Source organism: Monodon monoceros, unplaced genomic scaffold (genome assembly GCF_005190385.1).
Source record: "Monodon monoceros isolate NGI ecotype Baffin Bay Population unplaced genomic scaffold, NGI_Narwhal_1 Super_Scaffold_13, whole genome shotgun sequence".
Lineage (NCBI taxonomy): Eukaryota > Metazoa > Chordata > Mammalia > Artiodactyla > Monodontidae > Monodon > Monodon monoceros.
Genome location: NW_021703769.1, coordinates 79,705,217 through 79,845,403, shown reverse-complemented (window position 1 = coordinate 79,845,403; position 140,187 = coordinate 79,705,217). Strand labels below are relative to the sequence as shown.

General features: G+C 48.0%; 7 protein-coding genes across 17 annotated transcripts; 3 read left to right on the top strand and 4 right to left on the bottom strand.

Moving 5' to 3' along the window:
- Positions 1–20,237: 20,237 nt before the first annotated feature.
- LOC114894084 (paired immunoglobulin-like type 2 receptor alpha) lies at positions 20,238–31,856 on the top strand. Its single transcript, XM_029220352.1, has 7 exons — positions 20,238–20,484; positions 20,799–21,188; positions 27,489–27,713; positions 29,988–30,018; positions 31,025–31,074; positions 31,302–31,333; positions 31,506–31,856. The coding sequence occupies exons 1-7, from the start codon at positions 20,430–20,432 to the stop codon at positions 31,626–31,628; spliced, it is 906 nt and encodes a 301-aa protein (XP_029076185.1). The 5' UTR covers positions 20,238–20,429; the 3' UTR covers positions 31,629–31,856.
- A 547-nt stretch (positions 31,857–32,403) lies between these two features.
- Positions 32,404–63,254, bottom strand: ZCWPW1 (zinc finger CW-type and PWWP domain containing 1). 8 transcript variants are annotated; one of them, XM_029222322.1, is made up of 18 exons: positions 62,708–62,835; positions 60,274–60,380; positions 56,499–56,558; positions 55,423–55,676; positions 54,858–54,936; positions 53,644–53,761; positions 53,195–53,352; positions 52,750–52,872; positions 46,900–47,016; positions 46,045–46,165; positions 45,344–45,419; positions 44,832–44,936; positions 43,820–43,903; positions 43,149–43,215; positions 42,639–42,736; positions 34,276–34,336; positions 33,441–33,575; positions 32,404–32,881 (listed from the first exon to the last, which is right to left on the bottom strand). In XM_029222322.1, the coding sequence occupies exons 3-18, from the start codon at positions 56,524–56,526 to the stop codon at positions 32,562–32,564; spliced, it is 1,944 nt and encodes a 647-aa protein (XP_029078155.1). In that variant the 5' UTR covers positions 56,527–56,558; positions 60,274–60,380; positions 62,708–62,835; the 3' UTR covers positions 32,404–32,561. The 8 variants fall into 8 exon arrangements, with proteins under 8 accessions (XP_029078155.1, XP_029078162.1, XP_029078163.1 ...); XM_029222327.1 differs by lacking the exon at positions 62,708–62,835 and adding an exon at positions 63,212–63,254 and having other exon boundaries at positions 32,562–32,881; XM_029222323.1 differs by having other exon boundaries at positions 32,562–32,881; positions 60,274–60,383; positions 62,708–62,842.
- A 681-nt stretch (positions 63,255–63,935) lies between these two features.
- MEPCE (methylphosphate capping enzyme) lies at positions 63,936–69,027 on the top strand. Of its 2 annotated transcripts, XM_029222240.1 has the most exons (5): positions 63,936–64,172; positions 65,692–66,348; positions 67,783–68,001; positions 68,177–68,303; positions 68,422–69,027. In XM_029222240.1, the coding sequence occupies exons 2-5, from the start codon at positions 66,085–66,087 to the stop codon at positions 68,472–68,474; spliced, it is 663 nt and encodes a 220-aa protein (XP_029078073.1). In that variant the 5' UTR covers positions 63,936–64,172; positions 65,692–66,084; the 3' UTR covers positions 68,475–69,027. The 2 variants fall into 2 exon arrangements, with proteins under 2 accessions (XP_029078073.1, XP_029078072.1); XM_029222239.1 differs by lacking the exon at positions 63,936–64,172 and having other exon boundaries at positions 64,237–66,348.
- A 465-nt stretch (positions 69,028–69,492) lies between these two features.
- PPP1R35 (protein phosphatase 1 regulatory subunit 35) lies at positions 69,493–84,506 on the bottom strand. Of its 3 annotated transcripts, none has more exons than XM_029222295.1 (6): positions 83,879–84,506; positions 82,582–82,856; positions 70,402–71,242; positions 70,069–70,321; positions 69,855–69,991; positions 69,493–69,743 (listed from the first exon to the last, which is right to left on the bottom strand). In XM_029222295.1, the coding sequence occupies exons 3-6, from the start codon at positions 70,915–70,917 to the stop codon at positions 69,570–69,572; spliced, it is 1,080 nt and encodes a 359-aa protein (XP_029078128.1). In that variant the 5' UTR covers positions 70,918–71,242; positions 82,582–82,856; positions 83,879–84,506; the 3' UTR covers positions 69,493–69,569. The 3 variants fall into 3 exon arrangements, with proteins under 3 accessions (XP_029078128.1, XP_029078129.1, XP_029078130.1); XM_029222296.1 differs by having other exon boundaries at positions 82,582–82,675; positions 84,291–84,506; XM_029222297.1 differs by lacking the exons at positions 82,582–82,856; positions 83,879–84,506 and adding an exon at positions 71,924–72,192.
- A 12,636-nt stretch (positions 84,507–97,142) lies between these two features.
- CUNH7orf61 (chromosome unknown C7orf61 homolog) lies at positions 97,143–100,938 on the bottom strand. The gene is made up of 3 exons (XM_029220918.1): positions 99,933–100,938; positions 99,345–99,668; positions 97,143–97,608 (listed from the first exon to the last, which is right to left on the bottom strand). The coding sequence occupies exons 1-3, from the start codon at positions 99,984–99,986 to the stop codon at positions 97,375–97,377; spliced, it is 612 nt and encodes a 203-aa protein (XP_029076751.1). The 5' UTR covers positions 99,987–100,938; the 3' UTR covers positions 97,143–97,374.
- Positions 100,939–101,197: 259 nt separating this feature from the next.
- On the bottom strand, positions 101,198–111,885 carry TSC22D4 (TSC22 domain family member 4). The gene is made up of 5 exons (XM_029220916.1): positions 111,234–111,885; positions 109,766–110,807; positions 107,315–107,481; positions 102,308–102,356; positions 101,198–101,871 (listed from the first exon to the last, which is right to left on the bottom strand). Exons 2-5 carry the CDS (start codon positions 110,525–110,527, stop codon positions 101,662–101,664), a joined length of 1,188 nt encoding a protein of 395 aa, XP_029076749.1. The 5' UTR covers positions 110,528–110,807; positions 111,234–111,885; the 3' UTR covers positions 101,198–101,661.
- A 2,680-nt stretch (positions 111,886–114,565) lies between these two features.
- On the top strand, positions 114,566–122,825 carry NYAP1 (neuronal tyrosine phosphorylated phosphoinositide-3-kinase adaptor 1). Its single transcript, XM_029221713.1, is given in 8 exon segments — positions 114,566–115,877; positions 117,382–117,607; positions 117,609–117,738; positions 118,206–119,569; positions 119,571–119,727; positions 120,581–120,796; positions 121,241–121,350; positions 121,843–122,825. Coding segments are annotated over 8 exon segments (2,547 nt in total). The 5' UTR covers positions 114,566–115,809; the 3' UTR covers positions 122,119–122,825.
- The last annotated feature ends 17,362 nt before the right edge of the window (positions 122,826–140,187 follow it).

Below are 140,187 nucleotides of genomic sequence, written 5' to 3'. Positions count from 1 at the left end.
AGACAATGGAATGTTACTCTGCCATAACAAAATAAAATCTTGCCATTTTTGGCAATATGGATGTATGAAGAGGGTATTATGCTAAGTGAAATAGGTCAGACAGAGAAAGACTAATACCGTATGAACTCACTTATATGTGGAATCTAAAAAACAACAAAATGAAAGACTCATCGATACAAAAAACAAATTGGTGGTTACCAGAGAAGAGAAGGTTGGGAGGGGGGGCAAAATAGGTGAAGGGGATTAAGAGGTACAAACCTCCACTTACAAAATAAATAAGTCATGGGCATGTAATATACAGCATAAGGAATATGTCAATAATATTGTAATAATTTTGCACGGAGATAAATGGTTACTAGACATATGGTAATCATTTCATAATGTATGCAAATGTCAAACCATTATGCAGTACACCTGAAACTAATATTGTAAGTCAGTTATGTTTCAATAAAAGATAATTAAAAATTAAATTGTATGAGAAGGTTGTGTAGCTTATATGAAAATACTATGCCATTTTATATAAGGGACTTGAGCATCCTGGGAGTTTTGTATTCACAGAGGGTTCTGGAACCAATCCCCTTCACAGACACCAAGGGACTGTATATTCAGTTGATTTTCCATAAAGGAGCCAAGGTAATTAAATAAGTTAAGAATAATCTTTTTAACAAGTGATGCTAAAACAATTGGGTATCCACGTGCAAAAAAATAAAAATGAACCTTGACCCATAGTTTCCATTATATATTTTAAAAACTTAAGATAGATTATAGACAATGTAAAAACTTAGACTATTAAACTTTTAGAGGGAAAAATAGAAAATCTTTGTGACCTTGAGTTAGGCAAAGATTTCTTAGATTCAACACCAAAACCATGATCCATAAAAGAAAAAACATGGACAAACTGGACTTTATCAAAATTAACTTCTGCTTTTCAAAAGATATTATTAAGAAAATAAAAAGATCACCTACAGACTGGAGAAAACACTTGTAAAACACACATCTGATAAAGAACTTGCAACGCAACATGTAAAGGCTTCTCAATAACAAAAATCCCAAGTTTTAAAAATTGGAAAAAGATTTGAACAGATATTTCATCAAAGAAGAGACACAGATGACAATCACATGAAACGAAGTTCAAAATTATTATTTATTAGGAAAATGCAGAAGAAAACCACAGTGAGATACCACTACAATACCAAGAATTGGTGAGGATGCAGAGAAAGTAAAACTCTCACACTTCACTGATGGGGATGAAGAATGGCATAACCAGTTTGAAAAACATTTTGACAATTTCTTATAAATGTAAATACATATTACCATATGACCCAACAATCCCACTGCTAGGTATTTACCCCAGGAAATGAAAACGTGTTCTCATGCAAATCTGTACACCAGCATTCATAGCAACTTTATTCATAACCATCCAAAACGGAGGGAAGAAATTGTCCATCAACTGATCAACGGGTGAGTGGGTCAACAAGTCATGGTACATTCCATACAATGAATACGACTCAGCAGTAAAAAGGAATCAACTACCAATACACATAATGATGTGGACAAACCTCGAAAATATTTTGCTAAGTGAAAGAAGCCAAACTAAGGCTACATACTGTATGATTCCATTTATATGACGTTCTGGAAAAAGCAAAAGTATAGGGACAGAATTCAGAGCAGTGATTGCCAAAGGCTAGAAATGGGAGGAAAGGATTGACTATAAAGGGACATGAAGGAACTCGGGGTAGTGGAATACTGTGTCTTGATTGTGATGGTGGCTACAGAACCTTATACCTTTTAAAAGCTCGTTGAGCTGTAACACCTAAAAAAAGATAAATTCTGCTGTATGTAAATCATACCGCAATCGACCTGACTTAATTAAAGTACAGTTATCTAACAAAACAAGCAATATGCTAATACGGAATAAATGAATAAATCTAACAAAAGATATGTAAGACCTTGAAAAATTTGTATAACTATTGAAATTTATTTAATTTTACACCATGGTCATGGATGGAGACTTAATATCATAAATATGTCAATTCTCCTCAAATTAGTCCATGAATGCATACCATTCCAATAAAAATCCCAAAAGGTTTTGTCATGGAAATCGGCAAACAGATTCTAAAATGCAAATGGACGAGAAAAACACCTAGACTAAATGAGATTTTGAAGAACCAAAATTAGATGAGGGTTTCACGTACCAGGTCTCACATACTGATACTAATTAAAAAGTTATTGAAATTAAGAAAATGTGGCTTTGGCACAAATAGAGCAATGAGAAGAGAGCCTAGGAATGGAAACTTTATATATTAGAGAGATGGCATTATAATTCAGTGGGGAAGGATGGCAAGGACAAGTGGCTATCCATCTGGAAATACTTAAATTCCAACTTTACACCTTACACAAAAAACAGTTCTAACTGGATGAAAAACTTAAATATGAAAAGCAAACTTGTAGTTTTTAACATAAAATACAGGAGGCTGTCTTTATGACCTTAAGAGTAGGACAGGGGCTTCCCTGGTGGCACAGTGGTTAAGAATCCACCTGCCAATTCAGGGGACACAGGTTCAAGCCCTGGTCCGGGAAGATCCCACATGCCGCGGAGCAACTAAGCCCGTGCGCCGCAACTACTGAGCCTGCGCTCTAGAGCCCGTGAGCTACAACTACTGAAGCCCACGTGCCTAGAGCCCGTGCTCCGCAACAAGAGAAGCCACCACAATGAGAAGCCCTCGCACCGCAACAAAGAGTAGCCCCCACTCGCCACAACTAGAGAAAGCCCGCGTGCAGCAACGAAGACCCAACGCAGCCAAAAATAATAAATAAATAAATGAATTTTTAAAAAAGAGTAGGACAGGATTTCTTAAAAAGACACAAAGGGTTTGATGAATCTGAGATCAGATTTAAATTTCTATAGTTCAAAAGTAAAGGGAAATAACAAGCCACTGACAGAAAAAGGACGTTTGTAACATATACGATTGACAAAGAATTCAAATTTCAAATATCTAATGAATGGCAAACCAATTTAGAAATAGGAAACTATGTTACCAAACCTGGCTCATTCGCTGGACAGGCAGCAGGCCAAACACTGAGACGCCGAAGTTTGCAGCAGAGAAAAACTGTATTCACGAGGCGGCCAAGCCAGGAGAGGAGAGAATGGATCTCAAATCTGTCTCCCGGAAGGGGAGGGGCACAGGATATTGATGGGATAAAGCTGAGGCATGGAGGGCACAGGGAAAGGTAATAAGGTGATCGGAGAAAAGAAAAAGTGAGGCAATTGTCCTTCTTCACAGGTGCAACTAAGCTGTGGCTTCTTCATGGGACACATGTTCGGAAAATGATGGTGTTACCATGCTCTGATGGTGGAGTTTTGGGCCCTCTGGCATCTAAAGGTCCCTGAGTGGATACTCACGCATGCCCAGTTGAGGGTCAGTAGTCTTAGTCTCATCTGGCTCAAGCTCGAACTGGACACAGCTGACTCCAAGTTACTAAAAAAACAACTTGGGCAAATATCTTTATTATTTAGGCTGCATGAATCTTGGAAGACACGCAAACCTTCTGCAGCAGCAGTTAAAGTGAGCTTGAGCAGTGAGCGCAGGTTACAGGTGTAATGGATCTAACTAATGATTACTCCTGGTCTCCAATATTCACAAGATCAATACAAAGAGGCAGTTCACAGAAGAGAAAACCAAAATGGGCGAAACATGAGACGTGCTCTTCTCTCTAGCAATCAAGGACATGTCAGTGAAAATCGTCATTTTCACCCACATCAGATTGGTAAAAATTTAAATGTTGGAGGCAAAGTGAACAGTGGTGGGAGCGTGTCTTGGTACTGCTTGGAGAACAATTAAATATAATCTCCAAAATTTCGAAGTGCACATACTCTGTGACCCAGGAATTCCACTGTCAGGTATATACACTAGAGAAACTCTTGCACACGTACCCAAAGAAACATGGAAAGAAGTGTTTATTACAGCATTATTTACAATAGTCAAAGACTGAGGATAACGTAAATGTCCATCAATAGGAGAATGAATAAGTGGATCATGGTAAATATTCACACTGAAATATTTAACAGCATTTAAAATGAATGAACTCCAGTTCATCTATCAACACTGGATAAACCTCTCAAAATCATGGTGTAAAGTTAAAAACGGTTCTGACCCCAATTCCAATGAGTGTGGTGTGAGGGTTTTCCCCACACACCAGGCAATGTTCAGACACCAGCTGAGAATAACTCAATTCTGACACTATCTACTTCGAGACAGGGTCAGATTCCACAGGGTAAGGACTCAGTCCTGCAACACTACTCCTCCCACCATACCACCACTTCAGATGCCAATCACAAGTTCAGGTTGTCACCTGGGCTCCTGACCCATCAGCTATAGATCAGAGGCGCCAACGTCCTCAGGTTTGATTAATTTGCTAGATCGGCTCACAGAACTCAGAAACATTTTGCTTCCTGGATCACCAGTTTATTACAAAAAGATATATAACTCAGGAATGGCCAGATGGAGAAGATGCTAGGGCAAGGTAGGGGAAAGGGCAGGTATCTCCCATGCTCTCTTGGAGCACTCTCCCATCCACCTCCACATGTTCACCAACCCAGAAGCCCTACAAGCCCCAGCCTTTTGGGGTTTTATGGAGCATTCATTACATAGGTATGGTTAAATTTTGGTTGTTGGTGATTAATTCAACCTCCAACCCCTCTGCTCGCCACAGAAATCAGGGGGTAAGGTCATGGTTCGTTCCTCTGGCAACCAGCCCCCATCCTGTGGTGCTTTCTAAAAGTCACCGCATTAATATAAACCCAGCTGTGGTGAAAAGGGGCTTGTTATGAATAACAAGATGCCCATTTCACCTTTATGGCTCTGAAACAATTTCAAGAACTGAGGATAAGAGACCAAATATTATAACAAAAGATGCTCCTATTGCTCTCATGGCTCAGGAATTTCCAAGGGTTTTGGGAGCTGTGAGTCAGGAACTGTGGAGGAAAACCACATATATATGAGAAATATGTTTTGGTCATCCAAATGACCAAATATATATACTTCTTATCAATCACAATATTGCAAGAATAAGAGGCAAGTTGCAAATGAATGTATCCTGGAAGATACCTTGCATCAATCATCCAGTCCCCAGGGGCCCAAAGCTAAAGCCTGGGCTTTAGCCAGCCTCCAAATCTCTGGTGACAAGAGGCAAAGCCTGGGCCAGAGCAGGATGGAGATCAGACGAGACCTCTGCATAAAGCCAGGACCCCTAAATCACTGACCCTCTGACAGTGAGCCAGAAGAAAAAGAACTGCCATGAAGGGGGAGGTAGTAGAGATTGATTCTTCAGCCACAGCCTTAGAGAAAAGCATGAAAAATATCTTCCCTCAGAGCATCCCTAACCCTCACCCACACTCTCAAGGATTTAGGCCCGAATTCACAATGCCTGTGAGCCTTAAAAAATACAAAGCTGAAATTTTCATTTAAAGTGACCCTCGCTAGGTAGTATACCTGCACCCAGTGATGTAAACACAGATCCCCTCTGGAGGAAGGCACTTACACCTAGGTCTCAAAGAATTCCCACAGATTAAGTTCCAAGTAAGATGAAATATCAATTTAAAAACACAACAAAACAAGTGATCATGAGCAAAAGAACTACAGAAACAACTGCAAAGTTAGGTCTTCAAAGACTGCTGCTATTAGTATCAGATGGTATCGCTCATAAATCAATAGGTTTAAAGAAATAAAAGAAGATACTGGAAGGATGATGAAACAAGAGAATGTAAAACTGACCAGGCAGATTTGGGGGAAGAAAACACAAAGAGAAACTCTACAAATGTAAAATATAAAAATTGAAATAAAAGAGTCAATGGGTACATGAAACAGCAAATTAAATACAGCTGGAGATAAAATTTGTGGGTTGGCTTAAGATAGGTCCAAAGACATTGTCAGAATGCAGCATGGATGCACAGGGAGGGAAAATATGAAGGAAAAAAAAGTCAAACGGGGCTTCCCTGGTGGCGCAGTGGTTGAGAGTCCGCCTGCCGATGCAGGGGACACGGGTTCGTGCCCCGGTCCGGGAAGATCCCACATGCCGCGGAGCGGCTGGGCCCGTGAGCCATGGCCGCTGAGCCTGCGCGTCCGGAGCCTTTGCTCCGTAACGGGAGAGGCCACAACAGTGAGAGGTCCGCGTACCGCAAAAAAAAAAAAAAAAAAAAAAAAAAGTCAAACGTAAAAGAGTAAAAAAGTCTGATGTGTCTAACTGCTGTATAGCACAGGGAACACTACTCAATACTCTGTAATGGCCTATATGGGAAAAGAATCTAAAGAAGAGTGGATATATGTATATGTATAACTGACTCACTTTCCTGTACACCTGAAACTAACACAACATTGTAAATCAACTATACTCCAATAAAATTTTTTTTAATTCTGCTGTGTCTAATAATACGACTTCAGAATGAGAGATTAGAGAAAATAGGAAATAAGCACTATTTGACAAGACAATGAACTTTCAGGAAGCCCAATAAATTCACCAAGCGAGCATAATAAATAAAAAGAAGTCCACAATTATAAACATTCTAGTCTAACTGTAAAATACCAAAGACAAAGAGGAGATGTTAATAGCAGGCAAAATGAAAAATCAGTATCTACAGAATGAGCCAGCTACCTCCTCACTGGAACCCAAAAGAAAGTGCAGTGTTATCTCTAAACTGTTAAGAAAAAAAAGTCAACCTAAAATTATTTACACAGATAAATTATTTTCAAGAACACTAGCAAAATAAACACATTTCCAGACAAAATAAAAGTAACAGAAAGAAGTAAGGTCTGAGGTGCAAAAGGGAATGGTGAGAAAAAAGAAGCAAGGATGTAGGTAAATCAGAAGTAATACAGAGCTTTGGAGAAATGTCTATTTAGGTCTTCTGCCCAGTTTTTGATTGGGTTGTTTGTTTTTTTAATATTGAGCTGCATGAACTGTTTATATATTTTGGAGATTAATCCTTTTTCTGTTGATTCATTTGCAAATATTTTCTCCCATTCTGAGGGTTGTCTTTTCATCCTGTTTATAGTTTCCTTTGCTGTGCAAAAACTTTTAAGTTTCATTAGGTCCCATTTGTTTATTTTTATTTCCATTACTCTAGGAGGTGGGTCAAAAAAGATCTTGCTGTGATTTATGTCAAAGAGTGTTCTTCCTATGTTTCCCTCTGAGAGTTTTATAGTGTCTGGTCTTACATTTATGTCTTTAATCCATTTTGAGTTTATTTTTGTGTATGGTGTTCGGGAGTGTTCTAATTTCATTCTTTTACATGTAGCTGTCCAGTTTTCCCAGCACCACTTATTGAAGAGACTGTCTTTTCTCCCTTGTGTATCCTTGCCAACTTTGTCATAGATTAGTTGACCATAGGTTCGTGGGTTTATCTATGGGCTTTCTATCCTGTTCCATTGATGGCCAAGAGGCACATGAAGAGCTGCTCAACATCACTAATCATTAGAGAACTGCAAATCAAAACTACAATGAGGTATCACCTCACACCAGTTAGAATGGGCATCATCAGAAAATCTACAAACAACAAATGCTGGAGAGGGTGTGGAGAGAAGGGAACCCTCTTGCACTGTTGGTGGGAATGTAATTTGATACACCCACTATGGAGAACAGTATGGAGGTTCCTTAAAGAACTAAAAATAGAACTACCATATGACCCAGCAATCCCACTACTGGGCATATACCCAGAGAAAAACATAATTCAAAAAGACACATGCACCCCAATGTTCATTGCAGCACTATTTACAATAGCCAGGTCATAGAAGCAACCTAAATGCCCATTGACAGAAGAATGGATAAAGAAGATGTGGTACACATATACAATGGAATATTAGTCAGCCATAAAAAGGAACGAAATTGGGTCATTTGTAGAGACGTGAATGGACCTAGAGACTGTCATACAGAGTGAAGTAAGTCAGAAAGGGAAAAACAAATATCATATTAATGCATATATGTGGAATCTAGAAAAATGGTACAGATGAACCAGTTTGCAAGGCAGAAATAGATACACAGATGTAGAGAACAAATGTATGGATACCAAGGGGGGAAAATGGGGGGGGGGAGTGGCGGTGGTATAAAAAAAATACCTGTATTAAAAAAATTAAATTTAATTTAAAAAATAAAATAAAATACAAAAAAAAAGTAATACTGAGCTTATAAAACAGTACCAATGATGTCTAATTTGTGGGACTGAAAATATCAAGGTAGTAAAGCAATTATACTCCAATAAAGGTGTTAAAAAAAAAAAGAAAGAAAATATCAAGGTAGGAGTCCCAGGTCTGGTTAAGATGAGTAAATATACATGAAGCAACAATTGGAAGACCCTGAAAAGTAAGGAATAGTGGACAGATTGGAGAGAGAAATCAAAACTCATGGAAGGTATGGCAGTAAGTTTATGGTTTGGTTTGGTTTAGTTTCCTCCCATATCTCTCAGCTCAGACTCAGAGCATCCTGAATCCCAGAACTGCAGAGCAGGCACAGGAAGAAAAAGCTCCAACAAAAACCCTCCTTCTCTGATCAGAGGATGACTACAGAGAGAGTAGAAGGAGAACCCTGGTTTTATTTTGTAATCCTACCCAGCTCTGCCCTGAGGTAAGACCCAAAGATGCACTCTCATGGCAGTAGTGGTAACCCAGCTCTAGCGGCAGCCATGCTCGCCCAGACAGAAACTAGGAGAGAGGAAAACATCCTTCTCCCTGACCACAGAAACTAGGAAAGAGAGCCCTTGTTGTTGAAAGAGCCTGGGAGGCACCCCCCTTGCTTTTTTCTCTCCCCTCCCTCTCACTGCTTCCCCTAAAGGCAGATGCAGTTACCAGAAGTGCGTGCAAGAAGTGGTGAGGAAGCTAAAACCTCGGCCTTCTATCTTTAAGAGGAAGAAGCTTGAAAGAGGAATTGCATCAGCTGCATATGGAGCCCATGTCCAAGATACGCACACATGGAACTGATCCTAAAATCATACTAAAGGCTTCGAGAACTAAACTGTGCTGTAGATCCCCACTCGGTCCCAGGGTGGCCCATGGGCAGTGGAGGGGCAGGGGGAGAAGGAGAGGAAGGGGGTGGGATGCACACAGAGGAAAGATCCAAACTCCACAGCCAAATTTTTGAAAATGGAAATGTCTTTGGAATCACAGCCCACAGAAGGCATGTTGGGACTTTGGGCTGAAGTTAGTCAGCCCAACTTGCTGCCAAAACAGAGAAATCAACACTCTCCGAAGATTGTAATAGGACCCAGCATCTCACAGAGCAATAGTTAAAATGTCCAGGATGTAATCCAAAATTACTTGAGATAGAAGGAGACAGAAAAATCTCAACAACCCGTAAGGCAAAAGACGCACACCTCGAGATGACACAAATGTAGGAATTGTTAGCCAAAGACTTTGACACGGCGATGACAACCTTGTTCCACGAAATAAAGGTGAACAGTCTTGAAGTGGATGGAAAGACAAACATCTTAGCAGAAAATATAACCCATAAGAAAGAGCCAAGTGAAAACTTCAAAACTGACAGACATGATCTTGCTGAAACAAAAAGCTAATTGGAAGAGTTCAGAATTGAGATGACAGAGGAAAGAGTCAGTAAACTTAAAAACAGATCAAAAGAAACTATCCAACTTGAACAGCCAGGAAAAATCAGATTTATAAAAATGAACAGAGCCTTAGAGACCCAGGGGACAAAATAAAAAGGTCTAACGTATGTGTCATCGGAATTCCGGAAGAAGAGGAGATAGAGATCAATGCAGAAAACAATATTTGAACAAACAATGGCTGCAAACTTCTCAAATACTTGAAAGAGATCAATTTAAAGATTTAAGAAGCTCAGTGAACTCCAGACAGGATAAACTCAAAACCATCTCCAGACGCAGCATAATCAAACCACTGAAAGCTAAAGATAAAGAGAGAAATCTTGAGAGCTGCCGGAGAATCACAAAGCATTACACACAGGGGACAATAATTCAAACAAATGCAGATTTCTCATCAGAAAGCCTGGAGGACAAGAAGACAGCCGAACTACATGTTTAAAGTGCTGAACGAAAAGCGCTGTCAACCCAGATTCTACATCCAGCAAAAGCATCCTTCAGTTATGAAGACGAAATAGATATTCTCAAATGAAGGAAAACTGAATGGACTCACGGCCAGCAAACCTGCTCTAAAAGAGATTCTAAAGGAAGTTCTTCACAGGGAAGAGAAACGATACCGCAGGGAAACTTGGAACTTCAGGGATGCAGGATGAGCAACAGAAATGATAATTATTTAGGTGAATAGAAGAGGTTATTTTCTCCTCTTAAATTCTTTAAAATATATATGACTATCAAAAGCAAAAATTATAACATTACTGGTGAGATTTTCCATGATTATAAGTTTAATACATATGATAATTACAACATAAAGTGAAGAGTAAAGAGAACTCTATGGTTGTAAGTTTTCTTCATGTCACTTGAAGTGGTAAAATATTAATTTTAACTGAACTGAAAAATTAAGTACGTATATTATAATCCCTGGAGCAACCATTAAAAAACTACACAAGTTTCCTTCAGTAAATGGTGCTGGGAGAATTGGATATCTACATGCAAAAGAAAGAAGTTTTTGTCTGGGATAATGGAAAAGTTTTGCAGATAGACAGTGGTGATGGTTGTACAACATTGTGAGTGTAAGTAATGCCACTAAAAAAAAGGCTAAAATAGAAAATGTTGTGTTATGTATATTTTACCAGAAGTTTTAAAAATTAATAATGTATACCAAAACCATAGAATTATACACTTGAAGTGAGTGAACTGACACTACTATATATAAAATAGCTAACTAATAAAGACCTACTACACAGGGAACTCTACTCAATACTCTGTAATGACCTACATGGGAATAGATTCTAAAAAAGAGTGGATATATGTATATGTATAACTGATTCACTTTGCTGTACACCTGAAACTAACACAACATTGTAAATCAACTACACTCCAATAAAAATTAATTAAGAAAAATAAAGACAGCAGGCACACTTGTTGAATGACAAAAAATTTGTTGAAATAAATAAAAAACAAATGAGTGAACCGTATGGTATGTGACTCATAGCTCAATAAGGCTGATTTCTTTTAATGGGACCCAAAAATCTTAACTACATATACTGGGAAATGAAAAGATGCACTCTTAAATAACTCTTGGATCAAAAAGAAATTAAAAGAGAAATAACAAACCCCTTAGGAAGCGATAAGAAGGAAAACACATCACCAAAACCTTGGACACAATGAGCATGTATGCAGAGGAAAGTGTCCTGCTTAAAGGCATTCATTATTAAAGAACAAAGATGAAGAATAAAATATGCAAAGGATGAGAATAAAGTGTGGGGATTTGGCAGAGACTCTTACGTGTTCCTCAAGACCTAGATACCTTTCCTACCAGACACACAGAAATGTGGACCCCTAGGTACATGCTTTCATGTATTTTTAATGGATAATTTTTAACAGAATACTAAAGAGTTGGAAAAAATATTGAAACATTGAAAAGGAGGTCTATTAAAACTCACAACACTATTTTAAGTTTAAAGACTTTATTTACACCCAAACCAGAATTTATTATAATTTTACCTTCCTGGCTTTAATGGAAGCAAACATCAACAAGACACTCAAAACCTACTGAGTTTTTTTGGCATCCCCTGAAACCTTCAGTCTGAGATGAGTGCCTTGCTTGCCTCACCCTAATCCTGTTCCCACATCTAAACACATTTCCTAGCCTCTCATACAGACGAGGGTGGGTCAGACAATTGATTTCTGGCCGATGAAGTGTAAAAGGAAGTGAAGTATGTAACCTCCACAAGAAGTGCTGTAAAACCCTCTTGTGCAATCCTCCAAGCTCTGTCTCCCATTTGCCAGGTGAATGGAGAGGACCCTAAGGAACCAGAGGAGGTGAAGCTGTGAGACAGAAGGAGCCTGGGTCCCAGAATCACTGATGGAAGGAGAGATGCCCAGGAAGCCTTTGACCAGGAACATCCACACTGGAATGTTATAGGATCCAGGACGGAACTTTCATTGTGCTCAACCACTGGCATTTTGGGCTGTTTGTTACACAGTCCTAAGGATTTACTTTACCCGGTACACTTCAGATCCAAGAATGAAGAAATACAGTTGCAGGCTTCCCTGGTGGCGCAGTGGTTGAAAGGCCGCCTGCCGATGCAGGGCACATGGGTTCATGCCTCGTTCCGGGAAGATCCCACATGCCGCGGAGCGGCTGGGCCCGTGAGCCATGGTCGCTGAGCCTGCGCGTCCAGAGCCTGTGCTCCGCAACGGGAGAGGCCAGAACAGTGAGAGGCCCGCGTACCGCAAAAAGAAAAACAAAGAAATACAGGGCTTCCCTGGTGGCGCAGTGGCTGGGAGTCCGCCTGCCGAGGCAGGGGACACGGGTTCGTGCCCTGGTCCGGGAAAATCCCACATGCCGCGGAGCGGCTAGGCCTGTGAGCCTATGGCCGCTGAGCCTGCGCGTCCAGAGCCTGTCGGGAGGGGCCGCAGCAGCGAGAGGCCAGCGTACCGCAAAAAAAAAAAAAAAAAGAAATACAGTTGCCATTTCTTTAGTTGACTGTAGACCCCTTTCCTTCCTGTCTACATTGCGGCTCTGCTATCGTGCAGCGGGGGTTTTTCAGCAAAAATTAGGACAAAAATCTGCTGATCAGGGCCTCCCTGGTGGTGCAGTGGTTAAGAGTCCGCCTGCCAATGCAGGGGACAAAAGTTCGAGCCCTGGTCCGGGAAGATCCCACATGCCGTGGAGCAACTAAGCCCGTGGGCCACAACTACTGAGCCTGCGCTCTAGAGCCCACGAGCCACAACTGCTGAAGCCCACGCACCTAGAGCCCATGCTCCGCAACAGGAGAAGTCACCACAATGAGAAGCCCACGCACCACAATGAAGAGTAGCCCCCGCTCGCTGCAACTGGAGAAGGCCCGTGTGCAGCAACGAAGACCCAACACAGCCAAAAATATAAATAAATAAATATATTTAAAAAAAAAATCTGCTGATCATGTCTCCCTATCTACCACACATTTGCCAACAGTGAATTCAGACTCGGATATGAAGCAGGTGGGTCTTGGCTGGAAACAGGTGGCTCTCTCAGATGAAGGCAGTTGGAAGAGAGCTGAAGAAAGTAATGCTTAGATAGGAAGGGGTGGGCAGGGTATAGAAGCATGCTAAGAGACAGGGTGGTGGCCTCAGGCCAGTCCAGCAAGTCTGCTTTTATACCTGCAGTCCTGGGGAGGGGGAGGGGAGGGGGAGAGTGTGTGCTGTCGGGAGAAGGCTGCTTCATTCAGGCAAGAGGGATCCTACCCTGGCCCCAGGCTCTGGAAAGCCTTGAACATAAACACACGAGTGAGGGACTTCCCTGGTGGTCCAGTAGTTAAGACTCCGAGCTCCCAGTGCAGGGGACCAGGGTTCGATCCCTGGTCAGGGAACTAGATCCCACATGCCACAACTAAGACCTGGTGCCGCCAAATAAATAAATAAATATTTTAATTAATTAATTTATTTTTTGGCTACGTTGGGTCTTCGTTGTTGTGCACGGGCTTTCTCTAGTTGCGGCAAGCAGGGGCTACTCTTAGTTGCATTGCGCGGGCTTCTCATTGTTGCGGAACACGGGCTCTAGGCATGTGGGCTTCAGTAGTTGTGGCACGTGGGCTCAGTAGTTGTGGCTCGCGGGCTCTAGAGCACAGGCTCAGTAGTTGTGGTGCATGGGCTTAGTTGTTCCAAACAGAAATGAATAAAACAAAACCACCTCCGAACTACAATGATTCAAGAAATGTTGTCTAATTTGGCATTACTGTCAATGGAAAACAAATTATGTGAAGTATTGATTGTAACAACATACATAGTGATTTTACTGGGAGAAGGAAAAAAATAAATTTCACAAAATAAATATGTAATAATTTAAGAATTCCGTATGTCTTTAATTTAAAAGTCTTGCAAATATCACCAACGCATTAACAGAAAGTGCAGGCTCATGCAATAATAATTAAATACAGTTGTTTCTGTTTTGCTAACTTTCACTGGTACAAAGACACATTTCTCAGTTTTGTATTAAGATGATCTACTTCGAAAGGCAGAGATACAGCACATCTCTCACTAAGCAGATTATGAGCAGGCTCAAATATTTTGACCTAAGTCATGTGGGCCTCTGGTTGTGCTTGGACCAGGGACCCATGACTGGTAGGGACAAGCCTATGGTCCACAAGGAAGGTGACCAGCCCGCAGTGAACCTGACCACACCCTGGGGGCCACACCCAGGAGGGGCCAGGAGACACCCCCTCGATCAGGACCCTTCTGCTGCTCCCATTGTCTGAGCATAACGGGGCAATAGTCCATCAACCCCCCGGGTAAGGGCAGGGGTGACAAGCACACAGGGTAGGCGCGGGAGGGAAAAGGGGAGACGTCCGGCACATTGTGGCAGCCCTATCATCAGAGGCCCAACAGGAGGGCTTTATCCTGTTAGGCTACAGGAAGCACAGCTGAGTAATGCCTCGAGGTTTGGTACCTTCTCCACCTTTTTTTTTTTTGGCCGCATTGGGTCTTCCGTTGCTGCGCGCAAGCTTTTCTCTAGTTGCAGCGAGCGGGGGCTACTCTTCCTTAAAGTGCACAGGTTTCTCATTGTGGTGGCTTCTCTTGTTGCGGAGCACCGGCTCTAGGTGTGTGGGCTTCAGTAGTTGCAGCATGTGGGCTCAGTAGTTGTGGCACACGGGCTTAGTTGCTCCGCGACATGTGGGATCTTCCTGGACCAGGGATCAAACCCGTGTCCCCTGCATTGGCAGGCGGATTCTTAACCACTGTGCCACCAGAGAAGTCCCACCCTCTTCACTTTTAGAAACAAAATTCACCAATTTGTACTGAGGAACATTGCTTTTTGTTTGTACCTAATTAATTTTCTACAGAGATCACAGTTTAATAAAGTCCCATGACAGATTGTGTCCCAGGGGCAAGCACTGGGGGTGTGGGCCACTCCCAGTTTTCAGATATCATCCCCGGATTTTGGAGATGCCTTTCTCTCCTTCGGTCCTTGGTGTCGCCACCCTCACTCACTCATCTCTGCAGATACAAACTCCCTCCCTGCTCCCCTGGGGTCTCATCTGCCCTCACATGCTTGTGTTCATTTCAGCGTTAACTCTTTTCATCACAATTTTGCTTTGTCCTTCAGTGGATCACTCTAGAGTCATTGGTCCAGTTTTGTGAATCAGGAATGTAATGAAGCCCAATAGTAACACTAAAAAATAGACAAGGGAGGTAGAGATTGAAGCGATCGTCTACAAGCCAAGGGATGCTGAGGATTGCCAGGAGCACCGCAGCTGGAAAAGGCAGGGCAGCGTCCTCTCTGAGAGGCTTCAAAGGGCATATGACCCTGATGACATCGTGATGGTGGATTCTGGCCTCCAGAATTGTGACAATAAATTTCTAATGTCTTAAACCAAAAACAGATAAATACCAGGGACCAGTGACATGCAATGACGTGAAGTTTTGTGGGCTGTGATGAACTGTATCCAGTGTTCAGGACCTTAACTGAGATCCATTTGTCAATTCAGGACTTGCAAGCAAATTATCAGCCTTTCAGAGTGAGAGATTACTAAAAAGATATTACAAAGAGCGAGAGAGAGAGAGAGAGAGAGAGGGAGGGAGGGAGGGAGGAAGGGGAGGGAGTGAGGGGAAAGAGAAAGAAAAAGGAGGATTTTTATATCAATCATAATTCATCATAAATTTGAATTCTGTGAAATACACATAAATAAGATAATTTTGTGGCTTTTTATCCTAAATTTGCCAAGCAACCTGAGGATCGCTGGGGAGACCCCACAGACAGGATGTGCTGGAGCTGACTGTTAAATTTGGGGGAATGTTGCAAGCCAGTTGTTAAACACAGCCATTATTAAAAATTAAATAATATGTGTACAACAGTGTGAGTGTACTTAATGCCAGTGAACTGTACACTTAAATGGTTAAAATGGTAAATTTTATGTTATGTATATTTTACACTACAAAAAAAAATCAAGAAAAAATAAAATAATATAAACTTACAATTAAATTATATTAAAAATGAGGGAAGCTCATCATTTCCTACTTCTTTCACCATATTTCACTACTACGTATGCTCTCTAGGTTACTGTGCTATTGTATTCTCACGGTGGGAAGGCTGTACAATGACACATGCTGTACATTTCCTCCTGACTCACATTCAGTGATTTCACATTGGTAGTCGTATTATCTGCTCAGGCTGTCAGACCAAAATAGCACAGACAGGGTGGCTAAAAAACAGAAATTTATTTCTCAGTTCTGGAGGGTGGGAAGCCCAAGATCCAGGTGCTGACAAGGTAGGTTTTACTCTAAGGCCTCTTTCCCTTGGCTTGTAGGCGGCCGCCTTCTTGCCCTGTGTTCACAATGGCCTCTGAGTGTAGACTTGTGGAGGAGGCAGAGGGGGCACTCTGGGGTCACTTCTCATGAGGACATTACTCCTATTGGGCCAGGGCCCCCTCCTCATGACCTCATTCAACCTTAAGCATTTCCTTAGGGACTCATCTTCACATACAGCCACACTGGGAGTTAGGGCTTCAACATACGGATTTGGAGTGAGGGGGGCACACAAACAGTCGGTCCATACAATAGTTAACTTGACACATGGAAATTGGAAAAGCCTATAAATCAGGACTCCTTTTCTAGAGATGGTTTGGTGAACACTTACCAGCACACTGCTCTGAGGGGAAGTGCAGACAATGATCTCTTGGTCCCATTCTTCTGAGTATCCTTCACTTCTCCCAGCCTGGGAGCTCAGCAAGGTCAGGGGTCAGCCTTTGATCCCCAGTTCTCAGCCCTCTGCTCTCATCTCCTAGAAGCGCAATCAGCATTTGTCAGATTGACCAGGAGCTGAAATGCATCCTGGTGGCGTGAAAAGGAGGCTGACAAGAGAGGACGTCTCGGTCCCACAAAGATGAAACTTGTGAATATGACAGAAGCAGGAACTACAGACGCAGCCTCTGGAGTTGACTGTGGGACGGATGACTTCCCTTCCCTGAGCCTTGGGTTTCTCATCTGTAAAGTGGGGGTAGTAACAGTACCTCCCTTGGAGGGTCCCAGTGAGGACAGGATGAGGTAACACAGAGGACCCTGCACACGGCCTGGAAAGCTACATGGATCATCACACAGATACCTATCCTTTAAAGATCTCTCCTTCTTCCATAAACATTCAGTCAGCGCTGACTGCCCCACTCACTGTGCCACGTGACAAGGACCCCGTGAGCCAGTGTCCCAATCAGTCCTCAAGCTTCTCCCTGTGCAGAAGGAAGACAACACAGAAAAGGGAAGCGTTGGCTGTTAACGGGGCCAGAGGGCTGCTGACCTTCGTCACTGCATGGGGAAGTGGTAGGGAGCACGGGCTCTGGGCTCAGACCCAACGCCACAGTGGACATTGACATGTGATGTGACCTCAGTTAAATCTCATCATCTCACTCGGGACCTGAGTTTCTTCCTGCATAAAAATGAGGATCAAAATAGACCCTGCTTACCTCCTGGGGCTGCTGGGAGAGTTAAGAGCTATTTTAAAACATAACCTGGATGTGTTTTAATCAGGTATGGTAAGACACACATGCAAATGACTGTTATGAAGGAAGCAGTTTATGTTCACAAAACCATAAAAACAAGATGCCCAGCACTCCACGCAGGGCCATGTAGGGAGGCACCAGGGTCAGTCAGGAGGCAGAGGGAGGGAGGGGGAAACATGGGCAGGAGCCTTTGTTGTAGGTTCTGTGAGAAAGACAAGGCAAGGGAGAGCAGGCAGGTTTAGGATCAGCTGGTATGAATAATGTCTGCGGGCTCTGGGGATTAGGGGCTGTCCCTAGTTGCCTGGTACCTGGCCCTGGGATGAATATGGCAGAAGAACATGGGCCTCCTGGAGCATAAGAGCCAGATGGAGGAGGTGGTGGGGAGTGTGGGCTCTGGACTGGCTGGTTTGCATATGACAGGTGAGCTCCTGGGCACATCCATTGCTCTTCTAAGAACTGGCAGCCCTGGGAGGGACAGTCTCTCCCCGGTCAGTGAGGCCCCAGATGTCAGAGCATCAAGAATACAGCAAATAAGAAAACATGGCCAACACGAATGCAAAGCACCCGACACACAAGAAGTGGGAGATGTCATCCCTGCCTGTTTCAACTTTGTGGGGCCTGGGTCTCCCTCTACTTGCCTCACATAGTGAAGCAAGCTGAGAGTCTTCCCTTCCCAGCTGGACTCTAGTTCCTGGAGGGCTCACTGCACGCCTGCACCCAACCAGGGCAGGAGAAGCCTTCTCTGGGCCCCTCCCTGCCTACAAAGCAAGAGGAAGTAAACAGAGTGCTGATGTCAACAGAGGCCCGTGGACAGCCCATGGGAAAGAGCAGAGACCAAGACCTTGCCCTTCGCCCTCCCCCTTCCCTGTGCTCTTTCTTTGCCTCATGTGTCCTGCCTCACCTCAGGGGCCACACTCACATCCCTCCTGCCTTTGTTTCCCCAGACCCTGAGAAGTGGCCAGCTGAATGAAGCACAATGAATGACCCCCCAGGATGGGCTGTGGAAGGAAGGGGAAGTGAGGGAGGTTAACGGGGGTGGTTGGTGGGGGAGGGGCAATCTTGGGTAAGCGCCAAGCTCACGAGGCAGACAGACCTGAGTGCGGTCCAAATCCAGACCTGGAGGGAACCAGAGTAAGTGAGGTCACCTCCCTGTGAACTTTGAAAGATGCTTGGGCTGAATTGGTGACAGGAGTTCATCCTCCCTTCCCCCAACAGGAATGGGAGAGTTTGGGACTCTCCATGACATTAAGGCTCTGGGCCTCAGTTTCTTCCTGGGAAAATTAACATAAGGATACATCACCACAGAATGTTATAAAGCTGAAAATGAGAAAACGCAGGTTTAGGGCTTGACTCAGATAAGAGGGTTCCATGAAAGTGCAGAATCTGTCCTCTGAGGCCTATAAGTGCAGGCACATAGAGAAAGCCAGGACTACCTGGCTGGCCATGAGAGAACTGTGGAAAACATCTATTAGGATTGGGAAAAAAACTGAGAAAAGGAAAAAGGAAGTTCAAATCATGTCCTCCCACCCCCATGGTCCATTCTGTGAACCAATGCCAACGTCATCCTGGAGAGTGGGTGAGCAGAGCCTCCATCCCAGCCAGCCCTGGGGGGCCACCAAAGTTCCCAGCCCCCAATCTCTCACCCCGCTCACCACCAGTCACAGGCGGGCAGGGCCTCCATCAGAGAGGGTCCCAGGGACTGTCAGCTGGATGCCTCATGACTGCTCTGACCTTCATCCCCTCTGTCCAGGGAAGGCTCTGGATGAGCCAGGGTTGCACAGCTGCAGATGGAACCCCCGAGAAGCGTTATTAAATACAGTCTCCGGGCTCACCCCGCAGGGCTCTGCACTCACAGGGTGAGGCCCAGAGATTCTGTGGTGCAGCCAGCAGGAAGCATCCAGAAGGAGCAGAAGGCTCTGTGGGCTCAGCAAGACTGGAGTTCAAGTCCTGGACCCGCCACCTCAGAGTCCTGGATGTGGGGCAGGGCGTGTCGGAGCCCCGGTGTCCTCCTTGTAGAGTGTGAGGACAGAGGGCCCTGCAGATCCAGTCCTACATCTCTGGGTGGAGGCGTGGCCTCCAGAAGGCCCACCCTCTGGGTAGGTGGGAACCTGCACCCACCCTCACCTCACCTCAGGGAGGGTGTGAGACTGCACACAGGGAGCAGAGCAGGGCGGGAGGGGCCTGGTGGGCCTTGGTTCTGCCTGGGGATGAAGAGGGGCACTGCAGTGTCCCCCACCTGCAGAGAGAGAGACCACCAGCATGCTGGGTGCCCCTGGTGCCTGGGCTGGGGGCTGAGGCTTGACCACCAGCATCTCCCTCCTCCTCCTCTCTAAGGGGCTGTAGCTGGGCAGGGACTCAGGGCCGTGGACCTCTCCCTGAAGGAGCCTGAACTGGTCCTGCTGTCACCCCTTTCCCTGGGAGGAGAGAGACACTCAGAGAAGCAGAGAAAAGGAGAGAGAGACACACAGAGACACAGACTGACTCCTAAGGAGATGCCAAGCGGGTGGCAGAGGCAGGGAGCTGAGGGAGAGAGGAGAGGCCCCAGCTGGCCCAGGTCAGGACCAGCCCCTCAGTGTGCAGAGCGGGGCAGGGAGCCCTAGATCATTGTTCCCTTTGCACTGACCACAGAGAGGCCCTTCTGCAATATAGGAAAAGACGCCAGATTGATAAAGGAAGTTCCAGTCACAGCAGGGGTGAGCGGGCTTGGGGAAGGCCCCTACCCTCCTCAGTCCTCCGAAGGAGCCTGGTCCTCGCTCTCCTGGTGCTGAGACTCCCCGCAGGCGGCCCCTCCACAGGCCTCCCCTCTGGCCTTGAAGGCTCTGCTTGTCTTCTCATCCCGGGAGGAGGGCAAGGCCATGGGTCTGCCCCTGCTGCTGACCCTGCTGCTGCCCCTGGCATCTCTGCAGGCAGGTGAGAGGCCGGGACTGTCCTGCTCTGCCCAGGGTCACAGGGACCACCCCCCCGGGGAGGGGCTATGGCTGGGTGTCTGTAGAAGTGTGTCCTGGGGTAGCCGGCCAGGCCTCCCACCCACAACAAACAAAGAGCTGGTCCCACAGTGCCGGGTCCCCCCAACCCCGCACCCTCCTCCCCGCCCCAAGCCTGGAGAGGGGCTCACCCAGGCCAGAGGGCCAGTCCTACCACCTGTCACACATCCCACTGTAGGTGAGGGTGGCTGTCGGTCTGGGGTCACCTTCAAAGTCTCTCCCTCTCCCTCCCTCCTCTAGGTCACTGGGCAGAACCCAATCCAAACACTGCCTTTGGGATGAACCAACCAAAGAAACTCTCAGCCCTCGAGGGTGACTCCATCCGCATCCCCTTCTTCTTCTATTACCCCTGGGAATTACACAAGGTTCCCAATGTGAATATATCCTGGAGATGGAAACACTTCCATGGGGAGTTCATCTACAACACGACCCCGATGTTCATCCATAATGATTTCAAGGACCGGCTCCTCCTGAATTGGATAAAGGGTGGGAAGAACGGCTCCTTCCAGATCTCGAAACTGCGGAGGGAGGATGCGTCTAGCTACTTCTGCCGGGTGGAGATGGACACACAGGGAAACGGCAAGCAGGTGTGGCAGTCCATCAAGGGAACCACACTCACCATCAACCCCAGTGAGTCCAGCTGTCCTGCCTGAGGCTCTTGGAGCCCACTGGGGTCTTGTCTCCCAGGCCTGGCCCAGGCCCCCTCTTCCTCTCTTCTCTCAAACTCCTCTCCCTGCCCCCTCTACTCCTCCCCAGGCCTCTATCAACCCCTTTTCACCTTAATCTTCCCCAGCCCTGCGCTGCCTCCCTTGCCCATCCTCCTCTCTGCCCCCTCCCTCATCCTCAGGCCTCCGCCCTCTGGGCTCCCAGCTATTCTCCTCTCTTGCTCCAAGCTGGGGCTGCCCCTCCCCTGCCCTCATCCCATGTCCTCCAGGTGACTTGACATCTTTGGGATATGGCTGCCTCCCCTTTGTCATGTGTCCATGTGTGGAGACTCAGCTACCCCATGTCTGTCTCCCCACGGCCATGAGCTCAGCCCACACACACAGTAGGTGTGTGGTGGCCACCAATGGTGGCCCGAGGCGTCCCGTGTCCCCATCACCTGTTTCCCATCTCCCCCTTCCTTCTGCTGCTCTGCTCCCCAGAACATGGCCCTCAACGCTCCCACCCCCATCCCACCTCTTTCCCATCTCCTCTTCCCCCGCTTCCACCCTCTTTACCTCCTTGCCTCCCCCGCACCTCTCCCTGTGTGGCTCTAGTCACTGTTCCCCGTTGTCCACCCTGATTTTGCTCCTCTGTCCTGGTCATGACGAGGCAGCAGCAGCGGTAAAGGCAGCTCCCGCTGACTGTGCCCTGCCTCCCGGCTGGACACCTTGGCAGCATCACCCCAGCTAAACCCCAGCTAACCTTCCCCACGACCCCGGTAACAGTCGGTCCTTCTGCCATCCTCCTGTTACAGGAAGGGAGACCGAGGCTCACACAGCAAACACCTGCCCGAAGTCACTCCTGGTGCAGGTGGGGTTTGACCCCAGTTTAACCCCAGAGCCTCTTCTCTTAACCATGAGCCGCTTGGCCTCAGGTACTGACCTGATCATCTTGCTTGGACTATTTTTCACCTAATAATGGCCGTGTAGCATCAACGGATCTCCCTCTGTCATTCAGTGGGGCATTGGAACTTGAACCTCAGTGTATCTGACTCCAGGGCAGAGGTGAGGGGTTCTCTCCCAGGCACAGGCAATAAAGGAGTGTGTTGTCTGTAGATTATTTTTTTGAAAATCATCTACGTTTGTTTGCTTTTTATAATCACTTGTGCTGGCAATTCTAAGCAGTATCGGTGATGAATTTCTGCTCCCGGCTGGGATGGACACTCCCCGTGTCTCCCCCTCGGAAAACCATTGCCCCTTCTTGACCACTATGCTGGCTTTAAAGCAAATAGATAGTGACTCACAACCTGAATTAAGCAAGACAGGCTTGGATTAGTATTTCCTGCACCTCCTCCATATTTCCTTAAATGGCCTTTTTTGAGGGACTTCATCTCTCCTTAAATCCCTCTTCTTCCTTTCCTAATTCTTCCTTCTTTTTCTCATTTCTGTGTTTCAGTCACACTTACTGTGAGTTTTTTCATCAATAAGTTAATTTTTTTCAATTAATTCAATTAATTGGATGGTCATGCTCATTACTTTTTAAAAGATACAAGTAATAAAAAGAAATGTTTTTAATCCCAGTGAAGTACCACCATGCAAAAACATCACACCAAAGGAATATCTGTAGCAAACATATCTCATAAGTTTGAGATTGGCTTATTAATTTTTTTTTACAAACGGTTTACTTTTGTAGCCAAATCTAATTATATTCTCATTTGTAGTTTTTCTCTTTTATTTCTAAGCTGAAAACCCCACATCCCACTAGGGGTGAAAATATTTTTTCCTAATTTTTGTAAGATTTGACTACTTTTCATAATAAAATTCTTCAACATAGTGAGAATTTATTTTGGTATATAGTGTGAGATAAAGAACTAAGTTGATCTTTATACCAAGAAACAAATCAGTTGTCCTTACTTCATTTACTGAATATTTTTTCTTTTTTCCATTGATTCATAGGCCTAGCTTTTAAGTTCTTTTGTAGAATAGCATCCATTTCTGGTCTGTCTATTCTGTTTCACTCGTCTGTGTTTTCTTATATTAGTATGACACTGTTTTAGTTATTATAACTTTATCATGTTTCAATGACTGTTAAGACTTTTTCCATCACAACCACGTATTTCTTCCTCAAAAACTTTGTTGCCCGCCTATTCTTCCACATAAGTGTTAGAATAAGTTTGCCAAGTACCTAGAAAAATGCTTATGTTGATTTTTTAAATAAGAATTGCATTAAACCTATAAAGCAATTGACAGAAACTGAAATCAGTATGATGTGCAATCTTCTCACTGAGGAAAGTGTCCTATTTTATATCCCTCAGTAAACCCTTGTAATGTTCTTCCAAAGATCATGTAAATGCCTCACAAGACTTTTTCCTATTCTCTACTTTTATTATTAATGTGCAACATTTAAAAATGTATACTTGTTATAATTTTCATTTTAAAAGTAATGCATAAATTCTGGCCAAGATGCTGGGTTATACACACATGTTTACCTCCACTCCCTCCCAAAATCTACTAAAATGACAGCAAAGGGAATTTTTTAAGACAAAAACCCACAAGGACAAAGTATTTGCAATCCAGGTGAACAAAAACAAAATTGGGGACGCTGGAAGCAGATAGACTAATGTAACTGGCTCAGGAGACCAGAGGAGTTAAACCCTAAGCCACCAGCAGGGACACCCAGAAGTAAGGCGATTTACACTGCAAAACCCTTTAAAGGGTCAGGAATGGCAGCTCCTAGTACTCGTGAAACTGGGGGTGGAAGGGGGTCTGAAAACTAGAGGACTAGTTGAAATGTATTTAAGAAGCAGAGACACCTCCGTACCCCCACCCACAACCCCGGCCAAAGAGTGGATATTTGCTTTCTAGAAACGATAATCCACAAGGAGCCTGGGGGGAGTACCCTGGGGCCTAACTGGCAACAAGGATTTAGTTCTTAAATCTGGAGATTTGGTGAACTGATGAGACCTTAAACAACTTGACCCCTGTGGGAGCCTCCCAGGATGCAGGTAGCCAGGCTGGTACCCACAACCCACCCACCAAGGGCAGAATATTAGGAGACTCTTCTCTGGGATATCTATCTGATGGGCCTGAAAAGATCTAGAAATCTAACAGATCACTCTACAGCCCACTAACTGACATGCCTTTTCTGCTATAACACACACAGCTTCCTGTATGCTGGGAGCCAAGGGGGTAAGGTGATTGGGGTCTCGGCCTTGCACCAAATCCTCTGCACTAAGGATTGTACCCTCACCTCAGCTGTGCCCAGGTTGCTTGAGGCTACAGAAGCTGTTTTAAAAATGACTGAACTAAACATTTAAAGAATGCTTTTCCCATGAAATGCAGAGAACAGAACAATCTGGGGGGAAAGGGCATCTGGAAGAATCCAAAATTATGAAAGGAGATTAAAATTTTCAAGTAACTATCATCCTCAGAGAGTTAAGGAATTTCGTGTGAACACAAAAGGGCGCTTTACAAAGGAGCTTCTGAAACAAAAAGAGGTCTTGGAAATTATAGGTATACTAGCAAAGATGGAAAACTCAATAAATGATTGAAAGATGAAGTCTGTGGAAATATCTCAGAAGGTAGAAAAAAATTCAAAGATTTGGATATTGTAGTGGGTGAACAGCAGCCCCCCCAAAGGTCATGTCTACATCCTGATCCCCAGAGCTTTATACTGAATAATGTGAATACTGCCTTATACTGTTGGAGATGTGATTCAGTTGAGGAATTTGAGATGAGGTTATCTGGGATTATCTGAGTGGGCTCTAAATATTAATAAAAGTGTCCTTATAAGAGAGGGGCAGTGGGAGGTTTGACACAGATGGAAGAGAAGGCAGTGTGACCACAGAGGCAGAGACTGTAATGAAGCAGCCACCAGAAGCTGGAAGAAGCAAGGAACAGATTCCACTTCAGAGCCTCCTGAGTGAGCGCAGCATGGCTGACACCTCGATTTCTGACTTTTGGCCTCCAGATCTGTGAGTAAACTTCTGTTGTTTAGAGTCACCCAGCTTGTGGCAATTTGTCATAGCAGCCATAGAAATGTAATATAGGAATTATAAGGAAGGATAAGAAAAATTGAGAACTGGTCCAAGAGTTCCAACCCCTGAATTCTAGTTTTAAAAACAGAAAAAAGAAGCCCATGGGGGAAGAAATTATCAACAAAATTACTCTAGAAATTTTCCAGAATGAAAGAACCCAGCAAAATGGATAAAAATAAAGAGACCAACCCTGGGGCACTGCAACATGAAATTTCAAAACACCAGGGATAAAGGAAGATCCAATACATTTCCAAGGAGGAAATAAACTGGCCACATAAAGAGATTCAGGAATCAGAGTGGCTTGACTCTCTCAATAGCAATAGAGGAAGCTGGAAGACAGTGGTTGAATGTTGTGAAATTCCAAGGGAAAATTATTTCATTTATTCATTTAACAAATGAAATAACAAGCACTGACTGAGTGACTATTATATGTCAGGTCCTAATCTGGGCACTGGGATAAAGGAGTTAAGACAAAAAAAAAAAAGTATTATTTGTCTCAGAAAATCATCAGTTTCACAGAAATTTTTTAGAATTATCAACCTATGATTGAGCACACACTCACTCATGATTTCAACAGACTCTTTGTGGTTGTTAGATCTGCAGGAGTCTTATCTGTCTTCTTGTTTGTTTTTTCTCTAACCACTTCCTGTATTTGTTATTCCTTCTGCTGTTCTGTTTCATAAAAACATTTATTCCAACATAGGTTTTCATTACTTTCAAACTATGAGTTTCCTTAGAGCTGGCTCCTCTCTGTTTGGTAATTTTTTTCTTTGGAAATTGACTTTTCATTCATTTAAAAAATTTCTTCCCTGGGCTTCCCTGGTGGCGCAGTGGTTGAGAGTCCGCCTGCCGATGCAGGGGACACGGGTTCGTGCCCTGGTCCGGGAAGATCCCACATGCCGTGAAGCGGCTGGGCCCGTGAGCCATGGCCGCTGAGCCTGCGCGTCCGGAGCCTGTTGCTCCGCAACGGGAGAGGCCACAACAGTGAGAGGCCCGCTTATCGCAAAAAAAAAAAAAAAAAAATTTCTTCCCATTTTAAATAATTACAGCATTTAATACTATGAATTTAGCTTAGAGTGTGGTTTAGTCATATTCCAGGAGTTTTTAAAAAATACATCTTGCTCGTGTTTTTATTTTCTAAATAGCATGTCATTATATATATTTATTTGACTAAGAACTTAAAATTTTTTATCTCAACTGAGTGATGGGATTCACACTTTTATTATTAATTTCTACAAGTGGACAGAAAATTCAGTCCACACTAACCTGAAGATTTTATTGGAGTTGGATTTTCTGTATGTGGCTTAGTATTATGTCAATTTTTTTTTTTTTTTTTTTTTTGCGGTATGCGGCCTCTCACTGTTGTGGCCTCTCCCGTTGCAGAGCACAGTCTCTGGACGTGCAGGCTCAGCGGCCATGGCTCACGGGCCCAGCCGCTCCGCGGCCTGCGGGATCCTCCCGGACCGGGGCACGAATCCGTGTCCCCCTGCATCGGCAGGCGGACTCTCAACCACTGTGCCACCAGGGAAGCCCTATGTCAATTTTTTAATGGTGCCTTAAACATCTACAAAGATACAATCTGGGTGTAGGAACTAAAGTTCAATACATATTAATTTAACCATAATAATATATTTCCAATATACACTAAGTGCTTTACAGATGTTTTCTCACTTATTAAGACAATCATGTAAAATGACAAATACTGTTTGAATCCACTTCTATGAGGTACCTAGAGTAGTCAAATGCTTAGGGTCAGAAAGTAGAATGGTGAGTGCCAGGGGCTGGGGAAAGGGGGAATGGGGAGTTGATGTTTAATAGGGACAGTTTCAGTTTGGAAAGATGAAAAATTTCGGAAGATGGATGGTGGTGATGGTTGCACGATAATGTGAATACACTTGATGTCACTGAACTATACACTTAAATATGGTTAAAATGGTAAATCTGTGTTACGTATATTTTACCACATTAATTTTTTTGATCCTGTGACTTAGTTGTCCCTATTTGTAGGTGATGAAATGAGGTTCTGAGATCACAGCACTGATCAGTGGTAGGGTCAGGATTTAAACAGAGTGATGAGGATTCAGGGCTTCCAGCATCTGCCCTTGTTACTCCCCTCCCTGTGGGAGAGCTTCAGAGACTTGATCCCCACACCCCCACATTCCCCAAACTAGGGAACAAGATGTGACAGCTTCACCCAGATACCTCCAGCCCTTTAGTGAAGAATTTGCATATTTCTCATGTCTTCCCAGCCACCAACACAACAATTCAAGTCCCCACCACCACCAAGACAACCACTCAAGGTCCCACCACCACCATCACCACCACAGCTGGCCTCAGGGTCCCAGAAGGCAAAAGGAGTTCATGGTCTTGGCCCTTGAGTACTGAAGCTACAGTCGGGTTGGCACTGGCCAGCGCTGTGCTCATAACTGCAATTGTGGGACTGACTGTGTACCTCAGGTGGAAGAGAAGCAAAGGTAAGTGGTCTGGGACCCCCAATCTCTCCCCAAGATTCCCAGCTGGGTGTTTCTCAGAACACTCCTGCATCTGAATGACCATAGATGCCCATTAAAAATGCAGATCCCTGCTGGGCTTGAGATCTGAGCTTGGGAATCTGCATTTTTAATGGTCTCCTCAGGTGGTATTTGTGTGTCAAGTTTGGGAACCACCGCTCAAGACCAATCCCTCTCCACAAATCTGATCGTTTCCAGTTCTTTTCATTTGACTTAATCATTTCTCATTTGTCCTCACCTTTTAGTGCAAGGGTAGGGAGGGTCTGCCCTGGGAAATGTACGGAGAGAACAGAAGGGACAGGAAGGTGGCTCCACTCAGCAAGCACTGGTTGGACACCCATTTTTCAGGGTCTGGGTTATAATTGGAGGTGCAAAAGTAAATAAAGCACAGGCCCTGCTTTCAAGGAACTGGGGGATAGGAGGATATGGGGAAGACAGTTGCCTCAAGGGCTAATGGCCTCATTTGCAAATAGCTATGGTAGGTTGGGAGGAAGGAGGGGTAATCAAGGAGGACTTCCCAGAGGAAGTGACACCTGCAAAAAGTCTCAAAGAATGAAAAAGAATTAGCCAGGTGGTGAGGGTGCTGTAGAGGTCACTGTCCTTCCAGGGGAAGGAAACCATGCTGGGAACTCTAAGCAGCTCACAGCTGTGGAGGAGGCAGGAGATGAGAGAAGAAGACCTTGGAAATCACACCCCAGAGCCTCTGATCCCAGCAGCAATGTGATAAAGCAAAGTGGCAACCTCAGCTTGGCCTTGCAGATACAGAGTCTGCAGTGGAAGGGCCAGAGGTGGGCCAGGCTGGGGTCAGTCTAAAATTGTTATTTTAGCTCTGCAGAGCAAAAACCACAGTGGTTGTGTCCTGAGAGTGAGGATGAACGTTCAAGATGTAGAGAAAATGTGACATAGTCACTGAGGAAATGCAAGATGGTATTTGAGGATCAACTCAGATGAGAAGCCATAAAGCATCATTGCACATGACTGTTTTTTTTCAGCAGTATTCAACCATGCAGGTTTAGAAACCTTCAGGAATTGCTGATTAAAAGTTGTGTTCAGGGAATTCCCTGGCGGTCCAGTGGTTGGACCCTGTACTTTCACTGCCGAGGGCCTGGGTTCGATCCCTCGTTGGGGAACTAAGATCCCGCAAGCCGTGCCACAGCCAAAGAAAAAAAGTTGTGTTCAGCTGCTAGCATCAGAGAACAGAAGTAACAGTGGGTTAAGTAACATAGAGGGTTTCTTTTTTCCTCATCTAAAAGGATCTGGAGCCAGAAAGCAGAGGACACCGTCCTTAAGCACTCAGGCTCCTAACTTTCTGCTCACTGTCCTGGATACTGACTTCTATCCTGAAGGGTGCTTTATGGTGCAAGATGGCTGCTAGGACTCCAGGCATGATTTGTGAATCTAAACAGGAAACAGGATGTAGGAGGAAAGGACAAAAAGACTATGACCCAGCTTTCTGTCCTCCTTTTAAAGAGCTTTCCTGAAAGTCCTACCTACAACTTCCCCTTAGTCATAGGTCCCACATCTATCTGTAGGGGGGCACACTGCCACTCCAAATAAAATCAAGGTTCTGTAACTGAATAAGAAGAATCAAATGGATATTGGGATAAGCAAATAGCATTCCCTGCTTTAGGACACATCCAGGATTGAAGATGTGTCAGCAAGTGTGGCAGAAGGACAGGGGAACACAGGAGGTCAAGGAGCGAGTAAGAGGGCACAGATGGAGAGTAGAGGACTCAGCAGGGAGCCTGGATAACCTGAAAGAAAGTGGATCATCAAGAGACAAGAGTTAGTGAGGTTAAGCACAGGTACAGAGGGATGATGACAAAAGAGAGCTGGAAGGAAAGACAGTAGTAGCATAACTATGATACTAGCATTTACTAGGTCAGAGGTCTCAGCTCGAGTGATTAAAAAAAAAAAAAGGCCCAGGGTGTGGCTGAGTGGAGCAGAGGTCACTGGAGTTGGGGGAAGTGGGCAAGTCCAATGTGTTCAGAAGGTGAAGGGGCGCAGGCTGCTCTCCTGATGGGTGTTGAGGACAAGGCAGGACAGGTGTGGGCAGCCTCAGGGTGCCTGCTGGGTGCAGGCTCAGAGTCCCAGGCCCTTCCCAGGCGGGTTTCAGCCGAGCTGCTTCGCTGCTCTGGTCTCTCCAAGGATTAGTTCAGAGTGGGGCGGGGCAGAGAAGGCAGGCAGGAGACAGGCCTCCATGGATGACACATTGACACACTGTTGGTCCCCCTACAGGTCTGCAGACTAAAGCCAGAACCCCAGCCAGGTGAGCGCTTCTCCTCCAAGGGGGGGAGGGGATGCTGTTTTGTGAAGCAGCAAGTTTCTTTCTGAGAACAGCACTAGGGAGCCTTTCACAGCCCCTCCCCTCCTGGACTCTCCATCCACACCCTCCCAAGTCCCCTAACAGGCCAGGCTCTTAACTTCCGGAGGCTCCAGCTCTTTAAAAAATCGAGAGCAGTGGACCAGCACTTTCTCTGATTCTTTCCCAGAACATCTCCCTTTGTCTTTCTCTGGCTGCCCCTTTCCTCCTTCATCCCCAGTTCTCAGCCTTTTCCTCTGTTCATCCTGGTTTCTCTCCACCTCGTCCTTCCTGAACACACCTACCACCTCCACGTTCTGTCCTCTTTCTTGCCCCTCATCCAATCTGTCCTGTTCCCCTGTGACGCGGGACCTCCAGCTGCTCTGCCCTCTGTCTTTTCTCAGATCAACTTCCCTCCTGGCTTCCAGCCTGGCTCCCTCTCCTCGGGCCCCAGCTCCTCTTCCTTTCCTGAGCTCTTACCCTCCTCATGGCCCACCTCTTTCCTTTCTCCATCTTTCCTTCCACTTCCAGGCTTTTCCTTCTCTCAGCCCCTCCCTCTTTTCTCTCCCTCCTGACTCTTGACAGCTGCCCTCCTCGGACCCCTCCCCATGGCGATGGCCAGGGGACCTGAGATTAGCTTCCTGGTTTTAACTGAGGCTCCAGTTTTAACTGAGGCGCTGCGGCAGAGAGAACAGAAGCTCCCCCTCCTGCTTCTCCTCCCTGTGCCCCTGCAGTAAAGCCGCTTCTCCAGAACAATCCACCTCAGTCAGCACTCAGGGACGGGGCTACATCGCAAATGACCCCTCAACCCCATCCAGGCGGCCTCCTTCTGAGAGCCTCAGATCTCTGCCTTCATCTTCCGAGTGTGTCCAGGCAGGTCACAGAGCCCCCACCAAGAGAACCAGCCCGATGCAGGTGGTAACTCTTTTCTGCCCAGCCTCTGACACATCGCCCCCTTCCTGTTCCCACACAGGGGATCCTTCCAAAACCCAGAGGAGAAATACGAGAACATTGGGAATAAAGGTAGGTCCTGCCGCCATCATCCCCGCTCTCCACCTGGGCCGTCCTTCCCCCCACACACCCCCTCCCTACACACGTGCCCTCAGCATCCTCCTCTCTCCCCCACCTCACCCACCCTCCCCCAGACCCTGTTCCTGACTTAAAGATGACCTGACTACTGGAGCCCCCTGCCCATTTCTCTACCCTTGCTGCCAGGCCACCTAACCCTGGCACATCTTGATTTTTTCTAGGACAACATACAGGCCCCAAGCTGGACACCAAGGTAAGCAGCTCAGATTAGGGCCTGAAAGAATTAAAGGAACGTTTGGAGAAGGTGGGGTGGAAGAACAGAGGGACTGTGGTTTCGGCAGGGCATCAGCTGTGGGATTGCGGCTCTAAGATGGGACAGCTCCCCCTCTGCTGCCTAACCCCTTCCCCTTTCCATTCTCCCCCAGGATGACGGCATCTTTTATGCCTCCCTCACCCTCTCCAGCTTGACCTCACCAGCAGCGCCTCCCCACCCGCCTCCCCAAGAGGGCCCCCAGGAAGAGACCCTATACTCTGTCATAAAGGCCTAAGGAGTGAGACTGAGTGAGGACCTGCTTAGAGTCAGCTGCACACAGGGATCTCAGTTTCTCATAATCACCCTGGACAGACACAGACAACTCAGAAGCCAGCAGGTGATGAAGGCCACCAAGGACCTGAGAGACACACAGCCACCTGCTCCAGTTCCCTCTTCAACTTCCTAGCCCTTGACCACAAAAATAAAAGTCCCTGTACAATTTGCCTGAATGCATCTAAGGAGAAAGCTGACATCACCTTCAACTTCTGTCCTTCTTGCCATAAAGGAACCATAATAGATAGCTCACACCCAAGATCCCTCCCCTAGTACTTTTGTTCAGTGACTGCCGCAGGCCAGGGACCAGTAAATCCCCAAACACTGGTAGTCAGTCTGGAACCCAAGGTCTGTCTCCTAATTTAACCATTCTACTTCCCTCATGATAATAATTAGCATGCATTGTGTTAGTGGTTTACTTCATTTCAGCATCATCAACAACCCTATATGGCACTGGATGTACCATCTGAGGCAGGATAACAAGACCCAGAATGGTTACAGTGTTTTTCCTAAGGCCATGTAGCTAGTAAGTGGCTGAGGCAGGATTTGAACCCAGACCTGCCCTTCTCAGTGTCCTTCTCCTAGGACTCGGGTGTCATCGCCTTCCCAGATCCCTATACTGACAGGCCTCCCACCAGAAAGCATGACGTGCCACAGTGACATGGAGGAGGAGGGAGAGAAGCCAAAAGAAAGCAAGTGGTTGAGACGAACCAAACCAACTAAACCAGTAACCTGGTTTATTAACATAAACTGCACAACTCTGACCTTAGCCAACCAACCTCACAGCCAATGAACAACCCCAACATTTATCAGCTTCTCAGGGATCCTCTGAGAGGCTCTGCCTCCTGCTCCCACAGAAGGGATGAGAGAGCAGGAAGGAGGTGCGAGCCCACAGCTATTCCTCACAGAAGGCCACGGCGAGCTCCCCTGCGTCGTCTCTGTGCTGTGGCTCCTCCCTCTGCTCCAGCTCTTCTCCAACATCCTCCATGAGTTGGTCCAGGTCCAGGTCACTGGAGGCTCCATCATCAGAGAGGACACTTCCAGCTTCCTGAGGCCGTGGCTCCTGGGGTGCAGGCCCTTTTTTCCCCACCACGGGACAGGCCCCGGGAGGAGCTGGTGGGGTCAGGACCTCTGGCACTATTCTAGCTTCTTTTTCCTCAGATGAGCTGCTTACTGGGGCCTTGCTTTGGGGAGCTTTAAATTTTTTCTTAGGGCCTAAATGAAAAAGTGATAAAACTGAGAGACTTATTGGGTCATCTGTCCTCACCTTTTACAAGTCAAACTCCTAAATTTCTATTACCAAAACAATCTCTGGAAAAGATGACCTTTCTTAAAAGAAAGAAAATGGGGTTTGGAGTCAGAAAGACTTGGATCCACAGGCTAGACATGGGTCTTGAGCAAACTTTAAACCCTTTAAACCTCAGTCTCCTTATCTGTAAAATGGCAAATATCCAGCCATAGAGATACTGAAAGAATTAAAGGGAACAAGTATAGAAGTGTCTATCTAGCCGGCCCATGGAAATATCCATAAATGCTAATTCCCACCTCCTTACCATTCTCCTATCCCTGAATGTCCCTGAATCAAATCAAATAATAACCACCAAATGTTTCTACAGTGTGTGCTGTGTTCTACAATTTGGATGACACCGTTTTGGCCAAACTTTTTTTTTTTAAGTAATGAAAAGCTGTGACATTATTAAAAAATGATCAAAGGAGGGAAAATGCAGACATGAACCTCATTTCCCCACAGTTTTCCCCAAGTCTTGAGCCTTACCTGGCTGCTCAGGTTCTGAATTCCCATGCCCTTTTTTCCTTCCCATGATGGGTAAAGATGGAGCTGCAGATTCATTTCCCAGAGATCTCTTCATTGTCTTCCTTTGCAGGGTTCCATCTCGTCCATGTGCTCCACCTGCATCACCCCCAACCCCCAACCGTGAAGGACACTGGTTTATTTCTCACTGAGTGACAGCATGGCTAGGGTCCATAGACTCCCCACATTTGTCCTCCGCCTTGCATCTTCTGCTCATTTTCAATCTAGTGAGTCCTCTTGGTTCCTTTCTTTTCCCCAAATATTTCCTTTTTTTTCCCCCCCGGGTCTTCTCTTTATAGTTCACCTCAGAACCCGCCTCCTCCAAGAAGTCATCCTTCTTGGCTAAGAATTTAAAACATTCATTCCACCTTTAACCTAAGATTTTGTAATTCAACTCAAAGAAGTGAGAAGGCTACAGCTTCCCTGACAACACTAGCATGAGTCTCTTTTTTCTTTTTTTTTTTTTTCTCGGTACGCGGGCCTCTCGCTGTTGTGACCTCTCCCGTTGTGGAGCACGAGCTCCGGACGCGCAGGCTCAGCGGCCATGGCTCACAGGCCCAGCCGCTCCACAGCATGTGGGATCTTCCCGGACCAGGGCACAAACCCGTGTCCCCTGCATCGGCAGGCGGACTCTCAACCACTGCGCCACCAGGGAAGCCCCTAGCATGAGTCTTGCTCATTTTCTCAGGTTCTGGAGCTGAGACATCAGTAAGGCCCAGCCACATGCAGACCCTCCCACTCTCTGCTTCTGCCTTGCCTTAACTGTAGCACATGTCTGATTTCCAGCTGACTTGCTTACCTCTTGCCTTGGGGTTTTTTGTCTGAATTTTGGCTGGCTTGGGACCAGGCAAAGTTGGATCCTGAGAAAAATAAGGAGAGAAAAATAAGAAAATATAAATGAAGTCACATAATTGTGATTTAATAGAGTGGGACGCTACAGAAATGATGAGTGCACTTAAGGGAGTTCAAATTAGGTTCTGTGAGTCTGATACAATTTAAATCAATGACAGCACTTCCCTGGTGGTGCAATGGTTAAGAATCCACCTGCCAATGCAGGGGTCATGGGTTCAAGCCCTGGTCCAGGAAGATCCCACATGCTGCGGAGCAGCTAAGCCCGTGTGCCACAACTACTGAGCCTGTGCTCTAAAACCCACATGCCACAACTACTGAAGCCCATGCGCCTAGAGCCCATGCTCCGAAACAAGAGAAGCCACTGCAATGAGAAGCCCATGCACCGCAATGAAGAGTAGCCCCCCTCACTGCAACTAGAGAAGCCCCCACACAGGAACAGAGACCCAACGCAGCCAAAAATATATAAATAATTTTTTTTAATGTTTAAAAATAAATAAGTAAATGACAACAAAGATAAAAATGTTCATCCTTCCCATTCTATTTGTTATTAGTCAATGCAAGGCTTTATGCACAACAGAAGGAAATAAAGTTAGGCCACAAACATGATAAAAACTGGTAAATTAAAAATTAAAAGAGAAAGTGAAAAATATACACTTCAGAGCTTCTAGTCTCCAGATCTACACACAAGGAGCTTGGAAGCTGTAACTGTGTTCTAACAACAACTAAAAAGCTGAACAGACTGAAATACCAATAACTCTTCTTAGATCCATAAGAACAGTGAGGACACAGGGAAAACCTCTGCCCGCCCTCAAAACTGAAGATACACAGGCAAATACAGGGAGTCATGCTTATCAGAACATACACCCACAAGCAGAAACCACCAAGAGAACTAGTGTCAGGATAGGAAAACCTCAACAGTAATAAAGGAATTGCTCAGTGTGGACAAGTCTGAGAGTTAAAAACTCCAGGGATACCCAGTCATGGGGGACTTCCAGACTTTTTGTGAGTTTTCCTTCCAGGAGCTCAACCAGATTCTCACAGAAAATATCAGAGAAAAACTCCTTCATGCTTCCAGCAGGGAGAGGGGTAAAGAACCATTTTGAAATATACCAGAGCATTCTGTTCTTCTTAACAAAACCTACCCTCAGGAGAAACCAGCTAACCAGAGCCTAACCTACTAGGGTGTTAACAGAGCCTAACTGTCCTGGGGATAGGGAAACACCCAACTTCAGCCCACTCTAATCACCCCGCCCCACCTAAGGGGGTGGGAAAAAACTAAGCAACACTGTGAAGTTTACAGTCCAGGGGCATAAGTTCATTAATAGACTTAGACCCAATCACAGGATATAGAACACTTCCCCTCCCCTGACACCTTACCACCACATTACTAAAGATATACTTACAGCACATCATGTTTGGCAATCAAGAAAAAAACTACAAGGCATATCAAATGGCAAAAACACAACCTGAAGAGACAGAGCAAGTATCAAAACCAGGGACTTCCTTGGTGGCACAGTGGTTAAGAATCCGCCTGCCAATGCAGGGGACACGGGTTCGAGCCCTGGTCCGGGAAGATCCCACATGCTATGGAGCAACTAAGCCCGTGAGCCACAACTACTGAGCCTCAGCTCTACAGCCCATGAGCCACAACTACTGAGCCCGCGTGCCACAAATACTGAAGCCTGTGCTCCACAACAAGAGAAGCCACTACAATGAGAAGCCTGCGCACTGCAACAAAGAGTAGCCCCCGCTCCCTGCAACTAGAGAAAGCCCACGTGCAGCAATGAAGACTCAACGCAGCCAAAAATAAATAAATAAATTTTAAAAAAGTATCAAAACCAAACATGCTAGAGAATTATCAGATTGGAAATTTAAAGCAAATATGATTAATATGCACAGGGCTCTGAAGGCTAAAGTAGACAGCATTCAAGAACAGATGAGCAATGTCAGCAAAGAGATGGAAATCCTAAGAAAGAATCAAAAAGAAATGCTGAGGATCAAAAACACTAACTAAAATGAAGAGTGCTTTTGATGAGCTTATTGGTAGACTGGTCACAGCTGAGGAAAGAATCTCTGAACTTGAGGATATCTCAAAAGAAACCTTCAAAACTGAAAATCAAAGAGAACAAAGACTGGAAAAAAGAATGCAATATCCAAAGATTGTAGGATGACTACAGAATGTATAGATATGTGTAATGGGAATACCAGAAGGATAAGAAAAAGAGAAATATTGAAAACAATAATGACTGAGAATTTCCCAAATTAATGTCAGACACCAAACCACAGATCCAGGAAGCTCAGAGAACACCAAGAAGGATAAATGCCAAACAGTCACACCAAGGCATATTATTTTCAAACTACAGAAAATTAAAGTCCTGAAAGAAGCCAAAGGGAAAAAAAAATCTTACCTGATATGCTAAGGAAGGGGAGAAAATGGAATCATATAAAAGCTCAATCAAAACCACAAAAGGCAGAAAAAGAATGGAAGACAAAAGCAGGAAGAAAGAACAAGGGCAACAAATAGAAAACAGTAACAAATATTGTAGATAATAATACAACTGTATTAATAATTACTTTGAACATCAACAGTCTAAATGACTGTCTAAAATGACCAATTAAAAGACACAGATTGTCTGAATGGATCAAAAAACAAGACCCAACTATATATTGTCTACAAGAACCCCACTTTAAATATAAAGACACATATAGATTGTAAAAGTAAATGGATGCAGAAAAATATACCACGCTAACACTAATCAAAAGAAAGCAGGAGTGGGCTTCCCTGGTGGCGCAGTGGTTGAGAGTCCGCCTGCCAATGCAGGGGACACGGGTTCGTGCCCTGGTCCGGGAAGATCCCACATGCCGCGGAGCGGCTGGGCCCATGAGCCATGGCCGCTGAGCCTGCGTGTCCAGAGCCTGTGCTCCGCAACGGGAGAGGCCACAACAGTGAGAGGCCCGCGTACTGCAAAAAAAAAAAAAAAAAAAAAAAAAAAAGAAAGCAGGAGTAGCTATATGTTAATTTCAGACAGAGCAGACTTCAAAGCAAGTAAAGTTATCAGGGATAAAAAAGTGCATTACATAATGATAAAGGGGTTAATTCTCCAAGAACACATAGCAATCCTTAAAGTGTATGCACCTAACAAGAGAACACCAAACTACATGAGGCAAAAACTGACAGAACTGCAAAGAGAAATAGTTGATTCCACTATCATAGCTGGAAATTTCAACAACCCTCTATCATAAATCGACAGGTTCAGCAGGCAGAAAATCAGTGAGGACACAGTTGAACTCAACGACACCATCAATCAACTAGATATAACTGGCATCTATAGACTACTTTATCCAACAACAGCAGAATACACATTCTTCTCAAGCTCACATGGAGCACTCACCAAGACTGACGACTGGGCCATAAAATACAAATTAACAACTTTAAAAGAATAGAAATCAGGGGCTTCCCTGGTGGTGCAGTGGTTAAGAACCCGCCTGCCAGTGCAGGGGACACGGGTTCGAGCCCTGGTCCGGGAAGATCCCACATACCATGGAGCAACTGAGCCCGTGCGCCACAACTACTGCACCTGCGCTCTAGAGCCCACTCGCCACAACTACTGAAGCCTGTGTGCCTAGAGCTTGTGCTCTGCAACAAGAGAAGCCACTGCAATGAGAAGCCTGTGCACCGCAATGATGAGTAGCCTCCGCTCGCCACAACTAGAGAAAGCTCATGCACAGCAATGAAGACCCAGAGCCGCCAAAAAAAAAAAAAAGAATAGAAATCATACTATGTCTGCTTTTATACCACAATGGAATTAACAGAGAGATAACTGGAAAAATCCCAAAACACGTGGATATTAAACAACATACTTCTAAATAACATAGGTCAAAGAAGAAATCTTAAGAGAAATTTTTTAATGTATTGAACTAAATAAAATGAAAATACAACTTATCAAAATTTGTGGGATGCAGTGAAAGCAGTGCTTAGTGGGAAATTTATAGCATTGAATGATATATTAGAAAAAAAGAAAGATCTAAAATCAATGATGTAGGTTTCAACCTTAGGAAACCAGAAAAATTAGAAAAAGAGCAAGTTAAATCCAAAGCAAGCAGAAGAAAATATATAATTAGAGCATAAATCAATGAAATTGAAAACAGGAAATCCATAGGAAAAAATCAACAAAACTAAAAGTTGGTTCGTTGAAATGATCAATAAAATTGATAAGCCTCAGGTAGACTAACTAAGAAAAAAGAGAGAGGAAACAAATTAATATCAGAAATTAAAGAGGCGACATCACTATAGATCCCAAGGATATTAAAAGGCTAATAAAGGAATACAACAAAGAATGTTATGCCCACAAATTTGATAACCAAGATGAAACGGACCACTTCCTTAAAAGACACAATCTGCCAAAACTCACACAAGAAGAAATAGACAACTTGAATAGGCCTATATCTAATAAATAAATTGAATCAGTAATTAATATCCTTCTAGAACAGAAAGCACCAGGCCCAGATGGGTTCACAGTGAATTTTACTAAACATTTAGTGGACAGATTATACCAATTCTCTATAATCTCCTTCAGAGGACAGAAGCAGAGAGTATTTCCTAACTGATTCTATGAGGCCAGCATTACCCTAATACCGAAACCAGACAAAGACATTACAAGAAAAGAAAACTATAGATCAATATGTCTGATGAAGAGATGTAAAAATCCTCAACAACATATTAGGCAAATCAAATCCAACAATGTATAAGAAGAATTATACACCATGAACAAGTGAGATTTATCCAAGGCATGCAAGGCTAGTTCAACATTCGAAAATCAATTCATGTAATCCATCACATCAACAGCTAAGAAAGAAAAATCATGTGATCCTATCAATAGATGCAGAAAAAGCATTTGACAAAATCCAACACCCATTCATAATAAAAACTCTCAGTAAATAAGGAATAGAGAGGAACTTCCTCAACTTCATAAAGAATATATACACAAAACCTACAACTAACATCACACTTAATGGTGAGAAACTAGAAGCTTTCCCACTAAGATCAAGAATAAGGCAAGGATGTCCCCTCTCACCACTCCTTTTCAACATCATAGTGGAAGTTCCAGCTAATGCAATAAGACAAAGGAAATAAAAGGTATAGAGACTGAGAAGGAAGAAATGAAATTGTGTTTGCAGGTGACATGATTATCTATGTAGAAAATCCAAAAGTATCAACTAAAAACTCTAGGAACTAATAAGTGATTATAGCAAGGTTGCAGGACACAAGGTTATATACAAAAGTTCATCACTTTTCTACATACCAGCAATATAAAATGGAATTTGATATTTAAAAATACATTTATATACCATTCATATTAGCACCAAAAAAATTAAATAATTAGGTATAAATCTAGCAAAATATACACAAGGTCTATATGAGGAAAACTACAAAACTCCAGTGAATGAAATCAATGAAAAACTAAATAAATGGAGAAATAGTCCATGTTTGTAGATAAGAAGATTCAATATTGTCAAGATGTTAGTTTTTCCCAGCTTGATCTATAGAATCCATGTAACTTCAATCAAAATCCCAGCAAGTTATTCTGTGGATATCAACAAACTGATTCTAAAGTTATATGGAAAAACAATAGATCTAGAATAGCCAATACAATATTGAAAGAGAAGGACAAAGTTGGGGGATTGGCCCTATCTAACTTCAAGACTTAGTGTAAAGCTACCGTAATCAAGACAGTGTGGTATTGGTAAAAGAACAGACAAATAGGTCAATGGAACAGACTAGAGAGCCCAGAAACAGACCCAGATAAATATAGTCAGCTGATCTTTAACAACGAAGCAAAGGCAATACAATGGAGCAAAGATAGTCTTTTCAACAAATAGTGGTGGAACTACAAAAAAAATTAATCTAGGCACAAACCTTATACCCCTCACAAAAATTAACTGAAAATGTATTATAGATCCCAGTGTAAAATGTAAAGCTATAAAACTGCTAGACGATAACACAGGAGAAAATCTGGATAACCTTGGGTATGGCAATGAGTTTTTATGTACAACACTGAAGGCACAATCCATAAAAGAAATAATTGAGGGGTTTCTCTGGTGGCGCAGTGGTTGGGAGTCTGCCTGCCGATGCAGGGGTCACGGGTTCGTGCCCCGGTCCGGGAGGATCCCACATGCCGCGGGGCGGCTGGGCCCGTGGGCTGTGGCTGCTGAGCCTACGTGTCCGGAGCCTGCGCGTCCGGAGCCTGTGCTCCGCAACAGGAGAGGCCACAACCGTGAGAGGCCCGCGTACCGAAAAAAAAAAAAAAAGACTCACGATAGAGGACTATTATCTAAAATAAACAAAGACAAATGAACTTATTTACAAAACAGAAATAGACCCACAGACATAGAAAACAAAGTTATGGTTACCAAAGGGGAAAGAGGGGAGGAATAAATTAGGAGGTTGAGATTAACATATATACACTACTATATATAAAATAGATAACCAACAAGGACCTCCTATATATCACAATATTTTGTAACAACCTATAAGGGAAAAGAATCTGAAAAAGAATATATATATATGGCACTGAATCACTGTACACATATGAAACTAACATATTATAAATCAACTATACTTCAATAAAATAAAAAATAAAAACATACAAAGAACTCATAAAACTCAACAATAAGAAAATAAACAACTCAATTTAAAAATGGGCCACACACCTTAATGGATATCTCACCAAAGGAGATATACAAATGGCCAATAAGAATATAAAAAGATGCTCCACATCATATGTCATCAGGAAAATGCAAATTAAAACAACAAGATACCACTACACACCTATTAAAATGGCCAAAATCCAGAACACTAACAATACCAAATGCCAGCAAGGATGTGGAGCAATAGGAACTCTCATTCATTGTCGGTGGGAATGCAAAATGGTACAGCCACTTTGGAAGACAGTTTGATGGTTTCTTACAAAACAAAACATACTCTTACCATACAATCCAGCAATTAAGCTCCCTAATATTTACTCCAAAGGAGTTAAAAACTTATGTTCCCACAAAACCATAGGTATAGTGGCTTTATCCATAATTGCTCAAACTTGGAAGCAACCAAGATGTCCTTCTGTAGGTGAATGTATAAATAAACTGTGGTATATCCAGAAAAATACAATATTATTCAGCCAAAAAAAATTAATAAATGAGCTATAAGCCATGAGAATACATGGAGGAATCATAAATGCATAGCTGTAAGCGAAAGAAGCTAGTCTGAGAAGGTTACACATACTGTATGATTCCCACTATATGGTATTTCAGAGAAGGCAAAACTATGGAGACAGTAAAAAAAAATCAGTGGTTGTCAGTGGTTAAGGGGTATGGGAGAAAAGGGATGAGTAAATGGAACACACAAAATTTTTAGGGCAGTAAAAATACTCTGTATGATACCATAATGATGGATATGTGTCATTATGTATTTGTCCAGGCCCATAGAATGTACAACACCAAGAGTGAGTCCTAATGTAAACTATGGGCTTTGTGTGATTATGATGTGTCAATGTAGGTTCAGCAACTGTAAACAAACGCACCACTCTGGTGGGATGTTGATAACAGAGGAGGCTATACATGTGTGAGGGCAGGAGGTACACAGGGACTCTCTGTACCTTCTTCTCAGTTTTCCTGTGAACAAAAAACTGCTCTTAAAAAGTCTTTAAGGGATTCCCTGGTGGCGCAGTGGTTGAGAGTCCGCCTGCCGATGCAGGGGATACGGGTTCGTGCCCCGGTCCAGGAAGATCCCACATGCCATGGAGCGGCTGGGCCCGTGAGCCGTGGCCGCTGGGCCTGCGCATCTGGGGCCTGTGCTCCGCAGCGGGAGAGACAACAGCAGTGAGAGGCCCGCGTACCACAAAAAAAAAAAAAAAAAAAAGTCTTTAAATATGAAAAATATATGTATTTTATATGCCTGAAAACAGACTAAGGAAATAAAATAATGAATATCCTAAGTGTTCACAAAGGGAAGAAAGGACAGTGAAGAGAGGCAACTTGCTATTCTCTGAAATTGCTCCAGTAGGAACCAAAGAACTACAGTAGGAACTGAGATTGTAATCAAAAGATAAGTTCCTAGAGATATGAGATATTAGAGAGAATAACTGAGGAAAGAGGAGACTCTCCTTCCCTGAAGACCCCCTAAGAGATAAAACCAGCCAGCCAGTCAGGGCTACTCTGATGCAGGGACAGGACGGTTCCTTAGAAAATATAAATCCATGCTAACCAGATGGCCTACAGCAATCTCCTAAAAGGAATCCCCAAGATCAATCTTACTTTTTTTTGTTGCTCTTCCTCCTCTTCCTCCAACTCTGACTCTTCCTCTTCTTTCTCCAAGCAGGAATCTAAGCTGTTAGCCCCAGAGAGCATTACGTCTAGAACAGGAATAGGAAGGAAAGGCTAAATAATTTATCCGATAAAATAGGTGATGAGTTAGTGGAGCTGATCCCAGAGAATCAGTCTTCTAATTCTGCCTTTCAGGTCCAAGTCACATTTTCTCCACGAAATCTGATCCTAGATTATCATGGTTCCACCCTTTTCAAAGTCCTGTCACTATTCAACATGCACCCTCCCTCCCTACTCCCTTTTTTTCTCCATTCCTCTCTCTACCCATCTGTGCATCCATCCATCCTGGACACTTGGTCAATGGCATTCATGAAGAGCCTCCTATTATAGAATCCAGAACTAGGTTGATGATATTGGATATAAAATAAAAGCTTCAGTTGCTGCCCTCATGAAGGAATCCCTTCCCTCTCTCTCTAGTCTTTAACCTCCTACTTATCCTACCTTTTCCTTCCCCACTGTAGTCAGATCCACTGTATCGGCTCCAGAAACCAAACAGGTTAACCCGCTCCTGAGGGAACCAAGAAACAAAAGCATCATCTACTACTCTCCCAGGGGCTATTTTTGTCCTCTGTCTTCAAGGTTTTTAGTTATAGAATTTGTATTAATATTCCATACCATTTTCACTTGAAATTTCATACTTTCTATCTAGATTTTGTAGAGCTTAACTATTATAATGTTATAATATTATAATATACAATATTATTATAACTTCTTTTTCCAGTTTGTTTATAATTCAGTTAATAACTGGGAAGGGGAAATTCACTGTCATTCTCTACCCCACCCAAAAGCAGAATCTGAGGGTAAAAACTGACTCCACATAAGAGAGAAGATAAGGTACATACATCTGAGACTCGAAGTTAAATAGGTTGGTGGGATTCCCCCTACTAACAGTCCCTGTTTGGACTGAGAAAAGATCCCATTTGTCCAAGGGTAGGGAAAAGAATGGATGATTTAAGGCATCAAGGGAAGCTGGCCTGGGAAGAAAAGACTAGTTCTAGGACTAAGACTGTGTAATGGGGAAGGACAACCGGTTTTCTTCAGTAGGAAATGCATAACTTGCTTTGTGTCCCAAGTCCCAAAGAGAAGCAGGTATGTGATCTAAACTTGCCCACCTGAATACTGATCTGCTCTGCCTCTTGAGCCATCATCAGGGCTGCCCCCAGTTTCTGGCTGAAGTCCTTATTCCTGCACTTTTTCTGAAATGAAAGATTTCAGAAAAGTAACTCCAACAAACTGCTACTCACCAGACATTATCTTTACATTTATTTCCAGTTTCTGGTATTGATATGATACTCCTATTCTTAATCTTTTGAGCTCAGAGACACAATCCCGTCTTATACCCAAACAAACCTTTCATCAATTCCTAGTAAAATTTTCAACCAACATTTTGGTGTCCTCTCCAAAGTAAAGCCCATGGAAATTTGTAAAGGCAAAATTAAAGGAGTTCAGATGACTGTACTTCTAAGCTTCTCACAAGTTTCTTTAGATCCAGCTGCTTCATTTAGTACTCACTGCCTGATTTTCTAAGGTCCCTGAGCTCCTAAACCTCTGCTCATTTGCAAGGCTCATCAAGCCCAAACTGATTATAGGGAAGAAATATTATTTAGTTAATTCAGTGGTTCTCAACCAGGGGAGATTTTCCCCCCCAGAATATATTTGGCAATGTCTAGAGACAATTTTTTGGTTGTCACAGCTAGGGTTAGGGGTCCTACTGGCTAGATGCCAGTAGGATGCCAAGGATGCTGCTAAACCTCCTACAACGCCTAGGAATCCCCTCACAACAAAAAATTATCTGGCCCAAAATGTCAAGTGTCGAGACTGAGAAATCCCAAGTTAATCTGTGCCTTCATTTCTATCACACCTGCTTTGGCTAAACTGTAGAAAACCATGGTCTTTAGGAAGGCCCTCTATCTGCAGACAGGGAAAGAGACTAAGAAAAATCATTATCCTGCTGCAATCCTGGTAGAAAGAAGTGTACCTCATGAATAACCTCACCCTTGCATACTTGGTCAGATATGTACTTTCTCCTCACACAGCTTCCCCTGGGAGAAATCAGGTTTAATAAAGAGAAGATTTAGTTTTTCAAGTTCCCTATATCACAACTGACCCCTGAGGGTTACTCACCACTGCAGCTAACTCCAGAGATAGCTCCTGGAAGTTCTTAAGCATGTTGACTGGGATCCAAGCACGAGAGACTGTTTCTCCAAAAAATGTCACATGGTACTTGGACTGTAATAAAAGATGGTTCTGTTATAGACTCTTGTCCTTCTTCTTGCTTTGGCCCTCTAGCCAGAAAAGGCAGGAGAAGAACTGAGGATTTACAAGGAAGGAGGGGCTGGGCCTTCTCTGTTCCTTTAAACCTGACCCACATATCCCACCTCATTCCATTGTTCTTCCATCCTGAACTCAGGAGTCCTAACCAAAGCATATTTATCAAAACATGAATGTCCTAGTAATGAATAAATTTTAATTAGATACAAATTTGTTTCTATATCTTTTTGTCACTCTAGCTAAGAATCTGTTTCTGCTTGTGTCTGCTGGCTATGTCTATATTTCTAACTCTGTACATCTGTTAGGATGGATTTGTTCATTACTTTGGCCTGAGCACCTACCCACCCTGAATCAGGAGAACTCACCGGCAGGGAATCAAGATGAGATGCAAAAAGAAAATATTCCCCCAGGTCAGGATCAGATTCTACCATGCCTGGCCACCTGGAGAAGACAGATGGGTGTAGGGGGTGGAAGAGAAGGGGTTAGGTGAACAGAACACAAACTCATCAATATACATGTACATAAAAGGGCAATATGTTTTGCAAATAAAGGACCCCCCAAAATAGACCCCTCTGTCAACCCTCCACAGTGGTCACTACCAAATGACTGCAGTGACTTCCATCAATGTACAAAGAAGCTCAGAATCTTCCTAGTAAAAATACCTTATCCTTCTAGGCCTTCTGGCAACCCTGAGAACAAAATCTTTTGACTAGGGACATCTCCAAAAAAGAAGCTATTCCACCCTTCCTTGTTCTCTTTACTTTGTATATCTCTCATTTCCCAATGTCTAAAAAAATATCTTAGAGCCACTCTTCTCTTTCTACCCATCCAGGGTAGAACTGTCCAACCCTTTTTTCCAGGGAGATACCACCTCCATCGTGAAACCTCTAGAAAAGAGGTTCTTTCAAAGCCTCCAAGCTTAGCACTTTATATTCTCCCTCACCCATGCTCTTTCTAAGGCAGGTATCATCTCCATTATAAATCCCTTCCATTTCCTTCCCTCCCTGCTTGAATCTACCACTCCCAAGTTCATGAAGGATGCTCTGACTCTGCCATAGCGCCCTACCAGGGGTAACCGTATTGCTTGGCCCAGATGATGGATCCTGGGATGTAGGAGGCATAGGCCACTTCATTCTCATGCCCTGTCCAGGTCTCCTCAGGGATATCACAGTGATTATACTCCAAATCTGCCAAAAGAGAGGAGGAATGAAGGGACGGAAAGAGCCTCATAAGGTGAAAATCTGGATGAGGGCAGAGGAGAGGACAAGAAGAAATTGGTATATGCAGCAGGTAGGACCAAAAGGACACCTGGGAGACCCATGAAGGAAATGCAGCCAGAGCCTGGAGAAGTAGGAGAGTTGCCTCGTTATACTCTGTAGAAAGAGACTCCAAACTTCTACCTACATCCCACGAGTCTGACCCTGCTTCCATCAGTGTAACATAATGAAGGTAATTTCTCTGATATTCTGTTTTCTCACCTGTAAAATAGCTGGGCTAGGCTAGAGCTTCATAATCTCTTTCAAGGAGTTTCAAACATTCTAGAATTCTAAGACACTGAATCTCTCTCACTGGCTTTTCCCCATACATGCCATATCCCTTCCTATCTGCCAACCCAATACCAACAATCTAATCAGATTGACAGGCTCAAACCAATGCTGAAGAAGATGGAATTCACTCAGAACATATGTTTAGATTCCAGGACTCTCCTCACAACATAGCTCTTCAGGGTGTCTTCCTCTAGCCCTTTATGCCAGATTCATCTTGTCATGACAGCAAGATCCCTCCCTCTCCCCAAACACTAACTACAAGGACCCCTGGAGTCCTAAATATACTTTTGTCATATTTAATCTAAAGGATGGAAGCAGGGAAAGAAAGGGACGAACAATAAAAACTGAAAAAAAAAATTTCCACTCCATTCTACCTGTATTCTGGTCACAGGACCAATTATCTGGGAGGACTGAGGGGTCAATGTTCCCACGTAGCCGCCTCCATTTCTCACAGTTTGGGGAGGAACACTGGACCCAGACTAGACATTGACCTGTCACAGGAAAAAGCCTGATATAAGAGACTCAAAAATATGTTCTTCCTTCTTCAATTTAATTAAAATCAATATACTCCCTGCCGCCACCACCTCTGCCAGAAACACAAAGCCTTAGAGATCAACTCATCCAATCCCTAATTTATAAATGGTAAAACCAAAAGCTCAGAGGAGATAACTGACTGCTAAAGATCAGTCTAAATTGGTGGCAAAGCTGAACTTAGAGCCCAGGTCTCACATCTCAATCTTTCTCCTATACCATGCTATCATCTCTCCTCCCCCAAGGCAGAAAGGAGTGTTTCCTGTACTGACAGTTCTTAAAAAGGTTGTCTGGCATATTTCTGGCTAGTGCCTCATTTCTCTGAGGGCATGTCACTACTAAAAAGTTCTTCTGAAGGACTAACCAGCACCTCTTTTGTGCACAGCATCTGGAGTTCCTGTTTCAACCTCAACAAATTAACCTGACACCAAATCACCAAGTTGCAGCCTTTGGGACCAACAGCCCTGAGTTCACCCCTCTCCAAAAGACAGGTTTAAGCCTATCGTTTCTCAAACTGTTTACTTCAGGCTGTGCTCAATGGCCAAACACTCCTTTTATCCATTACCTTCCAAACTCTCATCCCCACCTTTCTCTATCCCCACATCTTCTAAGTTGACCCAACGTCCCACATAGCCTCTCCTCTCTCCCTCCCAAACTCTTCCACTATAGTCTTTGAGATTCCAAACAAAAGCAACAAAAGTCCACGTCTTCAATCTCTTCTCTGAAATTCTGCCTCCTTTCTGAAATCTGGTGATGCGCTAATGACACTGCCCCAACCCGACCCCACCCCACCGCTGAAGCCCTCTAAGAAGAGCCTGTCCTTCTCACATACCCCACGCCAGAAAGTGGGGTCAGCATCATCCTTACTCCCCATTGACACTTGCAGACCATTACTATCCTCCCTCCTATAAAACCCTCCCTCCTATAAAACCCTCGAGGTCTATGCCATGGGACTACACTGCCCTCTCATCACCCTTGTCACGATGCTGGCATCTGGTTCAGTCTTCTCCTCTCCACCTCCTGCCCTCGTAGATGACCACTACAGCCACAGGAATAAACTCACAAGGCACTCCGTATGTTCTCCTCCATGCCACCTCGGTCACCCCCTCACCTCAGGAACCCACTCCCACCCTGCATGCCACACCCAGTCATCTGCAGGGACCGCACACTCCCCTGAACCACTTATCTAAACCCCTCTCTGATAAAAACGCCCCATTCTTCCACCTTACTTGCTCCAAGACCCCTGTGGCAACTTTCAGTTTATCTAGATCTCCAATCCACTGGCCCCTACCTTTCTCTCAATCTAGTAGCAATTAAGATTAATTATTTTTCTTCACTCTGTACTTACGCAGGTTTGATTTCCTTAGATTCTCTTGCAGACATCAACAACTCCCTTTCCCTCTGTCCTTCCTCCCGCCCAGCTAGCAAACACAATTCTGAATGAACCCATTCTCCTTTTTCTGTGCCTATACTCATTTGACTGAGCATTGCTAGAGAAAAATCACTGACCAGCCACCTAGGTATACTATATATTCACAGCTAACAATATCAACCAATATGTTTCTCTAGTTAGTTCACTCTCCCACTGTCAAATTTTACCTTGAATGCCGAAACATAAGGGATGCCCTCCATCCCACCAAACTCATCCCTCAGAAAAGCAGTTGGCTTACATTTGGGTCCCTTCACAATATCTCATATTATGGATCACCTTCTCAATTACTTTATTTTGAAGAATAAAGTACTGGTTGAGAATGATATATTAGTCTGAAAAGACAGTTTCCAATGATAGTTTTGGATGTTTACAGAGGTGACCTGGAAAGACTAGAAAAAGAGTGGGGGAAAGGGCCAGGGACCATAAAAGTGAACAGAGATCAATCAAATAAACGGTGGTTGTAAAAATAATGAATATTAAAGAGGAAATGAGTGGGGGAAAATCATCCTAATGCTATAAAACTAGATATTTATGGTTTAGGATAAACTTTCCAATGACAGTTTTTAAAGACATACAGTTCCTTAAAGTTTCCTCTCAAGCAACTTAGAAGAGGTGTTTGAAAACAGTGTCTGAGGCTCACGATGTGGCTCTGTGATAATGAAGGCTGATGTCATAGACACAGGTCAAGAGCATTTCAGTTGACTGCTCGTTCTTGAAACACTAGCTTTCTTGGGTTCTGTGATCCCTCATTCTCCCGTTTCCCCATCCCATCTTTCTGGTAACTCCCTCCTCATTCTCTTTTACTGAATTCTCCTCGCTCTCTGTCCAATCTCTAAATCCCTGAGTTGGAGTTCCAAAGCCTAATCATGGGTCTTCACTCCCCATGCTGCACTTTCTCCTGAGGCCGGCTCATCCATTCCCTCAGCTTTGAAATCCACTTTCACACCTGACAACACACAGAAGTACGTTAACAGCCTCTGTTCTGAGCTCCCGGTTCCTATAGCCATCTTGCTCTTTGGTATCTCTATCTGGATGTCTCACAACGATCTCAAACCTAATGGGCCCAAACCCAAATGCTTGATCTTATCCGACAGAACTGTCTTTTCCCACCTCCTTTCACATAACTGCTCAAGCCAGAAGCCAATCATCTTTGACAAACCCTCTCCTCTCTCTCACCTCCCAATATCCAGCTCATTACCAAGTTCTGATAATTTTACCTCTAAAATATATCTTAAAACCATTCACTTCTTGTCTCCTTCATCATCCTAATCCAAGCCACCAAAATATCTAATCCTAGCACTAACTTCCTAGCTGGTCTACTCTTGTCTCCCCATACTCCATTCTCCAATTAATCACCAAAGGGGTACTTTTAAAACATCAATTTGATGATGTCACTTCCCTGGTTAAAACCCACCAGGGGCTTCCCACTACACTTAAGATAAAATTCTCACTTTGTAACATGGTCTTTGATCTAGCCACTGCCTACCTCCTTACATTTATCCAGAGCCACTTTCCAGCCTTGCTTCCCTTGCTCTCTGAATCCCAATTATACCAGCTTTCTTTTAGTACCTGGAGTAAGACAATCTCCACCTTACCTAAAACTGTCTCCTACGCTTCACTTCGCTAACTTCTAGTCTTGCTCCAGGTTTCAGCTTAAATGTTATTTCCTTACAAATGCTTTCTCTAGCTGACCCAATCTTAATTAGGTCTCCACCATTTCCTCTCATGACATTCTTTTCCTTCCCTTCACAGAACTTAATGCACATTTTATTTACTGGATACTCCCTTTCTACTTCCTGCTCCAGGAGCACCCACCTCTCCTTGGCAACTGTGAAAAACAGGAAGAGTGGTTCATTAATAGGAAGAGGCTTACACAGTCACTACAACCACAATTCAACTCACGAGCACTGCCAAAGGAGTGAAATTCCATCTCCCAGTCTAAAATCTATCCCTCGTCTTAATACTGAGAGTTACAGATGGAACACTACTACCCAGACCACACCCGACTGCCCAAATTAGACTTATACCTCCAGCTCTTTATACTGATTGCCATGTCATTACAACACGAGGAGTGGTTTACTGCCCTAGACTACCTTGTTTCGTACCTGCATAGTCTTCCTAGAGTTTTCTTTCCAGTAGGTACAAACCACGTTATTCTTCTATAATCCAAATTATATATATATGTATATACACGCATGCCTATTAGACACCAGCTGACCGTTTAGTCCACTGCTCCTTAACCTTAGGGTTCTGGTTTTTGGGTTTTTTTCTTTTTTGGTGCAAGCCTGTTTTCCCCCAGATTAAGTCTACTTATTTTCAAAATTTTAAACATACTAATATATTGTATGATCTATTTTATTTATCATACTAAAATTTCCCAATATTACCAAGGTTATTTCACACAATGTATTTGTTTGTTATCTATCTAGCACACTAAAACTGTAAATTCTATGACAGCAAGGATTATCTATTTTGTTCACTAATATATTTCTAGTACCCAGCACAATGCCTGGCATATAATATAAGGCATTAAAAACTATTGTTAAAAGAATAAATAAATCTATATGCATCCTTATTTCCCTCCATCCAATCTGAAAGGCTGGGTCCTTTCAGACTCAAAATAAACCCTCTGGTTCTCTTCTCATTCTCTTCTTTAATCGCTCCCTCTCTATAAACAATTTTCCCTCAGCATATAAATATGCTGACAATAAAGAGGGCAAGTGTCTTTCTTTTAAAAGAAAGCTAAAAAAAAAAAGAAAGAAAAATCTTCCATCTACTTTATACCCACTCCCCTTTATTTACTATTTTTTCCCTCCTAGTTTTCACATTTAAACTAATTGAAAAAAGTATCTATTCTTCAACCAACAATAACCTGCCATTCACCCTCACCAACCCCTATGGTTGCTCTAATCAACCCTAATGATTTCCTAACTGTGATATCTGTTGATTTTCAAATCTTTATTCTTTTTGTTATCTCTGTAGTAGCATTTAACATGGCTAAACACTCCCTCTTTCTTGACATCCTCTCCTCCCCTGGAATCTGTGATACCACACTCTCCTAGTTTTCCTCCTACCTTTCTGAGCTTTCTCTTAGTTCTTCTTAGCTTTCTCCCTGAGTACCTCTTCCTCTGCTCAACCCTAAACATTATGCTCCCCCAGGGTTTTTATCCAATGTTCCCTTTTCACTCTACACCCTCTTCTTGGAAAATTTCATCTATTCCTATTGATGCAGATGACTCCCGAATCTGTATCTCCGAGAGCCCAGACCCCTTTCTTGAGCTCTAAATCTCATCACAGACCCCCTAACTCAGGCAAAGCTCAATCCATCATCTTCAACTTGCTCTTTCTTCTATATTTTCCACTTCAGATCATGATTCTTCATCCACTCAGTCACTCATGCCGGAAAACAGGACCATCCTAGAGGCCTCACTCTTCTTCAGCTCTCATACCCAGCAGCAATCGTATCATATTGATCTTGCATCCTAAAGATCTCAATTTTATCTCTTCCTCTTCACTACTATTGTCTGTCTTCCTTGCCTGGATAATTATTTCTATGGGTCTAGTCTTTCTCCTGCCAATCCATCTTCCATGCTAGTGTCAGAGCAAGCTTTCTAAAATGCAAATCTTATCAAGTTTTGCCTACTTAATGTCAATCGTTCCTCTTTACTTTTAAAATAAAATCCAACTTCCTTAGCCTGACTTGTAAGGTCCTTTAAGATCTGGGGCTTACTTGCCTCTAACCTTATCTCCCCCATCCCTACAACCTCCTACTCCCCAAAATACCCAAAAGCTACAAACATTAGCCCTCCTCCATTACTCTGCCAATAATTATCACTCTGACCCCCATTCCCACCTTAGTTCGTCTGACTAAATTATACTTCAAGATCTGGCTCAAGTGATATCTTTTTCTTGGAAACTTTTCCAGGACTACTCCCAATTTGTAGCTTTCTTGTTGGCCTTCCTCACAAGTTTCTCTCGCGCGGGACAGGCTTATATTTGTTTCCTCTGCATTTACTCAGTACCTCTTAAAATGCCTAGAATTTAGCAAGCACCAAACAAACACCTGTGGATTATATGACTTAATAACTGAATGAATGAAATAGTTCTCTCTCTTCCTCAGCACCACATCCTCTAACAAGCAGCTGTGAGGGATAAATTATAGTCTTTGCAGAATTTCCTCTAACATCCTAACCCTTACCTCTCTCCTCCACCTCCAATTTTCAAGCCCAAGGTAGGTTTTTCAAACCATGGTTGAACTCACCAAAACCACTTCCCTCTCCTTTTTGTTGGTCCCTGATCTGAGAATGATCCTGAACTGTTTTCTTCAGTTGGTCTTTCTGCCTGTGCTCATGTCCACTTTGGGCTTTCTCCATTTTCTCATTTTCTGGGAAGATAAAAGAAAACACATGAGCCATGCCGCTGAGCCTGTGCGTCTGGAGCCTGTGCTCCGCAACAGGAGAGGCCACAACAGTGAGAGGCCTGCGTACCGCAAAAAAAAAAAAAAAAAAAAGAAAAGATTGTAGGGTAGAGAGATGAAGAAGAGAATCTTTGTAGATAGTAGAGGTCAGTTAAAGAAGGAAGAAGAATCATAGCTCAATAGTTTCAAGTCTTGGGCTGAAAATTCTCAGTATGCCCACTGTCCAATTCCCTAATTTCATGGAGTAAGTACTTGAGCCAGGTGTCAAAATGTATCTGACTATACTTACGAGCGGCCTTCTTTCTTTTGCTTAAGGAGAGTTTATTGAATTTCTTCTCAGAGGGTGCAGGATCTGGCTGGCCTGGCTTAGATGTCTTTATCTCAGGGATTACTCCACCTTCGTGAGAGGCTGAAATCTCTAGAATATGCGGTACCACTACCCTCTCTCTGCAAATAAGATTTTTAATTAAAAGGTATAAAGGGGCAATTTATAGTACCCCTCTTTTGAAAAAACCCAAGGATAAAAGTTAGGAGGACAGAAGAATTGTAAGCTCTCTATGGCCTCCTGAGGTCATTTTATCCATCTACTAGCCTATTTTTCCCAACTCAAGTATCTTTCCTGAGATGAGAGAAAGCTATAGAGATATGAAAAATGACTACATAGATAGATAGATGGATAACCATTTATCAATATTAAGTCTACCCTGTGATCAACTCTCCTCACTGGGATAAACTTACCCATCAGCATTATTATTATCAGTAGTAGAAGAAGCAATTCCTGGTTCCTTGTCTAACTGGGTACATCTTGTAGGCTGGGCACAGGAAGTCTCTGCAAAATCGAGGCTAGATGCCATCCCTCCCAAAACAAAATACTATAAGCAGAGAAGCAATTAAAGAAAACAGCTACTCCATTATTTCCAAACTGTAAATTTTCATTAAAATATCTCCCATCAGTCGCCTGGAAGAGCTTACCTTTGGACTTTTGCCACACCATAGAACTTTCAAGTTTTTTTTTTCTTTTTTTAATATTTATTTATTTATTTATTTAGTTGTGCCAGGTCTCAGTTGCAGCAGGCAGGGTCCTCAGCTGTGGCTCACAGTCTACTTAGTTGCAGCTCACCGGCTCCTTAGTTGTGGCATGCAAACTCTTAGTTGCGGCATGCATGTGGGATTTAGTTCCCCAACCAGGGATTGAACCCGGGCCCCCTGCATTGGGAGCGTGGAGTCTCAACCACTGTGCTACCAGGGAAGTTCCAACTTTCAAGTTTTTTAATTCTCAGGAAAAACTACAAATCTATATCCTTCTGCAAGGCTTTCCAGATTGATTTGCCTATTCTAGGATAGCCAGGTAATGTTAATTTTATTTTGTGTACATAACAGAAATTTTATGTACCATGTTTTATATCATTTGCTCCTCAAACTCTCTCTAGGAATGGAAGTATACCTAAGAATAGCTGAAAATGTCAAATCACTGTCCTTAGCCTCATGACCTTATGGAGAAGGCCTCACGACCTATGCTATAGAGTTCCTTATTCTAAAATCAAATTCCTGAGCATATGTTAAAGCAGTATTAGAAACAGAAATATACAAGGGTAGATGGAGATGGAGACTAAGTTCTTCAAATCTGGGAAAAATAATTTATCTTTTCTATGAAGACTGTAAACATATAGAAATAAATTTAAATTACATTTTAAAAATCTAGATGAAACTATTTTTATATTCTGAAGTCAATGTAATCTACTTTTCTAAAAGTCTGTACCCTCTGTCTAAGGTGGTTTAGCTATAGTCCTGTTGATAGAAGATGAAGTATTTAAAACTATTTCAAAGTCTCATCTAATATTTCCTTACTTAGAAAGATGGAGGGAAGGAGAGACGCTATCGACTTACTCTACCCCTCAGATAACAATTTCTTGGCCAAACTGAAACTCTTTTACTCTCACTATAAGCCATACCCAAGCACTCCTGGAGGGACTTCTGTAGCACAATCTGGACAAGCTCCTCAAATTCTGCATTTGTAAGAGTTGATTTTCCCTGCAGAGAGAAGGGTAGGGGAGAAAAACTGCTCATCTTTCCCCAGTCCTCCTCTGTGACTAGTCAAGGAAGCCTCCTTTAGATGAGGCAGTAAGTTCACAAGACTGAGAGCATAAAGTCAACCTAAGGATTCCATAAATTCTATCCCAGATCTCCTGGGAGTAAAGGAGTCAAAGAAAAGGAAAAAGTTTATAAAATTTCTGTCTACTTCTACTCTCACCTCCATCCCACCTCAGCCCCTCCCTGCCCAGTATGCCCTGCTAAACGCTTTCATCAAAACACTTTTTACCTCTTAGAGAAGAAAATAGAAGCCCCAAAAAGAAATCAAAAACTGAAACTACAGGATGAATTTTCCCTGTGGGATTTACTACATTCAAATTTATGTTATAAATATTTAAATGTCTTCTGAAATGAAAAGATCCTGTTTGCCCAGGCTGGGTGACTAGGAGAAACTGTCCCACTAGAGCCCATCATTGTGATTTTTACCTTTTCTTTCTTCTCTGCTTTCTTGTTGTCTTGAGCCTTTCCTTTTAGCTCCTGGCCACTGCCTGTACCATTCTCTTTGGTTGTTTTCTCCTTCTTCTTCTCTAACCTGGCCTTTAGCAGGCTTGGCCTGGTCTCTGCCTCTGGGGAACTGATTCCCAGGATCTCCTCCTTCGATGAGTTAAGGTTATAGGGCATCAGGCTATGCAGTTTTTGTGCAGGTGGGGCAAAGGTTTTCTTTGGTCCCTTCCCGAATTCTGAAAGAAATTTGATCATCAAATGGAATTTATGAAATATAGAATCTAACACAGAAATTGCCAAACACTGCCACTGACTGACCATATCAGAATTATCTGGATATGAAATAATAATATAATATGAAATATTAATAATATTATAATGAAATATTATAATATGAAAAAATAATAAATTATTATTTAACAAATTCAGATTCCTAGGCCTTCCTTCCCCAACCCTCCCAGCCCCCCACCCTCTCATCCCTGCCCTAAGATTCTGATGAAGTAGTTTGAAGTGAGGCCCAAGAATCTGTAATTTTACGAGGCTATCTAGATGATTCTGATGCACTACCAGGTTTAAGAACAACTGAGTAAGTCAAACGTGATAAATATAAGTATGCAGGAAGCTGAATTATTCAAATGTGAATTTTTTTTTAATTTGCTTGTTTTAACTTTGCACAAAATTTTAGGGGAAATTAGAGAAATTTTTAAAAACCTAGTCAAAATCTACAAACGATGCAATGAAAATTGTACTGATCCTCCCAGGTATAAGTAATGTATCTTTCTTCTGAGCTTCCATAATACTTTGTACCTGTCCTGTGGCATTTACCACATTCAAATTTATGTTTTAAATATCTAAATGTCTCTTCTCTCCCTACGAGTTCATACATTTCTTGAATAAGACTGTTTCTAAGTCAAATGTATTTCACTCAAAGTGTCTAGAAAAGTAGTAACTTTAACAAAGTGGACATGAAATACATGTGAATTGAGCTTCCCTTTGGGGGGAAAGGTGTCCAGATGACCAACGGCTGAGAAAGAAGAGGAAAGTGACTCTTGACTCACCTTCTTTACTCTGCAAGGTTGTCATCATTCAGCTCAGAAGCTACACTTTTCTTTATGCCTCTGTTAGAAAAAAGAAATGAACTGCTACTACTCTGAACATGATTTTTCAAATTTTATTGAAGCCTAGTTGATTTACAATGTTCTGTTCATTTCTGCTGCACAGCAAAGTGATTCAGGGAAACTTATATATATTCTTTTTCATATTCTTCATCATTATGGTTTATCACGGGATACTGAATATAGTTCCCTGTGCTATACAGTGCTGATCGAACATGATTTTTTTTTTTTTTTTTTTTGCGGTACGCGGGCCTCTCACCGTTGTGGCCTCTCCAGTTGCGCAGCACAGGCTCCGGACGCGCAGGCTCAGCGGCCATGGCTCACAGGCCCAGCCGCTCCGCCGCATGTGGGATCCCCCCAGACCGGGGCATGAACCCGTGTCCCCTGCATCGGCAGGCGGACTCTCAACCAGTGCGCCACCAGGGAAGCCCTGATCGAACATGATTTTAAACTTTCTCCTCTACCTGTCTTCTTGGGTTCAGGGTCTCTTTGCCTGGGACACTTGAACTACATTTTCTGCCTTCTTGATTACAATTCTACTCCTCAGCAGTGCCAATTACATGCTGGAGGATCATAAAAGTTGCTGTTTTAAAGATCAGCAACAATCCTTAGTGTTTTAAGTGCCTAGAACCATGTGCAACATGAGGTAGGCACTTGTAAGTAGGTAGAAATGATAGTGGTAGTGATGTGTTAAAAAACAAAATTCAGGGGCTTCCCTGGTGGTACAGTGGTTAAGAACCCGCCTGCTAATGCAGGGGAAACGGGTTCGAGCCCTGGTGAGGGAAGATCCCACATGCTGCGGAGCAACTAAGCCCGTGCACCACAACTACTGAGCCTGTGCTCTAGAGCCTGCATGCCACAACTACTGAGCCCACCCACCTAGAGCCCATGCTTGGCAACAAGAGAAGCCACCGCAGTGAGAAGCCCGCACACCGCAACAAAGAGTAGCCCCCGCTCACCACAACTAGAGAAAGCCCGCGTGCAGTGATAAAGACTCAACGCAACCAAAAAAAATAAATTAAAAAAAATTCAACTGAGTAAATTTTGAGGATCTTATTGGCTTTATTCAACAATTCACGAATTGGGCAGCATCCAATCTACCAGATAGACAGGAGCTCCAAGGAGCTATACAAAATTAAAGACTTTTACAGGCAGAAGGGAGCAGGAACAAGGAAGTAATACTAGGCAAAAAAAAAAAAAAAAAAAAAAAAAAAAAAAGCAGGTTGGTCATACAAGGTTACTTTCCTTTAAGGGACTACTGGAGTCTATCAGGCAGATTACCCAACTAGTGATGATCAGGCAATTCCTGACTGACTGGTTTAAGATTCCATTTCTGGGAGACCTAACATGGTAATTAAGTTGTCTTGGTTTAGTGACTTGGGGCTTAGCATAAGCAAGCCCATTTGGTGCCTCTTGTTAAAGCAAGACACGTTTTTAACAGCCAGAAGTATAAATAGTAGCAGAGTAGTGGTAGTAGGGTGTGGACAGTCCTGGGAGTTAAACAGTGAGAGTTTTCTTCAGAGGGATAACCTCATTTCACAAGGTTCTCCTGAATACTTAAAAGACAAATAACCTATAAATTCTCCTACCTAATTCAGACATCCCTATGCATAGAGAACCCCCTTTATTAACATTACTATAATGTATATCTTCCCTTTACCTAGATCTTCTAGTCTAATAAATTTCCGAATGTGCTGGATTCTCGCAATTTCTATTCATGGCTCAGAAATATTTAGTAATCAGCAGAGGTCCCCAGAGAAGCTAGTAATAAGAATCTAGCATATTCACTCTATATCCATAGTTTATCTGTAGCTATCTACTCACAGATGTTCTACAGATGTAGAACACAGATGTTCTATATCAGCATGCTTCATTATTTCTACCAAAGTTGTGACTAATAATAATAAATAACACTTATTGAGCACTCACTATAATCTTTGAATATGCCATCTCATTTAATTCTCCCAATAAATCTATGAGATTGATACCATTTTACATTTGGGGAAATTGAGGCTTAGAGGGATTTAGAGACATTAAGTAATCGATAAAGTGGTAAAAATCAGGATTAGAATCTGTCTGATTTATAAGTTTGCGTTATGAATTGTGCTACACTACATCCCAATCGTCTAGTTCAGTAGTTCAGTGCTTCACAATAACTTTAATATCACAGCACACATGTAAAGCATACATTAAAAGTACACATTGAAACACAGAAAATATTTCTAGGTACTCTAGGGTAAAAGGACCAGGCTGCCCACATCCATATACAACTGAGGGATGGGAGTGGGGGGCCTCCAGCCACACTAAAGGCTGAAGAGGTTAACATCTCTACACAGCTATAAGTCATTTGTGACCCAGCACAGTGCCAAGACTCATCTTGTGATGTTCCAAGAACTTGTACATTTTTCCAGTTTTCACTTTCCACCATTAATATTATTTCTACCCAGCTGTGGTTTGCCCAAAACCTCAGTGTTAATACATGGTAGAGTCAAGATGAACCCAGGTTTTGGCTTCTAAATTCTAATAACATGTCTGTTCTTCTCAGTGATCTTATTTCTGGCTGTTGGTTTTGAGTGCTTTGAAGGCCCTGGACCTGAAACTCAATCTTCCTACGCTGCCATCTCCCACTATAAAGAGATCCAAAAGCAGCATAAAATGGATCTTTGGGTTCATACAGTCTTCCCTCTAAAGGGGCTGAAAATTTTACGACCCTCAAATGGCCAAGCTAAACACTCAGTTGTTCAGGGTGTAGAATTCCTCCCTCCAGATCCCAAGATGAATTCAAAAGGTACTGGAGACTTGACTTAGTGTGGCCACAGCATGGCTGAATATAAAGTATTTTTAATTTTTTTTGGTATTTTTCTGTTCCTTTTCTTCATCCCATAAATGCGAATAATTGATATGCGCTATTCTGCAGTAACTACTTTTCCTATATATTAAGGAGCACATTTTATCATTGTTTCCATCTTAACTTTTCACCACCAACTCCCAAACTTATTTGACACTGGAAAAAAAGCAAGTGGGACACTGGGGGAGAATCACTGCAGCAAACTGGTCCCTTCTTTACGATAATCCTAAATAGAAGCTAGAAACTGGATAAAATTAGGCTGCAAAAGGAATAATAATAATAAATGACACACATATCTTCTCCCAGACTCTAGAATTCCAAAAATGATCCTGAGAAGTCCCTATGAAGACAATCAGAATTATAAAACTATACTAAATGAGAAAAACAAAATGAAAATTAGTGTACCTGAGATGACAAAATTTGATTTTTTTAAATGTTCATCTATATAAGATCCTTGTGTATCCGTAAACTATCTCTGGAAGAATACACAAGAAACTGACAAAAGTGTCTCAGCAGACTGGAAATGGGTGGCTGGGGGTGGAAATGAGCTCTCTACTGTACCCTCTTGTGTAACTCTAGCATTTTATACATATACCACCATTTCAAAGTGATTTTTTAAAATAAAAAGTATTTTAATCAACCTAAAAAGGCAAAATTTTTCCAATATTTAGTTTCAAATCATTATCTAAACCTATACTGACCTCTCTAGGCAAAAGTGTGTTACTGGAGCCCCAAGCAACTAGATAAAATTGTGGATCATTGTTGAGTTAATAAGATGTAGTAAATATACAAGCAGCAATGAATACTGGTTTTCCTTAACCTACAGTGAGGGTGTGATGAAGAACATTACTTTTAAATAAAATCTCTAACCTGATCAATAGAGAAGGGAAAATCTAGAAGTCACCGTCTGACAAGTCAAGTCTCTGCTCCTCTGTTTCAGGCGAAGTATTTTCTTCCACAATAACGAATGTTGAAATCTACTTCAGAGAGAGAAAAACAATTTTAAGGAAGTTAATAAATATACAAAATACCACCAACTTTCACCTGGCCAGCTACGAAATGACTGGGGGCTCTAGACCCAGGAATAACATTTGAGGTTTTAATTTCTTTTTTCTGACCTTAGATGAAAAAAGAGAGACAAAAAAATCCAATAAAGCTTTAAGTGTGAAAGTAACAGAAAGTTCCATAACCAGATCCTAACTACTGAACTGACATAAGAAAGAAGGGTGAATAAGGAGGGGAAAATAACTTAGAAATAATAAAAGGAACCAAGGGAAGGTGAATGAGCTATTCCAAAAAATAGTTTTCTTTCATTTAGAACACTAAAAATCATGACACTGATTATAGAATGAAATCACCTAGCTCAGCAGATCTCAAAGTGTGATCTAAAGACCCCTGAGGGCCCCCTCCCTTTTTCAACTACTTATCTGTGTTAGGCTGGGTTTTCTCATACTCTTCAACCAAAACAAGATATCATAACAGATTGAATTCAGAAACAGATGAAAATCCAGCCAGACATGAAAGAGATTTGCAGAAATGTAAAACACCATTCTTCATACTAAATTTTGTTTCATTTAGGAAAATATATTTTCATTAAAATATTATCTATGTTAACATGTAATGGGTTTATTATTGTTATTTTAAAATTAATAAATGTTTAATTTTTTTCTCAGTTTAATTTCTAATATACTAGTATCAATAGATCCATAAATAGATATAAACCAATGTTTGGAATCCTTCATAATTTTTAAGAGTATAAAAGGATTCTGAGACCAAAATGTTTGAGAATTGATCTAGCTAAATAAATTCAGTCTTGTCAATATTTTTCAAAAAGCATTAATCCTCCTCTCCCTTCCCCCCATTTAGAATATGTTCACAAATTTCTCCCCTCTTAAGTATCCAAGTATTCCCTCTTTATATTGTTCCTGGAATCCTTGGTCTAAAAGAACAAAAGAAACCCTTTAGAATTGTCCTCTAACACAGACTCCGTGAGCCTCAAAAAACTGTATTTAAAGACTGTATTTTGGGAAAAAAAAAAGACTATATTTTGAGCAAAGAACAAGAAAGATCGAGTTTCTGTTCTCACTGAGCTGACATTCTAGTGGGAGTAGATAGACACATACAAAAATAAGTAAATATATATTGTAAAATAAATAAATAAAGACTATATTTTGGGAGCAGTTTTCTCAGGGTTACTTGAGATGCTGCCTCCCAGGCTTGAAGTCCTCAGTATGGCCACCAGATAAAACATAACTCTTAAATAAATAAATAAAGACTATATTTTAAATATCCTTTAAGCTGGAGTTTGATTTCTTTTTGTCTTAATGTCTAACGGTATGTAGATCCCTGCTCATTATCATTCCTCCGTCAGTAAGAGTTCTTTTTCTCTTTCTCTCTTCCTTCCTTCCTGTCTCTTTCTTCCTTCTTTCTCTCATGTGCACTCAGCAAGCATGATTTAAAACTTTTAACAAGACAGAAGGAAAAAATGATCCCCGCTACGCTTACTGCCCATAATAGACTACCTAACAAGACATTTACTGTCATTAACTACCTGAACTAAACCTTTTACATAATCTTATAAATAAATTAATGGTGACTAAAGCTTCTCGGTTCAGAGAGTGCAAGGAAGCACAGAGATACGGGCACTTATCACCAAAGCAGACTCCTTCTTTAGGACCCTGATCCTGGTTCAGACCCTTGCTATCTTAAACTCCCGAAAAGCTTGCATACTTGCCCCAAACTATTGCCGACCTCAAACTAGCCTTTTTGTGTTGTTTTCGCTTAAAGGGGTCATGCCCATGGACTCCCAGACTCCGGCAGCATTTTGACTCACAGAGCACCAAGGTGACGTTTTAGAACAATAAAAGGCCTGATTCCACCTTATAAACCAGAGGGAAGAACTCTGACGGACCCACATTTTTCCCTCTCTCTTCCCTCACCAATTCTGTCTTAAGCACAACATTTAAGAACGGAGGTACCACAGAGCCAAAAGTCCTTGACTCCCCTCAAAGGGTAAAAGAGTGTCTTTCTAGCGTCTCTTCCCTATCAACAACTCCCCCGCCATGAGAGAATTTCCCCTCAGCTCCCACCCGCAACCCGCGGAGGCACCAGGATCCGCATTCTCGCTCAGGTCCGTCGTCGCCCGCCGTGATATTGAGTTACTTTGTTTGTTGGGAGTAAGTTTGCGGTTAGAGATTCTGAGGACAGGGGTTAAGAGTTGGACGGCACCCTGAAGAGAAAACTTCTCAGGCGACAGGTGCCAGGACTGGCCACGCCTAGCACCTTCAGCTGCAAGCGGAGCTACCTTCTGGAGAGATGAGAACCTAAGGGCGAGGAGCAGAGTGGGCTAATGCAGAGATTCTCCAAGCCCCTCGAACCTCGAGCCAGTTTTCCCGCCACCAGGGAAAGGCGCGAGGCCGCGCACAATCTCCACCTCCACCCCCACCGGCGGCCTGCTCGCAGAGGTAAGGCGCATGCGCAACTGGAATCGGCTTCTGCGTCTGCGCAGCTGAGTTATTGCCGCCATCTTCCAACAGAACGCCCTGTAAAACTACAAATCCCATAATCCTCGGTGGCCTCACTTTTTTTAGGTGGCAGCAATAGCGCCTGATCGTTCAAGATGCACATCTTCCTTTTACTAACTTTACTCTGTGCCCCAGACTGCCTTTTCCTTCCTCTGGGAATCGTGCCCTGATTCCCATTCTTCCTCTTAGTCTCCTTCATGCCCTTATTTTGATACTTTATTTTGAGACTATCCTTAACCCCATTCTCGCCTCTTCCTCCCTCTTCTCAGCCACAGTACCCGCACCCCAAGCGCTGTTGGCAAGGAGAACGAGCCACAAAGCACCCTCTGGAAAGGCCGTCGAGTAGCTTCTTCCCCATTGACTGAGGCAGGGGGTCCCCAAAGCAGGCCAAAGCCTCTTCTCCGCCCACATTCGTTTTTATATAAGGCGGCGCGAAGCCGCAACGTGTGCTCGGGAAGGCCTGAGTACGAGGGGGCGGTGGTGGTGGGTGTACTGCTATTGGTGGCTGTGGTGGGCGTCGGGGTCGCTCTCCGCGGGCTGGGGGGCTCGTGCGCAGACGTCGGGTGGTGGGCGGAGGCGTTGGTGTCCGGGCGGTGGGTGGGGAGGCGGAGAGGAGGGCGTGGTGTCCCCAGGTGATTGCGATTGGGGGAAGGCGGAGGAGCGAGAGAACTACTCGGCCATTTCGGGGGAAGAGGAAGTTGGACAACATTGCCTGTTTTAGTTTTTTTTTTTTTTCCAGTTCGGCAGAGAATATTTTCCAGGGGGTGAGTTAAAATGAACTGTCGTATTATACTGAGAACAGTTAGTAGGAAGACGGGCAGTACGCTCCGCTCCTTCCCCTCCCCTACTTCTAGGTTCACCCCTCCACTCCCTCGGAAGCCCTTCTAAATAGGTGGACACAGGGGGCAACCAGGTCATGAATAATTCATGAGGGCCGCCCCGTTCCTTAGACACGCCCCTCCGAGTCGTGCTGACGCATGATGGGTGTACCAAACCTGAGGCAGCAACGTAACAGTCCCCGCCCCTAGGGCGGAGGGCGGGGCGTCATCTCCAGCACGTGCTGCATCTACCCGCGCAAGCCCAAAAGGGTGTGCGCAGGCGCTGCCCACTAGGGGGAGGAAGGAGGCGGGGTAGGGAGGTTGCTGGGTTTAGAGCCGGGCGGAGACCGCTGAGACTCATTCCTCAGGAACAAGGGTCGGGTGTCAAGGAGACCTTTTCACACCAGCTCCCCGTCCCCCGCCTACGGTGGGTGGGATCGCGCGGCAGAGACAAAGGATATCAGTAGGGACGGACATAGCTGCGAAGGGAAGTAGGGTGTCAGTTTGGGGTGGTGGGCTTTTGGGGGGGCTGAGGGGGCTATATTTAAACTCCCGGAGCCGTTAAGTTGGTTCGTACTCCGATGCGCGCGCAACCAGGGTGGTGGCGGAGTGCGCATGCGTGATTCCAGGGAGAGAGGAACGCGCCCCAGTAGTGCGCGCTCGCGGCGAAGCGGTAGTGGTAGTGGAGAAAGGGGTCGGCGCACGCGCGGTTGATTCCTCGAGTTGTTCGGGTCTCGCGGGCATCTTGTTTTGGTCTCGCGGGCGAGTAGGGCGCGCTTCGGGGGAGGCGCTTGGGCGCGAGACTAGGGGAGAAGAGCAGAACTGCGCGCGCACTCGCGAAAGGGGGGGAAGCGAGCGGGGTTTAGGAAGGGGGGTTAAGCCCCCTGTCCCCCCGGTTGCCCTCGACTGGGTCGGAATAAGGGGAGGAAATGATCGAGATGGCGGCGGAGAAGGAGCCGTTTCTGGTGCCGGCCCCGCCGCCGCCGCCGCTTAAAGATGAGTCGGGCGGAGGGGGCGGCCCCACTGTGCAACCGCACCGAGAGGCAGCCTCCGGGGAGCTCCGCGGCGGAACACAGCGTGGGCCGGGCCCGCGCGCACACTCGGCGGGATCCCCGGCTTCTGGGGCCGGCAAGGAGAGCCCCGGGGCTGCATCCACCCCTCGGGGCGGTCAGTCGCAGCAACAACGAGGGGGCGGCCCCCAGGCGCAGTCGCACGGGGAGGCCCGCTTGTCGGATCCCCCCGGGAGAGCCGCTCCCCCGGACGTGGGGGAGGAGCGACGGGGAGGGGGCGGAACAGAACTGGGCCCCCCTGCTCCTCCTCGACCCCGTAATGGCTATCAGCCCCACCGGCCCCCTGGGGGAGGTGGGGGCAAGAGGAGAAATAGCTGTAATGTAGGGGGAGGTGGTGGAGGCTTCAAACATCCGGCCTTCAAGAGGCGCAGGCGGGTCAATTCGGACTGTGACTCTGTCTTACCCTCCAACTTCCTCCTGGGGGGCAATATCTTTGATCCATTGAACCTGAATAGTCTCCTGGATGAGGAAGTGAGCCGCGCACTCAATGCGGAGACCCCTAAGTCATCCCCACTTCCGGCCAAGGGGCGAGATCCAGTGGAGATCCTCATCCCCAAAGATATTACAGACCCTCTCAGTCTCAATACTTGCACTGATGAGGCCCAAGTAGTCCTTGCTTCGCCACTCAAGACTGGTCGGAAGCGGCATAGACACCGGGGACAGCACCACCAGCAGCAGCAGCAGCAGGCAGCTGGAGGGAATGATAGCCACTCCGTGCTGCCCACAGCCCCCCTCACTTCCTCACTCCATGGGGAGGGCACCCCGCAGCAGCAGCAGCATAGAGGCCAGAACCGGGACGCCCCCGAACCCTATGAACTCAACACAGCCATCAACTGCAGGGATGAGGTCGTGTCTCCCCTTCCATCTGCCCTACAGGGTCCCTCAGGCTCCCTTTCAGCCCCTCCAGCTGCCTCAGTTACCTCTGCATCCTCGTCTTCCTCCTCACGACATCGCAAACGTCGCAGGACTTCCAGCAAGTCAGAGGCAGGGGCTAGGGGTGGGGGCCAGGGTCCCAAGGAAAAGGGCCGAGGGAGTGGGGGAGGCCGCCACCACCTCCACCCACTACCTGCTGCGGGCTTCAAAAAGCAACAGTGCAAGTTCCAGTATGGGAATTTTTGCAAGTACTATGGGTACCGCAATCCTTCCTGTGAGGACGGGCGCCTTCGGGTGTTGAAGCCTGAGTGGTTTCGGGGTCGGGACGTCCTAGATCTGGGCTGCAATGTGGGCCATTTGACCCTGAGCATTGCCTGTAAGTGGGGCCCGTCCCGCATGGTGGGCCTGGATATTGATGCCCAGCTCATCCATTCGGCCCGCCAAAACATCCGACACTACCTGTCCGAAGAGCTGCGTCTGCCACCCCAGACTTCTGACGGGGCCCCAGGAGCAGAGAGTGAGGAAGGGACCACAACCGTCCGAAAGAGAAGCTACTTCCCGGCCTCACTGACAGCCAGCCGGGGTCCCATTGCTGCACCCCAAGTGCCCTTGGATGGAGCAGACACATCCGTCTTCCCCAACAATGTTGTCTTCGTCACGGTAAGAGGGTTCACAGGCTCTTGGGATAGGGACCAGGAGTGAAGATGAGGTTAAATGGGAACATGGCAGGGAAAGGTTATGACCCAGAGGGTGTCTGTGCATGCACCCCTCCCTAGGAAAACCAAATCCTCCAGAGAAGGGTCTGAATCTGCGATTGATTCCACTGGGTGTGTCTCCCCCCCTATAACCTGGGTCGGGGGGGGGCGGTGGCTCTACTTGGAGTCCTTTCTCATGACTGCAAGCCCCAGAATTGGGGCAGACTCCTCTTGCCCTGCTCTTGGCCAGTACTGTAATCCAGACCTGTCCACCTTCCCTGTTAGAGGATGTGGTCCAGATGAAAACTTGTCCTCCAACTTACTGAAGGTGCATGAAGGGATGGGTTTCAGACATGCAATGTCTTGGGATGGGGGGGAGGATTAGGGTAGTGGCTGACTAATTACAGTTTCTGTCCTTTGATAGGGACCTTGTTTGCATTAGATGCAGAATTGATTTGTCAGTGGCCAGGAACCTAAGCGGCTTGGCCTAAGGTCATCTCCACACTGACCCAAGATGGTGGGATGGGGAAGTGTCAGAAAGAGTACCTTGGGGAAGCAGGAGAGAGTACCATGTCTTCAGTGTCTGTCCCCTGACTGCAGATGGATTCCCGTAAAATGCTCCAGTTAGGCCAGCTACAGGAATAGTTGGCAGTGTGTTGGGTTACAACCTAGAAGAATGGACTTTGCAGAGGGTGGTAATGAGCTTATCATCTAGAAAAGGTTTCCTGCGGGATGGGGTTCTTCATTTCTCTGGGAGAAAAAGAATAGGCCTGAAACTTTGCCAGTCCCAACTACAGGGAAGGAACCCACAGGTCTCCCTTTCAAACCTGGGTTGGGGCCCTTTGCATAACGTTGAATCTCTCAGCTTAATGACTGTGGGGTGGGAATAAGTAGTGGACAGGGTCTTGGGAGAACCCCACCATTCTTTCTCTGCAATTTCCCAGCTTTGGTGATCTCGTGGATAATTTGCTCAATTTAAAGTTACCAGGCTTCCCTGGTGGCGCAGTGGTTGAGAGTCCGCCTGCCGATGCAGGGGACACGGGTTCGTGCCCCGGTCCGGGAAGATCCCATATGCCGCGGAGCGGCTGGGCCCGTGAGCCATGGCCGCTGAGCCTGCGCGTCCGGAGCCTGTGCTCCGCAACGGGAGAGGCCACAACAGTGAGAGGCCCGTGTACCGCAAAAAAATAAAGTTACCTAAGCTCCCTTTTTATGTTTGAATGGCTTACCAGCAATAGAAAGCAAGAAAATGAGACTCAAACAGGGTACCATTTGGGAGTTATTTTGAGAAGTGTCAAAGCAGATTGTGGCCAAGGACTAAAGTGAGGCTGCAGAGTGGGTTGTGAGGGGGCAGTGGTTCTTTTATGCCTCTGTTGACCTCACCCCTAATTCTTGCTCTCAGGGTAACTATGTGCTGGATCGAGATGAGCTGGTGGAGGCCCAAAAACCTGAGTATGATGTGGTGCTCTGCCTCAGCCTCACCAAGTGGGTGCATCTCAACTGGGGAGACGAGGGGCTGAAGCGCATGTTTCGTCGAATCTACCGGCACCTACATCCTGGGGGCATCCTGGTCCTGGAGCCCCAGCCTTGGTCATCCTACGGCAGGAGAAAGACTCTCACGGTGAGTTGGGGTTTCTGGAAGTTGGGCCTATCCTTCCTTTAGTTGAGGCAAGGAAGGCCTCAAAGAAGCAGAAAGAGGACTTTCTGAACAAGGTGAAAAGGCCCCCTGGGTGGGCATCATCCTCCACCAGCAGAGAAGGCAACGAGCTAAAGTGATCCCTTGCCATCCTCCCTAGGAAGCAATCTACAAGAACTACTATCGAATTCAGTTGAAGCCAGAGCAGTTCAGTTCCTACCTGACATCCCCAGAGGTGGGCTTCTCCAGCTATGAGCTTGTGGCCACACCCCACAACACCTCCAGAGGTAAGGCTGGCTTATTTTGTTGGGGGAGGAAGGGAGGCCAGTCCTGGTGCAGGGTGCAGACCCTGTGGAGTCTTAAGGTCCTGCCAAAACCCCTCCTGATTGCACACTCTTCCCTCAGGCTTCCAGCGTCCTGTGTACCTGTTCCACAAGGCCCATTCCCCCAGCCACTAAGTGGCCCCCTGAACAGAAAGTGTGAAGCTGCCCGCTGCTCCAGAGGACCTGGGGGGGGAGAGGAAAGTATCCCAAGGTCTTTTCTTTCTGCCTCCAAAAATAGTTTCCTCTCCTGGATCTGCAGAGAAAGCTTTTCCTGTGTTGCTGCCCCAGCCTCTTCCCTACACCTCTGGCACCTAAGCAGCAAGCCCAGCTGTGCTGGAGTCACCATCATCTTCCTCTCCCCTAGCCCACTGGGCTGGATGGCATGGACTGTTTGCTGCCCTCTGTTCTCCGAGGGCATGGGAGGTGGGGGGTATCAAGTTCTCTAGCCTCTTCCTCCTGTTCTCCCAAGGAGAGGTTCCCATTTCTCCTCGGCCCTTGTCCCTAGCTGCGTTTCAGTGGACCACGGATAGATGGACTGAGGGTTAAAAGGGGGACGTTGCTGGGGAGGCATGCAGGTACTGTGAAAATCCTTCCCTCTGCTGTCCCTCACTGGGAGAGGGGGTTGGGTTTGGAATGTGAGAACAGCACAATAAACTTGATGTTTAGGGCAGTGGCCCACACACCTGTCTGGCACATTCTAGTTGGGGGCGGGGGGGGGTGGGGGGGACACGGTGCCTCCTGGTAGAACCTGTGCTTCCTCTCTGCCCAAACTATAGTCTTAAGGAAGAGGGCAGGTTTTTCAATGGTTGGGAAGACTGCTGAATGCTAACGAGACCCACACACAAGTGTACAGAACCCTAGGCCAGGAAAAAGGGGTATGTGAACTTTGATGTGAAACCTGAAGAATCTATCCTCCCCCAAAGAAACACTGACAAAACTTTTTTACGTAAGCTTTGGACACAAAGCTAACTTTGGAAGAGTTAGCCGTGGAGTCGAAGTGGAACTAGAAAAAGGCACTTTTAGGACCAGACCACCTGCCTGCTCTATTTCTCATCACTACCAAGTTCCTTTAAAGGAGGGCCAAAACCTTGACTTTCTGGCAGCTTCCAACCTGAGGCTTGACCCCATCTCAAGGCTCCCAAGAAGAGTCCCATTTGTTAGCAAAACCACTTTATTCTCATAGTTTAAAAACAAAAAGATATGAACTAGCAATCCAGGGAGCCTCCAAGTCTACGCTTCCCATCGCCTCAGTGTCCGATGCATAAGGAAGGTATCCTCTGAAGGGCGGGGCCGGAGTTGAAGCCGGAGAGGGGGCAGACCTTCCAGGGTCAGGTGTGGAGATTCATAAAATAATGTTTCTGGATCACACAAAATGGTCATGTCTGGCCCTGGCCCAGGTGGCTCCTGTTGGAGTTGGAGCACAAAGCAAGGTTACCCTCGGGGAGGGGACAGAACCCCTGGCAGTTGGGGAGGAGGGGGGACGGGGTAGGGGAGACTCAAGCCCAGGTCCCTCACCTTTGGAGGCGGGGCTCGGGCCTGCGGCGGCAGGAGCGCCAGTTTCTCCCTCAGCGCGGCGTTCAGGACCTGTTCCTCGGGCACCTGCAGGCTCACCAGGTCTCGGAAGAGCCGCTTGGAGCGCGGCACGTTCAGCCCTGAGACCGCAGGAGCGGAAGTGAGCGGCGCCTCGCACCCCCGCTCCCGCGCCCGGCCGGCCGCCTGCCCCCCTCACCCTCGGCCACGCTCTCTTCCAGGCTGCAGCGGGTCTGGAACGACTTTCTCAGCTGTTCTTCCACGGCCTTCGCGGCATCGAACTGGCCCCCGGCTGCGGCCCGCGCGGCCTGCAGCTCGAAGCTCAGGGCCAGGCTGCTCTGCTGCGCGGGCGTCCCCAGGTCCTGCGGCGCCGCGAGCTTCTCGCTCGGGGCGGCGGCGGCCGGCGGCGGCTCGGACCGTACCGGGGAGGGCGGCGCCAGGCGGAAGCGGACCTGGAAGCAGACAGCGGGGCGGTGAAGAGGTAGGCGCGGGGTCGTCGGCGGGCTGGCGGCCAGGCCTTCCCCCAGCTCACCTGCCGCCCCTTGCGGGCCCCGCCCCGCCGGTCCGCCCGCCCCTTCCGCCGTCCCGGGCTGCAGTTGGACCGCCCGCGCCCGGGGCTCTCGGACAGAGGGCTCAGGCTTAGGCTCAGGTCCAGGCCGGGCTCCGGCACGGGGGCTCCGGGCACGGGGGCTCGGGGTTCTGGGGGTGGCCCTGGGTCAGCCACGGCCTCTCCCCCTTCCACCGACTCCAGCTCTGACTCCTCACAGACCATCATCTTGGGGTGTCTGCAGGGGTGCGGGGTCGCTGGGGCCCAAGGGTCAGGGAACACGGACTCGCCACCTCCTCTCCCCCGCCCCTCTAAGACAGCGCTACCGAAAACCGTTAGCGCCCGCCCCGCCCTATTGGTGCGCCTAAGCGTCATTTCCGTTGCCCCGCTCCCCGCCTCCCGGAAGGCTTCCGCCCACAAAGCCTTGCCCCGCCCCCAGGCCGGGGTTTTAGAGCTGAAGCCCTTGGAAGCTCTACGGGTCCTCATTAGGACCATTTTCATATAGAAACTTGCGCTACAGCGTCGTTGCCCTATCCAATCGTCACCACCTGGCCTCCGCTGGAATCCAGAGTGTGTCAGTCCTCCCTATTAACGGTCCAGCGTCCCCATACTGGACCTCCCTACTCCGTGCCTCCACAGCATCTCCAGGTGTTCCGTCGCCCCCAAACTCGGACCGGAGCTCCCCAGTTTGAGTGAGGGCGTGGCTCGCTGACTCCAGCCCCGGGCTCCCTCCTAGGTGACCGTGGTTGCCTGGGCGACAGCAGCCTCATTCAGTTTGCGGCCTTTTGTGACTTTTTCCCCTTCGAAGATCCACGAAAATATTCATCTATATAAAAAATAAATATCTGCATATAAGTACAGTTTTTTAAAAAAAAAGGCTCCGTGGATTTATCCCGGACTGCAGGGCAGGAAACAGGAGCTCTCGCCTCATTCCCTAATGTTCCTTGGGCTAGGCCCTCTCAGTTCTGTGAGCCTCTGTTTCTTCTTCTGTAAAATGTACTAAGTTGGGTTCAAGACTTTTGAGGCTCTCCCAAAATGCGTTAACAGTCAACAGGCATGTTTTTGTGTCACTTTTCAGTTTGTTTTCACATACTTTATCTTCCAAGAAATGCTGTGGAAGATCAGATAGAATGGATGGCATTACCCATATTTTACAAAAAAAGTTTTCGAGAATCTCAATGGTGAAACTAGAGGCTTTCCTGCTAAAGTCAGGAATAAGTATGCCCATTTCCTCTACTGCAGATCTTCCTCCACTTATGATGGGGTTATGTTGAGAGAAATATATCGTTAAGTCGAAAATGCATTTAATACACCTAACCTACTGACCATCATAGCTTAGCCTAGCCTACCTTAAATGTGCTCAGAACACTTAATTTAGCATATAGTTGGACAGAATCATGTAACACAAAGCCTATTTTATAATAAAGTGTTGAATATCTCATGTAATGTATTGAATACTGTGCTGAAAGTGGGTACAGAATGGTTTTAAGTGTATCACGTTGCTTACCCTCATGACCACGAGGTTGACTGGAAGCTGCAACTCACTGCCTCTGCCCAGCATCACAAGACAGTATGGTACCATACATTGCAAGCCCGGGAAAAAGATCAAAATTCAAAATTTGAAGTACGGTTTCTACTGAATGCGTATTGCTTTCACACCATCATAAAGTTGAAAAATCGTAAATCAAACCATCACAGGTCAGGGACCATCTGTATACTTTGTTTTGTATATTTGACTTTGGAAACTGATATGTTTTACATGATTATATGATACAAATTAATTTTTAAAAATCAGTCCCCAAAAGTTGAAAGCAAGATGAAACAAATGAACCTAAATGTATATTTACTACACAGATGGGAACTAACTAACTACACAGATGGGAACTCTTCTGAATGACTTGAAAAACACAGTAATTTAGCTATACATCCAAAAAATCTACCCTAAAGACAAAATTAACTGCTGTTTAAAAAAATTTTAAACTGCCATAAAATCTTAAATTATATTCAGTAGTCATATTGTTGGGAATAAGTGAAAATGGGTAGGATAGAACATAATTATGTTGATGTTATCAGAACTGGAATTTTGGCATAGGAGAAAAGACATACAAATATAAAATCAATGATGTTATGCAAATTCCCTATACTCTTGAATTTAGGAAGTATCTTATGAACCCATGGAATATTTTAATTTAAATTTAAAAGCATATACTAATTCTGTCTACTGAAAAGCCCTTAGAAGCAATGATGGACCCAGTAAGCACCCTTGGCCTCCAGAATGTGGTAGCTAATTTCATATCCTTGGGCATTTCAAAACCTACACACCAATGTTCATAGCAGCTTTATTCATAATAGACAAAAACTGAAAACAACTCAGTGTCCTCCAACAGGTAAAGACTTAAACTATGGTTCACTTAATGCCATAGAGTACTTACTAATCAGCAATCAAAAGGTGCATTCTATTGATAACATGCAACGACTTGGGTAAATTGCCAGGTTATTATGCTGAGCAAAAAAAGTCAACTCAAAAAAATTAGATGCTATATGGTTCCATTTATATGACATTTTGGAAATGACAAAAATTTAGGAATGGAAGACAGATTTCGTGGTTGCCAAGTGTTAGGGATGAAGTGGAAGAGATGCAGGTGGTGGGAAGGAGGTGGGTGTGGTCATAAAAGGTGTAACCCCAGAGTTTTTCTTTGGTGTTGGAACTGTTCATTTCCTTTACTGTGGTGGATACGGGAACCTACACAGGTGATAAAACTACACAGAACTTCAACGAAAGATCTGAAACAGAAATTAAGGAAACAAGCCCATTTACCATCACATCAAAAAGAATAACATACCTAGGAATACACCTACCTGAGGAGGCAAAAGACCTGTACTCTGAAAACTATAAGATGCTGATGAAAGAAATCAAAGATGACACAAACAGATGGAAAGATATACCATGTTCTTGGATTGGAAGAATCAATATTGTCAAAATGACTATACTACCCAAGGCAACCACAGATTCAATGCAATCCCTATCAAATTACCAATGGCATTTTTCACAGAACTGGAACAACAAAAAAATTTAATTTGTATAGAAACAAAAAAGGCCCTGAATAGCCAAAGCAATCCTGAGAAAGAAAAATGGAGCTGGAGGAATCAGGCTCCCTGACTTCAAAATATACTATAAACTATACTACAGTAATCAAAACAGTATGGTACTGGCACAAGAACAGAAATATAGATCAATGGAACAGGATAGAATTAATCTACAACAAAGGAGGCAAGAATATACAATGGAGAAAAGACAGTTTCTTCAATAAGGGGTGCTGGGAAAACTGTGCAGCTACATGTAAAAGAATGAAATTAGAACATTCCCTAACACCATACAAAAAAATAAACTCAAAATGGATTAAAGACCTAAATGTAAGACCAGATACTATAAAACGCTTAGAGGAAAACATAGGCAGAACACTCTTTGACATAAATCACAGCAATATCTTTTTGGATCCACCTCCTAGAGTAATGAAAATAAAAACAAAAATAAACAAATGGGACCTAATTAAACTTAAAAGCTTTTGCACAGCAAAGGAAACCATAAACAAAATGAAAAGACAATGCACAGAATGGGAGAAAATATTTGCAAACGATGCTACCGACAAGGGATTAATCTCCAAAATATACAAACAGCTTGTGCAGCTCAATATCAAAAAAAAAACCCGATCAAAAAAAGGGCAGAAGATCTAAATAGACATTTCTCCAAAGAAGATATACAGTGCTCCAAAAGCACATGAAAAGATGCTCAACATCGCTAATTATTAGAGAAATTCAAACCAAAACTACAATGAGGTATCACCTCACACTACTCAGAATGGCCATCATCAAAAAGTTTACAAACAATAAACGCTGGAGAGGGTGTGGAGAAAAGAGAACCCTCCTACACTCTTGATGGGAATGAAAATTGGTACAACCACTACGGAGAACAGTATGGAGGTTCCTTAAAAAAATAAAAATAGAGGGGCTTCCCTGTTGGCGCAGTGGTTGAGAGTCCGCCTGCCGATGCAGGGGACGCGGGTTCGTGCCCCGGTCCGGGAAGATCCCACATGCCACGGAGCGGCTGGGCCCTTGAGCCATGGCCGCTGAGCCTGCGCGTCCGGAGCCTTGCTCTGCAACGGGAGAGGCCACAACAGTGAGAGGCCCGCGTATAGAAAAAATAAAATAAAATAAAAAAATAAAAATAGAACTACCATATAATCCAGCAATCCCACCCCTGGGCATATATCTGGAGAAAACCATAGTTTGAAAATATACATGCACCCCAATGTTCATAGCAGCACTATTTACAATAGCCAAGACATGGAAGCAACCTAAATATCCATCGACAGAGGAATGGATAAAGAAGAGGTGGTACATATATACAATGGGATACTACTCAGCCATTAAAAAAAGAATGAAATAATGCCACTTGTGGCAACATGGATGGACCTAGAGATTATCACATTAAGTGAAGTCAGTCAGACAGAGAAAGACAAATAGCATATGATGTCACTTATAATGTGGAATCTAAAAAGATAATACAAATGAACTTATTTACAAAACAGAAACAGACTCACAGACTTCAAAAACAAACGTATGGTTATCAAAGGGGAAAGGTGAGGGGGGCATAAATTAGGAGCTTGGGATTAACATATACACACTACTATATATAAGGTAGATAACCAACAAGGACCTACTGTATAGCACAGGGAACTCTACTCAATATTCTGTAATAACCTATATGGGAAAAGAATCTGAAAAAGAATGTGTATATGTATATGTATAACTGAACCACTTTGCTGTACACCTGAAACTAAGACAACATTGTAAATCAACTATACCCCAATATAAAAATAATTAAATTTAAAAAAATTTTTAAAAACTATTTAGAACTTAATACATACACACACACACATACACATACACACGAGTACAAAACTGGGAAATGTTAATGAGATTGGTGTATTATGTGAATGGCAACATCCTGGTTGTCACAGAATAGTATAGTTTTGCAAAATGTCACTGCTTTAGTCGGTTCATGCTGCTATTAACAGAATACCACAGACTGGGTGGCTATAAACAACAGAACTTGATTTCTCACAGTTCTGGAGGCTGGGAAGTCCAAGATCAAGGTCCTGGCAGATTCCATGTCTGGTGAGGAACCACTTCTTGGTTCACAGGTGGCTATCTTCTCATTGTGCCCTCACATGGCGAGAGGGGTAAGGGAGCTCTCTGGGGTCTCTTTTGTAAGGGCACTAATCACCTCCCAAAGACCCTACCTCCAAATACCAACACTTTGGGGATTAGGTTTCATTATAGGAACTTTCAGGGGACACAAATATTCAGTCTATAGCAGTTACCATGGGGGAAAACTGTGGAAAGTGTACGAGGGATGTTTCTGTATTATTTCTTACAACTGCAAGTGAATCTCCAGTGATCTCAATAAAAATTTTAATTAAAAGTAATGCTGGGGCTGGGAAGAAGGGCAGTGTGTGAGGGTGGGTGTATAGAGGAAACAAGATTAGCCAAATGTGGGTGATTGTTGAAGCTGGGTGATGGGTACATGGGGGTTTATCATAATATTTTTCTTTACTTTTGTATATATTAGAACATTTCTACGATTTAGAAAAAAAAAATTGGGTTGTTTTTTTTTTAAAGGAGGCTGAGATAGCTTTGGCACCCAGGAAGTGTTGGAGCTGAAACTTGAAACTGCACCCTATCCCCCAACCCTCAGGCCTGGACTGTGACGATGGATATAAATGCCCTACAGGAACCCTAGCCATGAATTCAGTAAACTCAATTCCTCAGTCTTAAAATCCAGCCACTTCACCTCACATCAATCATAATGGCCATCATCAAAAAGTCTACAAATAGGGCTTCCCTGGTGGCGCAGTGGTTGAGAGTCCGCCTGCCAATGCAGGGGACATGGGTTCGTGCCCCGGTCCGGGAAGATCCCACATGCTGCGGAGCGGCTGGGCCCGTGAGCCATGGCCGCTAAGCCTGCGCATCCGGAGCCTGTGCTCCGCAACGAGAGAGGCCACAACAGTGAGAGGTCCGCGTACCGCAAAAAAAAAAAAAAAAAAGTCTACAAACAGTAAATGCTGGAGAGGGTGTGGATAAAAAGGAACCCTCCTACACTGTTGGTGGGAATGTAAATTGATACAGCCACTATGGAGAACAGTATGGAGGTTCCTTAGAAAAATAAAAATAGAGCTACCATATAATCCAGCAATCCCACTCCTGGGCATGTACCTGGAGAAAACCATAATTCGAAAAGATTCATGCACCCCAATGTTCATAGCAGTAATATTTACAACAGCCAAGACATGGAAACAACCTAAGTGTCCATCAACAGATGAATGGATAAAGAAGATGTGGTATATATATATATATATATATACACACACACACACACAATGGAATATTACTCAGCCATATAAAAGAATGAAATGATGCCATTTGCAGCAACATGGATGGACCTAGAGATTATCATACTAAGTGAAGTAAGTCAGACAGAGAAAGACAAATATCATATGATATCCCTTATATGTGAAATCTATAAAAATGATACAAATAAACTTATTCACAAAACAGAAATAGACTCACAGACACAGGAAACAAACTATGGTTACCAAAGGTGAAAGGGAGGTGGATAAATTAAGAGTTTGGGATTAAAATATACACACTACTATGTATAAAATAGGTAACCAATAAGGACCTACTGTGTAGCCTATAGAGCACAGGGAACTATACTCAGTATCTTATAATAACTTATAATTGAAGAGAATGTAAAGAGAATGAATGTACGTATAAGTGAATCACTTTTCTGTATACCTGAAACTAACACAACATTGTAAATCAACTGTATTTCGTTAAAAATAATTAATTAAATAATTGATTTTTAAGCAAAAAGAATAACTATAGAACATTTTTTAGAAATCTGGCCACTACCTCTTCTTAGGCCTGGATACAGAGATTAAAACAAGCCATTCCCGGGAATTCCCTGACGGTCCAGTGGTTAGGACTTGGCGCTTTCATTGCCGGGGTCCTGGGTTTGATCCCTAGCTGGGGAACTAAAATCCCGCGAGCTATGCAGCACGGGCCAAAAAAACCCCAAGCCATTCTGTTTGCTAGCTTATGTTATGGGCCTCCAAGAAGTGTAAATCTCACCGAACAACTTCAAAGAAACAATATGAATATGAGGATGGGTAAGTGGAGGTGAGGGAATGAGGGGTCTCAGTCCAACCTCCACTCTGCCTAGGATTTTTTTGGCTGGAATTACTTGTGCTCTTTTTTTTTTTAAATTATCATGTACATATTTATGTTAATACAATTTGATGTCGCTCTTCCTCTCTAAAAAAAAAAGTCCCCCCTTTAAGACGGAACTGATAAGCAAGGAAGATTCCTTCTCTATCCTGAACTTCAGAGTCCCCTCATGGCGGCATGTTCTAGAGCTGGACCCTCTTCTGCAAAGATGGATTCCAGTTACACACCACAGAAAAACCAAGCCCTGACTAGGCGCAGTAGAAAGTGTGAAGGGGGAACCCAGGAGGAGGGAGTGAGGAGAGAGATTGTAAATGTGGTCCAGGAACTGACACACACACCCCACCTACTCAAAGCAAAGGGGAGGAGAAACAGAGAAGCTTCCCCGAACCCCGTTAACTGAGATTGCCAAGTGAGGGGGCCCTGCCCGAGCCCTCATCAACTAGCCCCTCCCTCCACTCTCCAGGCTGGGGAGGTCCCACCTCTGCATCACTTCCCATCCTGGGGAGGGTGGGAGAGGAGAGAAGAAACAGTGCTGAAGGAAGAGGGAAAGGAGCACAAGAAGACCCCCAGGAAGAGGTCATGCTTCGGGCTCTTGGGTTTTGTCTTGATGGGTTACACTCACCAGGTAGTGGTGCTCCCTTTAGTCATCTAGGACAGGCAATCCCAGACACGGATCCTGGCTTAGGACAGACAAGGCTAGGTGCTGGAAGGGGTCATTCAGGGTCATCCCTGAGGTTCTGCTGGGCCAGACACTATAGGTGGGCTAAGGTGGGACAGCAGACAGGACAGGGCCAGAGGTCCTTCAAGGGACCATGCTGTTGAGTGGTACCAGCATGCATCCAGCACAGTGGTGTGACTGGGACCATGGCAGCAGGCAGCTAGGAAGACCCGCCCCAGCTGAGAAGGCAGGGGAAGAGCCATGGTTCCATCCAGGAAAGCGCCCTCCAATAGGGCCCAGACACATCAAAGAGATGAGGCAGCAACCCTCCACCACCACCCTCTGCAAACCCCATGTGCAGGGACCCCTCACTTCCCGTCTCCCACTCCCAAACTGGCTGCTGCCGAGGGGTCAACCCAGAGACACCTCCTCACTGTGTCCCTGTCACACAGGGGATGCTGGAGGATGGGAGTGGCTGACCTTGCACTTCAACAGCTGTAACCCACCCCTCAGCCACACACACGTCCAGGCTCCCAGCCCCAGTGTACTTTCCCATCCTACCTAATCTCAGGGGTTGGCAGGGTAAACCACCCCCCAGCAGAGGGCCTGAGCCCTCCACTCCTTTCTCCCAACCCAGAAGGAACAGACCGACACCTGGAGGCGAGGGCACAGGTCCGGCTGCCCGCCAACGCACTGACTCTGAGCACCTCGGCCTGGCCCCTCCAGAAGCAGGGAAAGGAACAGGAGGGCCAGGATGACACCCCTTATGTCTGAGTCTCCAGGGATATGGGATGAGACCAGCTTCTGGGATGGAGAGTTGAGGGTAGGGAATAAGGTCTCATTCGGAAGAAGCTGTCCACAGTCTGGGTGGGGTAGAGAATGAAGAAGGGGAAATTGGATGACACTAGGAAAACAGAGAGAAACAGATTCTCAGGGTTGGAGGTATGGAGAATTCAGTGGAGTTGGGCTTGGCAAAGGGGAGAGTATTGGATTGCGAGCCTGGGCTTGCTGGGGAGGGGATGTCCTTGATGTCAACATAGGGAACAGAAGTTGATGCCCATTGGTTAGGGTCTAAAAGAGCCTGGGGACAGGCTGGTCAAAAACCACTGGAGCTACAAGAAAGGGGATAGAGGCCATGAGCAAGGTGGGTGAGGTTAGAGCCACAAAACATGTGGCCATAAACCAGGAAGATGGGGCCATGGGTAGGGGAAATTTAACTATGCAGAGGGACACATGGTAAACTGCTGGCCTTAACCTAGGATACAGGTCCTAACAGATCTCTGCCTGGCTGAGAGTCGGCACCTCAAAAAAATGGGATGGGGGCAGTCTGCTACTCAATGAGGGAGGGCACACAGGATATGCTGGGGGATCCCTAGGGTGAAGGGTGATTCCGCGGAAACCTCTAGGTTAAACAGGGAGATGCTGCTGTGAGGTCTTTGCACAGCCCGAGGCTGGCTGGTGGAAGAGAAGGATCAGAGTCCCTCTGACTCCACTCTCTGCCGTGGTCCCAGGACCATCTGCCAAATGTCAACCCAACAGGAAAAGACAGGGTGGGGGGCGGGGGAAGGAGAGGAGGGGGAATGCTGGGAGGGATGGGAAACATAAAGTTTCCAGGTAGGGGTGAGAGGTGCTCTAGGCGAAGAGGAGAGACGGGGGGGGGGGTCAAGGGGGGCAGAGACAAGGTATTGGGGGCTGGGACATCATTAAGTGACTAAGAGGCGGGGGCCACGTTCCCCAGCAATAACCTCAACTTGGGCAGCTGTGCAGAAACTTGAGGAGGGACCAGGGCCGGGTGTAAAAGGGAGAAGGCCTGAGAGGGAACTGAAGCTCTGAGGTCCTGCCTTGGTCCTGAGGCTGCAGGAGGTTCCAAGATGGTGGAGAGGGAACCCTGGCCCAGAGTCCACTGGTGTCCACCGCTGCTGAGGCTATGGGAAGCTTGGGTGGGGCAATAGGACTCTCCTCCCCAAAAACTACTGGGACGGGGGGTCCCAGCCTCCGCAGACCACCACCCTCCCTTGTCAAAGTCTGACCCAGCTCCCCAGACTCTTCCCCTTTATCTCAACCTGTGTCTCTGCCTCCACACTCTCCCCACCTCCCCTAAGCTGCCCCCAAGAGGTGCCCAGGCCCAGACTGAGCCCTCTCCCAGGACCTGCAATGCAGAGGGGATTTTAGAGTCTATGAAAAAACTGACCCAGGGCCAGCAGCTGGTAGGTGCAGAGCCAGGGCCTGAGCCCAAGGCACCCTCCTCTGTGTGGTGCCCAGCCTTCCTCTCCCCACCCGCCATTTATGCTCAGGCAAGAGGGTGGCCATGTTCCCCAGAGCCCAGCACAGGCCCACCACAGAGAGAGAAGATAAATATTTGCCAAATGAGAAAAAAGTATTCTTTTCAGGTTTTAAACACTATCCCTGATTCTGACAATTTAGGATTTGACTAATATGATGACTTTTTTTTTAATTGGCCCAAAATTCTTTGACATTCCTTCCATTGAGAGGCGCAGTGTACGTTCCCTCCCCTTGAATCTGACTCACATGCGCCTTCACTGAAACAACTCTGCTCCCCACAAGCCAACCACCACACTAGCTGGGAACTGGAGCAGGAGGGAGGGCAGGTGAGACAGCCAGCCTGGGGGTAGTAGCCCTGCTGAGGGTCCCCCAAGGAGCCAGGTGGTCTCCTTTTGTTATGTAAATTAAGCAGCTCTCCAGGTAGCCATCACTTTTCCTCCTTTTCTGTGGCTGCCAGGGAGCTCAGTGCTAAAGTTGGGCCAGATTGCAGTAACTGACATTGGCCTAGGTTTCTAGCACATTTAGCTCCTTTGAGACTTTAAAAAGTAAACGTAACACCTACATCACAGGATTGCTGGGAGGATTACAAGAAGACACTTAACATCTTTCAGAACCCACTATATGCTAGGGGTTATGCTAACTGCTTGAAACAAAACCCTGTGTGGTATTATCATCCCCATTTTGCAGATGGGGAAATACATCCGCCTACAAAGAGGCCAAGTGATTTGCTCAAAGTCACACAGCAAGTAGGTACAGGAAATGGGACTACACTCTAAGGCTCTTTTCGTACATCTAAAAAGATAATGCATGTGTGAAAGCACCTAAGTCAACAATGGTTTCCTTCCTTCCATCTTTGGGCTCCCTCAGCACATCTGACCATCCCTCAGCTGGGGCATTTCTCACCCCGCATTGAGACTATCAATTTACCTTCTCTCAGCTGTGTACTGGGCTGGAGCGAATCACCTTCAAAACTGCCCCAGGGAGGACCTAGCACTCAGTAAATGTTTGCTGAGTGAATGAAAACCACACCACTTGTATTCCATTACTCATTGTAAAGCTCTTTCATTCATCCCACAAATATGTACTGAGCACCTACTCTGAAAATCTAGGGCTGCAGTTAAGTCCTCTGTGGACACAGCTTTGTTTAATCCTACCAATCACTGTGTGTTTGCTGTGGGTGCTATCATGCACATTTTTGAGGAGTCTAAGACAGTGGCTCTCAAACTCCAGCACGCATCAGAATCTCCTGGAGATCTTGTTGAACACAGTGCTGGGCTCCACCATAGAGTTTCTAATTCAGTACATCTGGAGTGGGGCCCTAGAAATTGTGTTTCTAATAAACTCCCAGGAGATGCTGATGCTGCTGGCCCCTGGTCCACACTTTAAGAACCACAGCTGGTAATGGGTGAGGTGTTGGTCTACACCCAGGTCTGTGTGACTGCCCAGGCTCTTACCCACAATCCCTAGTGCTTCCTAACCTGAGAGCAGGGCAGGTGGCATGAAGGAGGCCTTTAGGCAAGTTCTGTTTGCACAACTTGGGGAGAAATGCAATCGCCCTTCTGGTCTTTCACGCCCCTCATCCCCACCCCCAGGTGAGCCTACCTGGAAGCTACTGAGAGTCTGGCCTAGAGCTGATCCTGGGACCTCTCCTCCTTACTTCTCAACTCCTTTCCTGGCTGTTTCCCACAACTTGTAGACTAAGCCAGGGCTCCCTAACCCCTGGGTCGCAGACCGGTAATGGAACAGGGCCGCCCAGCAGGAAGTGTGCAGCAGGCGAGCGAGCGAAGCTTCATCTGTGGCCCCCATCGCTCGCCATTGCTCAGATTACCTCCTGAACCGTCCCACCCCCCGCTGGTGGAAAAATCGTCTTCCACGAAACCGGTCTCTGGTGCCAAAAAGGTTGGGGACCGCTGGACGAAGCGATCAACACTTACGTGCGTATTTGGCGGAAGGCTGGTGTAATAAGTGACCTCTCAAAGACGTCAGGTTCAGTCGCAATTACCCTTAAAAGAGGGAGGCAGCAGGACACTTGATACAGAAGAAAAAGAGACAATGTGACAACGGCAGAGATTGGAGTGACAGCACCCACCGGAGGCTGGATGAAACAAGGAATGGATTCTCCTTTAGAACCTCTGGAGGGAGCACAGCTCTGCTCACAGCTTGATTTCAACTCAGTGAAACTGATTTCCAACTTCTGGCCCCCAGAACCCTGAAAGAATGAATTTCTGTCGTTTTAGGCCACCAAGTTGGCGGCGATGTGTTACTGCAGCCTCAGAAAACTAATATAGCTGAAGGAAAGGTCTGGGCTGCCCCTCAGGCTCAGGCCACCATGTCCCCCAGGATCTCACCCACACCTTCACCTTGGCAGCATCCCCATCCTTGGAGGGCTGGGATTGGAGGCCCTGTGGTGGGAAGGATTTGGCCATCAAGGACCATCTTTCCTTTGAGGGCTTCTCCAGGCTCCAGAGAGTTGCCAAGGGAAACCAGGGCAAAGGCAGGAGGAGAAAGGGTGGGTGGTGGGAGACAGGTGGAGTGTTGGGGGCACTGGAGAGGGGAGCCTGGTGTTGGGATTACAGAGGAATGACTGGGCCCCCTGTGAGTCCCTCTGTGTGGAAGGAAGCAGGAGCCATGACAGCACAGGGGGGGGAGGGGTGGCCATGGGGCGGCCTGTTGTGTGGAGAAGTTGATGGGGGTAGGTCTACATCCAGCCATGCCCACCCAGGGGCCCCCAAGATCTTAAGCTTCTGGGGGTGGCCACCCAGCTGGTCACCAGTCATACTCAGCAAGTGTCAGGCTGCCGTGGCAACCAGGAAGGGCACTCAAGAAACTGAAGCCTTAGACACTAAGTTTTAGGAAACGTAGGTTGCTAGCAGAGACCTAGGAATCAGGAACCAGCCCCCTTTCTGCAAGGTACTCCCCACACACATGGTGTCAGTCCTTCAACCTGAGAGAACCCCCAAATGCCCAGTACATTTCCTGCTGGCATCCCAGGCCGAAGAAAGGCTGCTACTTGGGCAAAAAAGGGTTGAGGCTGGGTTGATTCTGGGCTGGAGGGACAGAAGAGGCTGCAGGCGGGGACTGGGTAGTCTAGCAGGAAGTGAAATCGGTAGAGAAAGAGGCCTTTTGACACCAATCAGCAGTGTGCTGTGACCACAGCACTGAGACCACATCTACAGTCCCAGGTCCAAAGTCTGCCCCTGGGGGACAGGGAGAGGAGTAGGAGGGACTCACATTAGACAGAGGACTGGGCCTGGGACCAGAAATCAGAGGATCCCCAGACCCCCAGCAACACCATCTTTTTCCTCATTGGGCCTCAGTCTCCTCATCTGTAAAATGGGGGGGAGGGGAGCTATACTAGTTGATCTCTGAGCACCTTCTGTTTCAGACAATACATCCCTTTCCCCAACAGCACACACACACACACACACTTATTTCAGTCATTTGCCACTACCAGGGGCTAGTCCCCTCTCCTTGGCATCTCCTGCAGCCAGCCCCTTCCTCTCTCCTATCCAGGACTTCCACTTCTCCCCAGGACTCCAGCATCCCCCACTCCCCATCCAGCCTCCACCAGCCTCACTCCCAGCAGCAGCAGCAGCTCAGGATGACTGCGTAGAGAGAGCATGCCCACAACAGCCAGGCCTACCAGACAGAGCAGGAAGCAGCAGGTCTCCTGACACAGCTCAGAAGTGGCAGGTTTGGGGGGTGCTGGATGCTGAAGATCAGCTGCTCCTTGGCAGGAGAGAAAACCCTAGAAGCATGAAGTGGGTGCAATGAGAGCTAAAGGGGTGGATGAGGTCAGATCCCCCACCAGGAACAAGTTCTGTGCCAGGGAGAGGAAAAAGAAACGTGAGGAGATGGCTGCAGGGACAGCAGGGCAGCCTAGAAGGAGACTTTGTGCAAATGAGAAAAGTGTGCCCCTTCCTCAAAGCTCTTTACTGCCATCTGATGGAAAATTGCCCTAATGGTTCTATACATCTGTCGACTGTGGAGTTGTGCAGTGTACAACCTGCACAATGGCAAGCAGAGGGATGGAGGAGGGGGCCTCCGGGAGAGAGAAGGAGGGACCCCTGGGTCCAATCAGAGAGGTGGGGAAAGCAGTGGTCCGTGACAAGGGCACCGGCCTGGCAGACATTTTTTCACTCTCAGAGCACTAACTGGAAACTTGCCGAAGTTACTGAACCCCTCTAAACCACAGTTTACTGATTTGGAAAATGGGGGGGTGATGCCTTTAGGGCCTAAGGGACGGCCTGCCCTTAGGATTAAATGAGAAGCTGATGCAAATCTCGCTGGACATGAAGTAAGTGCCCCGATGGTGGTGGACTTGGCAACAAGAGCAGGACACAGAGAGAGGGAAAGAGGGAGAGAGAGGCCGGCTGTTCCAGGCCAAAGGACATGGTTTCACTAGCTTGTTGAGGAGTTGTTTTAACTAGAGATTAGCTGTCCCGTGAAACCAGTGTCTCCAATGGCCCGTGTCACCACGGGTGACCCTGAGTGTTTAAGGATACGGGGTAGGAGCTCCTCCATAATCCTCCATCGGCTAACGCCGTCGGGGCTGCGGGGGGAGACGGCCCCTCGATCGGGGCTCAAGGGCTCACGATGGTACTTCTCCCTGTTCGCAGACACCAACACGAGGCCACCCGCAGCTCCGCCGCCGTCCCCGCAAGGCTGCTGCGAGCTCCCAAACCCGAGGCCCAGTGAGGCTCGGCGAGACGGCCACGGAGACGACGCGGGAGTACCGGCGTCCGCGCACCGCAGCGCCCCCGGAGCTCAGGACCGCGAGGCAACCGGTCTTCCAGGTGCCCCAGCTCGGCGGCCGCCCCGCTGACCCCTCCGCCCCCACAGGTCCCACCCTGCGCTCGGTGCCCTCAGGCCAGGCCTCTCCCCACCCGCACCCACCTGTCGTGAAGGGAGGTCCGACTAGACCGAGGGCGGAGGCGGGAGAGACCCCCCCTTCCCAGAGGCCACGCCCCTTCGGAGCGCAAGGGGTCCCGGCTCGTGGGGTGACGTCACGGGGTTGGGTAGGTGTCCACGGAGGGCACGCCCTTCCCTCATTGGGCACCACTCCTCCCCGTTCCACAGGGACTTTAGGGTAAAGTCCAAATTCCTCCTTTCTCCAGCTTGAAATCCCCTTCTTCACCCACGGGAAGCCCTCAGCTCCCCAGGCTGGAGCCTTCTATGACTCGAAGCGGCTTCCATGACCTTCCCCCAGGGCAGCCTCTGGTGCAGGGTCCCCCATCAAACTAACCGCAGGTTAAAATATAGATTCCCAGGTCCCACCTCAGTCTCTGGCTTTGAGGCCAGGAATCTGTATTTTTAACAAGCTTCCAGGTGGTTCTGATGTCTTCTAAGCTTCAGAATCTCATTGTCCACATTCTCATTCGAAGTGGCAGCACTTCTCAAACTTCAGTGGGCTTGTTAAAATGGGCTGTTGGGCCCCATCCTCAGAGTTTCTGATTCAGGAGGTGTGGGGTCTGAGAGTCTGCATTTCTACCTGTCTCCGGGGACGCTGATGTTGCTGGTCCAGGACCACACTGGGAGAACCACTTCTTTAATGATACATTTTGGAGAAGAGTTTTCACCTGTTGTCAGTTCACTGGGTACCAAGCCCTGTGCAAGGCGCTTCACATTCATACAGCCATGTGAAATAAATATTTACCATTTTTCCCGGATAAGGAAAGTGAGATTCAGACAAGTTAACTCACTTGCTCAAGGTCACACAGCCAGGAAGGGCAGGATTTGAACCAGGTCTTTCTGAATCCAAAGGCTGGGCTGGCTCAGCCTCCCATGCACTGCTGAGAAGTGCAGGATGGGGCTCTGAAGCCCCCCTCCCGCATTGCCTTAGGTTCAGGGAACTGTCTTTGCTGGGTACCAGTTTTTCTGCCCAGAGAGTTCATGAAGAGAAGACAGAGAAGCCTATTCCTCACGTGGTCCTGACCCCTCGTTCCTTCGCTCCCACTCACATTGTAGTGGAAGTTGCCCTGACTTCTCTCTGATCGGCTCCAGAGTCTCCTGGTTAGATCGCGGGGACTAGGAGAAGGAAGGACACTTGGCTGTTACAGGAAGAGCAGGAGGGAGGCAGGACCATGGGGTCCTGAGAGGAAAAGGGGGGGGAGGGGTGCCACACAGGTTCCCGGGCACCTGGTCACTCCTGCCTGGAGGTTTTGCCCCGACAGGCCCCAGGGGAAGCCTTTCCTTGGGGGCAGGGACACACAGGTCAAGCCACAGCTGCTGACCGGGTGGAGAGTTGCATAGCACATCTCAGGGGGCCCTCAGGTGAAGGACAGGGTGGTGAGGAAGACAACAAATCTAGGTGGGCTGTTACGGATGAGGAGTCCCACCTGTGACTTCCTACTCCTGTCTACTTCAGAGCCGGGTTTCTCCTTCGTCACCCCCTAACCCCTACTTCTGTGGAGCGGACCTGAGACGGGTCAGCAGCCCTTCGGGACTGTGCTCATTCTCCTCTGCCTCTTCCTCGCAGCCCCCAGCTTTCTGCCTCTCCTCACTGGCTCCTGGGTCTTAAAGATTCCCTTGGGGAGGGGAGCACAGCCTGGAAAGGGAGCACAGTTGCGGGGGCAGAGACACGACGCCAAACGGGAGTCTGACCCCCATCGGGTGGGCAGACTAGGACCCAGGGGTACATACTACCTACCTGAGTCATCCTTCCTTACCCCAAACCCTATTGCCCTGTGCATGCCAGGCACTGTGCTGAGGTGAGCTCTGGGACACAGCCCTGAACAAAGCCCAGGGCACAGGGGGACGGGAATTCAGGGAAGGCACCTCTCTCTGAGGTAGCTAGAGACTAAATCCGAAGGAGGAATGAGAGCAAGCCAAGTGAAAAATGTGGGGGAACCACTTTCAAAACAGAACAATCAGCATTTGCAAGAGGAAATGAACTGAGACTAGCCAAGCACAGCAGAAGTGACTGCAAAGGGACACCTGGAGAGATGAGGCCAGGCAGGTGGGCAGGGGCCACAGCCAGGCGCTGAGGCAAGGAGTTTGGATTTCATCCTAAATGCTACAGGATGCCCTGAAAAGATCTTAAGTGGAGAGATGACATGCTCCAAGTTACACTGAAATCTCTACCTAACCCCATAAAAATTTTCAAAAATATATCTGTGTGGTAAAAAATAAAATAAAATAATGTAAAATAACCTCACCCCTGTTGGAATGGCTATCAGCAAAAAGACAAGAAATAACAAGTGTTGGCAAGGACATGGAGAAAACGGAACCCTTGTGCACTGATGAGAATGCAAATTGGTGCAGTCATTATAGAAAAGAGTAGAGAGGTTCCTCAAAAAATTAAAAATAGATCTACCAGGGAATTCCCTGGCAGTCCAGTGGTTAAGACTTGGTGCTTTCACTGCCGTGGGCCTGGATTCGATCCCTGGTCAGGAAACTAAGATCCCACAAGCTTCGTGGCGTGGCCAAAGAAATAAAATTTAAAAAAAAAAAATAGAACTATCATATGAGCCAACAATCCCACTTCTGGAGATTTGTCCAAAAGAAATAAAAACACTGGGCTTCCCTGGTGGCGCAGTGGTTAGTAATCCGCCTGCCAGTGCAGGGGCCATGGGTTCGAGCCCTGGTCCGGGAAGATCCCAAGCCGTGGAGCAACTAAGCCCGTGTGCCACAACTACTGAGCCTGCAGTCTAGGGCCCGCGAGCCACAATTACTGAGGCCACGCGTCTAGAGCTCATGCTCAGCAACAAGGGAAGCCACTGCAATGAGGAGCCCGTGCACCACAAGAAGAGTAGCCCCCGCCCGCCCAACTAGAGAAAGCCCGTGTGCAGCAATGAAGACCCAATGCAGCCAAAAATAAATAAATAAAAATAAATAAATTGCAGCATTATTTACAATAGCCAAGACATGGAAGCAACCTAAGTGTGTCCATTGGTGGATGAATGGATAATGAAAATGTGTATATATTATTCAGTCATAAAAAAGAAGGAAATCCTGACATTTGCAACAACATGGATGGACCTTGAGGACATTATGCTAAGCGAAATGTCAGACAGAGAAAGACAAATACTGTATGATCTCACCTATACGTGAAATTAAAAAACACCAAACTCATAGGTACAGAAAACAGATTGGTGGTTGCCAGAGGCAGAGGGGTAGGGGGTGGGCAAACTGAGTGAAGGGGGTCCAAAGGCACAAACTTCAAGTTATAAAATGAGTCCTGGGGATATAATGTACAGCATGGTGCCTATAGTTAATAATACTGTATTGTATATTTGAAAAATAAAATAACAGCTAAAATGAATAAAGTGGGGGGAATCACTGCCTGAAGTTAGGGCTTACTTCAGTAATCAAGGCAGTGGGGTATTGGCAAGGGACAGACATATAGATCTATGGAACAGAATAGAGAACTCAGAATTAGATCCAACTGATTTTTTGTTTTAAAGAGAAAAGTGAATATATGATCCAACTTTTTAAAATTTTATTTTATTTTATTTTATTTATTTATTTATGGCTGTGTTGGGTCTTTGTTTCTGTGCGAGGGCTTCCTCTAGTTGCGGTGAGCGGGGGCCACTCTTCATCGCGGTGCGCGGGCCTCTCACTGTCGCGGCCTCTCTTGTTGCGGAGCACAAGCTCGAGACGCGCAGGCTCAGTAGTTGTGGCTCACGGGCCTAGTTGCTCCGCGGCATGTGGGATCTTCCCAGACCAGGGCTCGAACCCGTGTCCCCTGCATTGGCAGGCAGATTCTCAACCACTGCGCCACCAGGGAAGACCCGACCCAACTGATTTTTGACAAAGGGGTGAAAGGAATTCAGTGGAGAAAGGATGACCTTTTCAAAAAATGGTGCTGGAGCAGTTGCACATCCATAAGCAAAAAAATGAGCTTTGCCCTAAACCTCACACCTTATACAAAAATTAACTCAAAATGTTATCACAGACTTCAATACAAAACTATAAAATATAGGGAAAAAAATAGATGAAAATCTTCAGAACCTAGACCTAGGGGAAGAGTTCTTAGACTTGATACCAAAGGCACAGTCCATAAAAGGAAAACTTGATAAATTGGACCTCATCAAAATTAAAATTTTTTACTTTGTGAAAGACCCTGCTAAGAGGATGAAATGGCAGCTACAGACTGGGAGAATATATTTGCAAATAACATCTCCAACAAAGTACATATATATATATAAAGAATATTTTTTTAAACTCTCAACACTGTAAAAAACAAACAAACAATCCAATCAGAAAATGGGCAAAACACATGAACAGACATTTTACTAAAGAGGCTATATGGGGACTTCCCTGGTGGTCCAGTGGTTAAGACTCCACGCTTCCACTGCAGGGGGCACAGGTTCAATCCCTGGTCGGGGAACAAAGATCCTGCATGCTGCGTGCCACAGCCAAAAAAAAAAAAAAGAAAGAGGCTAAACGGATGGTAATTATTTGAACATAAATGAAAAGATGTTCAACAGCATTAGCCACTAGGAAAATGAAAATTAAAACCAGAATGAGATATTACTACACACCTGTCAGAATGGCTAAAATTAAAAATAGTGATAAGAGCAAATGCTGGTAAGGATGCGGAGTAACTGGATTACTCACACGTTGCTGATGGGAATGTAAAATGAAACAGCCACTCTGGAAAAGAGTATGGCAGTTTCTTTTTATAAATGTATTCATTTATTTTTGGCTGTGTTGGGTCTTCGTTGCTGTGCGCAGGCTTTCTCTAGTTGCGGTGAGTGGGCTTCTCATTGCAATGGCTTCCCTTGTTGCGGAGCATGGGCTCTAGGCACGCGGGCTTCAGTAGTTGTGGCACTTGGGTTCAGTAGTTGTGGCTCGTGGACTCTAGAGCACAGGCTCAGCAGTTGTGGCACACATGCTCAGTTGCTCCGCGGCATGTGGGATCTTCCCTGGCCAGGGCTCGAACCCGTATCCCCTGCATTGGCAGGCAGATTCTTAACCATTGCACCACCAGGGAAGTGCCTGGCAGTTTCTAAGAAAATGAAACACACACATAACTTGTGACCCAGCAATTGCACACTTGTGCATGAAATGAAAACTTACACAAAAATCTGCATACAAATATTCGTAGAAGCTTTATTTGGAAGAGCTCCCAACTGGAAAAACCCAAATGTCTTTCATTGACTGGTTAAACAAACTGTGGAACAACTATACCATGGAATACTAGTCAGCAATAAAAGAGAACGTGTTATTGATACATGCACAACTTGGATGAATCTCAAGGGAATTATGTTGCATGAAAAAAAGCCAATCCCAAAAGGCTATGTACTACAGGATTCCATTTATATTATATTCTTGAAATGACAAAATTATACAGAGGGAGAACAGGTTAGTAGTTGCCAAAGGTTAGGGAGGGGAGAGGGAAAGATATGGCTAAGGATATAAGAGGGCAGCAAAAGATAACCCTTTGATGGAACTGTTCTGTATCTTGACTGTGGTGGTGGTGGTCACAGGAATCTACATGTCATAAAATTACACGGAACTAAATACACACACACACATACACAAATAAGTACATGTAAAATGGGTGCAATCTGGATAAGGTCAGTGGAGTGCATTAATGTCAATTTCCTGGCGGTGATATTGTACTGCAGTTACGCAAGATGCTATCACTGAGTAACGTCCGGATAAAGGGTATACAAGAGCTCTATTATTTCTGACGATTGCATATTAATCCACGTTATTTCTAAATAAAAGTTTAAAAAAAAGAAAACAGAGGATTATGTTAAAATATTTGCAACTCATATCATAAAGGGCTGATGCCGCTCACATTTAAAGAGTTTCTCGACAAAGAAATAATAACAAAACTAAACATGTATACAGCACATAATATGTAGCAAGTACTCTTCTAAGTTTTTTCAATGCATTCATTCATTAAATTCTCACATCATTCCCATATCATCTCCATTTTATAGGTGAGGTGACTAAGGCACAGAGAGGTTAAGCACCTTGCCCAAGGCCACAGAGCTAGTAAGTGGTAGCGCCAGGATTCAAAACCCAGCAGTCTGGCTCCAGAATGCAAACTCTTAAACTCTGTGGGTCTCTAGAAAAGACTAGAAAAATTGTCAGAGCATATAAACGGTAAAAGAAAAACAACTGGGTCTTACAGGAGAGGAGAGAAATCCAGAGAAGGGTGGTGCAGACCTCCCTGCACCCTGGGAACCAACCTTCTTAAGGGCCCCATCTGCCCCAGCTTGGGCAAGCCCAGCCCACGTCACACCTCATTACACAAGGCACAGACTCCTCCTTCAACACAAAAAGACCAATCCCCGCCTTCCAAAACCTGCCCCTCTGCAGCCACCTGCTCCAGGAGGAACTGAGGGAAAGGGAGATTGGCAGGCCAGGACTCAGCTTTAGCAGGGAGACAGACACAGCATCCCAGGTGAGCTGGGAGACAGGTGTGGGGCAGGTAGGCTCAGCTTTTGAAACAAAGAGGACAGAAAAGGGAAGAAAAGAGCCCCTCCCTTGGAGGTCTTACCAGCCAGTCTACCCTGTCCCCGCAGACTGACCCAGTGAGCAGATAGGCAGCTCCAGTAAGGAGTAGACAGCGCAGGCAAATTGGGCAGCAATGACCCAGGGGACAAAGGACTCAGCATGAGGCCACCACCAGAAACACCTGCTCCCAGGCCTGCAGCCCTCCTGGCCCCTTGGAAGAGCTCCAGCCCTCTGAATCCCAAAGGTGCTTCCCTCTCATCCCCCTCCTCCCTCAAGTCCTGGGGGACCATGTGCCTATTTTGGGGGGAGGGGGTAGACAAAGGAAGCTAGCCCTACAACAGTCCTAGAGACTAATATCTCATTTGACAGGTGACATCTTCCCTTAGGTAGAGGGTAGAGAATGCCAGCCCTGCCATCCTACAACCTTTTCCTCTAATTAATCGCAGTCCTGCCACTCCTGAGAGGAAAACAGGAACAAGTTAAAATATTACAGAGACCCACAAGTGCACACAGGCACATCCATGTGTGTACTTCCAGCTGTACACACACCCTGCCTGCGTGTCTGAGGCCAAGACCTTCATGCCTTTGCCCAGCCCACAGTGGGGCTCAGGACTCGCTCTCCTCCCCAAGGGCTCAAATACGAACGTGGATGAGGCTGAAGGGGAGGGAAGGACAGGGGTAGAAAGATGATCCAGTGTCCAGGGCTGGGACTTTGTCTCTGGGTTCAAAGGCTTAAACCAAGAATATTTTACCCTGGGTCAACTCTCTCTGTGGCAGCTTTGAACTGTTAGCAAGCAGAGCTGAGGGAGCTAAAGGCACCATGTGTCCCCAACACTGAAAAGCATACAGTGGATAAAGGGAGCACAGGACCTGACTGGAACCCCCTGGAAGCTGGCTGGGGACAGATCAACCAGCCGTTTCAACCCATCATTTTATCTGAAGAGCTTGAGGCCCAAAGAAGGAGAGGGATTCACCAGAGTCCCACAGCAAAGTGGCAGCAATACTGAGACCAGGACCAGGATCTCCTGACTCTCTCTCAAGTACTCTTCCTGTTACTCACGGCACATGCCATTCTTTGTCACTTCCAAAACTGGCGTTCCCTCCACCAGAGAGCTGTTTGGAAAATGCTTCCCACACACTAGGGGAAGGTTTACTTTCTGGTTCATTCAGCGCTGTTTTAGGCCACGGAGATAATAATCAAAAACCATAGATCATAACCATTAGCATCATAATAGCACATAACATTTACTGAGCCCTTACAGTGTGCCAGTCATCATCTCCCTGACCCTCACGACAGACCTATGACACCAGTACTACTACCATGCCCCACTTCACAAACGAGGAAACCGAGGCTCAGAGAGGTTAACCAATTTACCCAAGATTACACATCAAGGAAGTGTTCGCTTAAACCACTTCCCATGCTCTTAACTACTGCATTCCACTGCTGCCACCCAAGTGTACTGGTAAACAAATCAATATGATAATTTCAGGTACTGTTAAGTACTATGAAAAAATAAAACATGGTGAGAGATAGAGGATGACCTTGACAGTGGCTCTCTCCCAGTCTGTAGGTCCGGTGGTCAGGGCAAGAGTCCACAAAGACATAGCGACGTCTGTACAGAAGCCAGAGGGGCAAGGAGCCCACCATGACAAGATCTGAGAGAAGGGCATTTTAAACAAAGGGGACAGTTTGGGTTCTGTTCCAAGGGCGATGGAAAGCCATTGGAAGGTTTAAGCAAGGCAGTGACATGTTTTGCTGTGTGATGAATAGATTGTGGAGGGATCCCAGGGAAAAAGAAGAGATCTGACATTTTCAGCAAACCTGATGATGAAGGGGTGGAGGGGAGATGAGGCAGGACTGAGAATAGAGCAGGGGCATCTGGGACCAGCACTCTCCTTTGCTCCCCACACTTCCAGGGGCCCCCGCCCCATTAGGATGGGTGGGATTTGAAAATCAAGACCCCTGGTCCCAGCTGGGCCCACCTATAGCCCTACCACCTCTGCCTCATGGAGTCCAGCAGCCTTGGGGGAGGGGAAGTGCTTGGGCTCTGATGGGGACAGGAGGGCAAGGTGTCCAAGGCGAGCTTTTTTTTTTAAATTAACATCTTTACTGGAGTATAATCGCTTAACAATGGTGTGTTAGTTTCTGCTGTATAACAAAGTGAATCAGCTATACATATACATATATCCCCATATCTCCTCCCTCTTGCATCACCCTCCCACCCTCCCTATCCCACCCCTCTAGGTGGACATAAAGCACCAAGCTGCCAAGGCGAGATTTTTTTTTCTTTTGGCTCTGCCACGTGGCATGCGGGATCTTAGTTCCCCAACCAGTAGTTCTGCACCCCCAGCAATGGAAACTCGGATTCTTAACCACTGGACCACCAGGGAAGTCCCTTTTTTTTCTTTTTTGTCTTTTTTTTTTTTTTGGGGGGCCAAGGTGGGATTTTTGCTCAAAACTCTCATCAGGGGACTTCCCTGGTGGCGCAGTGGTTAAGAATCCGTCTGCCACTGCAGAGGACACAGGTTCGAGCCCTGGTCCAGGAATTTCCCACATGCTGTGGAGCAACCCATGTGGCACAACTACTGAGCCCGCATGCCACAACTACTGAAACCCTTGCGCCTAGAGCCCATGCTCCATAACAAGAAAAGCCACCACAATGAGAAGCCCGCGCACCGCGACGAAGAGTGGTCCCCCCTCTCCGCAACTAGAGAAAGCCCATGTGCAACAACGAAGACCCAGCGCGGCCAAAAAAAAAAAAAAGATTCATCAGGAGGAAGATTTCCCCAGGGGTCACACTGTCCCCCACTGCTCTCTACCAGGAAAGGGCTGGGTGGGTAAGAATCCCACCCCCCACACAAATCTCCACCCCAGGAGATCCTATATGCTTTCCCCCCAGTTGGGAATATCGTCCTCACGTCCCAACACGGGCCTTCTCCAGGGCTCTGGACTAGATTACTTGGGATGGGGAGGAAGGAGGCTGCCTGGGAGCACTGGGACATCTAGGAAAAGCAAGTTCTATGGACTTTCCCCTCCGTCCCATCCATCCCTTTCTCTCCCGTGAGTTTATGAGTTTCCTGCCCCCGCTTGGCCAAGCCCAGACAGGACTCCATCATGTCTGGGGAGGGAGAGACGGTGGGAGGTGCCAGCAGCTCCCGTGGCTGCTGGCTGAACTCACCTTCCTTTCCTCCCCTTACATCCTAACGACGCTGAAGAAGCCAGAGAAAAATGGGAGGTGTATTCCTTCCCACAAGCCCACAGCCTCAAGCCCATTGGCTCCTGGGCCTGTAGCTACTTGCAAGGCTATTTACTAGTGACCCTCAGGGGCGCCCAGCCTTCCTACCCTCCTCTCACTGAAATTTCCTATTAGGTCCCCAATAGGAAGAGGAGCATATCTCTAAGGATTTGGAGGGGCTGATTCTGGACCTTAGACAGTGAGGCACTACTCCAAAACCCTGGGACCCATTAGTCCTCCAGGCTTCCTGGGACAGGCCCACCATGGCCTGTTCGGCCCCAGAACAGTTCCTGGCACACAATGGAGATGTGGTGAATAATTGGTGATTGAAAGCCCCAGAGTTGAGCCACTGTGTATTAGAATGTTTTGAGGGCCTGACTGGCTTCAGGCTAACCTCAGAACTGATTCCTGGAGGAGCCACCACATTCATGTATTGAACACCTGCTATGTAACATGTATGTAACATGTCCTGTGTGAGCTAGACATTCGTTGGATGAATGAAAGCTGCACGACCTTAAACATGACCTTTCTGTCCCTCAGTTTTCCTCTCTAAAACATGGAAGTGATAATACTTCATCATAAAGCCACTGTGAGAATTACAGTACTTAGAACAAGACATAAAATTAGTCACAGTAGGTGTTTAATAAGTGGTGGGTGGTATTACGAGGGCTGTAAATGTTGGGGTGCGGTGCACAGCTAACAGGCTCAGGGTAGCAGAGCTGTAGGGCATCGGGCACGGCAGCCGGGGGCTGCTCCGGACTTCTGGGAAAAGCCACTCAAATTCCCAGCAATGGTGTCCAACTTTGCCAGAGCTGCGGGGGGTGGGGTTGGGGGCCAGGAGGAGAGTTTGCTGACTTTTCTAGTGAACTGGGCGCTTCCAGCAAACCATCCCTGCTGCTCACCGGCTCCCAGCTTTGCTCACGCCTCCTGCTCACACCTAATTTCTCGGTGAGCAAGACCCAGTAGCACAGCCGTCCCTCCCCCGCTCCCAGGGCCTCTGCTGCCCCCTAGGCTCGGGCGCGGCTGCCAGCCCTTGCACCTTCCCCCACCTCCAAGCCCTGTGAATTCTGACATCCCCGAATTTTATCGTCTCGTGAAATATCCCTGCTTTTCCTTGGGGAGCCACCTCTGCGCCCTCGCGTGGCCCGGCAAGAGGGCAGGCTAAGGCGGAGAGGGGACTTGAGGCTCCACGGTCTCCCCTCGTGTTGCCCCCGCCCCCCAACCTCGCACCAGATCGCCACGGTCTCCAGCCTCTGCTTCCGCGGCGCCAGGCAGACACCCTCCCGCGCTCTCCGACCGCGACACTGCTGGCCCCCGGCCCGGGCCCTCTGCGCCCGGCGGCCCAGCCTCACCGCCGGGAACCCTGGGAGCTGTAGTTTTCGGCCGCCCTCGGCAGGGGCGGGGCCCACAGAGCCTGATGCGTGTGCGCGTCCGCCAAGTGAGGGACCCTGACCCTCGCCATGGCCGGGCCCAAGAGCGCCAGAGAGGCAGGGCAGTGGACCAGCTGAGGAGGCGTAATTTCCAGCGAGGTCTCGTTCTCCGTAGGGCCCTGGACAAGTCCCGTAACATCAGCAACAGTCTGTCTTGTAGGATTTCCAGCGAGAGCCCAGGCTCAGCACCTGGTACCCAGCATGTCCTCAATGAACCGGCGCCTCTGAGACTATCGTTACTGGCCCGGCACAGTTGCCAAAGGCAATTCAGCCCCTAAAAGTGTGTGGGGGGCTGCCCGCCACCCCCACCCCCGTTACTCCCACACATATTTGGGCCAGCGCCTCAGGTGCCCCTCCCTATCCCACCCAAGTTCCCCTCAGTGCCTCGGGCCATCCACAAACACACTCTACCTCTACTCAGAAATTTCCGATATTTATTTCCCAACATTTTGATAATTTTTTACAAATTGAATAAAAGGAATGAAGGAGAGTACGTGGGACCCCAGGCCAAGCCTTGGGGTCCCGATGAGAGGTGACGGTTTGAAAACTTCTCCTCACCCACAACTCCTGGCCTGCTGCCCTAACCTCTCCTATCAACCTTACCTAAGAGTGAGGTGGGGGCTTTCTGAGGATGTGGGGTTCCCCCCTAGAGGGGACTCTGGGAATCCTGTCTCAAGCCCTGAACTGGGTCAGGTTGGGGACAGATGTGGGCCCGGATGTGGCGCCGTCGCCGCCTCTCCTGCCTGCGGGCCAGCTGCTGCAGTTGTTTCCGAATGGCCCACAGCACCAGGTACACTTCCTGCAGCATCTCAGTCCCTCTCGACTCCAAAGGGGACCCGGTCTTCATTTGGGAGGTGACTGAGGTAGAACTCACAGATGACTGTGAAAGAGAGAAGATGAGCACAGATGAACAGCTTGGTCTGGGGGAAACCACTGGTGGAACCACCTGCAGATAAACGGCAAAGGCTTGTCTAATTCCACCTGCCCTGTCAAGCCTCAGCTTGGGCAACGCCTCCTCCAGGAAGCCTTCTCGGCCTGTCTCTACTCTGGTGTTCACCCTGTCATAACACATTTTATGCACTATTTGTTCTGCGGACTCATCTGTTTTCAATACCACCATGCAAGCTCCTGGAAGACAGGGACCATGTCCGACCCACCTTTGAGTCCCCACTAGGGTTCCATGGAGAGTGCATTAAAATGAAGGCCAGAATGACACCCCCAACTCTGTCTCCAACCCAAAGCTCTCGCCTGACCTCCAGGCCTGTATATCCCACTGCCTCCTAGACGTCTCCCTGCAGATGTCCCTCTGACACTTCAACTCATCCTGTCCCAACGCCCTAAAGTCCTTACTTTCTCCCCTAAGTCGGCTCTCCTTCCAGTGAATGGCTCCAGCCTGTTTTCATGTCTGTCTCTCCCTCGCTCCTCACCGTCATGCAATCAACCACGTGGGACAACAATTCTACCTCTTAAATATCACTCCAATCCATTAACTTGTTCTACCTGATGCCTCTCTCCCGGCCCAGAATATTTTATTTTATTTTATTTTTGACCACACCGCGCGGCTTGTGGGATCTCAGTTCCCCGACCAGGGAGTGAACCTGGGCCTCGGCAGTGAGAGCGCCAAGTCCTAACCACTGAACCGCCAAGGAATTCCCCAGGTGAACTTTCAAAAATTATTATTAATGCAGTAATACCTAATTCAAAACCAAAATAAATTGACTTGGTAGTAACCTAGACACTTCCCTTTTTAAATTAAAATTTTGACTGAGATAATTGTAGGTTCACATGCACTTGTGAGAAATAATACTTTTACTCTTTACCTATTTTCCCCCTATAGTAAAATCTTTCAAAACTCTAGTAGTATCATAGAATACTGACATCAATACAATCCACTGGTCTGAATTTATTCATATTTCTCCAGTTTTACTTGTATTCGTGTGTGTGTGAGTGTGTGTGTTGAATTCTTCCCAATTTTACATGATACGTGCAGGTTCATGAATTCAACTACCATAGTCAAGATACAGGAGATTTCCATCGTCGCAAGGATTCCTCATGTTGCTCTTTTATAACCAACCCATCTCCCCCGTCTCTCCCTCCATGCGCAGCCCCTGGCAACCACTAAACCACTAATTGGATCCCCACTTCTCTAATTTGGTTATTTCTGGAATGGTATATAGTATAAATGGAATCATACGATATATAATCTTTTGGGATTGGTTGTTTTCACGCAGCATAATTCCCTTGAGATCCATCCAAGTTGTTGCGTATATCAATAGTTTGTTCCTTTTTATGGCTGAGCAGTATCATTCCATGATATATCACAGTTTAACCACTCACCCACTGAAGGACATTTGGGTTGGTTTGGGCTCTTATGAATAAAGCTGCTATGAATGTTCACGTACAGATTTTTGTGTGAACATAAAATTTCATTTATCTGGGATAAATGTACAGGAGTACAATCACTAGGCCATATGATAACCGCATGTTTAGTTTTAGAAGAACTGACCACACTGTTTTTCCAGAGTGGCCACACCATTTTACATTCCCACCAGCATGAATGAGTCATGGGGGATAGGAAGGGGGTGCTGCTGGGGACAAGGGGGACAACGTGCTGACCTTCCAGCTGCACATCTGCCAGCCAGACCGCAGGGCGGAGACCATGAGCGTGGAGACAGATTTGACGGCAGTCCGGGGCAGCTGCAACAGCGATCTCTGCCCATGGCCCGCCTCCACCGCAGCCCCGTCCGTGGTGGTCTTGGCCAACACGCAGGGGTCAGCCACCTTGGAGGACACATCCATCTTGGAGACCTTAGCCTCCTTGGGGGACTCAACCAACTTGAAAGTCTCAGACACCTTGGAAGTCTTCTCCACCTTCAACTCATTTTTCTTGGAGTCAGTGCGTTCTACGATGGTTGACTTAGCTTTCTGTTTCCAGGAGACCTAAGAACCGAGACGGGGAGAGGACAGACAGAAGTGAGGGGCAGAGCAAGAGACAACAGTCAGAAGGGAAGGCCCAGAGGAGAAGGGGCCTCCTCCCCAGCTGTCCTGTCCCTCACCACCTCCCTCTCCATCTTGTTTGGCCACAGGTGGCCGGGAGAGGAGGGAGGCCAGGTGAGGAAGTGCGTGTTTCTGTGACCTAGAGGTCATTGACCAGCACTTCCCACCCCAGCAGGGCAAGAGGAAGGGGCAATCTCTGAAACTCACCGAGTGACTAATCTTGCACCAAATCCATCGGAAGAACCTCAGGACCACAGCCATTTCTTCCGATACACAAGCCCCAAGTAGGGGGCAGAACCGGCATTTAGTTCAGTGGGGAGGAGGACAGGCTGCAGGCCAGTGGCCGCCACCTAAGGGGTCTCTGGGGAGCCTCTAGCACAGCAGTGAAGAAAGAAATAGAGAATCCAGGAGGAAAAATCCCCCCAGTGACTCATCTTAGGCCCTTCCTCCCCTCCCTGGGACAGGGAGAGGGGTCAAAGTTGATGAGAACCCAGAGGGAGGGAGAGTTCTAGCCCATTGTGAGAGCCTGCCTGGCCCTGACCCCAACCCCCGAGACCCTTCCAGGATCCCCGGAGCCAATCCCTGCGCCCTTGGCCCTCCTTCCCCTGAATCCAAGGAAGGAAAACTAACATTTACTGAGCACCTGGTACTCCTTGGGCATTTCCCATGTCTGATGTCATGTAACCCTCCCAGTTGCCCTTCAGGTAGGTATTATTGTCAGTACCATTTTACCCAGGAGGAAGCTGCGATTCAGAAAAACCAAAGAAGCTGCCCAAGTCATAAACCTAGGGAGCCACAGGGCGGGGAGTACAAACCAGGTCTGCCTCCAGGATCCCACTCTCAGCAGGTCCCCCCTAGTGGGGCCGGGGTTCTCCTGAAGTGGAGGCTGCTGCTTTCCCCGCTTCCCCACTAGATGGGGTCCGTCTCCCTACCTGCCTCTTCCGCCTGGGCCGGAGCCGAGGCTGTCAGGGAGGGGCCTGCTCACCCACAGGGCCCCATCCTCAGCCAGCTGGGGGTGGAGGCCACGGAGGCCAGCCAGGCCTGGCGAGGGCACCGTGTGCCCGGGGAGCCTGGCCCACACCCAGAGTTGAGACAAGGGGCCCATTCAGGGCCCCCCGCCCCACCCCCAAGCAGCCACCCAGATCCAGCCCGCAGAGGGGACACGCTGGGAAGCCGGGGGTGGATCCTGCACAATCACCAAAGGCTCCATTGTTCTCCTGTCCCCCACCAGCACGTGGGCCGACGCCCCCCACCCGCCCCCCGCCTCCCACCTTGCCTCGCCTGCCCCTTCCCAGGACCCAGGCCGCTGGCTCCCTTCTCCTTCCGCATCTCCACTCTGAGCCACATTAAACCTCCGCAGTCTGGACAAGATCTCCAGGGGAGCCCACAGCCCCAAGTTGCTCTCCCACAGGTGGAAACTGTTGGTGCAGGTCCCGCATCTGAACACAAGCAACGAGATGCCAACCTCCAGATTCAAGTTTCTTCGGATTTTTTAATTATAATTATTATTTTAATAACAACCTGAATCCCAGAACTTCCAGATACTTTCCGTACTCCCTCCCCTGGGCAGAGGAGAGGGGGGCACTCCAGGGAACAAGGTGGGGATGTCTGCCAGGCAGCCTCCAACACCCCCAAGCCATCTATTGCCGGGGCGGTCCCAGAACACTGACCCCTAGGGAGGGAGGAGGGGGGCTCCATCTAACACCCTGTCCTGATGCCCTCCCTCCTCCATCAAGGTCTAGGGATGCCCCAGCCCAGTCCCTGGGCACTATGGGGAGATCAAGGAAGGGCGGGGGACAGGCCACTTCTGAGCCTTCAACTCCCATCCCCGGGGATCAGGGGGCATTAAAGCTGCATAGGAAGAGGGGGCAGGCAGCTGGCTCAAGGCCTAGCAGCTGTGGCGGCCCCCAAAGGCACATTGTGAAGGAAGGGAGGCTCAGACTGAGGGCCCATTGGGCGCTGGGGGCCCCAGCCGCGGGACCCCCGAGGAAGGCAGCTGGGCCAGCTGCTCGGGGCTGGCCAAGGCACGCAGCAGTCCATTCTCCTGCTCCAGCGCGGCATTCCGCTCAGCCAGGTCCCGAATCTGCTCCTTCAGCACCTCCACCTCCTCCCGGACCGCAAACATGAGGTGGGACTTCACCAAGTCCTGGGGGTCCAGGGACAGGCAAAGCGTCAGGGGTCCCAGGCCACCCCAACCTCATCCCCTGCCCAGTGCCTTGAGGAGCCAGGTGTGGGAGAGCGCCCTGCTCCCAGATGATGGGGGACCACTGGGGAAGAAGTCAAACAGGGAAGGCGCAGGGGGTGGGGTATCGGGATGGGCACGGATGCCGGACAGAGGCAAGGTCAGGGCTCAAAGACGGAGACGGGGGCCAGGAGCAGGCTAGGAAGCAAGGTATGTCAAGGGTTCAGGAGGGGGCGAAGGACCCCAGGGAACCCAGCTGGGAGCAGGCCGAGGAGCGGAAGCCAGTATTCCCTAATAATGAGGACAGCAGGGATGGAGTACTGGGCCGGCCAACACAGGCAGGGGCCTGGGCATCAGCACATGAGCCGGGACCTGCTGGGACCAAGATGGCTTCTCTTACCATGGCTTGTTCGATCTTGTTGTCAATGCCAACCAGGCTTCCGGAGCCACTGGAGAGACACAGGGAGACGAGAGGTAAGGAGGAGGAACAGGTGCCAAGCCAGGTGTCTGGACACCCCAGCCTGCTGCCTTCCAGGTGCTTCTCAGAGCAGCCTCTGGCCTCCTCCACAAGCCCCATTTGCTGCAGCCTCCCAACCACACCCCTGCCTGTACCTGTGACAGTAGAGAATCAGGGAGAGGAGAGTTTTGTCCATCCCCCGACGGGGTGAGGGCCGCTGCCCGGGCCCCCCCAGGCCCCGGTGTGGTGGGGGTCCAGATGCCCCTCGGATGGGGGATGCTCCCCGAGGGGAACAAGGAGAGGAGACACAGCCCCCCTTCCGGGGAGGCCCCGGAGCCATCCCCACCATTCGGGTCTCATACGAGGACACCAGGGACTTGACTGAGACCCCTGGCTGGGCCATCCCCAAGGGGAAAGGATCCTTGGGCCTCCCCAGAGGGAGAGAGCTGTATCATAAGGACTGCCTGGGGGGCTCAAAGCCCCCCCGGGCAGAGCAGAGTCTGGCTGGTGCCAGGCAGGCAGAAAGGAGACAGCGCCTAGGGGGTGCTGGCCTGAAAGCTATATACCACTCCCCAGGGCAAAGCCTGGCTGCTATTGGCTCCTCAGGGACACGGGGACCCCCTCCCGCCGGCTCCATGGTGGGCGGGAATTCCCAGACACGGTCAGTGCCAGTGTCCCCTTCTCACTCTGGCACAAATCCCAGAGCAGAGGAGAGGGGGGCCGGCTGAGGACAGTCAGCTGGGGGGCCGAGTCGGGGGAGGGGCTGCGGGGCCAGAGGCCTGGGGCAGGGAAGGGTGTGAAGGGTGAGGGACAGCCTGGCCCCGGTAGGCCTCTTCCCACCTCTGACCCCATCCTGCCCCCTCTGGGCAAACACTGGCCTCCCTCAAGGCCTCAGCTGCTCTCAGCCGGGAGGTGAGAAAGGGAGTGAAGGCGATACGGTGGGGGGTGTTTCTGATATGCTTGTGGTCTTCCTTGGATTATGAACACCTCCCTGAAACAAAGCCCACAGCAGGGATGACCCCTGGGGCCTAGCCAGAGAGTTCCCCTCCTCCCACAGTGAGGGTGAGGAGGAATGGGAAAGATACCATGGCAACAGAAACAGAGCCTGAAACACGAGTACAGACTATGGACCTGGGACCCGAGTCTGGTGTTTGGGATCCTGGAGGGAGTGAGGGCATAAGGAGAGGTGAGAAGGTGAGGCTGGAGGTGGGATACTGGGAATAGGTGCAGGCGCTCTGAAGAGTCCTGGGAACCGAAGACAGGGAGGGGAGAGCAGGTCTGGCTGCAGTTTATTAAGTGGCCACCAGAGGTCGACTCAGGCCTGGCTCAAGATTCCCCAAGCCCAGGCTTTGGGTCCCAGAACCTGCACCATCCTTTGCACCCTGTCCTTTCCTCCGAAGCTCCCTCTCCCCACCACTCAGGCCCCAGGTTCCTGCCTCACCCTGCGGCTCACCACCCACACCTGTCCAGCTTCTGCCTCAGCTGCCTTGGCCCCGGGGCCAGCCCTCCACCTATGCCTCCCAGTACCGCAGGATCACCAGCCCTGACCTCCAACCCCCAGTTTTGCCCCTCTCAGGGAAGGTGGCCCCAACAAGCTGCCTCCCTCACCCTTGTGCTCCCTTGTCCAGCCCTCTCTCCTGGTTGTCAGTTCCAACTTGCTTTCCTGTGGGGGGAATTAGCGCTCAATCCAAGGTGACCCTTGGATGAGGCCCTGCAGCCAGGAAGGGAGCACGAGGGCACTGGGAATTTTCCATTTCCCATCCAAGCTCTGGGTGCAGAAGGCGCTGACGGGTGGAGTAACGAAGAGGGTGACCAGGCCTGAGAGAGCAGGACAGGATGGGGTGGGGGACGGAGACCTGGGACTCCTGGGGTTGGGGGGAGGAAACAAGTTTGAGAGCAGAGGGAGGCCAGCCAGCTGCAGCGTCAAAGCAGTTTTCAAGCTATTTCAAACCGAGACACCTGGGTGGAGACTGGGCCACCACAGAACTCTCCCCCCAGCCACCGGTACACAGACACACAGAGACCAAAGAGGGGCAGATTCACAGGAATAGGAACACTGGCCTTGCTTGGCGAACACTCAGTAAAGATGCCAAGTAAGTTGTTCCTTCTTGCCAGAAATAAAGGAATAATACAACAGTAAACATTTGTCGGCTGATAGATGATTATCTCCTGTTTGACTAGCACTGCAGAGTTTTTGATGGCACTTTCCACTGGCACATTCTAACATTAACACTTCAAGGGACCAGGACTCTGGCAACCCAAGCCCTCCCTTTGAGAACCCCTGAGAGAAGGTCTGCCTGGCGCTGTGCTGGGATCTCTGAGCAGGGTCAGGAGTGGGAAGTTTGGGGTTGACTGGATGGATCAGCCTTCACCACAAGCCCCCAAAGCAACTTTGTATGAGTCAGAATAAAATTTTCAAGACTTATTGCCATCTTCTCGAAAACTGTCATGACTTTAAGTGTCAACAGTGACTTCAAATGTGAGTGGCGCCCCCTGGAGTTGTGCAGAGCACGACATGCACACCTGGGGACTCTGGCCCTGCAGGACTCTTAGGTCCTGGGGCAAGGACAGCTGTAGAGGCTGGTCTTCCTTTTTGAAGGTCAAATGAAACAGCCTCAAAATGAGGATCAGATGAAGAAACAGGACATCTGGGAGAGGTGGGGAGGTTCTGATGCCAGGGACAAGGGCCAGCCCTGCTCCCTCACCGTGTTTTGATGAGCCCCCAGGAGCCTGGCTGCCCCGTCTACACTCCCTCCTGGATTGGGGGGGGGCGGGGGATGGCTCTTTGCCCAGATTGGGAGAGCTGTCCCTGCCTCTGTCCTGGAGAGAAAGGGCATCGCAGAGATGTTTGCTTCCTCCTCTTCTCTTGGGACACAGGCATTCCAGTAGGAGAGGGGAGAGAAAGTGGCTTTGGGGTCCGACCCAGGCTCCAACAGCAGTCCTGCCACTTACTAGCTGGTGACAGTGGGCAAGTTTCTAAAAACCTTCCTCCTCTCTGTTTCTTCATCTGGATAGTGGGGATCCTGGGGTTGCTCTTAAGAATTATGTGAGATAAGAGGTAGCATCTGACCCCAAGGAAGCACTGGATAAACATACCTTTTCTTTCCTGAGTTCCTGGAATTCATTCCCTGTAATGCCTGGATCCCCCATGCTGGCCATCTACCCACCTATGCAACCATCCCCTCATGCATCCATCCATCCACTTATTCAAGTACCTCCCAACTGCCAGGCCCTGTTGGGGGCATGAATTCACCATGTACCCTCTGTTCTCCCATCCCCAGATTTAGGATTGATCAGGCATCCCCAACTCCCCATCTGGGATCCAGGCACTTAATACCTCAGCCCACTTTCCCTCTCAAAAGGGAGGTCCCATGCCACTCAGACCCTGTTCTGCCAGCTCCCGGCACAACAGAGAGGTGAGGTGGGGGCTACACGCCCCATTCCAGGGGGCCAAGGAGGTGGCCCAGCCCAAACACGCTGGCCCAGCAGGGTGGAGCACGAGGGGTTGGGCCTGAGCCCCAGAGGCTTGGAGCTCAGCAGAGTAAAGTGGAGGCTGGGAGGCAGACCGGTCAGACTGGGGTGTTTGAGGGGGTGGGACAGAGGGAGGAGGGGAGGGAGGGGACAAACCAAAAGAATAGAGTTCAGGAGGCTTCTAGAGGCAGAACTCTCTAAGAGAAAGCTGGAACCTGGCCTCTCAAATCAACAGGGGTGGGGGAGGGACAGGGAGCCCTCCGTGCCAGGGAACCTCCCAAGTGGGAGGGGAGCGGGTGGGAAGCGCTGAGAATAGCAGCGATGGGGGCAGGTGACTCTCCCGGGCCTGGCCGACCTCACACCTCACACCTCACACATTCCTTAGAGCAGGGAGCTCAGATGCGGCCCTGCCCAGCCCTGCTGTCCCTCATTCTCCAAGTACCTCCACCAGGCCCCTCGCCCTCCATCCCACCGGGCCCTATCCCCCCTTCTCTTTTCTCTCTGGCCCCCCCACCCCAAGGCCTCAGTCCCTGACTGGAGAAGGGGGGGGGTGGGGGGCGGGGTCGCCACGTGACTGGAAGGCAGGAAGGAGAAACTCCGCTGAAATAAGTCCCCCACTTCCCACTAAGCCCCGCCCCCTAGTGCCTTCCAAACAGGAAGTCCCTCCCCCAGGCTTCGAACCGGAAGTCCCACTCCTCCCTCCAAAATAAAAGTGGCAACTCCCTGGCCCCTCTCCTGGGTTCGTATCAGTCCACAGCCAGAAGGGAGCAGCTAGGCCATCTGACTCGCGATTTTGTTCCTCCCCTTTCAGCTTGCTGACTTTGCTACGTTGAAACCTGGCCCTCAAAACAGGAAGTTCTGCCCACCGTGTCATGAACAGGACGTTCTCCCCTGAAGGGCGAACCCCAGGAGATCCTGCTCTCCTGTGCCTTCCCTGTGACCGACAGCCAGCCTCTCCACGGCTATGGCTTGGCCTTGGCCTCCGGGGAGTGCTTAGCCCCCATGGTGATCCTAGCACAGAGAACCGAACCTTAGGGACATGCTTTCTTGGTACCAGAGGTCCCAGGATCCTAAAGTAGTCTGCGTGGACTCTGCAGGAGTCCCATTCCCCTCGGTAGGGAGAGGGAGAACTGGGAGGAGACCGACTCCCTATTCTGGTCTCCTGAACATTTGCCAGTAAATTCTTCGGGTTGGCCAGATGATCGCTAAATCTGCAAGAGCTCTGGAATTTGACAACAATGACTCCCTTCAAACTCTAAAAAAGTCTACCATTTGACAGTCCTAAGCCAGGGAGTCCCACCCAGCTCTCTCCACAGGGAGCGAGCTGGGTCTCAAATCAGCTTTGCCCAGTGTGTTATGCCCAGGCCAGGCTTCTCAGTTTAAGGGGTCCTCCCCAAGTTCAAGTAGAGGGAAGGACACCTACCAGGCAGTTTCACTCAGCTTTCCCAGGTGCTGGGTGGGGAACCGGAGCCCACCTACCTATCGTCATCACTGTCCAGGTGGCCACTGATGGCCAGCATGGAGCGGGCGAAGCTGAGGCTCTGGGCAGCCGCTGTTCCAAAGGGGTCTGGAGACTTGTGAACCAGACTGGCATCGGGGAAGAAGTAGAGGGCTGGGGAGCTGGGGCGAGAGTCGAGTGGGGGCACCTGGAGACAGACAGGTGGGAACTGTCACATTGAGTGAGAGAAAGGATCCAGCTACGTTACAACTTGCCTAGTAGTGTTCCTCCCTCCCCAGCTCTCCCCACACACCCCCGTCTTCTGAAGACAAGGGACCCAGGCATCCTGCCCCCGCAGCCCCTCTTACCCCCGGCTCTGGGGAAGGAGGTACTAGAGACAAGGGAAACAGCACCCATCCTGAGGACTGGGTGAGTGGCTTCTTAAAAGTGGCTCATGGGGTATCGCAGAGGGGCGCTGGTCTGCACTCCAGTACCCTTCCACCACCTGAACTAGGACCCCTAATCAGAGGCCAGTCAGAGACTGTGCCTTCTGTTACCTGACTTCTTAAGGCGACTCAAATGTCACTTCCTCAGAGAGGCATTTCTCCATCCTGTGACTCGTGAATTCCACTGAACTGTTCTATTTTTTTTACAGCCCCTAATATTATCTGAAATTAAAAGTACTTTTGCCTCCCTGCTGCTGGAAGGTAAGCTCCAGAGGGCAGAGCTTGTAGTTTGTTCAACAGCCATTTGTAGAATGAATCCTCAGAAACTGGTCCTCCCCCTCCTCCCCCCTCCCCACTCCTCTACCCATTCTAGCCTCTCCTCTCAAACTTCTAGGGACTCAGGTGAAGTTCTGCTCCTGAGCTTGGCTCTTGGGGGTTGGGGACCGGAGCGGTTACAGAGATGGAGAGAGGCGGAGCCTGGGTGTGGACCCACACAGCCCAACAGGCGCTGGGGGTGGCTGCAAAAGGGCGGGGGCCACAGGAACAAGACGCCTCTGTGAGGCCCCAGGAGGCCCCAGCTTCTCGGAAAAAGCCAAGAACAGAGAGTCCAGGGTGGTTGGCGGGACAGAACAGAGGAAGGGGGCCCAGGTGGTGCCCCCCGCCCTCCTCCAGGCCCCTGTTAGAGGCAACCCGGGGAGAAGAGGCATGGGGGAGTGTAGGAGGAAGACAAACTTTGGGGCAGGGAAACAGCAGCACAGAGGCAGGGGCATAAGAAGGAATCAGGACGTGTGGGAAGGAAAGGGAACTGGGGGCACAGAGGGGAGAGGGGCAGGGTCTGTGGGCCCAAGGGAAACTCAGACAGGGCTTAAGGACAGAGAGAGCTGAGGCTGGGGGCAAAGGGAGCTTGCTTTGCAAGAGTGTGTGGACAGGGACCAGTAAAGGAAACGCATCTTCTCCCCTGGGGTAGGAACTGAATGAAAGAACTCAAGAAAAGTGGGGGGTGGCATGAGAGACGTGAGTTTGAGGCCAGGAGCGGGTGGGGGGAGCCGGTCCTGACAAGGCCCAGACACACAGTCTCAGGTTATTTTTATACTGTGGTTTGTGCCCAAGGCCAGGAAGGGGAAAAGTTCTCATCCTCACACTACCTGCCTTTCCTCCTGCATCCAACGTGTTATTTTCTCCTTCAGGACAGACACATGCAACATCCCTTGCTGCCCACCCCCCACCCCAAGGACCCAGGCATCCTGCCCCCCAGCCCGGACTTGTTCATCTTTTGGAGGCAGGAAGCAGAATGAGCAAAGGATTTAACTCTTTCTCGGCTGCTCCCCATCTCTCTTCCACCACATGGTGGCCACCCCCAGTGATTGATCCTGGAGAGACCCAGACGCAGGGAACTGAGACCGACAACTGGGAGTAGAAAAGACGAACCAGCCAACGTCCCATCCTTGTAATGGGTTCCCTCACCCCCACCCAATTCTTCAATGTCTTGGAGAAGTTTGTCTTGGGACAAAGCTGGAGGTGGGGCTGGGTGGTGAGTGGAAAGAAGACCCCCCCACACACCCAACTGGAGATGGAACTGCAAAGGAGAAATTTACAGTGGAATGCCTACTTTTTGCCCTTCCCTCCCAACCCCAGCAGGCCCAACTACCCCAGCCCTGCCTGGGGCCTCCACCCTCAGTGCATGAAGAAGCGAGACCAAGACAGAAGGTGAAGGCCAAAGTGAGGAGGTCACATCTCCATGATGGAGAGACAGGACTGGGCTACCTGGAGCTGGAGACTCGGGCCAAAGGCAACAAATGAAAGACCAAAGAGAAAGAAAGTGCAGAACGTGGGGAAGACGGAGCCTAAGAGAGAAAACAAGGGCCATGTAAGGAGCAGGAATGGACTTCCAAGTGAGAGAGCAGGAAGAAAAAAGACGGGGCTGTCTGATGTGACGGACTGGTGACAATGGAGCGGGGAGAGGTCAGTATGGAAGTGGAGGCCAAGGTCAAAATCGACAAGCACCACCCCTCAGGTGTCTCCCCCAACCCTGAACCCAGCTCTTACCTGCCCCATCTCCTCTGGAGCAACCAACTCCATCCTCAGCCGCAGAGCTCCATCCTTCGCACGCGACAGTGGAGGGGTCCCTGCTGTTGAGCCCCCTGCCTCCACTTCTACCCTCAAAGAGGGCAGGGGCGTGGCAGCCCGGGAAGTGCCCACGCTATCCCCCGTCCCGGCCTCTGGGGGGCGCTGCTGGGGCGGGGAGGCTGACAGGGGGGTTGTCTCCAACTTGGCCTTGCCGGGCACTGCCAGCTGGCCCAGGCCCCCGGTGAAGGAGCGGGCCTGAGGTCCAGGGGAGGTGGGGGGTGGGCGGAGCCAGGAGGTGGGGCCCTGAGACAGGCCTGGCTGTGGGGTAGGGGTGGCCAGGCCTAAGCTGGCCAGCTCCAACCTGGAATCCAAAGACCTGCCCCCATTGCCCCCTGAGGCCCCTCGAATCCCTTCCAGGAGCCGGCCAAAGCTAGGGGGCTCCAGGTCTCTCTCGTAAACATCCACACATGTCCAACGGCCTCGGCGATAAGGCTCTCCCAGGCCTTGGGGCAGCTTCACCACCCGGAAACGGGAGGCGGGGGCCCCAGGCGGTGGGGAGCCATTCCGGGGGGTGCCCTTGCCCCCTGGCTCGGGGTTGGGCTCCTCGTTGAGCACGCGGGGCGGGGGCCCAGTGGGAGCCGGCAGGGCAGGGGGATCTGGACCCCCTGGGCTCCCCGGACCCTCGTAGTCCGTGGTGACGCTGGTGATTTGGAAACTACTCTTCTTCTTGCCCCCACTCATGGTCCCTGGGGCTCAGGACTGGGCCAAGGTAGGCAGGGGGGCGGTGGTGGCTCTTCGAGGGGCTCAGGCACCCCTGGAACAGGGGGGCCACATAGTGGGGACATCAGGGCCCCTGGGGATGTCTGGGTCCGACATGGCAGGAGGGCCTTACGGGAACTGGGGGTGCCTGGTTGGTGAAGGGAGAACAGGGTAGGGGAGGTGGCGGGAGCTGGGGGGGCAGGGGCAGGTTTTTCCTGCTGCTGTCGCTGCCACCGCCGAACTCCAGAGCTGAGTTTGCAAACTGGAGAGAGAGAGAGAGAGAGACAGAGAGAGAATGTGTGAGAAAGCAGTGGGCAGGCCACCTCCGGGGCTTCCTCTCTGGGGAGCGGAATGGGGGGAGGAAGGGGAAACCGCCAGAGACAAAGAGACAGAAATGACAGAGACCAGAGCAGAGGGGACAGATCCGGACGGGCGCAGAGAGCAGGAAGAGGCGGCCCAGACCCAAAGTTGGGCATTTCTCGCTGGGATTCAAACTCACGGGACCCAAGTCGTCCCAAGAGCAAGGGCTCCAAGGCCTGGGTGAACAGGAGTGAAGCCGCTCCTCAGCCCGGCCAGGCCGCCGGGAGGCCTGTGCTGGGCCACCGAGGCCCCCTGCACCCCAGCTCCCCCATCCCTGAGGCAGGCCCTGCCCCGCCGCCCCGGCGCCCCGCCCAACCCAGAGCCCTACCTCTCGGCCGCGGCCACCGAGCTGGGCCGGGGGTCCCGGCCGCCTAAGATGTTGGGTTGTCCCTTCCCCGGGGCCTCGTGGCCCCAGCAGCTCGGGGGCGCAGGCGGCAATTAGAGGCTGGCCGGTCCTCTTCAGGGACCGCACCTCGCCCCGAAAGGCATCTCCGCGGAAAGTTTGCTGTCCAGAAAAGAAGGAACCCCCGCCTCCTTGGCGGAGCCCAGGCGCGGCCTCCGAAGCCCCAAGGGTCTGCGGACCGATGCGGGAGGGGGCGGCTTAGCCCCCGACCCTGCAGGTGGAGCCGCCTCGGTGGTCGTCGCGGCGAGTGGCTCTCCCAAGTCTCCTTCCGCGTGGCACCGCTGGGTCTCCCTCCGCTCCTCTCGGTCTTTCTCTTTCGGGGCTGTTGACAACCCCCACGCCAGGAAGTCCTGCCTCCTCGGGCCTGCTGACTGCTCCTCTCCTCCTCCTCTTTCCCCTCTTCCTCCCCTTCCTCCGCCCTTTCTCGCTCCTGGGGCTCCCAGCCAGCTGGCCCGGGGCCAGGTCTGCCCCGGCCGCTGCTGGTGCAGTTGCCGCTGCTGTTCCAGGGGCCCGGAACAGGATGCCTTAACCCCACACCTGCTGGGCCCCAGCCCAGCTCTTCCTCGGAGGGAGGGGCCGCGGAGGGCGGAGAGAAAGGGGAGGAGTTTGCGGGGAGGCCCGGGATTCCCTTACTTGTAGGCGCTTGCTGCCATTGGCCTACGGACGCACGGAAGAGTGGGGAGGAACTTACCAGGATCCTGCTGGGTGCCTGCTACTCCGTAAGCGCCCAGTAAATTGTTCTGGTGCTGCTGCAGCTGTTATTGTCATATCGTCGCTGGTTTTCACAGCAACCGTACGAGGAAGATACTGTTTTTCTCCCCGGTCCTTATTTTTTCAAGTGGATCCTTATGACAATTTTCAAACATGCTCCAAACTAGAGAGAATGGTAAAATGAACCCCTAGGGACCCAGCAGGGGGTTTCAACAGTTGTCAACTCACAATTGAAGCTCAATCTTGTTTCAATATCTTTTGCTGTAGTGTGCTGGAGTATTTGAATCAAACCCCAAACATCGTACTGTTCCTCTTGTTAGATGTGGAAATTGAGACCCAGGACGTTCAGAAAGGCTATCAGTGGTAGAGCAGGGACATTTCTCACACTCAGGTGTGTCCTTGTCTGGCTCCCTAGATCAGGATAGAGAAATGACAGAGACACATTAAGGAAGGTGCTGACTTGCATTTTCTCTCCAACCGCGGGTCACACACAGGCACCCGTACAGATGTGCCTGCCGGAGGAGGAACCTGGCTGGCCACAAGCCTGGACCCTTCCCCACACACCCACCTCTCACCCTTCCCACCTCTCCATCCCATCCCCTGCTCACTGTGGAGAATCCACACACACTCATAAAGGGCCTACTATGTGCTTGGCATGAAAGAATAAACCTCCAACTTCCATTTTCTCTTTTTTGCGCCCCCCAACAACATTCTGAAAAGAATTATTTTAGCAAAAGCAGCGTCTAACGACCGTATCTCCCTTCACTCCCAGGTTCAGAAGGAAATGGATTCTAATTAATTTGGGTCATATGGAACTCTTTTCAAGCATATTAAAATTCTTCATATTTGTCCACTCTACATAATTATCTCATGGATTCTCAAAACAGCCCTGGGCAGAAATGGGGTGGGTTTTGAGCTCCAGTGTCTCTGCTAAGGAAACTGAGGCTTGGGTTACTTGCCCAAGGCCTCAGAGCCAGCATTTGATGGCATTGAGACTGGCTCTGGGCTGTCTGACACATCCTTCCTTCCTCAGCTTTAGCTCATGGAAATTTTTAACCACTCTTTAGGATTAGACAAAAACAAAATAATGCAAACCCCCTCGCCCCCAGTTTATCTTTATCTCGTTGTTAAAATGCATCTGCCTGTCTCTCTCCCTTCAAATGGTAACAATGACTACCGTAGCTCGATCCTGAGGCCTCCCAAGTGGTGAGGTGCAGGAAGCAGCCTCCCACACAACGGCCCCACCCCCACCCCAGACCCTCTCCCCTCTGGCAATATTCAGAACACAGCCCCGCTGCTCCGCCCCCAGATCCGCCCTCAGATCCTCCTTCCCTCTGCGACAGCTCGCTACAAAGTATTCAAACTTATCTTTGCATCCTCCTCTTCCCACCAACTCAGACAATCAACATCACCTTGGACTCCTCCGTGTCTACAGTCCCAGGGACATTGTTGGTCTCTGAGGAAATGTTTGTTTAATGAATAAATAAGAGTTTATTCACACTAAGGTGTAAATGTGAAAGGATAGTTATGTATTTTAATGTGTTAACTCTCCCAGGGGCATTTGTAATAGCCTTTTAATATATGGGGCCATTTACGACTTATTCTTTATATTCATTATTTTGCGGAGTCAAAGGTTACTGGGAGGATGACTTGGGCCGCGGGGGCGGACGGGCAAAAGATTTTGAGCCCTGGCGGTGAAACAGGCCTGGACCCCTGGGAACCTGCAGGGATTGGCGACGAGCACCAAGACAGCCAGCTCCAGTGCCCTCCCTGTACCTGGGGGGCGGCTGGAAGACGGGGCGCGGCCCAGGGAGCTCGCCCCCTGCTGGACAAAGACGCGGATGGTCCAGCTCCCGACTCTCAGAGCCCCTCAGCCCGGAAACCGGCCCCCCCCTGCCGGCCTCGCCGCCTCACTGCACCCCGGGCCCCGCAGCCGCAACCTCGCCCGGGCCGGATGTGGTGTGCGCACCCGGGGAGCGCCGGCCGCACGGGGTACGCGCGTGGGTGCAGGCCCCGGGTCGCCGCTGGGGGGCGCCGCTGCGCGCTGCGCCCAGCTTCGCTCCGCCGGGGCCTTGGATACCAAACCCAGCACGGCCCTGCCGGGCAGGGGCGAGGGGCTACAAGGGGCGGACGCCCCAAAGCGGGGGCGGGCTGGCGCCGGGTCCCCTGCACCCCACGACGTTTCTCCGAGTCCCCCCGCCGGCTCCGCTGGCCCGGTGCCCCCCACCCCAGCCTAGCGGCGCAGCGCAGCACGGCCACTCCCGCTCCGTCCTTGGAGGGTGTGGAAGGGTGGGTTTGGGGCCGGGGGCGGGTCTGGGGGCGGACCCGGAGGCGGGGCTGTCTCTGCGGCAGGGCCCTGTTCGGCTCCCCCCCGGTCTCTCTCTGTCTCTCCTCCTCCCTCCTCCTGCTCCGGGCGGAGCCCGGCATGGGGGGGCCGGCGCCCGGCAGGCCAGGTACGGTGATGTAGAAATTGGGGAGGCTTGGTGCGGGGAGGTGGGATGGGGGGACAAGGGGTAGGGAGGATTGGCGGGGCGAGAGACGGAGAAACCCAGGGTAGCAGGACAAGGGGAAGGGGAGGGGTGCCCGGGAACCTGGGGCCTTTGGATGGAGAGGGGGATGAAGCCGGCCAGGTTTGGAACAAACAGGGAAGGGAGAGGACGGCAGTGAGGAGGGGCGCCTAGAAGGAGAGGTGAGGCAGAAAGCGCAAAGGAGAGTGTGTTTGGGGGAAGGGAAACCAGGGCAGGTATGGAGGCCGCAGCTCAGAAGGTAGCTATGAGGCCAGACTGGAGACCCCCGGGTGGGATGGAGGGGCGGGGACTGCGAGAGGGAAGCCGGGAGCCTCCCAGATCCCTGAGGAGGAAGGTGATTTGGGCCCTCAGCGAGGGAGGCGGAGACCTTCGCTGAGGGGCCAGGGTGCAGGAATAGGGGTGGACGGAAGCCCGGGCCCAGGCGAAGGACTGGTGAGGGGGTCGGCAGGGAATGGAGAGACATGGATGGGTGGTCTTGTAGCTGCCCAACTCAGAATGCCCCCACCCTTTCTCCAGCATCCCCACCCTGCCCTCATGACACCCCCCAGCCTCAGGCCCCAAGAGGGGGTGGGGAGTCTGACCGTCTCCCCCTTCCCCAGCGGGGTGCAGTGTAGGCAAGTAGGCCCCGGCATGACTCCTTGTCTATAGGTACGTCCAGTTCGGTGCGCCGATTTGTGTGTGTCTGGAGGTCTGTGTGTGCTGTGGGTGTGTCGGGGTGTTTATGTCTGTGTGTCTGGCTGTTCCTAGGTTGTGTTTACCTGTGCCAATCAGCGTGTCTGGTCCTCTGTTGGTAGATATGGGTCTGTGGCCCGGTGGTTTGTGGGTCTGAATGTGTGTTTGTGTGGCCGCAGGGTTGCTGTAGGTTGGTGGGGGCTGTCTGTGTGGTGGATCAGGATGTATTTACAGGATGGGATTCTGTGTCAGTCTGATCTCTCCAGAGTGTGTATCTGTGGCTCTGAACACCTTTGTCAGGGTGTGTGACTCTGGATACATGTCCGTCTGTGTCTGTACGTGTGTGGGTCCTGGAGGCGGCGTTGGGTTTTCTGTGCCTCCATCTGTTTTCCTCTCTCTGAGGACCAGAGTCACATCTCTGCTCCTTTCTCTCTCTTTCTCATTCATTCCTGGCCCCGACCACCCCACATCTTTCTTTTTTTTTCTTTCCATTCCCCCCCACCAAGTGGATCCGGGACCCAGGGAGGGTCGCCCCCCGGGCCTGGTGGCGCTGAGCAGGAATCCCCAGCACCTGCCTCCTGCCCCACGACATGAACCTCCTCTACCGAAAAACCAAGCTGGAGTGGAGGCAGCACAAGGAAGAGGAGGCCAAGAGGAGGTAAGGCCGCATCCCAGATTGCCCCCTCACCTGTCCCACCTCTGCTTCCCTCGTGGCGGGGCCACATCCCTCTGCCCTTCCTGACTCCAACAGCCTGGTCATCAGTCTGATCTCAGAGCCCGTGCTCACTACAGAATTGCTGGAATTGCACACGCCCTGTCCCTGCCCGGCTCCTGGCTCCTGGCTCCAGCCCCTGCCCTGGCCTCTCAGGGGGCTTCCAGCCCAGGGACACCCTGTTGGCTCTTCCCCATCCCCAGAGGCCCAAGACACTCCTTCCTGATTCACCTCTGGCCTGTGACGTCCTCCTCTCTGTCAGTGTGGGCCTGGCTCCTGGTTCCCCTGTCACCTGACCTTGGAAGGGGCAGGCCCTGCTGCCCTCACAGTCCAGGGATGGGTCATTTGAGGGGCGCCAGAGACGATCCATTTGGCCCCCTCCCAGTGATGGGGCTGTGTGTGTGTGTGTGTGTGTGTGGTAGGGGACAGGCAGGCTGGCCCTGCAGAGGAGCCAGGGCTGGGAACCAATACCCCACCACACACACACACACACACACACACACACAGCTCGCCCCCTCTCCTTGCCCTCCCGGGGACCTGGCACCTGGCCTCTTCTGTCTTGCTCCCTTCTCTTCTTCATTCCCATTGATGGCACAGCCACTCGGAGCCTGAGTCAGAGCCACCTCCCTGCTCCCTTCTCCCTCCTCAAAACTGTGGAGTTTAATTCTTGTTGTTAATTAGATTAATCAGAGCTGTCACTGCACTGATCTCTCCCTAATGAAGGGTTAGTAGACAGGGCCTTAATGAGAGCCCACCCCACCGCAGCTCTCCCCTCTTCCCTGCCAGCCGCACCCCCTCTTCACTTACACAGAAGCTCAGAGACAGTGAAAGGGAATGGGGGGTGAGCCTGGGAGGGTGACAGAGAGAGGACAGCGCCGAGGGAGAGGGAGAGGGAGAGAGAGGGAAAGAAAGAAAGAGAGAGAGGCAGGAAGGAAGAAGGATCAGCTGGGGGAGGCTGCTCTGAGGATGTGGCGGTACAGCCCAGGTCTGGGAAAGGAGGCGGTGTGGGAGTGGAGGCCGCAGCAGCCAGACATGAAGGGAGGCCAGAGGCCAGGTGTGGGGCCAGCGCGAGGGTGAGAAGGAGCAGAGCCAGGGTGGCAGAAGCATGTGCCAGGCGGGGCTGCGCTGCCTGGGTTTGCATCTCTATGTACGAAGTTGTCCACACGTGTGTGTGCACCAGAGATGCCCAGGCTGCGGTCGGCCAGCTCCAGGAATGCTCCCTTGCACACAGGCTCACCCCTTCTCTCATCCCTGCCCTCCATATCCTTGCCTTTTTCAAAGCCTAGAAATTCAGTCTGAAGCTTCTTTAGTGCTTTGGACCCTCAGGCTCCCCCCATCTCCACCCCGGCCCCCCTCCTCCTACCTGGGAGGCCACAGGGTTGCAAGCCCCTCTTGGGGTATGGGAGTGGGGGGCCCAGGCCTGAGCTCCATCTGGGCCTTCTCTCCCCAGCTCCAGTAAGGAGGGGGCTCCCACAGGCTCCTCGGGGCCCGGGGCCGGCCCAGGGCCGGGGGTCCGCGTGCGGGACGTTGCCTCGCTGCGCCGCTCGCTCAGGATGGGCTTCATGACGATGCCCGCCTCCCAAGAGCACACCCCCCACCCCTGCCGCAGCGCCATGGCCCCACGCTCCCTCTCCTGCCACTCGGTGGGCAGCATGGACAGCGTGGGGGGCGGGCCTGGGGGGGGCGGGGGGGGGCCTCACAGAGGACGGCAGCACCCGAAGACCCCCGGCCAAGCCCCGGAGACACCCCAGCACCAAGCTCAGCATGACAGGGCCGGGGGCAGAGACGCCCCCCAGCAAGAAAGCAGGTGAGACACCAGCACCCCTGCCCAGTAGGAGCCGGGAGCTGGGAGGATCCATTCCAGGCCAGGGGAGGCCTGCCGGGAGGGTTCATTCAGGGAAGAACCAAGGAAGTGGAAGGTTCCATTCTCAGAAGGAGTGGGGGGGGGTTCCTTTTTGGAAGGGCCTGAGATGAACCATTCAAGGGCAGGGGAAGATCCTTGAAAAGTTCATTCTTGGGAAAGGGGTGGCCTTGGAGGGCCTTGAGGGTCAGGGAGAATTGAGGGTGGGAGCTGCAGATTCTGGGGCGTTCATTAGAAGGACAGGAGGCAGACCGGTAGGAAAAGAACCCACTGGGGCTGTAAGTTGAGGGATGTGGGGAAAATGAAGAGGCAGAAATGTCCTTGCTGGTGAGTCAAGAGGTCACACTGGATCTCCCCATTTCCTTCCTCGACTTACAGCCCGGTTTCTTGTTCTCTTTCCCACTCCTGCCCAGGCTCACAGAAGCCAACCCCGGAGGGCCGCGAGTCCAGCCGGAAGGTTCCTCCACAGAAGCCCAGGCGAAGTCCCAACACCCAGCTCTCTGTCTCCTTTGATGAGTCCTGTCCCCCAGCCGCCTCTCCTCGAGGGGGGAACCCGCCCCTTCACCGCCTCAGTAGGGGGTCCTGTGTAGCTGGGGACCCTGAGGTGGGTGCCCAGGAAGAAGAGCCGGTGTACATTGAGATGGTGGGGGATGTCTTCAGGGGAGGAGGGCGGAGTGGAGGGGGACTGACTGGGCCCCCTCTTGGGGGTGGGGGGGGGCCGACCCCAACGGCTGGCGCTGACTCGGACTCAGAAGAGAGCGAGGCCATATACGAGGAGATGAAGTACCCGCTGCCCGAGGAGGCCGGGGAAGGCCGCGCCAATGGGGCCCCTCCGTTGACAGCAAGCTCCACACCGCACCAGCCTCACGCCCTTCAGCTCCACACCCAGCGCCGTCCAGCTTCAGCCCTCCCGAGCAGGAGGGAGGGGACGCCCACCAAGACCACTCCTTGTGAAATCCCGCCGCCCTTCCCCAACCTCCTCCAGCACCGTCCTCCACTCCTGGCCTTCCCCCAGGCCAAGCCTGCTTCCCGAGCCCCTGGCGATGGGGTCTCGAGGCTACCGGTCCTCTGCCACTCCAAGGAGCCAGCCGGCTCCACCCCAGCTCCCCAAGTGCCTGCCCGGGAGCGGGAGACGCCTCCCCCACCGCCTCCGCCTCCCGCTGCCAACCTGCTGCTGCTGGGACCCTCGGGCCGAGCCCGGAGCCACTCGACACCGTTGCCGCCCCAGGGCTCTGGCCAGCCCCGGGGGGAGAGGGAGCTCCCCAATTCCCACAGCATGATCTGCCCCAAGGCGGCAGGGGTGCCGGCAGCCCCTCCTGCCCCGGCTGCCTTGCTCCCCGGGCCCCCCAAGGACAAGGCCGTGTCTTACACCGTGATGTGCTCCGCAGTCAAGGTGACCACGCGCTCCGTCCTGCCCACCGGTCCGCCCCTGGGTGCTGGGGAGCCGAAGACGGAGAAGGAGATCTCCGTCCTCCACGGGATGCTGTGCACCCGCTCGAGGCCCCCCGTGCCTGGCAAGTCCAGCCCCCATGGCGGGGCCTTGGGCGCAGCAGCTGGGGTTCTCCACCACCGCGCCTGCCTGGCCTCCCCACACGGCCTTCTGGACCCAACTGCAGGCCCCCTGACCCCCCTCTGGACTTACCCAGCTGCGGCAGCTGGGCTCAAGAGACCCCCTGCCTATGAGAGCCTCAAGGCTGGGGGGGTGCTGAATAAGGGCTGTGGAATGGGGGCTCCATCCCCCGTGGTCAAGATCCAGCTGCAGGAGCAAGGGACCGACGGGGGGGGCCTTTGCCAGCCTTTCTTGTGCCCACGTCATCGCCAGCGCGGGGACACCTGAAGAGGAAGAAGAGGAGATGGGCGCCTCGACGTTTGGGGCAGGCTGGGCTCTGCAGAGGAAGGTCCTGTATGGCGGGAGGAAGGCGAAAGAGCTGGACAGTGAGTGAGGAGGGGGTGACAGGGAGGGGACAGGGGATGTCCGTGATGATTTGGGGGAGGTGTTGAAGGGCATACTTGGAAGCCACAGCCCATTGTCCTGAACTGGGAACTTTTCTGGGAGACAAGAGGGATGGGGGCATGCAGCAGACTGAAGGGATGGGGTCCCCGTGTGTGCTCTGCAGGGGCAGGAAGACCTGGGATGGGGACGGGGTAGAATCTGGTCTCCTCCTCCTGCCCTGTCCCGCTCTATTCCCTGCCCCTCCCTTCGCTGGGCTGCAGGGGTGTGTGTTTGTGAGTGTGCGCACACTAGGAGCTAAACACAGCTGCCTCCCAGCCGTTACCATGGCAACCCATCCAGACAGGAGGGAGAGGAGAGGGAGGCCCCTACCGTTGCTTGGCAACGCAATGCTCTGCCAGGCTTACTCTGGGAGATGAGCTTAGTTCACATGCAGCCCTTCCCCCAATGCCCCCCTTCTCACTTCCCGGCTTTGGGAATTCTCCCCCTCCTAGGGAACAGCCCCCCTGGTCTCTGTTTCAGACGGTGTTTATTCTGGCACTGTCTGGGGCTGGAGGGGCTCTGAAGTTAAACTGGGGTAGGGGAGACCCCTCTGAACAGGGAAGAGGGTTTGGCAGCAGTAAATATCTATGATTCTCAGCCCAGGGGTGGTGCCAGGACTGGCGTCCCTCCTTCTGTGTATGTTCTGGGTGAAGCAGGGCCCCCCCCCCCTTCCCAGCTGTGACCTGCAACGGGGCAAGTTACTTCTGGTCCACCCAGGCCGCGGTGTGTATAGCTGGGGGGACAGCAAGACCCTTCTCATTGTACAGTCTCAGAGCTCTCCTTGTCACCCAGGAGAGGTCGAGGACAGTGTCCAGGCCTGGAATGGCAGTGCCGAGGGTGCAGGCAAGGTGGAGCGTGAGGACAGAAGCTCTGTGGCATCAGGGATCCCAGTGAGGAGCCAGGGGGCAGAGGGCCTGCCGGCCAGGATCCACCACGGAGGGGACCGAGGAGGCAGCCGCCCCGCGCTGCCCATACCCTGCCAGACCTTCCCCGCCTGCCACCGCAATGGAGGTGACACCCTCAGCCCTCGCACACCAGCACACAGATGGGCGGGCTGGGGGGAACCTCTCAGGGTCTTCATCCTGGGCCCTACATTCTTTTTTTTCTTGCTGTACGCGGGCCTCTCACTGCTGTGGCCTCTCCCGTTGCGGAGCACAGGCTCCGGACGCGCAGGCCCAGCGGCCATGGCTCACGGGCCCAGCCGCTCCGCGGCATGTGGGATCCTCCCTGACCGGGGCACGAACCCGCGTCCCCTGCATCGGCAGGCGGACTCCCAACCACTGTGCCACCCGGGAAGCCCCTGGGCCCTACATTCTAATACCACATCTCCAACCCCTTTCCTCCTCTAATGAGGCGGGGGGTGGGGGGGCGGCCTGGCAGGGGCTGTCCTCAGGGAACTGGGGGAGGGAAACGTGGAGGCCCCTTCCCTTCTCACCCCTCCGTCTTCTGCCTCAGACTTCACGGGAGGCTACCGCCTGGGGCGCTCCGCCTCCACCTCAGGAGTCCGGCAGGCCGCGCTCCACACCCCTCGGCCCTGCAGCCAGCCCAGGGATGCCCCGAGCCAGGTGAGGAGGGAGACGGGGTTGGGCATTTTATTTGTGAAGCAACAGGTAGGCAAGAAGGCCCGGGTGAGGGAAGAAAGGCAAGACTTCAGGCTGGGGCCTGCCACGACTAAAGGGGACGGCTGGAGAGCGAGGGGTTGGGGGAGATCCTGGGTAGCCAGCCAGGGCCGCCACTGGCCGACGTGCGCCTTTGTGCGCCTTTGTGCGTTGCATTTAGAAAGAGACATCCCCTCTGGGTGGAAAAATGCATCCTGCTGGGAAGACGGCTTTGAAAAGGCGCCCCTTCCTGGGGTGAGACACGCACCGCCTGGCACCAGGGCGCAGGGAGAGAGGACGGAGGCCTTGGGGGCAAGAGTGGACTTGTTTCTGGGCCACGCATTGGCCTCGGCGCTCGGCGGTGGGGACAGGGCCGGGTGACTCTGAGGTCCTTGACCCCCTTATTCCTCCCTCCCCCCCCATCCCCGTCGGGGCCGGCGGCGGGAGGAAGGGGCACAGACCCAGCCTGCGCTGCCGCTGCCGCTGCCGCTGCCGCTGCCGCTGCCCCTGCCGCCCCAGGCCACCCGCGAGCGCGACGGCAAGCTGCTGGAGGTGATCGAGCGCAAGCGCTGCGTGTGCAAGGAGATCAAGGCGCGCCACCGGCCCGACCGCGGCCTCTGCAAGCAGGAGAGCATGCCCATCCTCCCCAGCTGGCGGCGCGGGCCTGAGCCCCGCAAGTCCGGCACCCCGCCCTGCCGTCGGCAGCACACGGTCCTCTGGGACACCGCTATCTGAGGAGGCCGGGGCGCCGGGACCGGGGAGCGGGGCGGGGGAGACCGGCCTCGAAAGAGGGACGCTTGAAGGACCAGGTGAGAGAGAGCCGGGGAGAACCTCTGCCCTCCACCCTAGCCCCCGAGACGGGGAGTCGGCCGGGCCCATTGGGTTGGGGGCGCCAAGCAGCACCCCCAGAAACTTGGGGGAGGGTTGGCTTGAGGTTGGGAGTGAGGCCCTCTGCCGCTCTTCCCACTGAGCCAAGCAGACCCCTCCTCTTGAGAGGGCGAAGGCCAAGCCCAGGTCAGCATGGGGAAGGAGGGAAGGGTCAGGGAGGAAGAAGGGGGGGGCGGGTCAGCGAGGGACAGGGACCCGAGAGTGAGAGGTAGAGGGGCTCTTTTAGAGAGTGGGGAGTGGGGGAGGTGCTGTTTATTTTGTTATTTATGTTGGGCTGGGGGGCCCTTCTGATCTACTCCTGAACAAGGAGTGGGGAATCGCAGGCAAGTAAAGGGAACCAAGCTGGCATTCTCCCCAACGCCTAAAGGCCCTGCTATCCACGCCCCGCCAAAGCTAGGGACAGGTCTGGAGTGGGGAGTGGAGCAGGAGAAGGGAGGGGCTCCGGGGAGCCTGGGGGCCAGAGGGCTCATTTACAGTATTTACAAGTCGCCAGTATTTGGTAGTGAGCTTGGCCTGCTCTGAAGCAGGCATCTTACTTAGCTCCGGGGTGAGGGTCTGGCACCTGGGATGGGGGGGATGATGGGGAAGGAGGGAAATTTTCGCGGGTGGGGGGCGGGCAGGGTATTTATTTAAATTAAAAAGCAAAACAAAAAACTCAGAAGAGATGTCAGGAACTTTTTTTTAATTCCTTTCTTTTCAGAATAATATATTAAAAGACTAACGATCCTAGAACTGGCTTCTTATGTTTCAGTGCGCTCCGCCTTTCATATACCCGTCCGTTTTCACTCTTGCCCCTGGTTGGTGGGAGCCAGAGGTTGTGCAGGGCGGGTTACTATGGCACGTGAGAGGGAGAGGTGGAGCTGGAGGAAAGTCTTTGGGAACGCCACCGTGCAGTGACTCAGCAAACCCTAACTGAGCATCTGATGTGTGCGTGGCCGTGCGCCGGTGCAGAAGGAACGTTCCGACTGAAGCCTGTCCTCAAGCAGCTTGTAGTCTATTCAGGGAGGTGAGATACCTGAGCCGACACCAGGCAGTGCTCCAGGAGTAGGAGAGGGAGAGAGCTGGACTCCTCCGACAAGGTACAGTGAGCCTAAAAGTACAGGTAAGGTTTGGATGAGCAGGGGAAGGTCCCAAGCTCGTGTCATGATTATCTGCCGTGGTGGGATGGGCACAGCAACTGTGTTTAAATGATGCTGAGGGCAGTGAGTCAACCTTGATGAAGCTGGTGGAGAAGGAGGGGCCTCAAAGCAAGAGGCTGGTCCTCAAGAAGGAATCCAGGGAGGAGGATAAAAAGAGTGTCTGGGAGAATGGAAGGCAAGGGGACAGTTTGCAAGATGCAACTGAAAGAAAACATCCTCTGATGGGGATGAAGGGGCCGAAGGGGGTATCCACGAAGCCCAAGTTTGGCGCTCAGGTGACTGAGGAAATGATCAGCCTGACATAGCATGGAAAGTGGGGTTGAGAGGGGCTATGAGGGAAGAATGTTGACTGTGAAGCAATGGTGAATATTCAGGTTTGTTACCAGCTAGACCAGAGATTCAAAAATGCAATGGATGATACCAGAGATGCCTTTTAGTTTTGTATTTATACTCATGCATATTAGAGAAATTCTAATCAGCACATCAGAATACTATTTGTTATTTCACAGCAATTATTGCACAAGGTAAGGCGAAATTTATTTTTAATGAATTGGTTTAAAGAAAAACAGTAAGCAAATAAATAACAGTACAGGTGGAATACAGAATATGAAAAATTAGGACAGTGCTGTGAGAATTTTTGAAATTTAGGAAATACCAAGTTAGAGATAAGACGATGATGGTTTGGGAGAGCCGACAAGACTGGATGTTAGGAGTCATCAACATAGAGATGGTACTCAAGGCCAAGACTGAGCTCCATAGAGAGGGTGTGGACAGAGATAAGAGTTAAGAACAAGGAATAGCTTTTAAATTATTTATGTTTTTTTAAAATTTCACTATATATATATATATATAAATATATATATATATAGTGAAATGATCACCCTGATAAGTTTAGTTGACATCCATCACCACAAATACTTACAATTTTTTTTCTTGTGATGAGAACTTTTAAGATGTACCCTCTTAGCAACTTTCAAACATAGAATATAGTACTGTTAATTATAGTTACCATGCTGTACATGACCTCTCCAGGACTTACTTATCTTATAACTGGAAGTTTGTACCTTTTGACCACCTCCCATTTTTCCCCACCTCCCACCTCCCAGCTCTGGCAACCAATCTCTCTGTATCTATGAGTTTGGTTTTCTTTCTTTTTTTTTTTCAGATTCTACATAGAAATGAGATCATACAGTATTTGCCTTTCTCTGTCTGACTTATTTCACTTAGCATCATGCCTTCAAGGTTCATCCATGTTGTCGAAAACGGCAGGATTTCCAATAGCTTTTTAATAATTAGTTAGGAAGTTAATGGAAGGAAATATCTCATTTATAAGAGCAACAAGAATCATAAAATATCTAAGAGTACTTTAACAAGAAAAGTATAGGACCTCTATTCGATTAATCAATAAAACTAAAGTACTTTGAGTTTCTCAACCAAGGAAGACTTGAATAGGCAGAGTAATAACTAGTTCTTAAATAGGAAGACCGTAATGTAAAAGATGTAAGTCTTCCCTAAATCAGTAAATTCAATGAAGTCTCTAAATCTCAAAAGGATAATTTGGGAAACTTGACAAAACAATTCAAAAGTTTATCCAGAATGATAATGAGAAAAACCAGAACATTCCGAAACAGATGAGTAAGGGGGGGACCTGGCCTATCAAATATTGAAAGCACAGTGAGCTGGGATTGGCACAGGAATGGCACAGTCTATCAGAACAGAGTCCAGAAATAACAGCAAATGCACATGGGAATCTAGCATGTACATGATAAAGGTGGCACTTGAATAGTGGGGAAAAGATTATTTGATAATTGTTTCTTGAACAATTAGCTAGTCAAGGGAGAGTGTGGGAAGCTGGATTTCTATTTCACTCATTACATCGAAAGATTTAAATGTAAAAACAAAATATTAAAAGGGAGAAGTGGGTGAACATTCTTATAACCTTGGGAGGGAGGAGGCCCTTCTAAAATGATATGAAAACCAGTAACATGTAAATCAACTATACTCCAATAAAAATTAGAAAAAAAAAACAACAGTAACAAATAAACCAAAAGGCATTTAAGTTTGATCTCATTCACAGGTAAAACTTCTATATGGCAAAGCCAAACTAGAAACATTAAACAAGGAAGTTATTTCTAACACATATTAAAAAGATTGATACAGTATATAAGAAAGGTTTGTGAGTTGATAAGAAAAAGAAAAAACAACCCCAGCAAACGCGAACAAAGGACATGAACAGACAATTCACCAAAGAAAGAGAAATTACCAACAAACGTACGTGCTCAACCTTAACAATAAGTACTGCAAAATAAAACCATAATAAAACACTTTTCACCCATCAGACAAAACTGAAAAAAATTCATAACATCAGTCTGGCAAGTATGTGCACAAGACAGGCATTCATTGTGTAAATGTAAATCAATACAGTCTCTCTGGAGGTCAGTTTAAAAATATTTATGAAAATCTTAAATGTGCATGGTTTTGACTCAGAAATTCCATTTCCAGGAATTTATCCTACGGAAATAGTTACACAGGTGTGCAAAGCTAAATGCACAAGGGTGCTAATTGCAGCATTGTTTGAAATAATGAAAAATTGGAAACAACCCCAAAGTTCATCAGTATGGCACTGACTAAATAATTATGGGAACAATGGAATGCAGGAAATATAGATGTTCTAAACACAAGAAGCAGTTCCCAATAAATTGATAAGTGAATAAAGCAATGTGCAGAAAAGGACATACAGAGAAAGCCCAGTTTTAGAAAAATTATTCATAAACGTTTATGTAGGTCTGGAAGGAAATACACCAGATAGTTGATGGTGATGATTTTGAGGTCTGAGAAGAGAGGGGACTTAAGTTTACTTTTAAAAAATAGTAACATTTATATTGCTTGAATTTTTATGTCTTCATTCTGAAATCAGAAAATAGATATTATTTTCTAAAAAAGAAAAACAGTGCTCAGTGACAAGAAGCAGAGGCAGGCACGAGGTGTGAGGGACTGTGGAGCTGGCGTGTGCGGGTTCAAGTCCCAGATCAGCAGTAACAGCTAAGTTTCTCACTTTCCCTATCTATAAAATGGGAATGATTAGAGGGTTGTTGAGGAGATTGAATAAGATAGCACAGTGCCTCCTTTGAGGCTGAAGAGAGATGGGTAGGGATACAGACCAAGATGGGGGAGATGAGAAAGAGACCAGAACCTCAGCAAGGCTGGAGTGACAGAGTCAGGGTAGGAGGGGCTCAGGCAGAGGCAGGCAGCTGAGGCTGCCATGAGCCAGAAGTACACAGCCCTTCTGCTAGGTGTACAAGATCAAAGGCCTGAGAAGAGTTAGAAGTTGAAAGAACAGGGTGTGCTGGAATTATAAACCTCACATAGCATCTGGAGGAATGAGCATCCTCTGGGAAGTCAGCCTGGACCCAGCCCTGCCTGCCTGACACCTGGTAAAACTCACCTGGGACTCCACATCCCTTCCTGGGGTCACCAAGGCACTTCCAACGCTGACTTTCTACTTTTTGAAACCCCAGCAAAGCAGGGAACTCTAGGGCAGCACAGCCAGAGGTGAGAGGGCCCTGGAACATTCAAGTCAAGAGGGAGGCAGGAGCTGGGTCGGGGAGACCTTTACTGGGGAGGGAATGCTTTTCGAACCAAAGGGGAGAGAAAAAAAAGACCTCAGAAATAACACCTGCCTTATCTTTCATGGCCCATTTTACCCATTGAGATCATGTTTCAGCTCTGATGAGAGATTTCTATCAAAGATTACTAGGATCACATCAAAAAGACTCAGGAGCAAATCTGAAGAGGCTCCCAATGGCCAAAGGATGGGATAATTGGAGCATCAGGAAGGGTAAGAACTGCAATGGACTGAGTTAAATTCATGAGTTCATAATGGCTGAAAAATTGCTCGCCTTTGGAGGATGCCAGAGAATCACTTCATTATTTTGAAAACTCGTAAGTAAAGGGAAAAATCAAGCATCTATCTGCCTTTATCAGATCACCGATGAAGGGAAGTTTTTCTTTATAGAACTCTTCCAGCTAATGAACAAAGATAGAATTTTAGAATTGGAGCATCACCCTGAAGGAATGGATCCAGGTATTGAGTTTCAACAGCAGCTAACATCACATAGCACATTATAAGACACAACCAGACATTCTATGCCTCCTGATGGAAGAATGCACCACCACCTATGAAATGTTGTTGCCCCCTAAAAATCGAACCTAGGAATATGATCAAGCCTCTAGATGCCACTACCAATTACAGGAAATACAGAGGAGAGGAGAACACATTGAACACCAGCAAAATTAGGACTGTGGGAAACACCTCGGGGCAAACCACCTGGATTCCTCCACAAATATATCACCAGGGAAAATAAAGAGATGGAGCAACAACCCATAGATTAAAAGAGACTGCAAAAGACATATCATGCACTGTGATTTATGGACCTTATTTAGATCCTGATTCAACCAAATAAACTGACTTCTTACGTTTATGAGACAATTGGGATTATGGCTACTGGCTGGATATTTGATGATATTAAGGAATTATTAATTTTTTAGGCATGATAATGTATTGTGGTTGTGTATTTTTGAGTCCTTAAAGAGATAGTACTGAAATATTAATGGGATAAATTATGTGAGGTCTGGGATTCGCTTCAGAATAAAAAGGAAAGGGAGAAAGTGCATTGGGTCGGGAGGGGAGAGGGGATGAAACAAGAATGACCATGAGTTGATCATTGTTGAGGCTGGTAGAATGTTTTGTCTACCCTTGGGTCTGTTTGAAATTTTCCACAATAAAAAGGGTTGTTGTTTTAAAAGTCAGTGTGATGAGTCAAAAATTTTCCTCCTTTGAAAAAAAATGAGGGTTGTGATCAAACAATCTACGAAGCCCCTCCCAGACCACACTCCCTCTCTAATTAAAAATAACCTTTTATTTTTACAAAGCAATATATATGCATTTTAGAAAGTCATCAAATATTGAAAAGAAAAAAATAAACACCATATTTCCACCACCCAGAGGTTACCATTTCACAGCTTACTGTATAACATTACAGGACTTTTCCTATGCATATATATGTTTTTTAACAAAATGAGATTATCTTGCACATGCTGTTTTGAAAGCCGCTATTCTCCATTAATGGTCTCCACTTCCCCATGTCAATAGATTTTCTTTTTTTGTTTTTTAAATAAATTTATTTATTTATTTTTGGCTGCTTTGGGTCTTTGTTGCTGTGCGCGGGCTTTCTCTAGCTGCAGTGAGCGGGGGCTACTCTTCGTTGCAGTGCGAGGGCTTCTCATTGCGGTGGCTTCTCTTTGTTGAGGAGCACGGGCTCTAGGCGTGTGGGCTTCAGTAGTTGTGGTGTGTGGGCTCAGTAGTTGTGGCATGTGGGCTCAGTAGTTAGGGCGTGCGGGCTTAGTTGCTCCGTGGCTTGTGGGATCTTCCCGGGCCTGGGCTCAAACCCATGTTCCCTGCACTGGCAGGCGGATTCTTAACCACTGCGCCACCAGGGAAGTCCCAATAGATTTTCATTTTATCTAATATCCAGGCTGTATATACATTTCCCTAATTGTGCCCCAAAGTGTCCTGGTGTCTTAATCAGCATGGGCTGCCATAACAAAATACCAGAGAGTGCGTGGCTTAAACAACAGACGTTTATTTCTCACAGTTCTGGAGGTTGGGAAGTCCAAGATCAAGGTGCCGGCCAATTCCGTTCCTGGTGAGAGGTCTCTTCCTGGTTTGCAGCCAGCCAGCCACCTTCTTATTGTGTCTTCACTTGGTGGAGAGAGAGCACGGCTCTAGTCTTTCTTTCTCTTCAGAGGACACTAATCCTCTTAAGGATTAGGGCCCCACCCCCATGACGTCATGTAAACCTAATCACCTCTCAAAGATCTCCCTCCCGAATGCTATCACACTGGAGCATATTCAACATGTGATTTTCAGACCGAGATTCTATCCAGAACCAGGCATTGCAACCGGTGGTTATGTTTCTTTGTCTCGTCTAATTTGACACATTATCTTTGCTTCCTTTGTTCCCATAACTCACACTCCCTGCATTGTGCTTGGTTGTTTCCTCAGGGTGCCTCTAAGGTTTATAGGCACAAAGAGTTAGAGTCGCTTGCTATTCAGACTCGGGTGCCCCTAATAGATGTGCCTTCAGAGGGGCAGCCTGTTTTGAGGGTACAGCTTCCGTTCTTGCTTGCTCCTCTGCCAGGTCCAAACTGCCCCCAGGATGAAGTGAGGAGCATTGTTGGCTGGGGACTCATCCAGGCCGCCCACCGGCCTCTGCTACCACCCCAGGGCAATCTTTTGCCACCAAAAATGGCTGGGAGCCAGAAACCGCAGGCTGGAGGCACCAGAGGTTGGTGTCGCCACCATTTCAAAAAATTTCCACTGACCAACTGGTGACCTTATGCTGATTGTGTTTGACATTCCTGCCTTAAAGCCCAGGGGTGGGTGGAACGGTGAGATGTACACATTCCAGAAATTTCAGAGTCATGAGGGGAGACTTTCTGGAAAAATTAGCAACCAGAGGGAAATTTTTAAATTATATATATTATTTATCTCACTGCCCATTCAGATCTGAAGTCACTTTGCTCATTTAGTAACATAAAATGCATCCTTGCATTTGGGTCATAAAACTGTCATGGTTGGTCTACTTAGAGATAAGGAAATCTAAAAAATGGAGGACACCTCCCCCCTCGATTTTGAGGTTGGGGTGGGTGTGTGGAAAGGTCTGTGGGGAAAAGTTCCCCTGCTCTCCTTTTTTTTCTTTCTTCCTTTCCCACCTAGCAGGTCCTAAGGCAAGAGAAAGAAGACAGCTCCTAATAGGAACTCTTATAGAGGCAAAGCCATACACCCGGGGAGGGAAGGGCCCCTGACCACAGAACAGACCTGAACAGGGAGAGTCGGCTTCTAGAATTCCCTGCTGGGGTGGGGGTTATCCACATCCTTCCCAAGAAGAGAATAGGTGGCTGCCTACCCAACATTCCTGCCCTCAATCATTGCTTTGAATGAGGCCTGCCCCCAGCCCACCCTTCTCATGATGGATGGAGGATTGCCCTTCCACTGCCCTTCTGAAGTGTGGGGGTGCCTCTTTGGGAGAAGGGGCATTGCCCCGTCCACCAACAGACCACTGCTCTTTACACCTTGGAAGTGGAGTCCACTTGGGCTTTACAGTGTATGCAATGGGGGCAGGTACAAGAGGACAGCAGCGAGGCCAGCCATTGCTGGTGCAGATGAAGAAACAGCATCGAACCACCAGATCAATTCAGGGAGAGGATAGACGGGGTGCAGCTGTAGAGGCATCCGGCCAAGGAGGCAATCAACAGCTGTCCCTCCCAGAAGGGTGAGTGGGATGAGCTCAGGTGGCCAGAAAGTGACTGTGGCACCCTGGGTAGGCCCAGTGGACAAGAGTCCCTGACTCTGGTGGTACTGCGGCCCAAGAGGAGACTCTACCACCCAGCTGATGTGCTAATTGCATGGTTCTCAACTGGGCGCTTTTGCCCCGCCAGGGGACGTCTGGCAATACTATTGGTTGTCTCAACTGAAAATGGAGTTGCTCCTGGCATCTAGCAGGTAGAGGCCAGAGGGGCTGCCTAGATATCCTACAATGCACAGGACAGTCCCCCCACCAGCACCTGGTCTGAAAGAAGCTTCTGGTCTGAAATGTCAATAGCATTGAGGTCAAGAAACCTTGTGTCTTGGGACTCCCCTGGTGGTGCAGTGGTTAAGAATCCACCTGCCAATGCAGGGGACACGGGTTCGAGCCCTGGTTCGGGAAGATCCCACATGCTGCAGAGCAACTAAAGCCATGCGCCACAACAACCGAGCCTGCGCTCTAGAGCCCGTGAGCCACAACTACTGAAGCCTGCGTGCCTAGAGCCCATGCTCCCCAACAAGAGAAGCCAGCGCAATGAGAAGCCCGAGCACCTCAACGAAGAGTAGCCCCTGCTCGCCGCAACTAGAGAAAGCCTGCGTGCAGCAATGAAGACCCAACACAGCCAAAAATAAATAAAGTAAATAAAAAAACAAAAACCTTGGCCTTGTGGTTAAGAAGCCCTGAGTTAGAGGATCTTAACTTTAGAATGTGGTACCTTGAGATTCCTGTGGTAAAACCTAACAACTTTATTTCGTCCACCAGTTTTTGTATGTTTTTGAGTGTGCCAATAAGACTTATTTCTAACTCAGATTGGGTGGGGGTGGGGAATTACAAAAAATCTTCCTTGAGCTCTAACCTTTATCACTTGCTAACACTTTATGTTTATATTCTGTCCTGTTAACAACTGGTTATTGACCCCTGATGCATGCACAATGAAAGCTCTGAAATCACATTTCTATTTTTTTAGATCAGTTTTATCGAGGTATAATTTACATATAACAAAATGTACCCATTTCAAGCCTACAGTGTGATGGGTTTTGACAACTCTATATGCCTGCATCCACAAGTTAAAAAAAAAAAAACCCAAACTATGTTTAGACTTATGGAGTAAGGATTAGAAATGTGGACTTTGAAGTCAATCAGACCTCAGTTCAAATCCCAGCTCTGCCATCCACTAAGCCTGTTTTCTCATCAGTAAAATTGGATTAATGATATCCACCAAAGGGGTTATCCTGAGAATTAAACTGACACACTTGAAGCATTTAGCTCAGAGCCTGCCTGGCTCATGTCGAAGGGCTTCAGCAGTGGTCATAATAATCATGGTCATTAGCGTCCTCACCGTTTCATGATATACTTGGCTAATAGAGTCTCTTTTTTCTGTATCTACATGTCTTCCCAGGATGATCACACCCTTTCCAAGATTACAATAATCATATACACACATGTGATTCCCAAACTAGTATTTCCAACCTCTCTCCTGGGCTCCAAGAGAACAAGTCAGTTTCCTGCACTCGTTATCCTCCCCACAAGCCACCTGCCGTGTCTTAGGCTGCCACCTCAACAGCATCACATCCAGTCTCCGGAGGCAGAGATACTGGTATCCTTTCTCTCTCACACACACCCTTTATTCATTAGGATATCAATTTAACTGCTTCAAAACAGACCCAAACAACAGTGGTTTAACCTAAATGGGAAGTTATTTCTTGCTCATATACGCATCTAGACATAAGCAGTCCATAGCAGATCTGAAGGCTGCAGGATATCCAGGGCCAGGCTCTTGCTCTTTCTGCTTGGTTGCTCTGCATTCCAAGGGTGTTGCCTTTGTTCCACAAGGTCTGAGTGGCTTACTACCAGGTCCACATTTCATGCAGCAGGGTGGTGCTTGCTTACGATTCAACATGCACTGCATATAATCCACATACCACCTAAAAGGCTGCAGTTTTATTAGGTTGAACCATATAAAATTGCCATTTTTGTTGGTCAAATATGGTAGAATATTGGCAATATCGTATAATTCAACCCCATACTAACTCTGCTTTACAGATTTAGGACCCTGACGCAGAGTGGAGTCAAGTAACTTGCCCCCAGTCACATGGCAAGTGAATGGCAGAGAAGCTATTCCAATTCAAAGCCTCCCTGGGAGCTGGCCCTGTGGCAGATTCCTCAGTGAGTAAGGATTGGCTCCTCTGACCGCCAAATGCTTATAACCAAGTTGAAGAGCAACGTGTGCACGTTGGAAAGCTAAACAGCAAATAGCTTAATATAGCTATGTTAGAATGTCACAAGGCCATCTATGATGTTTTTCCCCCAAGTGAGTGGTAAGGCAAGACTTTCTTTCTCTAGAAGTTGAGGAGACAGAACAGTGGCTCCAGACGGGTGTGGCTGGGAAGGCTCCCAAGAAGAGGAGTCTTCAGCTGAGTCTTGAAAGTGGAGGAGTTTCAGTTTCATGGTGGTGGTGGAAGTGATATTTAGTGGTAATAATCTAATTCTGTGCCATTTAACAAAAGCTTGAGATGTTACCTATGAAGACTTGGGTTTCTGTCCTTACTTGGTTGTGTGCACACATGTGGGGTATATACTCCAGTAGTGTACTTGTGGATTTCTTCCTGTTGTATCTCTTCGTGTTTCTCACTTGTGTATGTGCATCTGGGTATATCTTTCTGCGTCTCTGTCTTTCTGTGTCTTAGCATTTGTTTCTCTTTCACTCTCCCCTTCCTTTCTTTCTTTCTCTATCACTTTCTCTCATCATCTATCTCTCCTCATCTTTGCTCTATAATTGGTCCCATATAAATCCTATCTTTTATTATGCATTGCACGTATTATATAGTTTGATGTGCCCTGCCCCTACTTTAAAATGCAAAGGGACAGAATGTTCCATGGCTCCACCTAAATCTCTCCTTCATTTTATTGCTCCTTCCCCTGGCCTTTGATTTAATTAATTTGTTTTTATTTTTATCAAGTTAGACACGTACATCATTTTAAAAGTCAAATACTCAAAGTCAAAGACTAATCCTGAAGAAAAACAACCCCAGGGAACTCCCTGGCAGTCCAGTGGTTAGGATTCTGCTCTTTCACTGCTGAGGGCCTGGGTTCGATCCCTGGTTGGGGAACTAAGATCCCACAAGCCGTATGCTGGGACCAAAAATAAATAAATAAAGGCAACCTCACCTCATTACACTCTCCACCTGCTTCTCAGATTCAATCATTTTCAGCCGTTCCTTCTGGTATGTACCTCCCTGTTTCTAAACAGCATGCTTGTGCAGCTATTTCTCCATTTTGTTCAGTTTTAGATATGATTTCTTAAAACAGAAAATGAGAGCTTAACTCTGACACCTGAATCCACACACATACACAACTCTTCCCCTTCCCTCATCCTCCCTGAAAAAAATTATATCCTAATTTTTGGTCAGAGCAGAATACAATGTTTATAACATTATTATTATTATACAAATATTATTTACAGCTGAGCCACGTGATAGACTATGACTGTATTTTCTTTCTTGGAGTTTTCTTCCCCTGGAGTTAATTGTCAAATTAACAAGTTTTTGTCTAGTTTTCCAGGTACCTATCGCAAAGGTGATCGATCAGCCTAATCTTTTTCTTTTTTTAATTTTTATTTTTGGCTGCGTTGGGTCTTCGTTGCTGCACAAGGGCTTTCTCTAGTTGCAGCGAGCGGGGGCTACTCTTCGTTGTGGTGCGTGGGCTTCTCATTGCAGTGGCTTCTTGTTGCAGAGCACGGGCTCTCAGCCTGCAGCCTTCAGTAGTCGTGGCGCACGGGCTGAGTTGCTCCGAGACATGTGGGGTCTTCCCAGGCCAGGGCTCGAACCCGTGTCCCCTGCACTGGCAGGTGGATTCTTAACCACTGCACCATCAGGGAAGTCCCCCAGCCTAATCTTCTTGAAGACAACTGTCTTGTAGCCCTTCATCCCGTTAGGTGGCTCTAGGTGGTTTGCTGTAGGCTGCGACACAGCTGTCATCCTAGGACACTGTTCACCTCTCTCCCCTGTTCCTGTTCCTGAGCCCTGTTTCCTCTCTCTTGGATTATTCCTTCATCTTATTGGAGCCTCTCCTCCAACAGCTTCCTGGGAAAGTGTGCCAGGGAGATAATTTTTTTGCGACTTCATATACCTGAAAATGTCTTTTACCCTAACTGGACTGATAGTTTGGCGAGGTACAGAATTCTAGATTTTCAATCATCCTTCCTCAGACTTTTCCTTAAATTTTGTTATCAGTCTCTTTTGATAGTAGTTTTTCAATAAACTGTATTAAGACTAATATCATGCTTTTCCATGGAAGGCTTGCTTTTTTAAAAATTGTGCTGTAATTGACATATAACATCGTGTTAGTTTTAGGTGTACAGCATAATGATTTTTTGTAAGCATATTTCCTCAGAATTTTGAAGGCATTGCTTTATTGTCTTCTAGTTTTCAATGATGTTGTTGAAAAGTCTGAAGTCACTCTGATTTCCTGTTCTTTCTTTCTATAAACTTGCAGGATCTTTGCTTCGGATTCTGCATTCTGAAATTTCAAGATTATCTGTCTTCATATGGGTTTATTTTAATTCAATGTATTCAATGACACATGGGGCCTCTCCACCTAGAAATTTAGTTTCTTCAATTCTGGCAATTTTTCTAGAGGTTTATTTTATTTTATTTTGATAATTTCTTCCTGTCTAGTTTTTTGATGTTGGATCAATCTCCTAAACAGATCCTTGACTTTTCTTTTTCTTTTCTTTTTTTTTTTTTACTGTAGTTGATTTACAATGGTGTGCCAATCTCTGCTGTACAGCAAAGTGACTCGATTATACATATGTATACATTCTTTTTTTAAATATTCTTTTCCATTATGATCTATCCCAGGAGATTGGATATAATTCCTTGTGCTATACAGTAGGACCTTGTTGTTTATCTATTCTAGATGTTATTGCATTTGCATCTACCAACTCCAGACTCCCAGCCCATCCCTTCCTCCCCCCACCCCATCACCTCTCGGCAACCACAAGTCTGATCTCTATGTCTGTGAGTCTGTTTCTGTTTCGTAGATAGATTCATTTGTGCCATATTGAATTTTCTCATTGTTTTGTGTCTTTGTCATTTGTTCTACTATCCAGATATTTTTCACGTTTACTTTCCAACGCTTCTACTGAATTTTTCATTTTCAGTACCATAGTTTTAATTTTTAAGAGATTTTTTGTTGTTCTCTGAATGTTCCTTTTACATGGTATTTTTAATTTATTTCAAGGATGAAGTATCAGTCTTATCCAACAACTAACAATATTAATTTTTTCTCTAAGATTTTCTTCTGCTCCTGCTCCTGCCAAGGTCTTTTTTTTTTTTTTTTTCTCTTTGTTGCTTTGGTTTCTGTCTTTTTTTTGTTTTGTTCTGTTTTCTTTCGGTATGCGGGCCTCTCACTGCTGTGGCCTCTCCCGTTGCGGAGCACAGGCTCCGGACGCGCAGGCTCAGCGGCCATAGCTCACAGGCCCAGCCGCTCCGCGGCATGTGGGATCTTCCCGGAACGGGGCACGAACCCGCGTCCCCTGCATCGGCAGGCGGACTCTCAACCACTGCGCCACCAGGGAAGCCCTGGTTTCTGTCTTTTATGGTCAAAGGCTGGTGTGACCTTCAGCTCTCCATTTATATGTCAGTATCCGAAGGTCTTTCTCTTGAGCCATCAGTTAATCCAGAAAGGACTCCACCGATCATCAGTGGGGATGTGTGAGTGGGAACAGAGGTCATAATCTTAGCTTCTAGCACTAAGAAATGTGAATGAAGGGAGAGGGGCTGCTGGAGGTCTCGCTGGCCCTGTTAAGCCCCCTGCCCTCAGCTGTGTTACATCCTCTGGCCCAGAGTTCCTCTTGCTCAACCTCTTCAGAGAGTCAGCATCACATCTTCACCCTCGATTGAAGGAGGGACCGCCATCTTGTTCAGGGTGAAGAAGGGGAGCTAAGAATCTATTTCTTTATCAACTTAATTTTAACTGGGTAAAATACACTTAACAAAAAATTTATCATCTTAACCACCTTAACCAGCATACAGTTCAGTAGTGAAAAGTCCATTCACACTGTTGTACAACCCATGTCAGCTTTCTACTGAGCTCCCCCATTGCTAGCTTAGGTCTTAGCTTTCTTTGGTCTGCTGTGAGTCACGTGCTGTGGTCCATCTGCTTTTCAATTTCAAAACATTTTGTTATCATTTTCTCCTTTTTGTCTTCTTTATCCATGAGGGTTCATATCTTAAAAGAAATTTTTAAACTATTTTTTCAGTGGGGTTTCAGGAAGGAGAAGAGGTAAATGTGAGTGTACCTCCATACTTAAGTCTCTAAATTGTGTTACTTCTGAGTGATATAATTTCTGATTATTTTTCCCCTTGTGGGTAAGTGGCTTTCAATTTTTTAAAAAGTGTTATTTCCTCAATGTAAAAATATACATGATTATGAAAAACAGTTTAGCAGTTCCTCAAAAAGTTAAACAGAGTTATCATATCACCTAGCAATTCCACTCCCAGGTATATACCCAAGAGAATTATAAACATATGTCCAGGGAATTCCCTGGTGGTCCAGTGGTTAGGACTCTGCATGCACTTTCACTGCCAAGGGCCCGGGTTCAATCCCCGGTCAGGAATCTAGGATCCCGCAAGCAAGTAAAAAATAAAAAGAAATAAACATATGTCCACACCAAAACATATACATGAATGTTCATTGCAGCATTATTCATAATAGCCAAAAAGTGGAAACAATTCAAATGTTCATCAGCAGATGAGTGGAAAAACAAAGTGTGGTTTGTCTATACAGTGGAATATCATTCAGCCATAAAAATGAAGTACTGACACACACAACACAGATGAACCCTAAAAACACGGTGCTAAGTGAAAGAATCCAGACACAAAAAGGTTACGTATTGTATGAGTCCATTTATATGAATATGCTAGAAACCACCAAACTGTATACTTCAAGATGGTGAATTTTGTGGTATAGGAATTACATCTCTTTTTTTTTTTTTTTTTCCGGGCCACGCTGCGAGCCTTGTGGGATCTTAGTTCCCTGACCAGGGATCAAACCCGTGTCCCCTGCAGTGGAAACGAGGAGCCCTAACCACTTAGCGGGGACAAAAAAATTTAAAGTAAGAGACCTAAAAATTTAATAGTATATCAAATTCTCTTTTTGTTATGGATTGTGGAGAGGTGGAATGTTAAGATCAAGATCTACCTTGTGGGCTAAACCTCTGACGCTCACACAATATTTAACACACAGCTGGGATTGGCCATGATGCTGAGAAAGGAAGAAACTCTGGTGACAGCAGAGGAATACAGCGGCAAGATCACAAACAAATGAAAAGCCAGGATTTGAGTCTCAACTCTGTCCCTGAGTCTTTTTTTCTTATCTGTAAAGTGAGAAGTTTGGATTAAATCCTGAGCCCTACCCAGATAAGATTTAGCAGCTCTGGGTTGAGGCCCAGAAATCTGATTTTTTAAAAGTTCCCACGTGATTCTGATGCTTGTCTAGGTTCAGAAACCTCTTTTGAGAAAATGAAGTATTCCAATGTTAAAAAAAAAAATTATGTCAAACTGTGTATAGTCTGAGGCTCTTGAACTTCAGAAATTCTTTGTATGAAAGGTCAACAGAATAAGAAGGTCAGACCCCCGATTGTATGCTAAGTATATTTGCCAATAGGAAACTTGTAACAAATATAGTTATTCTAGAGCAGAACCAGGTATCAAGCCCATCCATTTGGGACCCTATTTGAAGGGGGTAAGTTATATATGTAGCTCATTCCCATGCTCCATTCTTTTAAGCCTCCCTGGCCTTTATCTGTCCTGTCCCCCTATGCCTGGATACCCTTCCAATCTTTCTGGACAATTCTTATGCACCCTCCAAGACTCAGTGCAAATTTCCTTTCCTTCAGAAAGCCTCCTTGACCTCTCTTATTGAGCTAATTCGTGTTCCCTTAGTGTTCTGTGTGTCCACCTGCCATCATTGTATATGAGCTATAACAAATTACCTCAAAACATAGTGGCTTGAAACAATTATAATTTATTATCTCCCAGTGTCTGTGGGTCAGGAATTCAGGACATGGCTTGTCTCTGCCCCACAGTGTTTGGGCCTCAGCTGGAAGACTAGAAGCCTGGAGGGCTGAAGTCACCTGCAGGCTTGACTGAGGCTGGAGAATTCATTTCCCCGATGGGTCACGGCCCATGGCAGGCGAGTTGGTGCTAGCTATTGGCAGAGGTCACAGATCCTCCCTGTGCGGGCCTCTCTGCTGTCTGCTTGGATGGCCCCGGATACGGCAGCTGGCTTCCCCCAGAATGAGTGGTGCAAGAGACAGCAAGGAAGCCCAGAGTCTTTTATGACCCAGACTCAGAAGTCACATACTATCTTTCCGTCACATTCTATCTGTTGGGAGTGAGTCCCTAAGGCTAGCAAACATTCAAGGGGAGGGGAATTAGATTCTACTTTTTGGAGGGAGGAGCATCACAGAATATGTGGACATATTTTAGGACCACCACAACCATTTTGCATTACATAATATTTAATTACATGTTTCTCTGTGGGCACCCCCGTAACAGGGCTCTGACACAGGGCCTGGCACCAAGGGAGCACTCAAAAGATATTTAGCTATTGCTTGGATATCAGAGAATTTAATCACCCTGATGACGGAGCAGTTGAACCTTCTCTGGCTTCTGAGAATGGACTCAAGAAACTTGGATTCAGTGGTCCAGGATGTCTGATGTGTCCTCCAAGTGCCCACAACACTCTCCTAGCAAATCCCTCAGGCTTGGTTAGGATATTTCAAGGTTTAGGGTGCGATATTAGTACAATGCTGTAGAGCTTAAAATATAACTTACATGTTCTAGAGACATGTGTGCCTGTCTCTCTCCCAAACTGTGTGCCTGTCTCTCTCCCAAACCTGCCGCTCCCCTCGTGTCATCATTCCAGTGAAGGACACCAAAAGCCTGGGTACCATCCTGTATTCCCACCTCTGCTTTTTCCCCCCAACCACTCAGATGTTAAGTCCTACAATGAGGGGCAAGGACCCAGGGGGAAACACTCAGTTAGTGCAGGGGGGTGTTTGGATCCACATGTACACTGAGTATGGATTGGATAAATGATATCTCATTTATACATAGTTTCAAATTTAAATAACATGTTAATAACATGTTAAAGTACAAATTCACCTTAAAGTATTCCTGAATTCAGAGCAGTCTTTGGTAATACGTATTTTTTTCCATCAACAGTTATCTTCATAGGGATCCGTGAAACTTTTTGGTGTTAAAGAGAGATTCCTAAAATTAGTGCCACAGATATACTTGTACCTGTGAAAAATGTAAATAAATTATAGAATAACCAGACAATGGAATACTAGATAGCCATGAAAAAGAATGAAGAAGTACTTTAGGAACTGATATGGAATGACC

What these genes read in the sequence shown, in the direction of transcription:
- PPP1R35 (XM_029222295.1), bottom strand. Translation starts at nt 70,917, where the DNA reads ATGAAAATGGTCCTAATGAGGACCCGTAGAGCTTCCAAGGGCTTCAGC. An exon ending in GGGCCCGCAAGGGGCGGCAG is followed by an intron (nt 70,322 to 70,401) that starts GTGAGCTGGGGG and finishes GTCTGCTTCCAG; the next exon opens with GTCCGCTTCCGCCTGGCGCC. An exon ending in CCCGAGCCCCGCCTCCAAAG is followed by an intron (nt 69,744 to 69,854) that starts GTGAGGGACCTG and finishes CAACTCCAACAG; the next exon opens with GAGCCACCTGGGCCAGGGCC.
- CUNH7orf61 (XM_029220918.1), bottom strand. Translation starts at nt 99,986, where the DNA reads ATGGCTGTGGTCCTGAGGTTCTTCCGATGGATTTGGTGCAAGATTAGT. An exon ending in GGTGCAAGATTAGTCACTCG is followed by an intron (nt 99,669 to 99,932) that starts GTGAGTTTCAGA and finishes CTCGGTTCTTAG; the next exon opens with GTCTCCTGGAAACAGAAAGC. An exon ending in GGCAGATGTGCAGCTGGAAG is followed by an intron (nt 97,609 to 99,344) that starts GTCAGCACGTTG and finishes TCTCTTTCACAG; the next exon opens with TCATCTGTGAGTTCTACCTC.
- ZCWPW1 (XM_029222327.1), bottom strand. Translation starts at nt 56,526, where the DNA reads ATGATGACAACCTTGCAGAGTAAAGAAG. An exon ending in AACCTTGCAGAGTAAAGAAG is followed by an intron (nt 55,677 to 56,498) that starts GTGAGTCAAGAG and finishes AATTTCTTTCAG; the next exon opens with AATTCGGGAAGGGACCAAAG. An exon ending in AAGCAGAGAAGAAAGAAAAG is followed by an intron (nt 54,937 to 55,422) that starts GTAAAAATCACA and finishes TTCTCTCTGCAG; the next exon opens with GGAAAATCAACTCTTACAAA.
- LOC114894084 (XM_029220352.1), top strand. Translation starts at nt 20,430, where the DNA reads ATGGGTCTGCCCCTGCTGCTGACCCTGCTGCTGCCCCTGGCATCTCTG. An exon ending in CCTGGCATCTCTGCAGGCAG is followed by an intron (nt 20,485 to 20,798) that starts GTGAGAGGCCGG and finishes TCCCTCCTCTAG; the next exon opens with GTCACTGGGCAGAACCCAAT. An exon ending in CAGGTGGAAGAGAAGCAAAG is followed by an intron (nt 27,714 to 29,987) that starts GTAAGTGGTCTG and finishes GTCCCCCTACAG; the next exon opens with GTCTGCAGACTAAAGCCAGA.
- TSC22D4 (XM_029220916.1), bottom strand. Translation starts at nt 110,527, where the DNA reads ATGAGTGGGGGCAAGAAGAAGAGTAGTTTCCAAATCACCAGCGTCACC. An exon ending in CTGGACAGTGATGACGATAG is followed by an intron (nt 102,357 to 107,314) that starts GTAGGTGGGCTC and finishes GTGTCTCTCCAG; the next exon opens with TGGCTCCGGAAGCCTGGTTG. An exon ending in ACAAGATCGAACAAGCCATG is followed by an intron (nt 101,872 to 102,307) that starts GTAAGAGAAGCC and finishes CTGGACCCCCAG; the next exon opens with GACTTGGTGAAGTCCCACCT.
- MEPCE (XM_029222239.1), top strand. Translation starts at nt 64,675, where the DNA reads ATGATCGAGATGGCGGCGGAGAAGGAGCCGTTTCTGGTGCCGGCCCCG. An exon ending in ACAATGTTGTCTTCGTCACG is followed by an intron (nt 66,349 to 67,782) that starts GTAAGAGGGTTC and finishes TCTTGCTCTCAG; the next exon opens with GGTAACTATGTGCTGGATCG. An exon ending in ACCCCACAACACCTCCAGAG is followed by an intron (nt 68,304 to 68,421) that starts GTAAGGCTGGCT and finishes CTCTTCCCTCAG; the next exon opens with GCTTCCAGCGTCCTGTGTAC.